Source organism: Xyrauchen texanus, chromosome 9 (genome assembly GCF_025860055.1).
Source record: "Xyrauchen texanus isolate HMW12.3.18 chromosome 9, RBS_HiC_50CHRs, whole genome shotgun sequence".
In the NCBI taxonomy this organism is placed as follows: domain Eukaryota; kingdom Metazoa; phylum Chordata; class Actinopteri; order Cypriniformes; family Catostomidae; genus Xyrauchen; species Xyrauchen texanus.
The window spans coordinates 18,845,332-18,989,510 of NC_068284.1; the positions used below are offsets into that span (position 1 = coordinate 18,845,332).

At 39.6% G+C, this 144,179-nt stretch overlaps 2 protein-coding genes across 3 annotated transcripts in view; one reads left to right on the forward strand and one right to left on the reverse strand.

Annotated features, from left to right (window-relative positions):
• The first annotated feature begins 212 nt into the window (after nt 1-212).
• On the forward strand, nt 213-73,275 carry vav3b (vav 3 guanine nucleotide exchange factor b). Of its 2 annotated transcripts, XM_052134120.1 has the most exons (28): nt 213-578; nt 2,223-2,339; nt 22,374-22,432; nt 22,544-22,609; nt 26,712-26,814; nt 27,120-27,212; nt 27,326-27,394; nt 27,518-27,621; nt 28,113-28,212; nt 28,326-28,421; nt 32,240-32,308; nt 34,234-34,320; nt 34,452-34,537; nt 34,622-34,754; nt 41,611-41,720; nt 44,238-44,339; nt 46,888-46,979; nt 47,306-47,328; nt 47,907-47,940; nt 51,710-51,840; nt 54,747-54,812; nt 55,635-55,669; nt 55,815-55,931; nt 64,181-64,268; nt 65,358-65,472; nt 70,318-70,398; nt 70,747-70,895; nt 72,758-73,275. In XM_052134120.1, the coding sequence occupies exons 1-28, from the start codon at nt 375-377 to the stop codon at nt 72,797-72,799; spliced, it is 2,571 nt and encodes an 856-aa protein (XP_051990080.1). In that variant the 5' UTR covers nt 213-374; the 3' UTR covers nt 72,800-73,275. The 2 variants fall into 2 exon arrangements, with proteins under 2 accessions (XP_051990080.1, XP_051990081.1); XM_052134121.1 differs by lacking the exon at nt 70,318-70,398.
• Nucleotides 73,276-90,635: 17,360 nt separating this feature from the next.
• Nucleotides 90,636-144,179, reverse strand: part of LOC127649154 (netrin-G1-like) — a 74,786-nt gene continuing 21,242 nt past the window's right edge. Inside the window, exons 3-7 of the mRNA XM_052134123.1 lie at nt 115,757-116,400; nt 101,436-101,608; nt 96,249-96,275; nt 95,940-95,984; nt 90,636-91,485 (exon numbers count right to left, since the gene is read on the reverse strand). Of these exons, the coding sequence (XP_051990083.1) occupies nt 91,235-91,485; nt 95,940-95,984; nt 96,249-96,275; nt 101,436-101,608; nt 115,757-116,400 (1,140 nt within the window). The 3' untranslated portion in view covers nt 90,636-91,234. The remainder of the gene's footprint in view (nt 91,486-95,939; nt 95,985-96,248; nt 96,276-101,435; nt 101,609-115,756; nt 116,401-144,179) is intronic.

Consider the following 144,179-nt stretch of genomic DNA (forward strand, 5'->3'; position numbering starts at 1 on the left):
AACTAATTAATATTCATAAGACAAGTCTTCCCCATTGGTCAATTACAAAGCACCGCCGAATGACTTGATTAATATACATTAGATTAACCTTTCTCGTTCTAGCATTCGCAACTGCGTTGACGGGATTTATAGTCCCAGTAGACCGCCGGATAAACCCAAATTAGTGCGCACAAGTCTCAGTTTCGGCAACTAAGAACGCAGGATAGAAAAACTAAAAAATTTAAAGAAGAAGATGAAAAAAGAAAAAAGAAGGATGCCCAAGTAGCCTACAATTAAATATCTGCGCTGTGTTTTGGATGCTCCTACTTCGTACCTTCATTTTTTTGTGTCAGAACAATTTCACAATTTGATGATTTGAATTATACGCGCACACTATGGAGTACTGGAGGCAGTGCAGTTTGTGGCTGATCAGTTGTAAAGTTTTGCCCCGGAATCCTCGGGTCACGGCTGAATCGGCGCAGGTTTTTGATTTAGCACAAACACTTCGGGATGGGGTCCTTCTGTGCCAGCTGCTGAATAATCTGCGACCCGACACCATTAACCTGAAAGAGATCAATCTCAGACCACAGATGTCCCAGGTAAGCGGGTCTACAATAGACATGTTTAAGACTCTAAAAACGTAATGGGCTACAACCTGGAATGTTGCCTATTGCATTTAGGTGAATAAAGACGTATTGACATTTTAGACTCCCATAAGAAAGTATTGATTTGTCCATACGGTAGATTTCTAGTATATAAGCAGAATATTAATATCTTTTTCAGTGCATTTTATTTTAATCCACATTGTAATTATATGAGTAGGCCTATATACATCACAATGTACAAGTTTCTGAAATGCTACTATTCGTTTGGGGTGTTTTTAGTACTAGCCAGTGCCCTAGTACTACTCCAAGTGGCCCCATTGACAGTGCCAGCATAGACTTCTCTTTACAAAGGGCCCAGTGGTAGAAATACACAGCATTCTTTGTATACAGCATCACTCAGTCAATCCACATCTCAGTAAACACTGAGCTAATGAAACATCAATTTTGAAATGTACATCATCTCTTGGTAGGAACCCAAAAAGTTGTCCAGATGAATGCTCTGTCTGATTTGGTGCTAAGTAAGTGTTTAGCGCTGAGAAGTCTCAGGCAGTCTGCCCAGGCCTGAACGGCTTTTCCCATATGCTCCTGTTTCACTCCAGTGACCTGATAAAATCACAATTTTTTTAAAGTCACTTATCCAACCTCCGCCCTTCTAGATTGACCAGACACGGTCAGTCCCCATTAAACAACGGAAAAGAGCGATTTTCAATGCATTCCATTGCTGAATTGCTCAAAATTCCTGACAGATTGTCAGTTGTCTGACTCATAAAGAGGGTATAGGCCTATATTTGGCTAATTGTAAATAAGTGCCTTTATTACTTATCAGATTTTGTGCTCTGTAAACTGAATATAAATTAGTGATGTACATTTAAATGTAAGTCAACCATGTTCTGTATCTTGAGAAACATAATTTATTAATGTAAATTTATGGATTGTATTTTCACAAGGTAACTGTTTAAGAATATATATTTTTTACTGCCTTAGAGTTGGTCTGCTATGTTCATTGATAGGATAAGAAAATGCATAAACAGTAATATTGTCATCTGCACCTAGTAGGCAGGCAAAAGAGATAGTTTGAAATTAGAAATCTTAGTTCCCTGTCTACAGAAGGGTTATTTTGTTGTTGTTTTTTTGTTGTTAGCCTTAATGATTCCACTCATTTGTCTCTCACAAGGCTTTATTTTTCACAGAAGTTTCTCATGTTATGCTCTTTTTGTTTTCTCCTTGCTACAAATATTGTATATTACATATAAAATCTTTACAATGCATAAGTTTACTATGTATGTTACACTGTTCAGAAAGCTCCTGCAATGTCAAATCAATCTCCTTACATATAAATCGCTGTTGTTCATGTTACTTTATCAGATATGATTGTATTGATCTTCTGTCCGCTGATGTGCATTAATTGGAACACACACAGATATATGTGCATACAATTGGTTGTGATGGTCAGCTTTTTCTGCAGGTGACAGACATACAGTAAATAAACATTCAGATATTTTGTCTCACAAGAATAAAAAAAGAAAATTAAATAAAGAAAAATAGCAAGCAAAAAAATAATTTTAGGAAAGCAAATAATCTTATGGGTTGATCTATTATTCAACTATCTTGACAAAATCATGTTTTTTGCTTTTTCAGTTCCTCTGCCTGAAGAATATCCGAACATTCCTGTCCGCTTGCTGTGATGCATTTGGTATGAAGAAGAGTGATTTGTTTGATGCCTTTGATCTCTTCGATGTCCGTGATTTTGGAAAGGTAATGACAAAATAATAAAAGTGGAATAATTGTTTTTAAAATACATTTTATTGAAGTAATTTGTTTGTTTGTTTTGTTTATGTTTTTAATTAAATGATGATTTGCACCATGAGAATTTGCAGTAAAATCATGATGGCATGATAAACAACCAAAAAAACTGTAGTTGCTGAATATGGGTCAGACACCATGTATTGATAGAGGGGGGAGGTTCATACGGTTGACTGGAGTAATAAAGACAGGAAATTGACAATCTAATCTAGAATTTTGAAAGGCCATGCAGTGAACATAATCGGCCACTTCTTATACTCTCAGAAACTTGTAAATGACTGGCTGGTGTTGTTGTGGTTTGCCCACTGAAGGTGATTTGTAATCAATAGCTCATTTATTTTTTAAATCTTCCCATGTACAACCTCGTCCTAAATGTTTGGACTGTCTTTGTCTGTCAGTGTAATACAATAATTCCCTGAGCCACAGCAGTAACTGACTCCTGTAACTTCTTCCTAGCAAATGCAGTTGCTAAATGTCGGACCTCATATAGGGTTAAACATAGATAAATTGAAGTGTCCCCTGTGCTCGGAGGGAGAGCACTATTCTCACAGAGGAGTTGAGCCATTGTTTGAGTCACAGAACATATCTTCAGTCACCCAGAATCATCAGCACAGCACAGCCCTGTAGGGCTAGAATAAAGCCAGGAGGGCACTCTTAAAAGAACTAATGTAAGCGAAAAGCTGAACAAACACCCCCACTGCATAGATTTTTAGGCTTATGGCTGAGGGCATGTGTGGCAAGGGCTATGTGTGTTAATGGATCTGAGCAGGTTCATTCCTATAATATACAGTGGGGTTAAAAAATCTACTTGTTAAAATGCCTATGCATTTTTCTAATGAAAATAACGCATAACTACTTGAGTGTTAAATTGAAAAGTTAACATGAATTTCTTTGAATTTGGTATGTCCATCTTTTTCTTTAATGACAGGATGCACTCGAGTATGGAATGTACTAGTTTGTCCAAAACCTGATGATTCATGTTGTACCAGCATTATTTAAGAATGTTCCAAAAATAAGAACGTGCTTTAATGGGAGCAAGGAAGTCTGAAATTTTGTTACATATTAACATGATCAATGTCACAATTTTAAAAATGCTCAAAATTCAAAAACATTCAGATAATTTCCAGGTTTTAATTACAGTTTGCATCCCAGATTTTCCATGTGATGTTTAACCCCCACTGTATATTTCAATAGCCTATTTTTTTTTTTTTTTTTGTCATCATGTATGGTATACATTGAATTGCAGATTTAATAGTGAATATATATTCACTAGCACTTTATTAGGAAAACTATGGTCCTAATAAATTTCCCGACATGGTCTATTGCTGTTGTAGCTCATCCACCTCAAGGTTCATGTTGTGCATTCTGAGATGCTATTCTGCTCACTACAATTGTACAGAGCGGTTATCTGAGATACCGTAGACTTTCTGTTAGCTCGAACCAGTCTGGCCATTATCTGTTGACCTCTCTCATCAACAAAGTGTTTCTGTCCACAGAACTGGTGCTCTCTGTATGTTTTTTGCTTTTGGCACCATTCTGAGTAAAATCTAGAGACTGTTGTGCGTGAAAATCCCAGGAGATCAGCAGTTACAGAAATACTTAAACTAGCTCATCTGGCATCAACAATCATACCACAGTCAAACTCACTGTGATCAAAATTTTCCCCCTTTCTGATGGTTGATGTGAACATTAACTGAATCTCCTGACCTGTATCTGCCTGATTTTATGCAATGCACTGCTGTCACATGATTGGCTGATTAGATAACTGCATGAATAAGTAGTTGTACAGGTGTTCCTAATAAAGTGCTCAGTGAGTGGATATACACTGACATACATGTAGTTAATGGGTCTTGAAGCAGTGAACATTACTTCACTTGCACAATTTTAGACTGTGCAGTCAGCAAACAGTCTCTGTGTTTGCCCCTTGTATAGGTCTCAGTGCGTTCTCAAGGTTTAAGTTAATCCCTTTCAATAATCTTTGCCTGGCAGAAATCTACTAACATGTACATTTGAGTTAGCTTAGTAAATATTCAGTTTACATCTATTAAATCTGCTCTAAATAAACTTATGAAGTAATAACAACATGACACACAGCTCAGATTTGGCACTGCAAATCAAGCTGAGTGGAAGATTGAAATGGAAAAAATCCAAAAACAGTAATAAAAAAAAAAAAGTGCAGAAAAATCGTCCAATCTATCATCCAGATCTTGTTTGGTATTAACTTTTTATTATTTTTTTAATTAAATTGAATGCAAATGCATCACATTCAGTTTATGCATTGTCATTTGTCGATTGCTTAAACAAAGCAAAGTGTTGAGTGAAAAAATTGTTTCTTAAAATTGATTCTCATGAAACCTTAAGGGTGTTAGTGTAGGTGAACTTCACTCATTGCCTGTGTCCTCATCGTGAATACACATAGCAGTTTGGAGGTTGTATATTCACCTTTTCTTACCTGTCACATTCCTGTGCAGTTTCCTTAAAAAACTTCACAGCACATGCCATATTATCATGTAGTTGTTTCAATCACTACTGCTGGTAAGCAGATATATGGTTTTACTATACACTTTCCAGGCATTCTCTGATTAATAGTTTACTAGGGAAGCATACTAACAGATAACACAACCACATAAAATCAATAGGTGGTGCGAGTTTTTTCTTTAAATTTCCAATTAATTAGTTATTTACTAACCTTTAAGCTAATTTTAATTCTTTACTGTCAAACAAAAGAATTATGGATAAAAATGTTTTTTTTTATCACTGATCTTCTTGTCACCTGAACGGCCGATACTGATCCTGATCCCTGCTCAATTCACCATAACTGCTCAGTCATAACTGGCTAAATGTAAGATTTCTGCACACTGTCAATATTTATTTAATTTTTCATCTTCCCAGTAATTTCACTTTGCTTAGATTTTGCTGACAAAAAAGTTTAAAAGGCTTTTTTAAAAAGCTTTTTTTTTTTTATTTGACTTTTAAAAATCACAAAATATTCTCTATTTTAAGAAAGATAGCCCTATAAAAACTGACTGTGCAATTAAACTTAATGTTACATTTTTGGTTATCGATTCATTGACATTATTTCATATAATTATTATTATTCCTCATTTTATTTTAATTATATTTTTGCATTATATTTAATACATTATATTATCTTAATATTGTCTAAATAATTATTTTATGTATTAATTACTTCTCTGCAATTTCTTTTAATTGGATGATTGTATTAATATGCTAATTCAGTTTTCACTTGTTGTTGCTTGAACTTTAATGAGGGGAACAGGAAAGCGGAGAAAGAGCGCATGTTTCTGGACTCTACGAGTGCTACTATTATTAATGCCATTTAATCGGGAAATATTTAAAGGGTACCTATTATGTCTCTTTTCACAAGATGTAATTTAAATCTGTGATATCCCCAGAATGTGCCTGTGAAGTTTTAGCACAAAATACACTACAGATAATTTATTATACCATGTTGAAAATGCCAATTTTTGGGTGGGAATAAAAATGAGCTGTTTTTGTGTGTGTGTCTTTAAATGCAAATGAGCTGGTGCTCCCCACCCTGTATCCAGAATAGTGTCGAGTTTCAGCAGTTTTGCAACAATGGATGAGCAAAATATACACACTAATACTGTTACAACGTTCGCTATGCACTATAACGAAACAACACACACAAACAAACATGTCCGTCGGCAGTGTCCGTCAACAGTCATGGGCAGGGCCTGTACGAAGTGACATCACTTTGTACAAAATCTGCAAACGGCTTGTTTTGGGGGTTTTAAAAAAAAAGGACTGGGTGGATTTTTATCATTATAGGGTGGTTGTGTACACACACTGCCAACACACATTTATGTTCAAACACCATGTAAAAGTGAATAAGGACCGTTTGATAGCTTGCACTGTTTTCTCTTTGCTTTATCAGGTGTGAAACGCCACATTAACAGTACAGTACACAAACTCTTCATATTCGCAATACCTCTCCCACTGCATTGTTCTTAACTGCTGAATCAAGGTTGTCTGTTGTGTTAAAACACTATACAAGTATTCCCCACACTGTGATACAATGAGTGTTGCTGAAGCTTCCCCCTTCGGGCGTGGTCGTCCAGTCACAGGCAGACGCGGAGATAACAGACATGATTTTCCGGGCAGCCGTGCATTGGAACGTTCCGCTCTCCCCTGAACCCTCATGGCTCGATGATTGGTTTCTGAGCTCGCGGTGCCGCTCACAGCCACGCTCTGCCCCAGTTCCTTTCTTCCCAGATGTGCATGAGGAGCTGACATGGTCGTGGGAGGCACCTTTCACTGCCCGATCTTTCAGCTCCCCTGCTCTCACTACCCTCGATGGTGGGGTGGCCATGGGCTCGGCGATACCCCCAGTGGATAAGGCGCTCGCGGTGCACCTATGCCTTCAGAGAGTTGGCGCGGGTGCCCAAAGCTCCTGTCCAGAGGCTGTAGGTTCACGTCGTCCCTGATGGCCAAGACCTATGCTGCCACTGGACAAGCCACCCCAACCCTGCACGCCATAGCTCTTCTGCAAGTACACCAAGCCAAGGCACTGAAAGAACTGCATGAGGGTAGTTCTGCCCCGGGATTGATGCAGCAGCTGCGCTCTAAGACCGACCGCGCCCTCCGGGGGACAAAGGTCATGGCACCGTCTCTCGGGCAGACGATGTCCACTTTGTTGGTCCAGGAGCGCCACCTATGGCTCAACCTGGTCGAGATGCGAGAGACCGACAAGGCACGATTCCACGATTTGCTCACATCAATTATATCAGAATATCATTCTTACAATACGAATTTAACCATGTATTACTTTGCTGCATTTTCTTAAAAAATAAAAAATACAAAAAATGTTACTTGCCAAATGGCGAGTTGATTACTTAAACGGCGGTATGGTTTCTCCCTTGATATAACACGTCTACAGAAGCAGAACATGAATGAACAGAGGCAGAGCTGTGTGGCTTTATAATATATTTGCAAATGCATAGGACACGTTTTGAGCACCATACCAAAGCAAGAGCAGGGAGTATTCATAGAGCAGCGTAGTTTATTTGAGAGCACGCGTCCAGTTTTGAGCAAGACCTAGGACTTCCATGTGCGAGTGGAGAGATCCGCGTCCATTTATAAAGTAGCCTAATTTACCTTCACGATACTTTTTATTGTGTAATTATGTATCATTTTATTTTACTCTGTGAAATTATCATCAATCTCTGCACTTCCCCAGACATGCTCTGGCGCACCTCTCAGTTTGAAAAACGTGGGTTTATGCAATCGGCCAAATTACCGATCCCCAATTGAGTCGGACGTGAACATCGGCCGATACGATCAGTGGCCGATTAATCAGAGCATTCCTAAAAACAATTGTTAAGTTGAGAACAGACTAATTATATTAAGAACAGATGTTCCGATGTTTTTGATAGGACTGTGTTTTAAATAGTTGTTGGGTTTTAATCAAAGTGCAATGGATGGAGTATTTTGTACATTACAACATTATTTAGCTGACATTTTAAATGAGGGTCCCTCCTTGGGCCCGTATTCCCAAATAAATCTTATGGCTAAAAGTAGCTTCTAACACAGAATTTTTGGCACATCTCTTAACATGTAAGGGAGTGTAACTCCTAATGCTAGGACTATTCTAGTACGTTTTTTATCTAAGAGAAATTAATGGAACAGTTTAACACTAAAAGTAGCTCCTAAACCCATGACAACAAAGTCATCCTGAGGACTCCTAAACCCCTAAAGGCCGAGATATACTTCATACGAAATCGAGGAACAAACGGGTGGGACATAAATTCAGATTATGCGTGCAAGACCAAAAAAAAGTTATCCACAAAAGAAATCAAATCTACTCAAATAGATTGAAGTACCAATTCACTCACATGCAATCTGCATCAAAAGCCATTCACACATCTGCCCAAATTAATATATGCTCTGATGATCTATCATCATTCTTTTGTTTGTATTCTGAATATTAACACTCTTTTATAAGCTCATCTTTGCAGTAGTATCAGTGTCATCATAAATGACAATAACAGAGTGTGTAAGGGGGTTAAGATGGGCAAGGAGGATGCGAGAACCGGCTTGTCAATATAAATGAAATTTAATTAAACTCAAACCAAAAGCACAAACATAAACACACACACATGACGGACATGCCCGTAATTCTCTCTCTCTCGAACCATCGTCACCGGCCGCCTTTATCCCTTGCGCGCCTCATCATTGCGAGCCGATTGGGGACCGTGCGTGCGATATTCCGACCCGGCTCTGCCCCCCTCTGCTCCACACTTTGTTATTTCACATATTATGTCATGTATAGTGTTTAGCGCATTAGCTTCAAGAATTCAGTATCTAAACTAGAAAAATTAAACATTTCCTACAGCATATGCTGTATATTTCCAATTATAATTTTTTATTGATTCGTAGATATATAACTCAGAAAAACACAACAGATATACATTGAATCAACATTTAACCACCACTATTACCCCTCTCCCTCCCCAATTACCAACTCCACCACAACGAAACCCCTGATTGGCATTGCCAGCAGGTGGGTGTGTCTTGAAGTCCAATTCTATACAGTCTAGAGAGGGTCCAATAGAATCTGTGTAAAATCTTGAATTTCATAAGGAGCACCCTTGCATCTCTAGATACTGATGACATTTTTTTTAATCCTAGCCCACACTCCCTCCTCCAATACCAAGTTTAAATCTTTCTCCCATAATCTCTTGAGAGATGTTGAAGCTCCATCCCCTAGAATCTGAATTAGCAGGGAGTAATGCAATGATGCCTCATGACCTTTTCCAAATGCAGTAATCACCACTCCCAGAGTATCTTCAGTTTTAGGGGGGAATGCTACTTCCAAAAATAGTACAGAGCAGGTGCCGCAGCTGTAAACGCCTAAAGAACTGAGATCTGGGAATCCCTAAATGTTGAAACAAATTTTCAAAGGATTTCAACACTCTCAAATAGGTCACCGAGTGTAGTAACCCCCTCACAATCCACTCTGACCAGCAGAAAGGGGACTTATCAATACATAATTTGGTGTTCAGCCATATGCTCAAGGCAACATTTAAATAAATGTCAGAATTAAACACTCTGGACACTTTTGTCCATACTGTGTGCAAATGCGAGATAACGGGGTATAACTTAACTTCTCCGATTATTTTGATAGAAAGGCTTTTCAATGGCAAAATAGGGGCAAGAACTTCCTGTTCAATACAAAACCAGGGAGGGGCTCTCTCAGGCGACCAATGAGCCAAATGTCTGAGACATAAGCATAATAATAAAACTAAATCTTGGGTAGGCCTAACCCACCTTGTCAATCGGCCTATGTAACTTATTAAAATGTAATCTAGGAGGCTTACCATTCAAACTGAAGGACTTCGTTATGCTTTCAAATTGCTTGAAATAAGAGAGGGAGACATCGAAAGAGAGAGATTGTGGCAGGTAGTTAAATTTTGGAATACAATTCATTTTAATAACATTAACCTTCCCAATCATAGATAAATATAATTAAGCCCACTTTGTTCAAAAAACTTTTTATTAAGGGGTCAAAATTAACTCTAACTAAATCAGACAAATTTGCTAGGAATAAAATGCACAAATACTTAATGCCCTGTTTGGGCCACCGAAAGGTGCCATGCTGTAAAGCCGTAACTGGGTAGTATGTTGTCAGAGACAAAGCTTCGGATTTAGGCCAATTTTTCTTTTCATATTTCTGTGGAGGCAAGGCATAGATCTAATGGGGGCGTAGACGAACAAAAAAAATATCATCAGTGTAAAGCAAAAGCTTATGCGCCATACCTCTCGCAACCACCCCTGGAAAATCATCTTCCTTTCTTATCATGGCTGCTAATGGTTCCAGGGCAAGACAGAACAATAATGACAATAATCTAGATAGAGTCTATCTAGAGTAAAATAATCTGAAATTAATCAATTTGTTTGTACCGTCACTACAGGGTCTCTATAAAGTAACTTAATCCATCCAATAAAAGTATTCCCGTATATTTCCAAAATCTTAAAAAGATGATCCCATTCTACCACATCAAACGCCTTTTCATCTTCTAGTGAGATGGCAGCAACGGAGTCTGATCATTCGCCACTGACCACATGATATTATCTAGCCAAAAGCTTCCTTGCTGTGTCCTCCATCTCAAAGTATGACTGTCTTACCCTGAATAACCAAAACTCCTTCTTCCATGACAAAATAGCATTATATCTGTATTTCAATCGGGTCAATTCTCTGAGGCCATCAGACGACATTTGGCGCTTCACCTCTGCCTCGGCACTTTTAATATTCCCTTCCAACTCCACGAGTTCTTGTGCTTTGGATTTTTTGATGAATGAGGCATACTGTATGATCCAGCCCCTAAGAACCGCCTTAAGTGCCTCCCAAGCCAAGCCCACAGAGGATACTGAGGACCAGTTTGTCTCCATATAAACATTGATTTCAGACTTTAACTTTTGATGGAATTCAGGATTTTAGAAAAGGGATGCATTAAAGCTCCAACTATATGATTTCTTTTTCTCTGTATTTGGCAACATCTCTAAACTCACCAGGGCATGATCTGAGAGGGGTTTCCAATTTAGCAATCAACAGCAGATGAGATAAGGGTCTTAGATATATATATAAATCTATTCTAGAATAAATATTATGGACTGCTGAATTTTTTTTATAGTCCTTCCAGATGGGTTCAGAAGTCTCTAAATATCTGTAAGACCAAGATTTTTACACATCCTGTGAAGCGTCATTGTTGCGGTAGGGGGCTTACATACCTATGTTTCAGTATGATCAAGGACTGAGTCCATCAATAGATTAAAATCTCCTCCCAATATTATATCATGAGGGGTGTCAGTGGCTTGCAACATTCTTACAAGATCTATAGCCCTGATCATCAGCGTTAGGTGCGTAAATATTAGCCAAAATCATCCTTTGCCCCTGAATTTCTGCTAAAACATTAATGACTATTCCTAATTTATCTTTAACCTGTTTGAGACATTTGAATTGTAGATGCTTACTTGTGTAATTAGTGTAATGACTCCCTTGCTCTTTATTGAGCCAGCACTAAAGAAAACATGTCCACCCTATATATTCCCACGTTTCAGCTTCCTGTGGGGAAAGATGCGTGAAGAAACACTATATCATATTTCTTACGTTTAAGAAGATAAATAACCTTCCTTCTTTTTATGGGGTGCCACATGGAGAGAGACCATCCACTCATATTAACATTTGACATTTTGACATATTAGAAAAAAGAGATTGTGTGTCAAATATAAAATGATAAAGATTACATTCCAACATTAGTGCTACAATCAAATCCCAAACTTCCTCCCAAACCAAACAAACAGAAAAAAGAAAAACATGTGCATTAACCCCACACACGACAGCCTTCCTTTACTCCTTGCCTCACTTAACACGACACCTTTATAGGATGATCTCAGAAATTTAGCCAGAATTGATCGGCTAGTCTCATTCAGCAGATTGCCAAGCTGGAACCCTGTGAGCTCGCTTGATTTCCAGCTTATGGCCTGTTATGTTAAGCAGACTGGGGAAGAGTCCGTCCAGGAATTTCACCACATCCCAACCTTCTTCGTCCTCCGGAATTTCAAGAATTCAGACGTTATTCCACTAGTTATGGTTTTCCAAATCCTCCAGCTTCTCCCAGATCCACAAATCCACCCTATTCGCTAGCGGATTAGTAGCTAATTTCCTCTCTGATGACTCCAGATAATCAATCCGTTTCTCAACATCCCCCAATCTTGTAACAACCTCAGTGAATTTCATCTCTATGGCAGTAATCGATCGTCATATTACAGCAAGATCCTCCAAGTCAGCAACGACCTTCATCAGCATTGCTGACACGTGCAACAATTCTTGCCGAATTTCCTTCACTTCACTGGCCAAATCAGCTCCCTGCTTGCGGTCTGAAGCATGGCTGCTGCCATCAATCCACATTGCAATCAAGTTAATGTATTAGAAAGTTATAATGACATTGACCTTTTAAAATCGCAAGGGAGTTTTCATTACTTGGTTTGGGATGCAATTATCTCTTCTACGAAACCAAACAATCCAGTTATATCAGAGATAAAGGTTTTGAGCGATATATTAACAGCCTAGCCTACTCTTTGAGGTGAAGAATCATGAAGTTTATGTAGCCAATATGGGATAAATCAATCTATTAAGTTTGTATAAATAGGCTGCATAGAAATATAGGACAATACATTGAAAAATATTAATTTGCTGTGGATGATTACAATTATGTGAACTCTGCTCTCAACTGAGCCAGCTGTAGCCTTTTCTCTCTCTATGTTTTCTCTCCATAGAGTGTTAGATGCAGCTGGGCCATCTAACGCTATAACACGCATCGGGGAAGGTGTTCTTTTCCAATCCTATTCTTTCAGGGGGAAAAGACCCTGCAGAGACCACATCTTGTCCAGCAGGGGAGGTTAATAAGTGGCAAATACGTCACATGGGCTTACCAGACACATATGGAAGTGGCGCGGTGGTAGGTCCTGCCTCGACGGGGTAGGGGTGGCAAGCCACTGGCTGCGAACTTCCTCTGCTGAATTTGGAGCCAGAGGGTGTGACTTGTGGTCTTGACTGGGGGAGAAGAGCACACGTTTTCACCTCTGGGAGGGTAAAGGCGCTGTTTGCAAGTGATACACCTGGCCTCTGAGCAAGTGATACACTTGGCCTGGCCACCAAATTCTACGTGTTCGGACCTGTCAAAACACAGGACGAGACCGGCTCCACCCGGAGATTGTAAAATCTCGCGAAGGTATTGGGTGTTGCCCAGCCCGCCATTCTGCAGATGTCTGCTAGAGAGGTGCCATTGGCCAGTGCCCACAAGGATGTCACACTCCTTGTAGAGTGTGCTCGAAGGATGATCAATGGCAGAAATCTGCGCAGGGCAAGAATATTGAGACGTGAAAGTATGCGTCCTTCATGTCTACCTCTGCAAACCAATCTTGATGCCGGATGCATGTCAGAAAACGTTTCTGCGTCAGCATCTTGAGTCTGTGTAAGGCTGGTTCAGAACTTGCAGGTCCAAGATTGGCCGCAACCCACTGCCTTTCTTGGGTGCGATGAAGTAATGGCTATAGAATCCCTTCTCCATCTCAGCTGGAGGTACAGGCTATATCGCGTCCTTGCGCAGAAGTTTTGCGATCTCTGCACACAGTTTGGAGGCATTTTTGCCCTGCACCTAGGTAAAGCGCACGCCGCTGAAACGGGGGAGCCACCGTAAAGGGTTGTAAAGCATAAGCCATGCGTCCAAGCTCCAGGCGAGGGGCACTAAGTCATGTGTGATGTACCTGGAGGTGAGGCCTCGTGGCGGGGGGAAGTAGACGATGTCACGTCGGGGAGCATTACTTCGTCCCGAGGTGGTTGTGCTGAAGAGAAGCTTGAAGCATTTACCTTGCTCCGTGTGCCTGGTCTGGGGCAGGTTGGCAACTGAGGAGGAGGTTCTGTAGCGACGACCTCTAGACTTGGAAGCACCTGCCGGCCTCAGGCACGAGTGTGGGGCAGTTGGGCATGTGAAGGCACAAGGGCAGAGTTCATGGGGACCCGAATGCAAGTGCTTGTGTCTGATTGCCGTGAGAACGGCGGTTGTGGGCAATGGCTAAGTGACCCAGGGAGTGAGGAAACTGCTTCCTTTGTGACAACGTGGGTACCGCAGCCCGTTGGGGGTGTGGCAAGCAAAGAAAAGGAACAAAATATTCTCCACCCGGCCCTCCACCGGGGGATGGAGTGGTCTGGATTCCAGCTCTGTGGCAGATGTCTCTCTCCCTGTGTTGCCCATCCCCGGAGCGCTTGGTAGCCTTCTGGCTCCGGTAGGTGGTTCGTGAGACGGAGGGCGTCCGCTTCCTGTGGGAAGCTCTACGCTGGGGCTAAGAGCTGGGGCAGAGCTGCCTGGGGTTTCACCGCCAATGTGTTGAATAATCTCTGTCTGTTTCTTCATCACCGAGAACTGCTGGACAAAGTCCTCAACGGTGTTACCGAATAGGCCGATCTGGGTGATGGGGGAGTTGAGAAAGCGAGCCTTGTCGAAGTACCACATCTCAACCAAATTCAGCCACAGTTTGTGTTCCTGGTGTTCTGCTCTGTGACCTTCATGGCGAGGTCGGTTGCCGAGCACAGTTATTGCAGCATATCAGGATCGGGACTAACCAGGTGCAGATATTTTGATGCCTTGGCCTGGTGGACTTGCAGGAGTGCTATGGCATGCAGGGTGGAGGCGGCCTGTCCAGCATCGTTGTAGGCCTTGGTCGCCAGAGACGACGCCAACCTACAGGCCTTGGAAGCGAGTGACGGTCGATCCCGCCAGGTGGCGGCGTTTTGTGGGCACAGGTGCACTGAAACTGCCTCATCCACCTGGGTGAGTTCTGTGTACCCGTGGACTGCCCCGCCGTCAAGGGTAGTGAGAGCGGACGAACGATGAAGTTGGTTTTGAAGTGTCTTCAAAGGACTGACAAGACCTGCTTTTTTAAACTTTTATAACTAAGCTTTTCTGTATGGACTGCTTACTGTGAATTACATTTGTATCTTTGTATTAGTTTTATACACTGAGTTTGAAAGTGAAAGGTGCCCACCATGACTTCGTCAGTTCATCATGCACCGCCGGGAAGAAAGGATCCAGGGGGGCGGGCTTTGACTGGCGCCCCAAACCCACGAAGCAGTCGTCTAGCCGCGAGGGCTGAGGGGAGGACAGAGGGTTCCAGTCCAGCCCAGGCGGCCTGGGTAAGCATAGCGGACAGCTCGGCCTCAGACTGGGACGACACACCTGAAGGCGCTAGCCCAGTCGAGTCCTCAGTGCTGGAGTCCGCCAAGACGCTCTCCGATGCAGTGGCGAAACTCTCATCCAGATCGGGGGCTCTGAAAGAGACATCAGACTGGCCGTAAGGCGAGCCGGTCTCATCTTGGAACTGGACAGGGACAAACAAACATGCTGGGGAACAGGTGGTCCGCAGGGATTTAGCCGGCAAAACCGCACCCACTAAATTCCAAAAATCGGCTCGGCTAGAGTGGCTTTCCCCAGGAAGAAGGAAAGCTGCGACCGCAACGTTGCCATGGTCATGTTCTCTCAGTGAGAACATGAGCTGTCCACAAACGCTGCCTCCGTGTGATCTCTGCCCAGACACAAGTGGTACGCCCATGGCCATCAGAAAAAAAATCTTTAAAAACACATTCAATGTCAATGTGTTTACTCTTATAGAGAAATATATATATATACTCTTAGAGTGCTGTCAGAAGAAGAGAAAAGGCACTGAAATGTGCCTTGTTTCCAACAGCGTATGATCTTTAGAGGTGAGTGGAATAGCAGTGGGTTTTACTCAGCTGCTGAAACACAACCGCTCGGCTCCAAAGAAAAAATCTGTCTGAACAGACGCACGCTTCCCTTCTTTTATACCTGTATGTCCGGGGAGGGACATGCAAATTCTGTTCACCAATTCTCATTGGCCTTTTCTCAAAGATAAGAGGTAACCGAGGCTCTTAAGAGAGACCCCTAGGCCCCGTCCCAATACCTCCCCTTACCCTAGATTTCTGCCCTAACCCTTGTTTTTGCGCGTTCTCGTGTAGGGGTAGGGTGTCCCAATACTCTAAAGAGCAAGGGGAGTGATATTCTCCCTTAAAATCAACCCTCAAAACATAGTGCGGTCCGATGCAGGCTTAAAACGAAGTGGAAGATGAAATTACCCAGGATACCTTACTGAACTCAGCTGAGCCGGCCAAATTTTTCAACTAAGATGGCGGACACCGCTGGAAAGGAGCAACTGAATTGTAAGTATATTTTCGCAAAATAAGCATGTTAAAAATTCGAAATATGTTGGAATATGTTAGTTTGATGAACATCCAATGGACTGTTGAGTTTTGAACACTAATGTTAGAAAATATTTCACGAAGCTATCTGACGATGTTCATATGAAATCTGCCGAGTGCTTCAAAAGAGTCTGCCAATCAAATATGCATCTGATCTGGGTAGTTAATCTAATTTTATTTTCGATTTTGGCTTCTAAGGATTATAAAAAGAAGATATGTGAGGTAAAATTATTAAAAACTAGCCGCGCATCATCTGTCCCTTCACAGCGCGCTGTCATTTCTCTCTAAACCCAAACTTGACGTCAGAATCAGCACTGAGCACAATCGGTGATTGTTGTAAAGTGCAGTGTCTGCTGTTTCTAAATTGCGGGACGTTGTTGGTGGTAAAAACAGCTACTAAAAGCACAATGATCCAGCGCAAGAGACGTTGCCCGGTTCCCATGGAGGCCTGCCGGAAACGGATTGCAACTAGACAAGCAAACTATACTTTGGGTTTTGTGTGCTTCTAAACGATCAAATACACACAAATATATGGCAAAATAACCGGTTTAGAGATTCACTTAAACACAGTTGATGTCTTAAATGGGAGTTAACATTTGGGAGAAAATATGTGTATTATTAGATCTGCATTCGGTCTTAAAGTGGCAGCATCTAATAAACCTGCTAATGATTACACCGTTAATGTGAATAAAACAACTAAAGGCAAAGAGAAAATAAGATGTTTAAGAATGAATAACTTTAGCTTTAATAAGCATTAATCTATCTATAATAAACTATGCTGTGTTATTTTACATTTGATTACTTTATTAGATTTCTAGCATATTATTATGGATACTTATATCCTGATCATAACTGGGATAGTTATGTGCATGTATTCACACTCCTCAGATTGTATTGACCAAAAATCCGTTTAGTTCTCTCCTGTTAATTTGCAATTTACTAAGCGGCAACTGGTCTCTTATTTCAGGGACTGTCGAGCAGACCTTCGGCCTCATCAGGTTCTGGACTGAGAATGAGGAGAAGTTTACAAAAAAAAAATTTGCCTCCAAATTGTTATGGGAGTGAGTGACCAGATTATACAATTCAATAACTGATAACAATATCAATGTCTGATAATGTTCTAGCCCCCAGGCAGCTACAATGCCTTCTCTGTTGATTCATCAGACGTAGATACACGAACACAGCCCACACAACAGGCAACACAACAGCTGGAACCGGCATTTTCTGAATGAAAATAGTAGTAGTAGACACGTCGACGTTGCGCGTGACGTAGTGAGGTTTGCCGTGCTAATTTGCATATAGTGGTGTCCCATTTCATAGGGAAAGATCTTCAACTCCACTTCCCTCGTTGAGGGGACTTTACTTTCGAGGGCACTCAAAACCAAGTGGAAGTTTTAAGGGGGGAGAAATGGGACAGGGCCCTAGTGTCACTACATCGACACAACATCGAGTGAGTAACAGAAGGGGAACTCAAAATGATCAAGTACAAAATTGCTGTGTATAAAAGCCCTTGGGCTTGAATTAATAATGTATTTTTGGTCAAAACAAGGGAACTTATGTAGAAAAATTTGAATTGTTATTTAAAAATGTATATAGTTTTAATTCTTTTGACTATTGGTGTTGTTTTGTCGTAGCTGGTTGATAGTTGTATAAAGTCACCATTAGGTTGATTAGTATTACCTCTGGTGAACTTGGAGCCTGTGAAATTTAAGCCATTCTTCTTTACTCAGTTGTACTTTACAAAAGTGCAGATTTATGTGCACTACGAAGTACTGAGAAGAATCCAATGTGCCATATGGCTAACTGAGATTCTAGTCATAATTTCCCTTATACTATAAAAAGATGTGCTGTAACTCAATTTAAATAATATATATATATATTTTTAAACATTGATACTTTAATCACAGATGAGTTAAGTTTATTTGTAACTAGTTAACAGTGCTTAAAAAAATAAGTTCAATTTACTTGAGCCAAATAAATATTTACTTAAAAAAAAAAACATACAAACCTATTACCGTAATATAATTATTTCTTTAATTATATGTTTCAATATAAGTTGAGCAAGAAGCAACAACCATCCATTGTCTTTTCTCTGGTGTGGGTTCTGTGTTATCCATAGCTATTTTATGCTTCTAGTCTATTTAAAAGCCAGTTTATAAATAAAGTAATATAATAATATACACTTCCTGCTGTCTGTGTATAATAAACTTGCCGAAAAAATAGTGGTACCCTGTCTACCAATCACTTTGGTGAATTAAAAGAGAACGTCACAGTGACGTCATCCATAGCAACAAAATCAGCCCCGACATTGCTCTAACTTTAAGATTTGCATAGTAAAACCTGCTCATAGCACTTTTTTTTAAAAGTCTTTGAGCAAAAACTCTTTGGAGAACTCCTAGTAAGATAAAAATATGTTAATACGGGCCCAGATTTCTAAACTCCCCACACAGGCTGAAAGTCAAGACCTCATTCAGATTAAACTGTGCAGTGTTTTAATGTCCCTTTGATCAGCATATTAATCCACAGAGGCACAGGTAACAAGACAGGAGCAATTAAAATTGTTTTGGCTCCAGTAAATTCTCGAGACTGTTGTGCGTGAAAATCCCAGGAGATCAGCAGTGACAGAAATACTCAAACCAGCTCATCTGCCACAGTCTAAATCACTGAGATACATTTTTTCCCCTTTCTGATGGTTGATGTGAACATTAACTGAAGACGTATCTGCATGATTTTATGCATTGCACTGCTGCCACACGATTGGCTGGTTAGATAATTGCACGAATAAGTAGGTATACAAGTGTTCCTAATAAAGTGCTCAGTGAGTGTAGTTTCACAATTCAAATGTGTCTTTGCAGAGTCTACAGAAATTGCTCACATCTGACTCAATTCTGTGCTGCTTTATGGTGAAATTGAAATTCAGCTGAAGCTTGCCTCTAAAGCTGCAAAAGCTACAGCCTGCATCCAGCTAATATACAGTATTATTAGACTTTTTGGAATGCACTTGTATGTAACTTGATATTATTTGTAATGAAGTATATAATATTTATTAAAAAAACATTCAGTGATTAATTCATTCTCATGTCTCATGTTCTAAAAAAAAAAAGTAATCTCAAATGGTATAGAAACACAGTGTAGTGGAATGTGAAAAAAAATAAAAAATAATTTGCTGTTAACTTGCAATTTGCAAGATGTAAAAATGAAAGTAGGTACAAAAATAACTTTCTGAGGAAGCAGGGTTGGTTTTCAGCAGGCGAGATTTGAAACCCTGAAGTACGTGCTATCATTTAGATCTGTGTATTTGTATGTATGTTTGTGTGTCTGCATGCATGCATGTTAGTGACCAGCCAATGTGTTTATCTGTATATCTATGTTCTGCATAAAAGTAAATGTGAAAAAAGCAAGCCCACATCACACTTGTGAAATAAGACTAGCTTGGTATTGCAAGACCACTTCCTCTCAAGAGAGTGCAATGTCTCACTAATAGCACTGCCTTTGATATGCAGGCACTCAGACTATAAAAGGAATCACTTTTCAGCTACAAACTGTATTTCATTTTTGCGCCATTAGCATTTTGAATGTATTATCTCATAAACTTTACTTCACATTACACTTTTTTTTTCTCTCTGAGGTCCACTTGTAATGTTTCGCCACCGAAAACAGAAAGATTTAGTGTTTATGACCATATACACCCTCTCTCTGACCCTTCAAGTTAAAAAGCAGATTTTTTCTGGTGGGCTATTAAACAGTTTTGCTGAAATAGCGCTGTGCTCCGATGTAAATGCCCTCTTCTCATGTGAAATGTTAGGGGTTGTTAAGGGTTACATGGACCCCCAAGATCTTTGACACAATTCGAACACTGCTCGTCCTTCATTAACTATTCCTACATTACACTGTGACAAACTGTTAATTTAAGAATGAAAAAGATCATGGATCTTTTTCAAAATAAACAACTGCTTATTTCTGAAAGGGCCCTTTTAAACTCTTGAGACCTGAGCATCACTGCTATGTGCATATTCCATTCCCCTTATTGATTTGTAACTAGTAGACCCTAACAAACATGCAAAAAAAATAATATATATATATATATTTATGTCCACATGCAGTGCATTCAGAAAGTATTCAGACCCCTTAATTTTTTTACATTTTGTTTTGTTTTTCACATCAATCTACACTCCATACCCCATAATGGCAGCCATATTACCCTGCAGCTCTTGCCTGGTTGCCCAATAAAGCTAAGCAGGGTTGAGCCTGGCCAGTACCTGTATGGGAGACCTCCTGGGGAAAACCAAGGTTGCTGCTGGAAGTGGTATTAGGGAGGCCAGCAGGGGGGTGCTCATCCTATGGTCTGTTTGGGTCCTAATGCCCCAGTATAGTGATGGGTACTCTATACTGTAAAAAAAAAAAAAAAGCACTGTCTTTTGGATGAGATGTTAAACTGAGGTCCTGACTCAGGTCAAATGAACTACCTGAAGAGATGGAAGCCTCTCCTCTGTGCAGAACACATAAACAAAACACCTAAAGGACTCTCAGACTGTGAGAAACAAGATTTGCTGGTCTGATGCAATGAAGATTTAACTGTTTGGCCTCATTTCCAAACATCATGTCTGGAGGAAACCAGATCAGTGCTCATCACCTGCACAATACCATCCCAACGGTGAAGCATGGTGGTGGTAGCTTCATGCTGTAGGGGTGTTTTTCAGCGGCAGGGACTGGGGGACTAGTCAGAGTTGAAGGAATGCTGAATGCAGCAAAAAACTGAGAAATCCATAAAAAAAACCTTGGAGAGACCTGAAAATGGCTGTCCACTGATGGTCCCCACCCAACCTGACAGAGCTTAAGAGGATCTGCAGAGAAGAATGGCAGAAAATCCCCAAATCCAGGTGTGCAAAGTTTGTCGCATCATACCAAAAAAAACTTGAGGTTGTAACCGCTGCCAAAGATGCTTTAACTAATGACTGATTTAAGGGTCTGAATACTTATGTCAATGTGATATTTCAGTTTTTTACTTTTAATAAATTTGCAAAGTTATCAAAAATCTGTTTTTTACTTTGTGATGATGGGGTATAGAGTGTAGATTGATGTGAAATACATTTTTAAAAGCATTTTAGCATGAGGATGCAACATGACAACATGTGAAAAAGAAATAAATAAAGGGATACTGAACACTTTCTGAATGCAATGTATGTGGACAGTGGGACTAAGTTGTGAAATTTTAAATAATACCAATCTATAGACAATCAGATTTTTTTTTATCAAATTGTTTATTATGTTTCCAGGTGTTTGTTATCCATATTTTTCAGAAGTAATGGCCAGCATCATCCAATCACTGCCAACCATGTTAAAATAAAATTTGGATCTGAATCTTTGTACTGATAACCATTGTCCCATGTACTTATACCAAACATGTTGAGTTGTCCAAACATCATCTGCAGCCTGAAACTGAACTTTTGACTGGATGTTAGAAGTGCCCTTAGCTGTATTGGAAAGCTATAGAATGCTCCCTTGCTCCCTAATTAGGGAATGATTTAACTTCCAGTGTGCTTTCTGTCTGCACTAGTCTCAGAACAGTTTGAAATGCACCTTATTTTCATCCTAACTCCGTATACAGCCTCTGAAAGCAAATATTTCCAGATTTTGGATGCATTCATTGATTCTCAGTGTGATAATGCACAGTGAAAATAGGATATTTTAAAGAAAATTAGCCTATAGTCCATGTCTGTGGTCTTTATGTTTAACAGTGTGCTATTTCATGATAAATTTATAAAAAAAAAAAATTAAACAGCATATCGGATGAAACTAGAGACTCTACTCTTTTGACTCAAATAGGTTTTAATATAAAAATGAAATGAAGTTTCTTACCACATGTAGTTATGTTGCCGTGTCTCCCAAATACAAACTCGGCCGAGATCGCTGGCATGTTGTTTTGTCACATGACTCAGTGCTTCGAAACTTTAATGACAGCATAAATTCTACTGAACTGAGAGCAGTCGGTTTAAGTGAAATTAAACTAAGGAGGTTAACATTTTCAGTGTTTAAAACACAGTGGCAAAATGTAAAAAAAAAGGTCTATACTTTAAGTAGCAAGTCTCTGGCTGAATTGCACATTATTTTCTCTGACTTTTAAACCAGCCAATCTTAAAACAAGATGTCATTTTCCTTTGTCTTTTCAGGTCATTGACACCCTATCCAAACTGTCTCATAACCCTATTGCACAACAGGCTGGGATTAGGTGAGTTTTTAATTAGTATGTTAGAAAGTGAATCAGTGGGATTTCAATTGAAATATTAAAAGTCTTCTTTTCCTCTGAGCTAAATGAAAGGGTTCTGTACCTACTTTACAGGGCATTCCCCACCGAGAAAAGCACTGAAAATGAAGACATATACATCCATTTGGCAGATCTCATTGAGTAAGTATGAAGCTCAGTTAAACTAAATTGGCTCTTGTTATGGCTGGAAGGGATGAGATACTAGTTTTAGACTGAAACTCATTAGCTCTTTAGCACGTACATGCTTTGTTTCTGATAAACTCTAGAAATGTTATTTTTTTCCCCCAGTATTTTTAGGGTCTACTCAGTATTTTTTGTATTTTATGAAATTTATAACCTACACAAGCAGCGTGTGGGAGAAATGTGAACATCTGATTACAGTTTTATTTTTTTACAGTTGCTAACAAGCGTTTACCTATACTTATGATAACCTTTCTGAACTTTTAACACAGCAACACACCTACATCACACAAATAGCCAAATAGTACATTTTCTGCTCAAAACCACATTTTGTTCATTAAAAGCCAACTCTACATTTCAAAATGCCAAAAACAAAATTGTCTACATACACTAACTCTATCAAAACATGGCAAACGTGTTTTGATGACGAGTAATTAACGAAGCAAATACGATCACCGGCCAGAAACAGAGCACATTGCAAGCGCTATATTCACATTTTATGGAAAAAAAGGCAATTGCAGATCAGATCCATCCCCTCCATTCCTGCTTTGAGGCCCTCCCGTCGGGGTGTAGGCTGCGTACCGCTGGCTAAAAAGAACATATATAAAAGATAATTTGTTCCATTGGCGGTAACTGTTTTAAACCAAATTATTAATTGAGATACTGTATATTTATATGGGTAGGTGTGTATATTTGTGTGTATATATGCATATGTATTTTATTCACTGTACATATGCATATATATATACATAACTACTATTCACTAGTTTTATGTATGTTTTTAATGGGGACAAATGTGTGTTCCATGTGTTTTTATTATGTGTTATGTATGTGGATGTACAGTATTGTCGGATAAGGTCAAAGATGAATTTCTGTCCAGGAAATCTGAACAGGCAATAAAGTCAAAACAAAACAAAACAAACCCGACTCAATATCTAATCATTCTGTCAAAACACTAGCACATTTTATATCCAACAGGAACATATAGTCAATCATAGCACACCAGCTGTCAAAATGCTAACAGTTGATGGAATTACAAAAACTGCATTACTTGTCATGTTTCAGTTCTACCTGAATAGACCATCAATATGAAATCCATTGTTTTTTATATTTAAGTTTCCTTTTACTCTAAACCACTCTACATTTTTGGTTGAGTGTCGAATGTGTGCATTCTTGGCAAAATACTAACTAAAAGTGAATGAGTCATCATTACGTTGTATAATGTACAGTAAAAAAAAATTATAAGTGACAGAATTGCTGCAGTAAAAACTTTATTAGCAACATGAAATTGCTGCCAGTGATCAACAAAAAAATCCAACATAACGGCCTTTGATTCTTTGGTAAAACACAAATAGAGTAACACGAAGATGCACAGTCCTGTTCTAATCTATACGATCTTCCGCATTTGGTTACATGTTCTCGTCCACATCACATCTTATTTGATCTCTTGCTATGCACCTTGGATAGAAATGCTTGGCATGCCTTATTCACCCCTGGCAGTCTTCAGCTGAGATGTGTCTGCAGCCGGCATCCATTGCATCCAGGAGGGTCATGTGGCCGATGATCATACACATTCACCCTCCAGGCAGAAACAAATTCCTCAGTGGGGTTGAGGAAAGGCGAGTAGTGGGAGGAAAAGGGAAACCATTCTTGGATGGGCTTCAAATCAGTTTGTGATGTGAGTGGTGGAATGCTACATTGTCCCATGCAATCACAAATGTCCTCATGTATCCTCTCACCTGTTCCGTTTCTGCTTCTGGCACATATTGTTGGTGGAGGTAATCTAAAAACAAACGAAGGCCCTCAGTGTTGTAGGGACTAATCTGGCATTTCTGCTGTACCAAACTAGCACTTGAGATTGCAGCACACATTTTGATATTTGCTCCTCTCTGACCAGGCACATCAATGGTGGCCCTTTTCCCATTGACGTTTCCTCTCCGCTGATGTGTTTTTGCCAGGTTAAACCCTGCCTTGTCTGTATAAATGATTTCATGTGTGGTCTGATTTGCCTCCAACTCCATGACTCGCTGAAAGAAATCAAACGCAGTGTGTGTAAATGTTTTTCACTACAGTACTGTGCAAAAGATTTAGGCACTGGTGAAAAACCTTCAAATAGAGGATTTCTTAAAAATAAATTATGACATAAATAGTTTTCATTAATCAATTAACATCAGACAAAGTCCAATAAACAGAAAAAGAGCTTAATCAATATTTGGTGTGAACACTTTTGCATTCAAAACATCACCAATTCTCCTAGGGACACCTGGACACAGTTTTTCTTGGTTGTTGGCAGAGAGGATATTCCAGGATTCTTGGAGAATTTGCCACAGTTCTTTTATTTATTTAGGCTGTCTGAATTACTTCTGTCTCTTCATGTAATCCCAGACTGACCTGATGTTCAGCGGGGGGCTCTGTGAGGGCCATGCCATCTGTTGCAGTGTTCCCTGTTCTTCTATTCTATTTGCAAAAGGAATTTTTGGGAGTATAACATTTATATTTCGTATTGACACACATAAGTAGCAGATATAAATAGCCATCTTAAGACAAATGTTTTTGTGAAACATTATTGTATGTCATACTGTATGTACTGTAACCTGTGTTTACATTAGGAGAAGCACTATAGAACAAGACATATTGGATAGACACCATACCTGGATGTATTGGTGCCGTAGTTCCTTGTCCCGCTCACTGTTCAACTATTTCATTCGAACTCTGTGTTTGGTCAGAGTACGAGCAATGGTAGCCAGGCTGATGCTTTCCACATTGTGAAATACCAGGTTGTCCTCTACAATTCTGGTCTGGATTTCTCTCAGTTTTATTGCATTGTCAGCAATGACCAATCCTACAATGGCATGCTCTTGGTCTTCACTGAGGAGCTTTCCTCTTCGCCCAGAGGAAGGAAGACTTTGCAACCTTTTGAGGAACAAAAATACAACATATGTATTTGCATTGGGAATGGTGGCCTATAGTTACTGTAGGACATAGCAACAGTAATTATAGAAGAAGCACTTGTGAAATGCATTACTTACTTGCTGGTTTGTTAAAAATTCTGGATAATGGAAGCCATGGTTGACCGTCTGAGATTAGGCTGGACTCTTTCACCAGCCTCTCTCAGTGATAGACCATGGTTTATCACATGGTCTATGATGGTGGCTCTTATTTCATCAGTGACATCAGATCTTTCTCTCCTTTGAACACTACCATGCATTCTTACTTCTCTCCCCCTACCTCTCCTTCTCCATTGTCCTGGTCCAACTACTCCTCTCCCTGGCCCAACCACTCTTCTCCCTCATCCAACTATTCCTCTCCCACATTCCTCAGACATGATTTTTTCTCTCTCTGCTCCTCTGTGTTGTTCTGTATCCACATTAAACAAAACCAATCCAAAGAGTCCCCTTTTCACTTTGTATGGCCATGTAATGGAAAGAAAACTTGGCTTGTCTCCGATTGAGATTGGAATCAGCAATTTCTCAATGTTTCAATGATCCGTTCATTCAAAAATGCTTATAAGCTGTTTCAATATAGCTTTTGAGCTGCTGTTGTTGTAGAAGTAGAGGCTTTATACTATATTTAAGGTTTGGAACAGTAGGTCTTCATTTCTGGCTTGCTGTGTGCAAGAATTTGTAAATAAGACAAGAAAGATCCTCGATTTTGGGGATAAGTTAGCTTCTATGTAATAAAATTTAAGCATTTTAGAAATGTGTAAATTGACTGCGTATTCTGTGAAAACAACATGAATTGTATTAACGTTATGTTACTACAACAGGCGGATGTTGTGCTAATTGTGTTTAGAGTTTTGAAAATGTGACTACAGATTGGACAAAAGGATGTTAGCGATTGTAAAAAAAACTGTGAAAACAGGAAGTTACTGAAGGTAGTTACTCTTCTGTAGAAAGAGAGCCTTACATACCATTGTCTACTGATCCATTCTGTTTAAAAACCAGTAGCCATGAAATATGTGTATTTTAAACATGAAACTTCACAGAAAGTTGAACCATAATTACTTTATGCCCTCATTTACTGTAGATAATTAAGTTATGTCTGTGTATGTGTGTACGGACAGTGAGGAGCTGGTGGAGGATGTCTATGACCCTGTGTATGGAGATATAGAGGGAGGAGAGGTCTATGAGGATCTAATGAGGACAGACGCTACTGCATCTCAGATGGTACCTAAATGACTCAATGCGTGAACTCTCCCAATGCATGAAAGTATTGATTTCCTGCAAAACACTCCCACTCCTACCAGAAATAAGACCTCAGTTTATTTGTAAAGTTTCCCTAAAGTATATTTTTGAATAAATAAACGGCACTGTACATACCTGTACCAAAAGCACCAGAAAAAGCATAACTTGTGTCTTCATCTTGAGTGAGTTGCATTGTGACCTTTTGAAACTTTAATAGGTTGTGTTTTGGAAGTCAAACTCTGTTGCTAGCTGTAGTCGTTTCTCAGTTCTATGTGTTGCGATGATAGAAACAGGCCGAGGTGGACATCAGAAGCTGCTGCCTCTCAGAGATCAAACAGACAGAAGCCAAATACACAGAGACACTGGAGACCATTGAGAAGGTGAGATTCACATCCTCAGCATGAGGAAATGTATCATATCGTACTTTACAAGTGATAGGCAGCTACTCTTTGATTATAACTTTCTTACATTCAGCTTTTTTCTATCTGAACAGTACTTTATGATTCCACTGATGAAATTCATCCCAGCAACAGATATTGACAAAGTTTTCATCAATATACCTGTGAGTAGAGCTGTGTCATATGTGATGGATCAATAGCTACTATTTTAGTCATTCTATGGTCATTATTTATTACCTGCATTTCTACTTACAGTAAATACAAGATTTATACTCTGTGCTTTACAGGACCTGGTTAAAGTTCACAAAAGCCTGATGGTCGAGATTCAAGACTCTGTGCAAAATAAAAACGCAGAAAACCTCCACCAGATCTTCATTGTTTACAAAAACAGGTATGAAATCTGCTTTATGAGTGCTTGACACACACTGAATATGTGCACTTATTTTTTAAACATTTTGGAGCTGATTAGAGGACAATTTATCAGAGTTATTAGAGTTAAACCTTTCTTGGTCTTGCTGATCTTTCAGACCTATTTAGAACCATTTTTAAAGTCCATGGAAGGCCTAATGTGTTAAATGGAGCAAAGAGTACTTACACTCTCTTGATTAGCTGTAAGCGTGATCAAATTAGAAAAAAAAAAAACAGTTTTATTTAATGAACAGTTCAAATATCTTTCAAAATTCAAGTATATTGTGGAAAAATCTATAAAAAATGCGAAGGATGAAAAATGTGTAGAATTTTTGTGGAATCAAATTCTGTGGAAATTTGCAGATGTGCAGGCCTAGTTATGATTTTATATTTCTAGAATGCTGTTACTTCTGAGCATTAAGTAAGCACTGCTGAGATGTGTTTTTGTGCTGACATTTACCCTGTCTGCTCTAGGCTTCTTCTGTATGGAAAATACTGCAGTCATGTAGAAACAGCAATTTCACAGTTAGATTTCATCTGTAAGGAGAAAGAGGGCATTCGACTGAAATTGGAGGTGCAGAACACTGCTTAATCATAATTTTTTTAGTCATGTCCAAGAACAAAATATACATGGTTCTGAAAATGTTACACTGTATTTAGAATGATCCAAAGTAATTTGTTTTGCAGGAATGTTCAAAGAGAGCCAACAATGGGAAATTCACTTTAAGAGACTTGTTAGTGGTTCCCATGCAGCGAGTGCTGAAATACCCGCTACTACTTCAGGTGCAATAACACATATTTACACACCATTATAATTATTATTATACCCTTATTCCAGCACCTTCAACTAATAGTAGAGCAAAGCAGATCAACTTTGTTTTATGGTTGGCCTTCTCTGTTTGTCCTACTAGAATGTACCACATGGGGGAGCTGTATGCCTAGTTTTCTCTCACTCTCTTACCACTATACAGGTGAAACTCGAAAAATTAGAATATCGTGCAAAAGTTCATTAATTTCAGTAATTCAACTTAAAAGGTGAAACTAATATATTATATAGACTCATTACAAGCAAAGTAAGATATTTCAAGCCTTTATTTGATATAATTTTGATGATTATGGCTTACAGCTTATGAAAACCCCAAATTCAGAATCTCAGAAAATTAGAATATTGTGAAAAGGTTCAGTATTGTAGCTCAAAGTGTCACACTCTAATCAGCTAATTAATCCAAACACCTGCAAAGGGTTCCTGAGCCTTTAAATGGTCTCTCAGTCTGGTTCAGTTGAATTCACAATCATGGGGAAGACTGCTGACCTGACAGTTGTGCAGAAAACCATCATTGACACCCTCCACAAGGAGGGAAAGCCTCAAAAGGTAATTGCAAAAGAAGTTGGATGTTCTCAAAGTGCTGTATCAAAGCACATTAATAGAAAGTTAAGTGGAAGGGAAAAGTGTAAGAAAAAGGTGCACAAGCAGCAGGGATGACTGTAGCCTGGAGAGGATTGTCAGGAAAAGGCCATTCAAATGTGTGGGGGAGCTTCACAAGGAGTGGACTGAGGCTGGAGTTACTGCATCAAGAGCCACCACACACAGACGGGTCCTGGACATGGGCTTCAAATGTCAAACGTCTTACCTGGGCTAAAGAAAAAAAGAACTGGTCTGTTGCTCAGTGGTCCAAAGTCCTCTTTTCTGATGAGAGCAAATTTTGCATCTCATTTGGAAACCAAGGTCCCAGAGTCTGGAGGAAGAATGGAGAGGCACACAATCCAAGATGCTTGAAGTCCAGTGTGAAGTTTCCACAGTCTGTGTTGGTTTGGGGAGCCATGTCATCGGCTGGTGTTGGTCCACTGTGCTTTATTAAGTCCAGAGTCAACGCAGCCGTCTACCGGGACATTTTAGAGCACTTCATGCTTCCTTCAGCAGACAAGCTTTATGGAGATGCTGACTTCATTTTCCAGCAGGACTTGGCACCTGCCCACACTGCCAAAAGTACCAAAACCTGGTTCAATGACCATGGTATTACTGTGCTTGATTGGCCAGCAAACTCGCCTGACCTGAACCCCATAGAGAATCTATGGGGCATTGCCAAGAGAAAGATGAGAGACATGAGACCAAACAATGCAGAAGAGCTGAAGGCCGCTATTGAAGCATCTTGGTCTTCCATAACACCTCAGCAGTGCCACAGGCTGATAGCATCCATGCCACGCCGCATTGAGGCAGTAATTAATGCAAAAGGGGCCCAAACCAAGTACTGAGTACATATGCATGATTATACTTTTCAGAGGGCCGACATTTCTGTATTTAAAATCCTTTTTTTTTATTGATTTCATGTAATATTCTAATTTTCTGAGATTCTGAATTTGGGGTTTTCATAAGCTGTAAGCCATAATCATCAAAATTATATCAAATAAAGGCTTGAAATATCTTACTTTGCTTGTAATGAGTCTATATAATATATTAGTTTCACCTTTTAAGTTGAATTACTGAAATTAATGAACTTTTGCACGATATTCTAATTTTTCGAGTTTCACCTGTACTGTAGAGGCATGTTACCACTGAACTTACAGAACATGACATCACTGCTTTAGAAAATACTCATCTTTTATGAGCAGAAAATAAATTTCAGCTCAAGTTCAGCGTGCATTCATATTATCATGACAGGTTACGAGTGGCACTTATCAATAGAATTTATTATAGTGGCATTTATTATATTACATTTTATATTTAGCTTTTAAGTCCATGTCTACAATGGGTTTGCTATGGTTTTACTACTTAAACATACAGTAATTCTACAATACATTGTTTACTACCATTTTTGTTAACACTTTACAATAAGGTTTAATTTGTTAGCATTAGTTAACAACATTAGTTAACATAAATAATAATGAACAATACCTTTACAGCGTTTATTAATGTTGGTAAATGTTCATTTCAACATATAGTAATACATTTTTAAAATCAAAAGTTGTGTTTGTTAACATTAGTTAATGCACTATGAACTAACACTGAACAATTATATTTGTATTAACTAACATTAACTAAGATTAATAAATGTTGTCAAAAAATACATTGTTCATTGTTAGTTCATGATACCTAAAGCATTAACTAATGTTAACGAATTGAACATTACTGTAAAGTGTTAAACATTTTTTGAGCTATATACTTCTATCAATTACATTTTAAATAAAGAACACAAAATATAATTTTCTTATCTTTTACATTTCGCAGCTTGCCAGAAAATAAAACACTCACCAAACAAACAGAGTCTCAAAGACTTGTGTTACAAAATTATAAATAAACTACAGTTTCCATTAACCAATTTAAGTAGTAATCTCTGACCATTTACCATGGCCACTGTGGCTAAGAAAGGTTATGTGTAACGTTTCTGCCATTACTCCATAACAAATACCATATTGTTTCTTAATTAACCAGTCACTTTGATTTAATAGTTGGGAGCGATTGGTTTTACCTGTGGTTCCTCTGGTTGTAATATTATTACCATGGTTAAACTATGGATAATATCTAAGACCAAGGCTAAAATGTTGTAAGTGTAAGGTCCTTCACCACAGGACAGAGATGAGATAGGAAGTGAGTGGACTAGTGTTAAGAGACCTGTGTCACCACACATCTGCCAGCCTCACACGCACACACACACACGCACACACACACACACATTGTTGGTGCTGGTGCTGTTGGTGCAGCTATCATTATGAGGACTCTCCATAGACATAATGATTTTTATACTGTATGAACTATATATTCTATCTCCTAACCCTACCCCTAAACCTAACCCTCACAAAAAACATTATGCATTTTTACATTTTCAATAAAACATCACTTAGTATGTTTTTTTAAGCGATTTAATTATGGGGAGACTAGAAATGTCCTCATAAACCACATTTATAGCATAATACCCTTGTAATAACCAGTTTGTAACCTAAAAAAAAGTCCTCGTAAACCACTTAAACCTGCCAACATACACACACACACACACACATGCTTAATTTTCCAGCAATGGCTTAGGTCAGAATGTAAATGTGGAAAGAGTGCTGAACTTTGTAATCTCCTTGTTTACTCTCTGCGATTGGGCTGTTTGTCTCCCTTCAGCACTGATTGATAGAATTTGGAAAACAAATGCATGCTTCTGATGAGCTGCACAGGTTTCCCACTTGGAACAACACCATTTTTCTCCTGGTGTGTTTGAGTGCTTGTGCATTTCTTTAGTTTGCACTCAAACCCAAAGACCAGATTTGTTTATCATGTTAATTAATTATTTTATAGCATGGATTCCAAAAGGTTCCGTTGTTATCCTGACCAAGGAACAAATCTGCTTCTAATGAAACCTTCCAGCATTCCCTCAAAATTGTCTGTTCCTGAACCTGGCTCACTCTTTGGAAACTTGGCACTCACATAGGGTTCTCTCACTTGGTTTATCAGAAAAAAATGGACAACTTTCCTAAGCCCTTAATGACGTGTTCAATTCAAAACTCTCGATGGGTTTTGTGATGATGTTTTATCCACATTTCATGACATAGAACAAAGTTTCAAGTTGGAACACAGTTCTGGCTCATTACAAGGTGTCTTTTTTTACATTTTCATATAGGAATTGGTCAAATATACAAGTGACACCACAGAAAAGAGCAACCTACGAGTGGCCCTTGATGCCATGAGAGTAAGTATAGATATGTAATATCCTGAAAAGTTTACAGAAAGTACAATTTAACGGTGAGGTGTGTTATTTTTTCGATGTTAAAATACTTTCTCATATCCTAGCTTAATATGCAGAGACAACTATATGTAATTCTGTAATTGAAAATTGTAAACAATGTGGCTCTGTGGTATATTCAAAACATTGCTCTGTTTGTTAGAAAATCCCGACCAGCCTGACAGAGAAGCAATGGCTCAACCAATCACATGAGTTTGTTTAATTTAGAGTCATGACTGAGTGTTTTGAACAGAGGCTGCCTTTTAAATTGGAAATCAGCTGAGATTTATCTCATCCCAATGGGGTCTTTTGAAATGGCTCTTGCAGTATTTAGAGATGTTTGTACTGACTGATGAAATTTTTTTCTGTATGGTTCCCCGTCTGTCGCTCACTTTGTCGTTGTGTTGAAGAAGCGACACTAGGGGTCTCTCTTGAGAGCCTTTTGCATCTCTGAGCTATGAGAAAAGGCCAATGAGAAATTGGCAGACAGAATTTGCATGTCCTGCCCCCGGACATACGGGTATAAAGGGAGGGAAATGCGTCTGTTTCATTCAGAAATTTTCTTCGGAGCCGATCGGTTGTGCATGCAGCGAGCTGTGAGTCACAGTCTGTTTCCTCCCTTCTCTGAGCGATTGCTGTTGGATCTACGGCGCATATCAGTGGCTTTCTCCTTCCCTACACAGTAGTGCAGCTTGCCCCTGGGCACTTCGACAGCACAGTTAAAAGAGTTATTTTCTCTAAAAGAGCAAAATACACAGCGGCGTTGAATGTCCTTTTCAGGACGCATCTTTATAAAGATGCCTTTCCTTCCCTGTGTAGTTCCTGGATGCGGTAGAGTGCTCTCCGCTCCTGATGGCCACAGGCGCTGCCTCGTGTGTCTGGGCAGTGATCACACCGAGGCAGCGTTTGTGGATGGCTCATGTTCTCACTGCAAGAATATGACCATGGCAACGTTGCGGTCGCGGCTTTCCTTTCTCAAAAGGAACGCCACTCCAGCTTCCCCCGCGTTGCTCCTTCTTCCCACGGGATTGAGGACGACCCGGCTGGCGATGGAGGCGAACCACCTGCCTAGGTTACGAATGTAACCTTCGTTCCCTGATGGAGGGAACAAGACGTTGTGTCCTCCCGGCCACGTCGCTGAACCGAGCCACTGTTGCGACTCCTCAGAAAAATCCTGAATGAAACAGATGCATTTCCCTCCATTTATACCCGTATGTCCAGGGTGGGACATGCAAATTCTGTCTGCCAATTTCTCATTGGCCTTTTTTCATAGATCAGAGATGCGAAACGCTCTCAAGAGAGACCCCTAGTGTCGCTTCTTCGACACAATGTCTCGTTCCCTCCGTCAGTGAATGGAGGTTACATACGTAACCTAGACAATATGTTTTTCCATTCAAAACATAATGCATTTCATTCATGTGAAATGTAATTAGCAAGAGGTGGAATTTGTTACATAATTGTAAATTATATACTGTATATAACCTAGATGTCATAGGGATGAATTATAAGGGTTTGAGTCCAATATCCAATTATACAAATGTTTGTTTTCTGAGCAGTGGTTTTGTATGGTGGTTTCAAAGACATATTTTAAAACTGTCTTTGAACAAAAATTCCAATATCATCATATATTTGCTATAGGTGTCGGGTAAACAAGTGAAAGTTTGAACTGTGTTCTCTGGACAAGTTTTTATTTTTTTCATAAATATTGGGTTCAGGGGAAATTTGTCATATTTTTGTTGGGGCAAGTTGGCACAGTAGTTTTAAAATGTTAAATAATAAATTAAATATATTAATTACAACCTTTATTGGCCCCAAAAGTTTTTTTATATTTGCAGTCTGCATTTTTGGTGTTTCATAATTGTTTTACTGTTTATTTTTCTTTCACTTAACAGGACTTAGCCCAGTATGTAAATGAGGTGAAAAGAGATGTTGAAACTCTAATAGAGATTGATCAGTATCAGAGATCAATTGAGAATTTGGTAAGTCCTACATAAGAATTGACATAATCATTAATGTCAAAACACACATAGTGTCTTCACTTGAAAAGTAGGCCTTTTCTCAAATCCAATAGCCTATGACTTTCCTTTTTGTCCATGATCTCCATTCCAAGAATCAGTCTTTGCTTTCTTATGGAAGGCCGAAGGGTGATGGTGAAGTCCGTTTGGCATCAAATGTGGACAAGCGCAGACAGGACAGGTGAGACTCAAGGCAAAAACCTCCACTGCAGTCCACTCTTATTTGCACTGTCATGTCATGTCGTAACAAGTGTCGATGCTGCAGGCATATTTTTTTGTTCGATGTTGCTGTAATTGTCTGCAAGCGGCGTGGGGACAACTATGAGATGAAGGAAGTGATCGACCTCAACCATTACAAGATCACTAATAACCCCACCACTGACAAGGACTGCAGAAAGGTTAGTGAGAAACACAGTAATAACTGAATTGTTTGCAAAATTACCCCCGGATATGTTTTTTCATTTGTATTTTTTTCCTACAAGCCCAGCATCTACTTGTATACATCATAATAAATTGGAAATCACTCCAGCACTCTTACCTTTGCACACATGACTCCAATAACTTTCGCTTATATCTTATTTGAACTGTTAGATTGACTAAGAATTAAGTCTTTGCTGAAATTGTATGTTATTCTTACGTCCTTTTGTAGGATATTCAAGTGATATCCAAGCCATTTTATGTACAGAGTGACAAAATGCATTTTTGGTGCAGATGAGTTGGTAGTTAGGACAATTTTTACATGCAGAACACAGAAAATTTTGAGGTTTTAGTCATTTCTGATTGAATACACAAGATGTCTGAACAATTATCAGTGTTAAACAGATTTATTTTAATTAGCGTTGACTAAGATAGCTATTATGCAAGTTTCATAATAATCCAAAGAGATTACATATTTTCCATCATTAAACAGTAACTATATACAATATAACCTGGGGAGCTATGACCTTCATAAATCTTTAGCAAAATGTAAAGTAAATTACATGCATTTAGTTCAAAAACGGTTAATATCAGGGGTATTGTCACACAAAGAAGTTGTCACAAGGGCTATATCTCAGTAACGATAAGATTTGGAGTCAAAAGTCCAATTGCTTTTGTTTTCTTTAGTAGTTTTGTATGTTGGTTTCAAACGTATTAAATTGAAATATTTTTTCTGTGAATTCTTCCTTCCAAAGTAAATTTTCACTGTTCATATTTTTCTTATAGCTATTGGTTAAACAAGCAAACATAATCAAATCACTGCATTTAAATTGGAAAAGGGTATTTTTCTTGTAAAGTGTCAATAAAAAGTATGTGAACCCTTTGGAATGATCTGCATTTATGTATACATTTTTCAAAACCATTCTGGTTTGAAGTTACTAAAATGAACAAACACAATCTGTTTTAACTAATAACACACAAGTCATTGTACTGTTCTTCTTCATCTTGAATACATCATTCAAACAGTCACTGTGTAGGTTGGAAAAAGTATGTGAACCCCTAGGCTAATTATGTCAACCCAAGCTAATTAGAGTCGGGATTGGCAAACCTTGTATCCAATTAATTAAATGAGATTGGAGTTGTGAGTTAGAGCTACTTTGACTTAAAAAAAGCACTCCAAAGTTTTGAGTTTGCTATCACAAGAAGCATCTGCTGATGTGGACCATGCCTTGCAATAAAGAGATCTTAGAAGACCTACGATCAAGAATGGTTGCTTTGAACAAAGCTGAAAAAGGTTACAAATGTATCACAAAGAGACAAACTGTCTATAAATGGAAACGATTTAGTACTGTGGCTACTCTCTGCAGAAGTGGCCGTCCAGCCAAGATTAGTCAAAGGGCACCCCGCAGAATGCTTAATGAGGTAAAAAAGAATAAAAGAGAGTGACAGCTAAACGCTTGAAGGAATCATTGGAACTGGTTAACATCTCTGTTCATCAGCTATAGCTCAGCAGAAGTTGGGTGATGCAGCAGGAAAATTACCCTAAACATCGAAGTAAATCCACTAAAGAATGTCTTAAAAAAAACCAGACCTCAATCAGAATCAGAGTCACAATCAGAATGAGCTTTACTTCCAAGCATGCTTAAGCATAAGGACAAGGAATTTGTCTTGGTGATAGAAGCTTCCAGTGCACAAACAATTCAGCAACAAGACAGAGATGATGATAATAATATTAATAAAAATAGAATAAAAAAATGGATAGAAAATATAGTATATATAGAAATACACATTAAGGAAAAATATATAGATATATACATATATGTACAATATACAAATCTGTTATATACAGAAGCAAGGGAATGTAATGGCAGAAGAGGGAGGGTATGTTGGACAAATATAAATAGACTAAGCTGTGAATTGCACATAATTATTGTTCAGTGGAGCCGTTTTAACTGTTCATGAGATGGATAGCCTGAAGGAAAAAACTGTTCTTGTTTCTGACGGTTCTGGTGCTCAGTGCTCTGTAGCGCCAACCAGAAGTCAACAGTTCAAAAAGGTAGTGGGCAGGGTGAGTGGGGTCCAGAGTGATTTTTCAAGCCCTTTTCGTCACTCTGGAAGGGTACAGTTTTTGAAGAGAGGGCAGGGAGCAACCAATAATCCTCTCAGCAGTCCAAACAGCGGTCCTTTGTAGTCTTGTGATATCCGATATTTTGTAGCTGCACAACACCAGACAGTTACTGAAGTCCAGGCGATCGACTCAATGACTGCTGAGTAGAACTGTATCAGCAGTGCCTGTGGCAGGTTGAACTTCCTCAGCTGGCAAAGGAATTACAACCTCTGCTGGGCCTTTTTCACAATGGAGTCAATGTGTGTCTCCCACTTCAGGTCCTGTGAGATGGTAGTGCCCAGGAACCTGAATGACTCCACTGCTGCCACAGTGCTGTTTAGAATGGTGAGCGAGGTCAATGTTTGGGTGTTTCTCCTAAAGTCCACAATCATCTCCACTGTTTTGAGCATGTTCAGCTTCAGGTTGTTTTGACTGCACCAGACAGCCAGCTGTTCAACCTCCCTTCTGTATACAGACTCATCATCATCTTGGATGAGGCCGATGACAGAAGTGTCATCTGCAAACTTCAGGAGCTTGACAGAGGGGTTCTAGGCAGTGCAGTAATTTGTATACAGGGAGAAGAGTAGTGGGAAGAGCACACATATCCCTGGGGGGCATATATTGTTCCAGCACATATGTATATGTGCTGGAAGTGAATTTCCCCTGTCTCACTAGCTGCTGCATGTCCATCAGAAAGCTGGTGATCCACTGACAGATAGACGTGGGAACAGAGAGCTGGTGTAATTTAGTCTGGAGAATAGCTGGGATGATGATGTTGAAAGCTGAACTGAATTCCAGAAATAGGATTCTTGCATTTGTCCCTGGTCTGTCCAGATGTTGCAGGATATGATGCAATCCCATGTTGACTGCATCTTCCACAGACCTGTTTGCTCGATAAGCAAATGGAAGGGGATCTAGAAAAGGTCCAGTGATGTCGTTCAGGTGGGCAAACACCAGTCTCTCAAATGACTTCATGACCACAGACGTCAGAGTGATGGGTCTGTAGTCATTAACCCAATAAAGATACTATGGAATGACCTCAAGAGTGCTGTTCACACCAGACATCCCAAGAATGTGTCGGAGCTGAAGCAGTTTTTTAATGAATAATGCGCCAAAATTTTAAAGGTCTAATCCGTTGCTACTGGAAATGCTTGGTTGAGGTTATTGCTGCCAAATGAGAATCAACCAGTTATTAAATAGGGTTCACTTACTTTTTCCAACAACACTGAATGTTTAATTGTATATGTTCAATAAAGACATTAATCATAATTGTTTGTGTGTTGTTAGCTGAAGCACATTGTGTTTGTCTATACCTGTGACGTTGATGAAGAATAGATCACATTTTATGACCAATTAATGCAGAAAACCAGCCCATTCCAAAGGGTTTACATACTTTTCCTTGTCATTGTTAGATAGGTTGGGGCATTTTGTCACATTTTTATCAGGGCAAGTTGTTTTAAATGTTAACATTTTATCAATTACACCATTTGTTGGCTACAATAATTTTCTTTTTCTTTTCTTTTTTTTTCTGGGCAATAACTGTAAAAATGTTCAAAGTCTTTTTTATAGCCAAGGCTGAAAAGTGTGTGGCTATGCAGAAATTGACTTTAAAAAATAAACCATGAGGGCCCATGGAGATGATATTTTTAGAACACAGAATTTTCTTTAAAATGTATAACTATTTGAATTAATTAATGATCTTAATGTAATAATGTTAGCTCATATTTGTAGTAAAAGTTACTGAGAATGTATTATTATTATTATTATTATTATTTATATTGGGGGTCCCTGGGTTGGCTGAGAGTCTGGATGGGGGTCCTTAGGTCTGTAAGGTTTAAAAACACAGACCAATACCTTAACCATAAAAACTCTAGCTATCCCTTAGACTGTTACGGTGAGCATACTCTAAGTGAGATCAAGCTAGGCAGCCCATCACAAACTAAGGCAGACAGATGCTAATACTCTCTATAAGGATTGATAGATGGTGACAGATTAGATCGGCACAGCATGTCAAGTCATATTCTGATGTTGAACCAACTGCTGTAGAAAGGCTTGGTTGCTTTCGAAATTATATAAAGACTCTGTGTTCGGACCATTTAGAGTTTCCAGTGTCATATAAACAAGAAATAAATAAAGAGGTATGTGTGCTTTTTCAATTAATGAAGGCAGACTTCTCAACCTCAAGTTACCTTTGGCTTTATGATGTTCTTTTGGGGCTTGGAAATGGTTTGATAAATGTAAAAATAATGCGTACTGTATGTTTCTTTAAACTTTTGATATTTTTTTCTCTTTTATGCCTGGAAGGTTTCTTCTGAACAGATGGTCTGGTGAAATCTGTCTCAAGGAGACCTTGGCCAGGCAAAGCCCCGCTGGCTTTCTGTTTGAAGTGTCTTTCTGCCCCTCCTCAGGACACATACACAAACTTAATTCATTGATGGATCCTATTCCTTCACTTCTTTGACAAGCCCTGTACACAGCTGCAAACTGTCTTCAAAACACACATGCTCATGCACAGACACATACATTTAAAAGATATTACATTATATAACCATTAACAAATCATTAGTCCAAACTAGGGCTGTTAATTCAGTATGATTAATTATCTAAAAAATAACGTGTTAAAAAAATAATGCAAGTAATCATGTCTCCGGACGGTGATAAGACATATTCCTTCCATCTGAGCAATTTAGGCATAGAGTTTAACTTGACACAGTGACATAAAATCTGTATGTTTATGATGTGACGCAAACGAAACGCCCCAAAATCGGCTGCCGCAGGTGTGCATTGACGCGCCCTCATAATAATCTATCTTGGACTGATTGATGAATTCAAAAGCTAAATGGATTGTGAGAACTGTAGGCCAATGACAGACAGATGATATAAGTTCAATAATATGGAAATAAACTAAATATACTAAATAGTAATATACTAAAGCCACTTTTTGAATTGTCTTTTTGGTAACACTTTACAATAAGGTTCTATTCATTAACATTAGTTAATGCTTTAGGTATCATGAACAAAGAATTAATAATATATTGTTTACAACATTTATTAATCTGTGTTAATATTAGTTAATAAAAGTACAATCGTTGAATGTTAGTTCATTGTTAGTTCATAGTGAATTAACTAATGTTAACAAACACAACTTTTGATTTGAGAAATGTATTAGTACATGTTGAAATTAACATTAACTAAGCTTAATAAAAGCTATAAAAGTATTGTTCATTTTTAGTTCATGTTAACTAATGTTGTTAACTAATGCTAACAAATGGAACCTTATTGTAACGTGTTACCATCTTTTTAATGCTTTACTCGTGTACCACAATGATGTTATGCATTTTAATTATCTTTATTATTATTTTTTTAAATATATATTTTATTTATAATGATTTAAATATAACTATTTATAAGTATTTAATCATTATTTATTGAATTATTGTTATTTGAGGGTCTTTCTAAGCACATATTTATAAATGCAATCAGTTGCGATCAATTTGATAAATTAATCGTCATACCATTAATCGGTAAATAATTAAATTAAAAATTTTAATCAATTGACAGCCCAAGTCCAAACATTGCTGAAGTAAAGAAAGACAGGGGGCCAGAACATTTTACTGAAATGCTCAAAAACACTCATTTTGTTGCACGCTCTGCATTTCTGACATAAGATGGCTTACATAGATGATACTGTATATACAGAATATATGGCTGAAGTTAACAAAACAGCTTCAATAGCTTACAGAACCTATACATATATATGTATACATACATATACATGTAAATAGTCATACAATCATGTAACATACAGTAATGTCAAATAAGGTACAGTAAATGTGCATGTTAACTGTGTTGAATTTAACTGTGTTGCACATATTTAATCTCACAGGTAAACACTGCAGTAGCAAGAGTAGCTACCCCTGCTGTATATTTAAATATGAATACATTAAATATCGATCTGATAAGCATTGTATAATATATATAATACAAGGTTTAAAAAGGTATAAGTATCATTATAAAGTGTTACCAAAAAATGCTTTTTAACTCATTCACCCCAATTTGGCTGGATAGGATGGCATACTGCAACATAGCCCACAGAAATGTGCACAACTGCTCTGTTACACACATATACACATACATATACTCACTGTATGGTAATAGTTGGTGATGAATGTGTCCACTCCCCCAAGGTTGCCTCTGGCTGTCTATTACTGTGTAATATAAAATGAGCCCCTTTTCCCTCATCCACCACCCTCACTGCCATCTCCCATCATAGCTTTAAACCGACTACAACCCCTTAATATTCCAATACAACAACTACATGTTTATTACAAAATGTCTTAATACATGTGCATATTTTAACATATTTGGAAGTTAGACCTTTATATACAAGTTTTTTTATTAGTGTTATTAAAGATGAAGTGTGACAAATAGAAGTAAGCCATTTGCACGTTTATTTCCACAAAAAGCGAGAACACTGTGGCCCTGTGGCGCTATCAAAACATGAAAAAAAAAATTTGAGCATCCCATCCAGCCTGACACAGCAACATTGACTCAACCAATGGCATAAGTTTGTGGTAGGACTACCTGTTTGTTCAAGCAGCACAGGGGCAGTGTTCGGGAAAACCAGTTTGAAAGTCGTTATTTTTGCAATTCCATTTGGTGATGTAGTAGCACAGAAATCCCCTTTAATTGTTTTTCTGTGGTCTGTCTTGCCTTCTGATTTCTGGCAGTGGTGCTATGGATTCTACCTCACTCAGGTGCAAGGGCAGACTGGGTATGAGTTCTTGTTCAAAACCGAAGAGCTGAAGAAGAAATGGCTGGACCAGTTTGAGATGGCCATGTGAGTTTGAAACTTTAAAGAATTAAGTGACTTTTCACCTAACACAGGTGACTCTACGCTTAATGTCTGATGCATAATGCACCCAATAACTGGAAAGCACTTTTTTGATCTGGCAAGCTCTAACCTGATTGGCTGACTGATTGGCTGTAAGGGAACACAGGGTTTTATCAGTCCCCCTGGAAAAAAAATGGGTGTTTTGAAGATAACGGATTGATACTGTGAGTACATTTGAGTAGAAAATGATCACTGGATTTGTCAAAGTTTAGTGCCATAAAAACAATGAAAGATATTCAGCGTTTGAAACACTTAATAGCAAGTAAACTTTTGATCCATAGAGTCTATACAAATGTTTTATATTTATATTTTGCTCTGTTTTATTTACAACCATTCTCAGAGAGCGCCATTATTTAAATGTATTTTTTTTCCAAGCCATTCTATTATTGCATTATCATCTATTTCAGATTGACGGGGCCTTAAACAGAATGTAAAAAAATTATAATAATAATTTCTCGGTGACAAAGTCTTTTTAAGGGGCTGTTCTTGGCCAGATTAAGGTTCCAAATGGCCAGATCTCATATAAATTATGTAACTGTTGTGTAATTTTTGCCAAATTATACTGCTATGTTCCTTAAACATATCACAGCAGTTTCAAGGTGAAATGCCCACTGTGTGGCGCTAAAAGCGAGTTAAATACCTTACCTCCCTTACCTAAATTTTAAAGGGATAGTTCACCCAAAAAAATTAATTCTCTCATTTACTTACCCTCATGCCATCCCAGATATGTTTGACTTTCTTTCTTCTGCTGAACAAAAAATTTAGATTATTAGAAGAATATCTCAGCTCTGTAGGTCCATACAATGCACATGAATGGTGTCCAGAACATTGAAGGTCAACTTGAAGAACAACTTGAGTGGTTAAATCCATGTCTTTAGAAGTGAAATGATAGGTTTGGGTAAGAAACAGATAAATATTGAAGTCCTTTTTTACTAAACATTGTCCTCCCTGCCCAGTAGGTGGCAATATGCACATATAATGTGAATTGTCAAAACAAAAGAAGGTGAAAGTGGACATTTATAGTACAAATTTTAAATACTGATCACCTTATAAGTCATTCGCTATAGTAAAATAATTGTGATATATTAAAAATGCATTGTGTGAGGAACAGGACGAACAGTATGTGTTTATGAACTGATAATCTGCAGTTGTACTTGTGATTTATGTGAAAAGGTACAAAAAATAATTCCAAAAGTCATTCAAAAATGTAGGTATAGTAACATGGTTCTCTGAGACCAGGTTGGGACCAGACCTTATGCTATTTAGTAAAATGTCTGAATGTTTGAGACTGCAATGCAAACTGCAGAATAGTGCACATTACGATGGAAAAGGGCAAACCTGCTTTTTGTATGTTAGAGAGGGATATGCTTACACACAACATCTTTAACCCCTTTTCAATAAGGCAGAAAACATGATTACATGGATTACATTTTTTGTCAAGCAGCTTGAATTGCTACAAGGTGACGTGACATTACAGTAGATGAGATCCTGTGCCTGAGATGCTTTTGGATTTGATGCTAAAATGTATTTGCAAAGGCTGCAGATGAAGAAATGAAACTAATGAGAATTCTGATTTGGAAATGGTGTAGGATAAAGAAAAAACGCTGTCCTCATGCTGAGAGTCAGTAATGATATTTTCTTGTCTGCTTGATTTTTATGACACAATTTAAAAAAATGTCTGTATGTGCATGTGTACATGTGGTTGACTGTGTGATGATCCGAAGGGTGCATTCAAACAACAAATTACACCTGCCACATGCATACAGCTTTCTTGATGCAGGAATCAATCTTCAAGTCGTACAGGTAAAGAGCTTCCCCACTGCTCTGATTCGTGCCTAGAATTGGAAGGTCTGGTCCCGTCCCCTTGGGCCACAGCATTCACCGACGCTCAGCCCCCATTCATTGTGGCCTCTTAAACAGGCAGTTTAACTTGCACAGTTAGCATGTCTGTGCTCATTTTCTAATTAGCCAAGTTTGTACCAAGGGATCAGAGTTTGTCTAGTAAACATTGGCAGTTGGCTACTGGTTAGCCCTGCTGATAGGTGGTGTAACAACATGATTATGTGGCCAAAAAGAATCTTTCTCTATTGATGACCATTTAAAAGTAGTCGTGTATTTTTGCAAGCAAATTATACATTTAAACAGTGCTGTTTTTTTAGGACTCATAAAAGCATTCAATAGACTGTCTTCTAATCTTGTGTATTTTTAGTCGCTAAAGAAGGGCTTAGTACTGTGGCTGTTAATTAAAATGACAAATGGCAATCACAAGGTGATTGGATCAAAAAATGGGTTCATAAATGAGTGACCATTAGCAAATATGGTAGTACACATGTTGCGTACTTCCAGGACTGAATGCACTAGCCGTTCAACTGCCACTGAGATGAGTGTGAATGCTAATGGATAGCTTTCTCCAGGTATTAAAGACATCACTTTATACCATTGTTTTTCCATATATCCTTGCAGATCCAATATTCGGCCAGAGAACGCCACCTTTAACTCTCATCAGTTTATGATGCACACCTTTGAGAGGGCCTCCACCTGCAGCTCCTGTCATATGCTTCTCAGGTGAGCTACCATCACAATTTTCTGAGACATATATTGATTACATGCTGAAATTGCAGCTGTGATTACAGTGCAAAATTGTACTCTTAAGAAAACTACAGTAACCCTAAAGGTATTGCTGGACTTAAGCCATGCTTAGAAATGTTTTCTAAATGCATTACAAAACAGAATGTAAATGATTGCACAGAGAAAGCTATATAATTTATTTACACAACAGTTATTTCTGGTCCACAAATCTGATTGGACAAGCTCACACCATCAGCACTGGGACTGTACTGTTTGTATCACTCCGCTTGTGTTCGTGGCTTTCCAAACTAACATGTAAGAGCAGTGCAGATATGTAGCAGCTAGGCATGTCATATAATATCGATATATTGATTATTGATCAGCACATTATTTTATCGATATGACTTTTGAGGCATTGCTATATATTTAAATTACAAGCCTAATTTGAATGGATTTAATTCAGTTTAATGTAGTCTGGCATAATAGCATTGGGAGACCACAAGAGGACTGGACAAGGCGCAGTCCAAACTAAGTTGTGGATCTAGTCACCATACACAAAAACATCCAGATGCATCTAGTGTGTGACCTTTAATGTAGCCTGCCGCTCACAAAAAAAGGACAGCTGATCGTCCTTGCAGTGGTAGACCACATGTAACAACACCTGCACAGGATCGGTACTTCCAAATATCACACCTGTGGGACAGGTACAGGATGGCAACAACAACTGGCCGAGTTACACCAGGAACGCACAATCCCTCCATCAGTGCTCAGACTGTCCGCAATAGGCTGAAAGAGGCTGGACTAAGGGCTTGTATGCCTGTTGTAAGGCAGGTTCTTACCAGACATCACCGGCACAATGTCATCTATGGGCAAAAACCCACCTTCTCTGGACCAGACAGGACTGGCAAAAAGGGTGTTTCACTGACGAGTCGCAGTTTTGTCTCACCAGGGGTGATGGTCAGACTCACATTTATCATCGAAGGAATGAGCGTTACACCGAGGCCTGCACTCTGGAGCAGGATCGATTTGGAAGTGGAGGGTCTGTCATGGTCTGGGACAGTGTGTCACAGCATCACCTGACTGAGCTTGTTGTCATTGCAGGCAATCACAATGCTGTGCATTACAGGGAAGACATCCTCCTCCCTCATGTGGTATCCTTCCTGCAGGCTCATCCTGACATGACCCTCAAGCATGACAATGCCACCAGCCATACTACTCGTTCTGTGTGTGATTTCCTTCAAGACAGGAATGTCAGTGTTCTGCCATGTTACTAGTTCTAAAGTTTCAAATTGGGCGCATCTTTTGGACCAGCTACAGCTGATCCTGTGGCGTGAGAAAGTAGTTCCACACACAAGAGCGTTTTTTTGGGGGGAGAGTTTTTAGTTTTTCCCTACTTATTTATTTATGTTGTATAAAATACATTTTACACTCGCAGTCATGCTTAATTGTCACTGTAATCACAGCAGTGCTGGTAGATGGACAATACAGCAATACAGTGTCTGGCACCAACATCAGCTATATACAGCTCTGGAAAAAATTCCCCAACTCTTGAGGATTGTTTTTCCAGCAAGACAATGCTTCATGCCACACAGCCAGGTCAATCAAGGTGTGGATAAAGGACCACCGGATCAAGATCCTGTCATGGCCAGCCCAATCTCCAGACCTGAACCCCATTGAAAACCTCTTGAATGTGATCCAGAGGAAGACGGATGGCACCAAGCCATCAAACAAAGCCGAGCATCTTGAATCTTTGCGCCAGGAGTGGCATAATGTCACCCAACAGCAGTGTGAAAGACTGGTGGAGAGCATGCCAAGATGCATGAAAGCAGAAAATTGGGGTTATTCCTCCAAATGTTGATTTCTGAACTCCTCTTAAGTTAAAACATTAGTATTGTGATGTTTAAAAATGAATATGAACTTTGCATTATTCAAGGTCTGAAAACACTGCATCTTTTTTGTTGTGACAATGACAATATTTTTATTTGAAATTTGGGAGAAATGTTGTCAGTACTTTATAGAATAAAACAAAAGTTTTCATTTCACTCAAACACATACCTATAAATAGTAAATCCAGAGAAACTGATAATTTTGCAGTGGTTTCTTAATTTTTTCTAGAGCTCTACAAATTAATTCAATATTAACCACTAAGGCAATCAATGTGCTGTCACCGTGTCCTAACCAGATGTGACGTGATCAGATTCCAGCGACAAGCAATCTGTCTGTCACACTAGACACGACGCGACACAGCGATATTCGTACACTTAAATTATGATAAATGACAATAAAATCAGAACCGTCAGATGGAACAGTCTGTTTATTGAATGCAAATCATATTCTCACTGAAGCTGCGTGTGGACATGCAAACTATTACCATTGTTTATGTTCACGCGGTACTCCTGTTGTTATTCGCCAATCTCCATGTGATAGAGAAGTGTAGAGAAAGCCTGATTAGGATACAGTGTTGTAGTCATGATGTAGTCCTGTCTGCTGCATTTGTGTCTCTATGCTAAACCTTGTGACCTATTATCTCCCTCTTGCTCTTCAGGGGAATTTTTAACCAAGGCTACCTGTGTCCTAAATGTGGGATAGGGGCTCATAAGGGCTGTCTGGGAAGACTAGAAGTCTGTGGAAGGGCAGGTACTGGAGTCTTTGCATTAATCTGTTTGACATTTCATATTTCACATTTGACTTATTACATTCCTGCAACCTGTTCCCATTCCATTTTTTTTAGTGTGACATTCATGGGTTTTCATACACGCCACAGATATTTCAGTGAATGCAGTGATGTAGCTATTCTGCTATAAGTATATCATTACCATAGGCTACTAACTATTAACTCGACTGGGCTTCATTGGCTAGAGGGCTGAAATAGTCTTAATAATGGCCTGCAATTGCAATTTGTACATGCACATGCTATATTTTTTGCTGTTTAATTATCTTTTTCTCTCTTATCATGTATTCAGGTGCTGTCGGTCAAAAGCAACAGGTAAGATAGATAGAGAGCAAATATGTGCATTTAATCTAAATGGTATCCAGGGCTAATTTTATATTGTAAAGTGGTCTGGAAATGGTGTCATGCTTGAAGTTTATGTTTTGTTTTCATCTTAAATATATTTAGTGAACATATTGAAAACAAGATATAATTTAGATTACATTAGACAATAAGATAATGTCTTTAAGACAATGTATCTGTTTTCCCTCATTCCATTTGCAAATTTGTTTTATTCTGAGAATAAATATATTAATATTTAGTGGGGTCAATTCTTAAATGAGAAACAAAACTATTAGCAGATGGGCTCAGCAAAATAGTTTAATTCAAAATATTTTCACTGAAAACAAGTTTAATAATGTTTTGCTTTTCAAGTAAATGTGTATCTTGTTTTAGGGGTATTTAGATATTACTTATAAGAAATAAAAAAAGAAAAGGTATTTTTTTCTGCGGTGAAGCCAATATTACATATGATAATATTATAATATAACAAATGATAATAATAGCTAACTAAGTGTGTTCATATAGAAGATAATCTGTTTATGATATTCTCACTCCTCTCTCTTATTTCATAGAGAAAGACAAAACCTAGGAAACCAGAAGACCCAGGTGAATATCTTCCTATTCTGCATGCTTTTGTATACAGATTGTGATTTGCTCAAGGCTGGTGCAAAGGTGTTATACGCTATATACTGTGTGTGTGTGTGTGTGTGTGTGTGTGTTTATATAAATATATATGGTATTGTCGATTTAATGTGTTAATTTATTGTGATTAATTATATAACAAATAATGTGTTAAACATTTTTACGTAATTAAACATGGCCCCTGACGTGTACGTCAATTGTTTAATAAAATTATGATTTTTATTTTGTCTTTTCAAGGCAAAAAGCCCATAAATTAAATAAAGAAAAAAGAAAAAAACAAGTTCAAACATGATAAAATGTTTTATTAATAAGTAAACAATATAATTGATATGATTTATAAAAATATAATGTTTATTATATTTATTTAAATGTATAAAACAAATCAGTGTTTTTGAACAAATGTTTTAAGTGAAGGAATCCTTCTCATTTACTTCCATTGTTTCGGTCATGAACGACTCAGTGTTTTGAAATGAAATGAAAGTTTATTCAAATTTGCTACCACCTACTGGAGTAAGCGTACAATCTCCAGAAATGGTAATTGAATGAATCATTGCATGAAATCAAAATGAACAATGAATATAAATCTCCACCACTATTTGGAAAGCCACAAACATGGAGAAGCGGAGTGCTACAAATAGAGAAGCTTCCCAGTTCTGTTATACTAAATTTCAGCACTCATGGAAAGTGGCTCATCAAAATAACTGTTATATAATAAATGATGGCCTATACCATGAATCAAATGTGTTAAAATCATTGGTAACACTTGATAATAAGGTTACATTTGTTAATGTTAGTTCATGCATTAGATAGGTAACATAAACTAACAGTATACACTATATTGTTTACAGCATTTATAAATCTTTGTTAATATTAGTTAGTAAAAATAAAATTGTTCATTAGTAGTTCATGTCAAACAAATGGAACAAATAAAAAAAAATAGTCATTTATAATCATACTCAGAACCATGTGGCAAATCATGTATAACAGTGACAAACACTGTTTGAGGTTGGCTCACTTTAATTTACTTCACGCTGTTTGCGCCAAAAAAGCAATGTTTTGAGCTGGATGAGCATTCAGTTCGAAACATCATGTTTTTGGCAAGAACACAATTACAATGTGTTTTGCCATTCATTCTCAGGACCATGACATGTAAACAGTCAATAATTTTTTTAATTTCTTCCAAAAACACTACCACATAATTTTATATTTAGAATGGCAAAACTTCATGCTCAGCACAAACAAGTGCTGATTTTCAAAACTGCTGCTCTTCTGGGAGTAAAAACCTATCCTGTTAAGACACATGCTGTGGAGGCTGGGAAGGTTGTGCTCATTGCAGCCTGGTCTCATGAAAATTAGGTGACCATGGCAAAAATTTGCTAAATGAAATTACTTGCCTTATTACACAGTTGGCTGCAGTTTCCTAGTAAAATTCCCAGCAGGGGGCGCTAAAAGCAAGTGAAATGTTGTCACAATCAGACATGGTTTTTAAGGTGAATATTAGATAGAGGTAAAACCTTCCTCCCTAACCTAAAACTTTTACCTAAACCTAACCAATAGTGATCTAAATTAAATGAGAGGTAGACACAAAACAGACATCCGTACCCTTAACCAACACCTAAACCTAACAGATAGTATCCAAAAACAAAATGAAAGAGAAATGAAAAGCACATTTTCTAAAGCAAACATGTCATCTAGTGTCGGTTCTATAACTTTTTCGTCTCACATGCCAGCTTGCGTGCTTGACTGGTCTTAAACCACAGTCCACTGAGTTCAAAGTTATAATACTTTATCAGGTTTATCATACTTTACTGTGGGAGTCTAAATGTTGGTGAGTCTGTAATACGAGCGTTAAAATGTATAGTTTTTCAAATGATGCTTTAGAGTAAAAGTGTTTCGATATCAAAACATGGCAGTATGTGAGTAATAGTGCGAAATTTTTTTTTTATAAAGTCATAATCAGCCATTGTAGCTGTGATTTGTGTGAAAGTGACTAAAATTCACAGTTGTTGTAGTGGATCTAGTGCTAATCTCACCAGGAAACTGCAGCTAAATGTGGAATGCATCACATAAAAGTCAGTTTGCAAAAATGTAGTTCATTCTATGAGACTAGGTTGGTACATTGTGATGGGCAACTAGCAAAAAAACTGAATACATGCATATTTCTTTTTAATTTTACTTAGGTTAATTTATTGTAACAATACTTCAAAATCAACTTGCAATTTTATAATGGGACTCAATGAGTTACCTATTAAAAAGTTAGGCTCTGTGTTCTCCCACTTGTCACTTTTGTGACCGCTTACATATTTACTTGTCCCATGAGCATAATTTATGAGCCAGAGCAATCTTATTAATAAATCAATAATAGACCTTTTAAGCATTTTATGTACAAATATCATAGTTGTATGTGATTATGACAGGTTTTACTTTATGGAGCTTTGACACAGACATCATATTTCAAAGGGGCACCTTGGAATTAAATGTGACTATTTATACCACTCATGTGAAAAAGTTCACATGAAATCATCACAGTCTGCACTTTGTCACTTTCATTTGTAATTGACAATTCGGTGTAAAATAAATCAACTCTTCTTAGACCTTTCAAATTTCAAACTAAATTTAGTTCACAATTTAAACAGGTGGAATTATATGGGTTTTAATTGATCAAGTTAAGTCACTATTAATTAATTAATTTGAATGGGCCTAATCATAAAATACTTTTTTTTTCTTTCATGTGTGTTACCTCAAGCAGTACTTGTTAAGTATATAATATCTTAGCTTAGTAACAGAGGAATCATCAGTTCAGGCCAGTAAAATCTGGTGGAGGTGGGACAGACCTCCATAAACCTCTCCAACCCAAGTAAAACAACTGCTTTTATGGTCTGCTTTAAGACCTGGGCACCTGATAGTACATAAAACAACAAGTTTATAGACATGATACTAAAAAGCTGTTTTATACTAGATGAATCCCCCAGCCGTAGCCTGTGTCTATACTGTTCCTTATTAACAGCAATTTGCAAACAAAAATAAAATAAATGTAGCTGAAAACACCAGAGCTCCAGCACAGAGCTGTAGGGGAAACCAGTCAGGGGCTGTGTTATTTGATGGGAAATTAATTTTTATAAGCCATTTATGAGGACTACTATGAGCATATTGTGTTATTAATTGTATCGTGAGCATATGGGTAAACAATTTTCTCTGTTGTTTGAGATCAGCAGTTTTATTGCTGCAGTTGTTGGGCGGTTTACTGGTTTGGGAGCCATTTTTCTGTTGTTGACTTTTGCTGTAGGGAGAGTTGTGCAGGCAGGCATATTTTGTCTGTTTGCTCTTTGCATTGATACAGTTTAAGTAAAGAATCCCAACTTAAATCTGCAATGTATTACGTGGTCCTTCATTGCACTGTATTTAAACTCAACATGAAACAAAATTGGCAACCCATTTACCTCCTTAATCTGCAATATTCAATGAGAATAATTGTAGGGTAGGACTTAATTTGATTGGGTTGTGAAATGTTGGTGTTAATTACCAGAATGGAGCAACATAGTTGAAAAATAAGAGGGATATGTGACATCAGCCACAAGGAACGTAGTGTCAATAAAAGAATGTGAAGACAAAAAATATTTTTTTCCAGGAAATAAAGTACTCTGATAAATCATGTACAAAAAGACCAGAATTTTGTATTACAGTAAGAAAGTAAGTTTATGTTGTGTTGTTTGTATGTTTTATGTTATTACAGGTTTGCCAAAAATGCTGGTCATCAGAGACTATTTCGGGGTGCCCGGTCCTCAGGGTGGTCCACCACTAAACGTTCAGATCGGTGATGTCATAGAGGTCATCTGTGCTGATCCACACAGCTTCTGGTGGCAGGTCAGATAAATTACAGCAGTAAATAAACATTTTACATGTTCCTAATAACTGAATTAGTAACCAAGAAACAAGGAACTGATAACCTTTAATTATATAGATGTTATGACAATTCAATCTAATGGTGATGCAATAAGCAGCTTGAACAATACTACCATACCCAGTGGGCTCATACTGTGTTAAACATTATGAGAATTATATAATTAAGTTATTATGATGTAATTTCCTGGTATAAAAGACACCAAATATAGAAGAAAAGCCACTGCAGTATTTCTAATAGTATTACAGGCAACTTCACAAATTAATTTCTTGTTAATTTTTTAGTTCATCCCAAAATTTAAATTCTCTCATCATCTTCTCACCCTCATGCCATCCCAGATGTGTATGACTTTCGTTCTTCAGCAGAAAACAAATTAAGATTGTTTTAAGAATATCTCAGCTCTGTTGGTCTACAAAATGCAAGTGGATGATGCTCAACACTCTAAAGCTCCAAAAAGCACAGACAATTGTAGTAAAAGTAATCCGTATGGTTCCAGATAAATTAATGTCTTCTAAATTGATACGATCGCTTTGGGTGAGAAACAGATCACTATTTAAGTTCTTTTCACTATAATATTTACTTCCGATCACCCCTGATGCGCATCCACGAGAGGACTCGGTTCACCCTGCCTCTCGTGTGATGTAAGTCCACTGGCATGTTCACATGAGAACTGACACAATACAACCAGAAGTGTAGCTCGATTTGTTTGTAACTGAACGCTGTTCACAAGTTCGTTGGCTTTGCTTTCATTTGAAAATTCAAGTGTGCTTACGTCGTGCGTGAGGCAGGGTGAACTGAGTCTCCTAATGGACGTGCTTTGGAATGCGAACAGAAGCAAACAATTATAGTGAAAAGGACTTAAATATTGATCTATTTCTCACCCACACCTATCATATTGCTTCTGAAGACTCCCATGATTCTGAATATTTAACCACTGGAGCCATATGGATTAATTGTATGCTGCTTTTATGTGCTTTTTGGAGCTTCAAAGTTCTGTCCACCATTCAATTTCATTGTACAGAGCTAAAATATTCCTCTAAAAATCTTCATTTGTGTCCTGCTGAAGAAAGAGAGTCATACACATCTGGGATTGCAAGAGGGTGTGTGAATAAGATAATTTTTATTTTTGGGTGAACTATCACTTTAAGAACATGTTGTGTGTTAAGACTGCACAGTACTCTTTGTAATTATATTTTAATATAAATAATAATATACAATTTGGCTTGTAAATATTGTAATATTTTATTATTTACAAAATTGCTTGCATCTAATATGCTTATTACATCTAAACTATTTTAGTACAGTATAGGAATACCTAATGTTAAATGAATTAGTGCCCACAAGACTGGTCTTCAAATAAGTACATTTTGCTCTCCAAGTGCACAGATTTCTACTCTGGAAATCAAGTGACCTGACAGTAATAGGGACTGTAGGGCGTAGTCAAATGTTTTTATTTATTGCTGGCTCGTGCCGGGTCGGTGTGGCTCTTTTTCTCCGTGGTTTATGATGGCACTAAAACCTCATCTTCTTCCTGGTGTCGCTCCAATCTGGCCAACGCGCCTCAAACAGCTCAGCAGGGAATAGCCACTTAGCGAGATTTCCCATGCTTTATGCTAGGCCATTTCTGCCTGATAGCACACAGCGAGGTAAAGAAAAAATCTACAGTGCAAAAATGGATGCCAAGAGATTCACCAAGCCAACAGACTGCGACAGGCAGTGGCTACGGTTCTTCACGCACCAGGCAGGTCATAGATGGGAGTGAGAAAGCTACTGTTGAATGATAATGCACATTGAATGATAATGCACATCACTGGTTTATTTTATCTTGTGAGAAATGACACTTAACTGTTAATAAGGCTACTAAATCTTCAGGGTCGCATTACACCAAAGAATGGAATTACAGAGAGCTGAGCATCCATCTCCCATGTTACTGGAAGACAATTATCTCTGTCCCATTGCACGAACCATGCAATCGATCACTGTAATTTCATTTGATCCTTTAGGCTGCCAACTGTTTACTCTAATGGGATGATAAGTTTAATCTTTATCATACGCTTATCTGTGGCATAACAAATATAAAGGGCTTTCAAAAGCTATGGTGAAACATTATTAAGCCAAATAAATCATGAATGCAGTTCAAGTTTGGGTTCCAATCTAATTTGTGGTCGAGGTGCATTTTTCTGAAATTAATTTCATACTTGTTAAAGATGATCTTAAAGTGAGGACGAAAAGACAGAGAATGTTTGCATGATCACTTTCTTCAGTATATATGTTTGAGAAGAGGACCAAACTCATTACACCTGCAGTCAAACCTTCAGCCAAACTTGTAATCAATCACAGGCAGCTAAATCTGGTTCCAGCGCATTCACAGTGTATTATGACCTCCCAGCTGTTGTTTCATACTGAGTTAGGGGGAATTGTCTGTTTTTATCCAAAATCATCCAGGTAATTGTGGCTGAAGCCATGCAAGAAATAAGGCTATTTTAAAACTGGCATTCGGTCTGCCTGGATTCTGATTGCTCTATAGAATCTATTGCACAAAGACATAACACAAAACTGAGGTCTAATGTAATTCATAAATCCAAATATGCTCAGAGCAGCAATATAAAACAATGGCTTATTTTCAAAGAGTGCCATGATTCACAAGGTTATGTTATGGAAGCTGTATTATTCAGCATCACATGATGCTTTTGTTCTGATGCGTAACGGAGTTTAACCATGGGCAGGGTCTGAACAGTAATTAACTGTGGGTTTAAATGAGATTCACTGCTTGTGGTGAGCTAATTGTCTTAGATTTATTAAAGGAAAGGGAAGGGGAGCATTGCTCCAAGGCAAATATAATGCAATTAACAACAACGTGTATTGGCAGGGCAAAATCCTGACTACGCAAGAGACTGGCTTCTTCCCAAGTGATTCAGTCAAGCCTTGCCCATGTGTAAGTATGTGTATTTGAATGGTTTACATGATAATTTGAATGCTGCTGATTGAGTTATAGCTATAGGCTTATGATATATTATTACTGCTATACAAGTAGGTATCTTATGATTATTAAAAGAATCACAATTTCCTTAAAAATGGCTGTAAAAAATGCAATATACACTCACTGTTGTGCATTCTGAGATGCTCTTCTGCTCACTATAATTGTACAAAGTGGTTATTTGAGTTACCATAGCCTTTCTGTCAGCTCAAACCATTCTCTTTTGACTTCTCTCATCAACAAGGCATTTCCATCAGCAGAACTGCCGCTCACTGGATGTTTTTTGTTTTTGGCACCATTCTGAGTAAACTCTAGAGACTGTTGTACGTGAAATTCCCAGGAGATCAGCAGTTACAGAAATACTCACACCAGCCCATCTGGCATCAACAATCATACCACAGTTGAAATCACTGAGATAATTTTTTTTTTTTTACAGTATATATATACACTGGGGCTACCTGATAACAAGTCAAAGAACCTATCAGCTTGCGCCACATAGAGTCGCATGGCTGAAATTTGGTCATTTGTCTTAATTATTATTTAGATAAAGTAATTTTATGCATTTGGTTTAGAGTGTCAATTGGAAATGTACATTTTAGTAGAATATAATAGAATAGAATAGAATTAGAACAAGGATTCCTTCAACAGATGGCATGGCCCCCACAGAGCCCGGATCTCAACATCATTGAGACAATCTAAATACACAGAAATTTAGCAAGGTCTCCAAGACACTTGGAATAACCTGGGCAAAAACAACAATATGACTTTTCTCATCCTCAGGTTCCCAGAACAGTCGACTATTCATCCCAGCCCTGGTAAGTGGCAACAACAGTCTATGTTTAAACACACCTTTTCCCCACCCATTGTATCTGCGTATTACATAAAAGGAACTGCATGAATAATGTCATAAAAGTTGTGGTTTTGGTTTTAAATACATGTGTGTTGGCTCATTGCGAGCAGGTTTGCTGGGCCCATGGAGAGGCACCACGCTGAGGCCACGCTCATGGAGAGACAGAACAGCACCTACCTGGTGAGATACAGGAGCCATGAGAGCAGAGAGTACGCTATCAGCATCAAGTACGTCTTGCTATTAATTGTCTTCATGTGCGTGTGAGAGAGTGTGTGTTTATTGCGCATAAAATTGGTGTGATGGATGGTCTAAGAGGTCCTTGCATGACAAGAGTGTCCTTTTGCATGCACAGCTTAGCTTACTTTATGCATTTCCCACTGTGCAACTCAATGCATTATGCATTAAACTATTTGCATACAGCTCAATGTGTAGCATGCACATGGTCAGTGAGTTATCTTTGCTGTACACGTTATGTGTGGTATGAGCTTTACTTGCTTACCACTTAACATTTTATTGTTGCGTGTCTTATGCTTGAACCAATCAGCTGGTAAAAACAATAAATCCTCTTTATGTGGCGTGTAAGATCCTCCAGGTATTTTGACCTACAGTCAAAGACTTACAACATAATTCTACATCCTCATTTTATGCAAAGTTTGTCGCCCCTTCCCAGGGAAAACCTTTGGAGATAGCTGACATTGTGGAAGTTCAGCTTAGTGACTGAAAATCTTGAAATAGTTAAAGGAATCATGTAATGCTTTTTTTTTAAAAATAGTTTTATTATCCTCCCTGAGATCCACTGATAATGTTAGTAAAGTTATTTTACACCAAAATAACTTTAGTAATAATTTAGTAATATATGATATTAGATCCCTGCGATGGACTGGCGACCTGTCCAGGGTGTCCCCCGCCTTTCGCCCAATGTTAGCTGGGATAGGCTCCAGCCCCCCGCGACCCTGTACACAGGATAAGCGGTTGACGATGGATGGATGGATGGATGATATTAGATCTGGCCTGAAACACTCAGTTTTGGCCTAAGTGTATGCGTATATGCCCAATGTAACATCGTGCAGCCCCTCAAATACAGCCATGTTTGAAACTCAATCGGAAGAGAATGAATAAGCTCCACAACATTATAAAACTACATTTTAGGGTTTACATATAACACACATCCAACACATTGCATCCAAATATATTAAACTGTTCATCTCAAGCACAACTGTTTACACTGACACCCTGCCTACACCAGACATGAGTGGGCTAAATGTCCAAAGCAATAGAACCTATTATAATCAATGATGCTGTCTACACTTGAAGCGTCCGGTATAGACAGGCTGTCAGCACCATAAACTATCAAACACCTATGACATCAGAAATATTCATAAATGGAACTGTTTACATGTGGTTTTGCAATTGGGTCCAAGTGTTTTTAACTGTCCCATCCTTCAATAAAAGTTACTTTGCAAAGCTTGAATCATAATATGTCTGGATCACAAGCAATCCAGAAAACCAGAAAATCATCAAGATGGTCAAAGATGTCCCTCTAGTGCATGTTTACATACACCAACAATTAAAAATGGCACAGATGGTCTCAAAAATATTTGTGACAGGGGTACAGGACTCCATTCGAGAAGCAGACGTGTAAATGGAAGTTGATACACCCAGCTACACATTTGCTCTTTGTGGTAATCATGGCAAAAAAGTCAAAATCTTTGGCTCCGGACACATTAAAAGACACTTACGTGTTCAAGATGAAAGCTCTGATGGGTTTACAGACCGGTGACTCGATTTGGATGGTGTGGCCAGGGAAATTCAGCGTCAACTGTCCAACATGTCGGTGATGCTGACGAAGGATGTTGCTGATTTGGAGGATCTTGCTATAATATGTTGATCGATTATGGCGATGAAAATAAAATTCTCTGAGCTGGTTACAAGATTGGCAGATGTTGAGAAATGGATGCAGGGAAGCTTTTCTCTAGATAAAGCAGTGAGAGTCTTTTTCTACCATTGCTGGTGGTGAAATTTTTACCTCGGCCATTGATATAAATTATGCTTGATTCTGAGATAACCTTGGAGGAGCTTGAAAAGGTAATTCAGGCCTTACCTACAGGCTAGGCTCCAGGGCCAGATGGTTTGTCGCTGAATTGTTTAGATCTTATGCTACAGGATTGGCTCCAGTATTGTTGGAAGTTTATATGGAATCATTAAAGAATGGAAAGCTTCCGCCAACTATGACACAAGACCGGATTAGTCTTATTCTTAGAAAGGACAATATTCAAGTGTAAAAGTTACCGTCCAATTTCCTTGATTCAGCTAGATGTTAAAATTTGGTAAAACATTTTGGCTAACCGGTTAAGTAAAGTTATGACATCTCTTATACATATAGATCAGGTAGGGTTTATTCAGGGCCATTGCTCTTCTGATAACATTAGGCGTTTCATAAATATCATGTGGTCAGTAGTGAATGATCAGTCTCCGGTCGCTGCCATCTCACTTGATGCTGATAAGGCGTATGGTAAAATGGGATTATCTTTTTAAGATTTTGGAAATGTATGTGTTTGGGAGTACATTTATTGGTTGGATTAAGTTGCTTTATAGACACCCTCTAGCAGCGGTACAAACAAATGGATTCATTTCTGATTATTTTACTCCGAATAGGGGCAGGGTTGCCCTCTTTCCCCATTATTGTTCTGTCTTGCTCTGGAACCATTAGCAGCCACGATAATAAAGGAGGATGATTTTCCAGGGGTGATGGCGGGAGGCGTGGTGCATAAGCTTATGATATTTTATTATTTGTCTCTGACACGATTAGATCTACAGTATGCCTTGCCTCCTCAGAGTTGTTAATTCCTTATCCAAGTTCTCAGGGTACAAAGTCAATTGTTCTAATTCCGAAGCTTTGGCTCTGACAGCGTATTGTCCAGTAACGGCTTTAAGCCGGGTGCCATCCAGTGACCCAAACAGGGCATTAAGTATTTGGGGATTTTATTCACAGCAAATTTGTCTGATTTAGTGAGTGCTAATTTTGACCCTTTAATAAAAAGCATTGAGCAATGTGGGCAGGTTGGCTTCATTACATTTATCGATGATTAGGAAGGTTACTGTTATTAAAATGAATTGTATTCCAAAATGTAACTACCTGCTACAATCTCTCCCTGTAGATTTCCCCCTCTCTTATTACAAGCAATTTGAAAGCATAGTGAAGTCCTTCATTTAGAATGATAAGCCTCCTATATTACATTTTAATAAGTTACATAGGCCGATTTACAAGGTGGGTTAAGCCTACACAAGATTTAGTTTTATTATTTTGCGTTCAGTCTCAGACATTTGGCTCATTGGTCTCTTCCACCCGAGAGAGCCCCTCTCAAGTTTGTTATTGAACCGGAAGTTCTTGCCCCTATTTCGCCATTGCAAATCCTCTCTATAAAACTAATCAGAGAAGTAAAGTCACACCCTGTTATTTCGCATGTACACTCCGTATAGACAAAAGTGTCAAGAATGTTTCAATCTGACATTTATTTAAATGTTGCCTCAGGCATATTGCAGAACCCAAGATTGTGTATCGATAAGTCCCCTTTCTGCTTGTCAGAGTGGATCGAGTGGGGGGTTTCTACACTCTGTGACCTATATGAGAGTGGAGTGTTGAGATCGTTTGAAAATCTGGTTCAACATTTTGGAATCCCTAGATCTCAGTTTTATAGGTATTTACAGCTGCGCCACCTGCTTTGTACTATTTTTGGGAGTAGCATACAACCCCCTAAAGCAGCAGATACTCTGGGAGAGGTTATCAATGCTTTTGGGAAAGGCTATGAGGCATCAGTGTATTACTCCCTGTTAATTCAGAGTCTGGGGGACAGAGCTTTAACTTCTCCCAAGAGAGTATGGGAGAAAGACTTCAACTTGGTCTTGGAGGAGGGGGTGTTGGCAAGGATTCATACAATTTTAAGTCTGCATTTAGAGATGCAAGGGTGCATCTTATGCAATTAAAAATGTTGCATAGATTTTATTGGACCTCCTCTAGATTGTATAGGCTTTGTCTTAAAGACACCCACCTGCTGGAGATGCCAATCGGAGGATGGTGACATGGCCATGACCATGTATTTTGGTGGTGTGTTTAGATCCAGAAATTCTAGTTGAAGATTCAGAATTTTGTGTCTGATGTGGTGGGCACTTGGGTTTCGTCTTGCCCCAGACTTTGTGTTCTGGGCGATGGGGCGGTCATTGATATGGGGGATAGTCATATAGAGAATTGAGTTTTGACCTGTGTGATGATCGCCAGGCAGGTTATTTTGAGGTGTTGGAGGTCAGCTGGTGCACCCCCATATCCGGAGTGGTGCACAGAGATGGGGAGGGTGGTGGCTTATGAGGTGTCATCGGGAAGACGGGGTGGCTTGGATTTATTTATCCAGAAATGGGGCAAGTTTTTGAAGGGCTCTCGGGTGGGGTGTAGAGAGAGAGTTGTGTAATATAGTTAGAATGATTATTATGAGACTGTATGTATGTATGTATGTGTATGTAATATATATATGTATATACAGTATATATATATATATATATATATATATATATATATATATATATATATATATATATACATACATACATACTGTCACGTTCCCCTGTTGTCTGCCCTGTGTTCTGTGTCTCACCAGTCTATTGTTTAGAACTACATTTCCCACAATCCACCTGCCGTCATCACTGCCATTTTGTATCATTGTTCACACCTGTTTATCATTTGTAATCATCCTGTCCTTGTGTATTTATACCCTGGTTTTTTGTTCTGTCTTTGTCAATCGTTGAACGTTGTTAGCCCGGTGTGTTTTCCCTGCCTGTATTCTCAGTGTTGTGTTTATTTCCCCATTGAGGGTTTTCCTTTGTGTTTGTTTTGATTTTGTTAAATAAAGTAAGCCTGCGTTTAGATCCAGTCTCCTCGTCTGCCTTCGCTGCCTTCTGTTCATAACAGAACGATTGACCACAAATGGATCTAGCGGCTTACTGCAAGGAGCCTGTGCCCACGCCTTCCACGGTGAGCGAGCCTGCGCCTACGCATGTCACGGTGAGCGAGCCTGTGCCTACACATGTCACGGTGAGCGAGCCAGCGCCTGTAGCCTCGACCGACCCAGAGCCTTCCTGGGCTCCGCCGCAGCCCCGCCGTCCGCGGCTCATCCTTCTATGGCGTCAGCCTCTCGAGGCCTCCGAGCCTTCTAGGACTCCTCTTCCAGAGTTTCCCGGGGCTCCTTCACTTGAGCCTCCCGAGCCTCCCAGAGCTCCGCCTCTCGAGCTTCCCAGAGCTCCACCTCCCGAGCCTCCTACGGCTCTGTCCCCAGAGACTCCAGAGCCTTCTTGGGCTCCGCCGTGGCCCCGCCATCCGCAGCTCATCCTCCTACGGCGTCTGCTTCTCAAGTTCCTCGAGTCTTCCAGAGCTCCTCCTCCCGAGCTTTCCAGAGCTCCGCCTCCCGAGCTTTCCAGAGCTCTGCCTCCCGAGCTTTCCAGAGCTCCGCCTCCCGAGCTTTCCAGAGCTCCGCCTCCCGAGCTTTCCAGAGCTCCGCCTTCCGAGCTTCCTAGAGCTCCGCCTTCCGAGCCTCCCGAGCTTTCCAGAGCTCCGCCTTCCGAGCTTTCCAGAGCTCCGCCTTCCGAGCTTTCCAGAGCTCCGCCTTCCGAGTTTCCTAGAGCTCCGCCTTCCGAGCCTCCCGAGCTTTCCAGAGCTCCGCCTTCTGAGCTTTCCAGAGCTCCGCCTTTCAAGCTTTCCAGGGCTTCACCTCTCGAGCCTCCCAGGGCTCCGCCTCTCGAGCCTCCCAGGGCTCCGCCTCTCGAGCCTCCCAAGGCTCCGCCTCTCGAGCCTCCCAGGGCTCCGCCTCTCGAGCCTCCCAGGGCTCTGCCTCTCAAGCCTTCCAGGGCTCCGCCTCTCGAGCTTCCCGAGCCTCCCAGGGCTTTGCCTTTCAAGCTTCTCGAGCCTTCCAGGGCTCTGCCTCTCAAGCCTTTCAGGGCTCCGCCTCTCAAGTCTCTCGAGCCTTCCAGGGCTCCGCCTCTCGAGCTTCCCGAGCCTCCCAGGGCTCTGCCTCTCAAGCTTCTCGAGCCTTTCAGAACTCCGCCTCTCGAGCCTTCCAGGGCTCCGCCTCTCGAGCCTCCTACGGCTCCGCCCCCAAGGCCTCCTGAGCCTCCCACGGCTCCACCTCCTGAGCCTCCAGAATGTCCCACGGCTCCGCCTCCCGAGTCTCCCACGGCTCCGCCTCCCGAGTCTCCTACGGCTCCGCCTTCCGAGCCTCCCACGCCTCCTACGGCTCCGCCTCCCGAGCCTCCTACGGCTCCGCCTCCCGAGCCTCCTACGGCTCCGCCCCCAAAGCCTCCTGAGCCTCCTACGGATCCGCCTCCTGAGCCTTCCTCTGCTCCGCCTCCTGAGCCTTCCTCTGCTCCGCCTCCTGAGCCTTCCTCTGCTCCGCCTCCTGAGCCTTCCTCAGCTCCGTCCTCAGAGCCTTCCAGGCCTCCTGACCCGGCCCCTGTCCTGTGGCCTCCTCCCAGGCCTCCTGACCCGGCCCCTGTCCTGTGGCCTCCTCCCAGGCCTCCTGACCCGGCCCCTGTCCTGTGGCCTCCTCCCAGGCCTCCTGACCCGGCCCCTGTCCTGTGGCCTCCTCCCAGGCCTCCTGACCCGGTCCCCGTCCTGTGGCCTCCTCCCAGGCCTCCTGACCCGGTCCCCGTCCTGTGGCCTCCTCCCAGGCCTCCTGACCCTGTTCCCGTCCTGTGGCCTCCTCCCAGGCCTCCTGACCCTGATCCAGTCCTGTGGCCTCCTCCCAGGCCTCCTGACCCTGATCCAGTCCTGTGGCCTCCTCCCAGGCCTCCTGACCCAGTCCCTGTCCAGTGGCCTCCTCCCAGGTTCCCCAAACCTATCCTAGTCCTGTGGCCAGCTCCCAGACCTCCTGAACCCGTCCTTGCCCTGTGGCCAGCTCCCAGACCACCTGAACCCGTCCTTGCCCTGTGGCCAGCTCCCAGGCCTCCTGAACCGGGCCCTGCCCTGTGGCCAGCTCCCAGGCCTCCTGAACCGGGCCCTGCCCTGTGGCCAGCTCCCAGGCCTCCTGAACCGGGCCCTGCCCTGTGGCCAGCTCCCAGGCCTCCTGAACCTATCTTTGCCCGGTGGCCAGCTCCCAGACCACCTGAACCTGTCTTTGCCCTTCGTGCCCCCTTGGAGTTCCTGCCTACCCTTCGTGCCCCCTTGGACTTCCCGCCTGCCCTCTGTGCCCCCTTGGACTTCCCGCCTGCCCTCTGTGCTCCCTTGGACTTCCTACCTGCCCATTGTGCCCCCTTGGACTCCCTGTCTGCCCCTCGTTGCCCTCCGGACTGCCTATCTGCCCTTCGTTGCCCCCTTGGTCTGTCTGCCCACCACAAGCTCCCCCCTCTCTCCTTGGATGTTTTTTTTTTTTTGCCTTTTTTCTAGGAGCGTCTGGAAGCCGCTCTTTGAGGGGGGGCTATGTCACGTTCCCCTGTTGTCTGCCCTGTGTTCTGTGTCTCACCAGTCTATTGTTTAGAACTACATTTCCCACAATCCACCTTCCGTCATCACTGCCATTTTGTGTCATTGTTCACACCTGTTTATCATTTGTAATCATCCTGTCCTTATGTATTTATACCCTGGTTTTTTGTTCTGTCTTTGTCAATCGTTGAACGTTGTTAGCCCGGTGTGTTTTCCTTGCCCATATTCTCAGTGTTGTGTTTATTTCCCCATTGAGGGTTTTCCTTTGTGTTTGTTTTGATTTTGTTAAATAAAGTAAGCCTGCGTTTAGATCCAGTCACCTCGTCTGCCTTCGCTGCCTTCTGTTCATAACACATACATACGTACACACACACACACACACACATATATATATATATGTGTGTGTGTGTGTGTGTGTGTGTGTGTGTGTCTGTTTTTTTCTCCTATATATTTACTTATGTTACAGGGTTGTTTTTTTGGGGGGGACGGATTTGGGGTTTGGGAAGAGGAAGAGAGGATTGTGGGGTTTAAATGTGATTGTATATATAGATGTTTTGCATTTCTTTGTTATTGTATGATTTAATAAATGTATTACAAAAAAACAATAAGCGTAACTGCAGCTGAATGAAACAATGGCTTTTTTCAGAGTTTTAACTTGACTACACATCTTTAAAAGCTTTTTAAAATTGTATTCCTCATGACATGACTCCTTTAAAGGGATCGTTCACCCCCAATTCTATCATTGTTTACTCAGTCTCATGTTGTTCCAAACCCATATGACTTTCTTTCTGCCATGGAACACAAAAGGAGATGTTTAGCATAATGTTAGCCTCAGTTACTATTCACTTTCATTGCATCTTTCTTCCATACTATGAAAGGGAATGGTGACTGAGGCAAGCATTATGCTAAAAGAAAGTCATATGGGTTTGGAACAAAATGAGAGTGAGTATATGATGAACAAATTTTCATTTTGGGGTGAACTATACCTTAAACATCATTCTCGTTAATTTGCAGGTACAACAACGATGTGAAACACATTAAGATTCTCACCAAGGAGTGCTGCTTCTACATTGCTGAGAGCAGGACATTCAAGTCTGTATTAGTAAGTGGGTTTGAGTTTCACTGCAGCAATCTTCATTTGCTCTATTTATCATAAATGTATGAATGCATCTGTTGGGTGCCATAATTCAGTGTCACTAAATTTGCTGCAGAGAACTAGGCATTTTTTGGTCTGAAAACCAGAACCTTTGCTGATTTGCATATTTCTGTATTTCATTAGAATTATTAATAATGTGTTGGTTAGAAAGGCATGACAAGGCAGTTATAGCTATTAATCTATCAGTCATTGTGGTGGTGGGGGCGTGGTTTAGCACCTGTTTGTGAATGGAGAGTGAGATCAGGAGATGAGAACGGTAAGGATCATCACATGGCAATGATTGTCTCTAACAGCTGTTTGAGACAATAATTGCCAGGTGATGATCCTTAGCTTTCTCATCTTCTGATCACGCTCTCCGTTCAAAAACCGGTGCTTAACCACGCCCCCACCACCACCATCATCAATAGTACTACAACCGTTTTATGTTTTGTTCCAAATGTTTTCAAACTGCTGAACTTTCTCTTATAAAAAAGTACTGTGGCAGCACCATGGTACACAGATAGTATCAGATGGTAATAACATGGGATTTTTACCATGGTACATAAACATTGTCATGAAAAACCTGGAAATATCAGGGAATTTTTAAATTGTGATTTCCAGTCTTGGAAATTTCATGGAAATTATTTTCTATGTTTTTTTTAAATTTAGTTTTACTAAGTTCTAATGTATTGGCTAGAAATTGCTCTTTTTGTGTGTAATCTATAAAATGAGTTTTAAAAATCCTTTTATCACCAACAACTGAAAAAGAGTCATGGAAATGTATTGGTCAAAATGTGTGGTAATTTTGTATGATTGCCTCACTTGTATGTCATGGTATTTACATTGTACTCCATGGTACTTTAAAAGAGTACATGGTATTACCATGGTACATGACCAAAAAAAAAAAGAAAAAGCATGGTGTTACCATGACATCATGTCCAAAAGTTTTGGTAATACCACGGTACACTTTTGTATGTGTTACTAGATTTGCAAACACATTCCATAATTTTAAGTATAAGTATTCAGCAATTATAAACTTGCTGTGTTTTTGTCCAGGGTCTAGTGGAGTACTACAAGCAGCACACTCTAAAAGAGGGTTTTCGCAGTCTGGACACTACTCTGCAGGTGCCCTATAAGGAGCTCAGTGGTAGAGTCATGTACAGAGCTGCTGGTGAGTACTGTACACCAAGTTCAGACACACTTTGACTGTAGCATATCATTATTCACTTTGCCATATTAGACACAGCCTGTTTTAATGGAAGGAGACATAGCTGGCTTTCAGCATGTACTGTATTTTTAGCTGCGTTGTGGAGACAGTGTGTGCCTCCCGACACCTCTCTGACTCTGCTGATTAAATATAAATATTGAATAAAAGACACGCTTGTTGGGTTAAAGCATAGAATGTGTTTGAATATGATTACATTTCAGCATATAAATGAAAATAATCTAATATGGAACACAATTATTTTGATAAAATATTTGTTGTTGGATTGGTCAAATTTAGCTTTACAATGTACCATATTTATTTGAAATCTTACATATAACGTAAGTAATTCTATTTGGTATGACAGCCGGATCATGCAGATTTACACTACACAACATTAGGAAGAATAGACTTTCCTATCTGAGCATACTGTTTTTGGACTTTCACTTTCACTGTTCTTCACTGGTGGAACCACTTTCTGAACTCCACTTGAGCAACTGATTCTCAAACTACTTTCAAGAAACGGCTTAAGACGCATCTCTTTCTTGATCACTTGACCCAATCCAAATATTGAAGTCTTCCTTCATAAAAATAAAAACATAGTTTCACAACTATCTCTCACCTTCATACAACAAAAAATTTTATTGTGTGAATGGGCCTAATGTTATGTTCTGACATTAAAACACTTTTACTATAGTGCAGTGTAAGGTTATACATTTTAACATTTGCATTACATAACTAAACGCATTTACAAGCTTGTTCGGATGCGATAAAATCGTGCGGTAGCACAAATTGTAGCTGATTGAGCATTGCACTAGCGACGCAATGGACAGGGTTATGAGTCTAGAAGTCAACATGTTAGCTGAAAGTGACAGAAGCACCACAAAATAACAGTGTTGCTCATCTCATAATTTCTTTTAATGACACTATCGGTTAAGTTTAGGTTTAAGGTTTAGGGTAGGGAGGTAGTTAGGTTTTGTCGATTTGAAACTGAAAAAGAGCATTGACCTGAAAAAGCTCATCTGGGATTTGTTTCCAAAAAGCATCGCTAGCCAACTGTGGTCGCAAGTTCCATCGTTACCAACATAGACCAACGATTTGGTGTTTCCCGAAACCATAGTTCCAACGAACATTTGCAAACAGCATCGCAAATTTGTGTGGTTGGACAACAGCTCTTAACCTGTGTTAGCCATACCATGTTAATTTGCTGTGTGGACATAATTTCACTTTGCTAAGGCTTCTATATCTTTTATTCAATATATTTATTTAATTCTGTCAACACTTTCACCACGTTTACATGGATTTAAGAAAAAAAAATTCCGGGGTTTTGCAGAAAACAGCATGCTGAAACATCACGTAAACACTAGTGCAGCCATTGAGGAGATTAAATGTTGTTAAGAGAAAGTGATTTATCACACACGGTTTCTGTTGGTGAACATGGAATTTATGTGTTTATGTTAACACACAAGTGGTGTTAATATGTTTTTGAGGAGTGCCCATGTTCTCAAGTGCGTCAGGGGAACATAGAAGTCTAATGTAAAGGAAAACCCCACTATTGCAGCGCAATGTATCTATCACATTACACAGTGCATGCTGCTTTTGTGTCTTCAACAACTTTCTCATATTAAATGGCTTTCTGGTGTACGTGTAAATGAGCTATAATAATTTTATATTTGCGAAAGTTATTACTTCACCCCCTGAGTGATGTCATTAACGACAGCTCAACCAATGTGGTTCGAATGATGGATGTGCGACATTCAGTCGTACTATGGCATTCGTAACTAGCTAGTTAATTTCTACAACAATGCATCGCTCTATGGTTGTTACGCATTTAGTTATGTCATTGTACTGGAAACGCACCCCCTTTATTTGAACATTGAACTTGCTTTAAGCACCACAAAATGGACATTTCACCTAGAAACAGCAGTGATCCGTGCCATGAACTGTGTAATAACGTATAATTTTGCAAAAATGTTGCCACAATCACATCATTTTCATTGGTCTAAATTACATTTATACGTTTAAGGCTTTTTGTTATTATAACCTTCAATTTGAACACTACTTGGAGGAGAACACTGGGCAAGACGTGAAATAGAATTTTCTTTCAATCAAATACAGAAAATAACATGTACTTTTTTATCATATCAATAAATCAATAATAATAATAATAATAATAATAATAATGCACTGATTAAACCATATAAATAGTCATTAGTTGCAGCCCTACTTTCATGACGAATAAACGTACGTCCCTGCTCCAGCTCTCATTGCCCAAGATGGCTCCTCAAAGAGACAGACAGATGCAGCAAACTGAGCCCTACTCACACAGCACCTGGCAGCAGGAAAATGGCAGTCTCCATTTGTCTCTGCTGCCACTGCTGCAGGCGATGGAAGAGAGGACTCGGCTAAACAAGACACTAGGGCTGTGCTCAAGTAGCACCAGCAATATTTCTGACATGACATGAAAGTTTGCTTTGAGTTACAGGAAAAAGCCATGATGGATGCTAAGCTCCCCCTCACCTGTGGGGACTCACAATAGTGTTCCTGAGCACTTGTCTCACAGTTGAGAGGAAAGGCATTCCCCGCACCGAGAAATGAAAGGGCAATGAGGGGAAATGTGGAAAGTCAGCTTTATTGAACAGAAAGTAATGTCAGATAGAAAAAAGGCAGTTCTCTCTGCAGTTCTAATGCCAAAGAGAAAGGGATAGTAGGGATTGATGGAGGATGTGAATTGGGGATTTCAGTCTTCTGTTAGTCCTTCCTTTCTTCTATCGCTCGGTATCTTCGGCTTGTTAAAGATGTTTATGCTCAACTGTCACTCATGGTGATGCATCCTTTCACAAATGCAGCAGAAAATCCAGGCCCTTGATGCAAACTGGGACATCACTCTCACTGATGTGCCCAATGTGTGGGAGTTGACACGTCTGCAGGCATTCAGTGTCTGGTAAACATGCTAAACACAAAGGGAAATATCAGGGCTGTGTTTGATAAGCTAATGTGGAGGGGAAAGTGATTTACAAAACAGCTATCACTTTAGTTTAAATTCCAAATTTTTGATACGAATATAGGTACAGAAAGAAAAAGTGGGGTAACAATAAATATGGCATTTATTTTAAAGTAATATACCACAAGGCAAATAACTTTTCAAGCAAAACATTTCACAAAAAGTAATTTGTTAGGTTTTACATTTTAAAACATATTTGGACACTTTCTAGTTTTTAAACAAAGTGGATAATTTCCAAAGTTAATGCTATGAACTTGACATGTGGTTACTCTGGTAAGACACTTGTGTGAACTTGAGGGTCATTGACTTCATACATCCACTAAACATTAACTTTTGAGCAGTTAAATTAGCACAAAATAAAAATGAGACAAAGTCTAGCTACATTTGTTTGCAGGTGTCCATTAATTTTATATTATTGTATCTAATGCAATAAAATTAATACATATTGAAATGTAAAATAGATCCCAAAAGTGTCTAGATATTTTTTTGAGCTCACTGTTGAACATTTGATTAGCTACACAATTTCTGGTTGTAATTTCATTTATAATCAATTCAATGTATTTTTTGAGTGACAGTGGCACAGGAAAAGGTAGTTGGCTCATTGTGCAGCACTTTGCTCCCCCCCCCAGAGGAGATGCAAAGCAGGCAGGCAAACATATTGTGGATTTGACACTTGCTAGTTTAAATATCATAAAGCCCTGGATGCTCAGATGGGTGTTCAGATGGTAACAGGACTCGTTCTCTATATAAGTTGTATCACAGCTGTGTCAGTGACAGGGCCAGACATACCACATACTTGTGTGTTCTTGCCAAAAGGTGCCAGAGACAAAAGGTGCATTCAAAGTCTTGAAATTAAAATGAATGGTTCACCCAATAATACAAATTCATTTTGTCAGTTACTCGTACATGTCGTTCCAAACCCTTGACTTTCTGAACTCAAAAAGTGCATTTTTAAGAATATCCTGATTGCTTGTTTCCATTTTGTAAAATTGAACCTCAAATGTTGCTCTGGTCATTCAGATATGCCGGAGCAAAAGCCTGTCATCAAAATGATTGGCTAGTATTTTACCTCCCAGAACAGCCTGACACTCTTTTGGTCCCAGACACAAGGCATCTGCTGCTGAATGCCAGCAAACATAAAGAGTGTTTTGCTGGCATGCTCTAAACCACAAGTAGGAATTAATTACATTTAATAAAAGAGCCACTGTGCCTTCAACTTCTATTATCTATAATCTCTATTTTGCACAAATTTGCCCAGAAGTGACGATTTTGTTCTCTTTTAACAGATGGGATAAAAACACAGCTTTATTTGAAAATTGTTTTGTGATATGGAAACATGACTACTAAAAATATTTTTTGTGAAAATGTTCTGTTCCTCATACAAAGCTATCATATGGTTTCAGAAGACTTGTGATATATTGCACAAGTCATATGGACTCCTTTAATGGTTCTTTTTTTATTTTACTTATCCCATTTAACTAAAAAGCAGCCAAATATTTTTCAATAATTCACCTATTGTATTCCACAGAAAAAGATAAATTCATAGGGGCTTGGAACTACATGAATGTGTATACATGATGATTAAATATAAATTTTTGTTCAAATGTATGTCATTTTTTAGTTATCTTTACCCTTTGCTCTGAGAAAATTTTAAGACTAGTATATTTCAGGGATTTTGATTTATTTTTGCTCTTCTTGTTCTTGTTTCTTTGTTTGGTTGAAAATGTCTCTTGTTGAAAATGTCTCAGTTAAGCTCTCTGGGTTTTGTGTTCTTTATTTCTTCACTCCGCCACGGCTTGGATCTTAAGCTCCAGTGCTGTGTGGACTTTCCGTTTTGAGTCCCACCAGCTACAGTTTTGTTCCTCCCTCCCCCTCACCCTTCTGGTCAGGTACAGCTATCAGCCACCTTCAGCCATTCCAGACTGTTCTCCATGTGTTTTATTCAACTGTTTCTATTGTGCTTGTATATTTTCTGTGTGAAAGAGGAATTGTGGTGAGAATGGATGTGCATTGAATTTTTGTGAGCATGTTTCAGTGAATTGAACTGTCTGATGTAAAACCATTTGTGCCCTGTTTTTGTTCCAAACCTCCAATCACACATCCTACATTTTTTGCACATTTATCCATTTTGTCCTACTTAGCATGTCTTGTAAAGCATCTTTTACTCAGACACACAGTGTCTTTTTCTAACATATTTTTCTAACTGTCTGTTTTTCTTACTTTGCATGTTCCATCAGTCTTAACCCCGAGAGTAGTTGGCATTGCAATGGTGCGGTACGATTTCAGCTCTAGAGACACACGGGAACTATCTCTGCAGGTGGGTGACCTGGTGAAGATCTACATCAAGTGTACTAATGGATGGTGGAAGGGCGAGGTCAACGGGCGGGTGAGGAAAACACACTTCTACACCTTCATTCAAAGTATCCAGTATCTGGTTATTCTAATGCTACTGTCACACTATATATTTTGCTGCTGATGTGGGTTTAATTTACCATAAAGGTTTGATTATTTGTCTTTGGAAATTGGGTGCACCTCAAGGAACTGCACTTGAGACCATTTATTAGAAATATAGTGTTTGAATATTGTGGTTGATGTAAACACAATCTGAAGTGAACTCTAAGGTTACATTCACACAACAACAGAATACAGTCTCAATCCTGTTTGGAGTGATAAGTAGTTATGTTCATATATAGTTAATATATGAAAAACAGTGCATGCTTAAAACAAATGTGAAATTTTCAGGGGGGAACATCTGAAACAAATGAACTGGACAAAAATTGAAACAGAGTTTTTGACCACATATCTCAGAGGATGATGGCAACATAGTAACCTGTAGTGCACAACGGCCTAGTTGAAAAGATCATATGGTCACCAGTTGTTTTGGATGCCGGTCTCCAGCATAGGATGCTGATGTGTTGATGTCTCCACCAGGCTTCTTAACGGGCTTAACCAGCAAGACCCGCTTCACATGAAAAAAAAAAAATGCAGATTGGACAGCGTTTTCGCTAGTGAACAGCATGGCAAAACAGAACTAGCATTAACCAGTCTGAACAGTATCGCGATTCCTGCAGGTTAAAGCGGGAAGTTCAGAATAAAAAAGAAATCCTTAAAGACACAATACAGAGTCTTGAAATTGACATATCTTACAGTTGACAATCCCAAACACTGATTATGTGAACATAGCCCTATTGATTACATAGATTTTAAGGTGATAAACAGTATCAAATCAAATCACTTTATTGTCACACGACCATATACACAAGTTTCCGGTGGTATCCATGCTTTAGACACAAACAAACAACATAAATATACAGGTAAGATTGTAATTGATTTGTGTGGTTCCTCAGGGTCTAATATTAATACTCATTGTAGTATTACAGTATATAAAGATTTGGAATATAAGAGTTTAGCCTATCAACATTTGGGTACCCATAACAGACCATCTTGACAGAGTCATCACTGACTCTCCAAGAGTCTTTCTTCATTCCTTATTAGATTCCCTTTTTCTTCATTCATTTCATCTGGTTGAGTTAGTGAAGAGAGATGACTGACTAGAGGTGATGTAAGAACAGGACAGAATGGCTCTTAATGATTCTTCAGCACATATAATTATCAAATACGTCTCTTTCTCCATAAGAGCCCTCAAGTCAGTCACACAAGATGATTGTAAAACAGTTAAAGGATGGGCAAGGAGGAGGTGAGAACCGGCTAGTCAACATAAATCATATTTAATAAAACTCAAAGCACAAACATAAACACACATGACGGACATGTCCATAATTCTCTCTCTCTCGAACAATCGTCACCGGCCGCCTTTATCCCTCGCGCGCCTCATCAGGCTGATTGGGGACCGGGCGCGCGATATTCCGACCGGCCCCGCCCCCCTCCGCTCCACAATGATGAAGAGAAATGCTCTGCGGCTTTTAGGCCAGAAATGTACTTTAGACAATTGAACAAATCCAGGTGCATAATCAACATATTGCAAGTGCGAGGTTCCATTGAACATGTCCTCTTGGGTTGGCCTGATGGTAACAAACCTGTAGGGATCCAATGTCTGTACTTTTCAGGTAGCTAGCGACAAACATGTGTTGTTTTTTTAAGATCTAATTTGCTCAGCAAGATTCTCATCAAATTGTCTCTCCACCATGTTTTTATTTCATGTGTTGGGCCTCAGTCCTTAGTTATGTTTATGTATGGATGCCCATGGAATGCAAACACATTGGTAACAACCACTTTTTATAATTACAGGTGGGTTGGTTCCCATCCACTTATGTGGAAGAAGAGGAGTGACCAGTGCAGGGAGCATGTTGCACTGTCCTAATCTCACTGTGCTGTGTCAGTGATAGGCCACCTGTTGGCTTTGGACAAGAAACATAATAGTGAACAATACACCTTTTTTGAGGTAAAGAACCACAAACACAGCAATTATCAACCTCTTTTAATGGGAGCCAGTGGACCGCAGTTGAAACATGTCATGCGATGTATCTGGGCCTGTCGGCTTTGACTGTTGAATTAGTTATGAATCTCCCTTGCTGCTCCACATTCAGTCCAGTCCCAGACATCTTTCTCTCTCTCACTCTCTTGTCTCCTCTTCTTTCTCTCACTCTCGTTCCCACCCTGTCACCTCCTGAAATCTTCACACAGGGCCTGGGGCCCCCCTCTCTCTGCCTGTTTAAAATTTAAACTCCATTTCTGTGGTATGCTGGACCTCCCATAAACTCAGGAGTGGCACGCAGAGAAAAAAGCCCTGAGCTGGACAACCCCCCCACCCCATGCGACCTTTACGCAGTGCTTTCTGCTCACCTTGTGCTATAATTGATGATTTCATCCGCCAGTCTGACTCTGCAAAGTTTGGCTGGGATGAGATCTAGCGCACCGCTGTCACGAAGCCGTCCTCGCTGCCTCCTCCTCTCAGCCCTGATAACACTTAGCATCGGTGCTCTCACAGGGCCTCAGAGCACAGCACAGTGACAGGAGGCCTGCCGTTCATTGTGATATATATCTTAGCTGGCCTAACATGCTATGTTGTGATCAGTCACTGTGCTGTCTGTTTCTGAACCTCAGGTGCTTCCAAATGACAAGCAGAGCATTGTTGCCACTGATTTTGGATACAAACTCCATTCTTTCTGTTGTCATGCAACTGAATGATTAAGGAAGTTAATGTTCCAGTTTTTCCAGTTGGCAAAAGCTGCTGTTTACTAAAAAACAAACAAACAAAAAATGCCGTATGAGAGTAATAAACTATTTATGCTAAGAGTAAACAAAAACACTGTGGATCAAGACCAAATACACTTATATTTAAAAGACGTTCTGGAAATGTCTTAAAAGGAAATGTTCACCCAAAAATTAAAAATCTCATAATTTACTCACCCTCATGCCATGTCATATGTGTACGTCTTTCTTTCTTCTGCATAACACAAGCAAAGTAGAAGTGTATCTCAGCTCTGTCTTTTTCACTGTACATCTTGACATTGCAGTCTCTAGGCGTGATCATGATTTCAAGCTTGATTACACTTCCTAGTGCTTGACGCGTGTGCAGAGCGCTAGATTGCGATGTAGTGTAATCAAGCTTGAAATCATGATCGCCAAGGAGACTGCTGTCTGATGGATTATGTTTATTCTGACTTCATATGCTTTTTGGAGCTTCAAAGTCCTGGTCACCATTCACTTGCATTGTATGGACCTACAGAATTGAAATATTCTTCTTTTCTTTCTTTCTTTTGTGTTCTGCAGAAGAAAGCAATACATATCTTAGATGGCATGAAGGTGAGTAAATGAGAGAATTTTACTTTAAGGGTGAACTAACCCTTTAATATCTTATGTTTCTCAGGTAAATGTATCTTGTTTTAAGAATGCTTTGATATTTTTTACAAGGCAGATATGGAAATTTTAACCAATCCGGTTTCTTGAAAAATCATATTAATAGTACGAGATGGCGAAATCTTTAGAAATCATTAGATTTGGCTCGTACAAAAACGCACAACTTTTCCTCCTATTGAGAAAAATAACTGAACGTTATTATGATTTTTCCAAAGTTTAACCCCTAAGCCAACCCTAAACCTAACCATGATTTTAATAGGACAATTACTTTTGTGTACCATGGGAGAAAGAAAATAGTGAGACAAGGGAATCATATTGGTTATTGACATACATCAATCTTTTGTTCTGTACGAGTAAATATGGAATGAAATTTATTTCAGACGTTCTTTTCCTAAAATAATGTGCTGATTTGGAGGCTAGCTATACTGTAAAATGTGATGCCTGTATTGCAATGATTTGAAATGCTTTTTCTTGATTATTTTTTCTCTGTGGGATTAAGTGGTACCTTTTCATAAGAGCCAAGTCATATGATATCTTACGATTCGACATCTCGTACAAATTATTACGAGCTGTTGTGAGACAATGTTGATTTTTGCAGTGTAAATTGTTTGTAAAGTCAGTTGCTTTCTAAATTGGCACACATATTTCATAACTTGCTTCAAATGCTAAAAATGCAGGTCATATGGTTATCTGAGTAAAAACCACAGATATTTTGTTCCCCTGCCATTATTGTTGTTGAAAATATCCTGCCTGTTATACAGCTGTTTCGTATTGCACCTTCTATAAATCCATGTTTTCTGGTTGTCATCAGAATAAATGCAAATTATCCATTGTGTTTCCACTGTAAAGTGAAGTTGGAATTGTTGTATATTTCTGTAAATGGTGCTTGTATAGAAAACATGGCATGATCGTAATCAATATTATCCGAAGCGCACATTATTGCTAGATATCAATAATTCAAGACTAATATTACTCTTTGTTTAATAATGCTGCTTTCAGTACTGGACTTCCATTACATTAGTCCTGTCACAAATTTCCAGTAAAATTCTTAATACATCTTACAAAAATAGGCGCTGAGTAGGAACAGAGGCACGTTTAACCTGAGGCATGTTCTGAAGGAGCCATGAGGGCCGTAGCAGAATGCAGTGATTGATGGCCAGCCTCGTTTGGCAGAGGACGGGAGCAGCTCAATCTCTCTCCACTTCTGAAAGGTGTGAACTGACAGCAGGAGGCTTCAGAGAGAAAAGAAGAGATGGAGACAGGAACGAGAGAGAGAGAGAGAGAGAGAGCGTATCCCTCAATCCTATGACCTGAAAGTGTCACCTCTTGGTGTTGAATAAGAGAGAGGAAGGGGTGAGGAGTTATGTGTTATAGGGGACATACCTCAACACACTGTCTTACCAATTCAGCAACTGTAGATGAGGAGAGCGGGAGAGAAACTCAATAAAGCCCTCTACTGTATTCCGGATAGGACTCAGATTGAGCACCTCAAGGACTTAATCAGCATTATTGAGTAATTAAACACTTGCAGATCAAAGCTGTTAAAGGGAACAAATCCTGAGTGAGCCAAAGTGAATTTCCTCGATCCAACCTTGGAGTATATTTGGACGGCTGTCCTCATAAAGTCACTTCCCCTTTGGGATTCACACTGTGTAATACAACTGTCATTTAAAGAGTGGTTCACTAAAAAAATGAAAATTCTGTAATTATTTACTCAACCTCATGTTTTTCCAAAACCCACACGACGTTGGTGGAACACAAGTGGGTTCTGAGAGCTTCATTCACCATGTTATTTTTATGACTGAGGCTGTAACATTTTGCCTGTAACATCTCCTTTTGTGTTCCACAGAAGAAAGAATGTCATATGGGTTTGGAACAATATCAGTGTGAGTAAATTATGTCAGATTTTGTTTGTATTTATTTATTTTTTGTGGTAACTATACCTTTAAGGCCAGAAACACTTTAAGCAAGTATGCAAATACACACGCATGGCAGCATGGCCAATTCATGGCAAACGACAACAGTCCTGTTGTACATAAAGTACTTAACATACACTCTTACGTTTCTCTGTAACAAATCCCAACACTCAGTGGGGAGATAGAGTTACCTTCAGATGCCTGTTCCATTCAACTTAATGAGTTATTCAGGTTAGCTAATGTAACTATAAACATGTTCTGTAGTTAGTTCTAGGGATGTCCCGGTACCTGATACCGTGCTCATGTACTGGTACTTGTACTCTTAAAAATACTCCGTTACCAAAAACCAATACCATCAGACGTATAAATGTCATTAAGTAAACATTCAGCGCACAAATTAAAATCACGTTATGTCCTAGTGAGATTATTTTAACACAAAAGCTGCGATTTAATTATATAAATATATAGTTTGCATGAGCGGCATGCATCAAATGTGAGCACTTGTGAATGTGTGGAGATAGTAGCTGCGTTTACATAGGCTTTTTGTTTTAATGGGAATCAATACATCATAAATACCAAAAAATATTAAATTCAAAATGTTCAAATATACCATCTACTCATTTTCTAGCAACAATAAAAACATCCAACTTTGAAATATACAGCCTTTGAATTGAGCCAAGAGGTCCGTTCCATTTACCTGTTTCATGTGATATCATTATGTGACCTCACTGCCATATACAGAAGTATAGGACCAATTCCACCTTCTGTGGGATGTGGCAAAAATCTGCAACACTTTTATTTCTATTTATAAAGCTTACTAAAGTGATACTGCTGTTATATACCAGAGCCAAAATCAAGTCAACCAGTGATGAAAGAGGAGAGCAGCGATTAAACACATAATTTATAATACCATGACCATGTAAGATGTGTGATGATTGTAACATATCGTATAAAAAGCACTTTAACATCACTGTACGGTATATATTTAATTGTAGGCTAAACAGTATACAAACATTGGTCATTAAACAAAGCATAAGATTTTGAAGTACAGAATTTATTCATGCCACCAGATTACAATGTAAAAGTAGTCATATTTACACAGCAAGGTGATATGGGAAATGCTGGATATTTTTAAATTAACTACATTAACAGTGCGCAAATTCACTTTGTTGCATGATGCACAAACAGAGTAAATACTTATTTAATTCAATTCCAGCCTTTGTGGTTTAATAATCACTTTTCTAAATAGCAACTGGCTTTTCCGATTATTTGTGGGAAGCTTGTCATAAGGTCAGACGCCATAATGTCTTTGGTCATAACAACACAGAAGCACTTCAAAATAAATGCTCCACCAAAATAAAACCTATATTTAAATAAAAAAACTATGACAGAAATGTAATATTCACTGTTATACTATTACTATTACAACTAATAATAATAATAAATCAATAGTAATTGTATTATATTTAAGCAATATCTCACATCTGTGATGCTCTGTAGTGCAGCACTTTATTTGATGAAATATAACTTCAATGTATTTTAGATTGCTCTGAGGTTCTGTATAAAATAACTTATTTTGATAAAAAGAATCCAATATCATGTTGAAAATGAATTATTATACTTTTATTTGATTAAAGTTTTAATTTATTTATTTATCTTAACACCATTTGGATGATACAATTTAAATAAACTGTTGATATGCAGTAAAAAAAAGAAAGAAAAAGAAACAGGTATCGGATTCGGTATTGGCGAGTACCAAAAAAATATTGTTACTCATACTTGGTCTCAATAATGTTTTATTGGGATATCCCTAGTTAGTACACTTCAGCTAACTTACTCAGCAAGATTCTCATCAAACTGTTGCTCCAGCTCTGCCATGACAGTAGTTGACCTAAAATAGAAAACTGAGTGTAGAAGTTTACACTAATGCCCGCTATAGCTACCCCTTGTGGCAATGCTACGAATGCAACAACTACATTTTACGTAGCACAATGGCGTGCAAAACCGGGCTTACATAGCTAAAAGCATTTGCATTAATTTGCTTACGTAGTGCATGTTATGGACTTATTTGTGTGAACGAAACTATTTGAACGGTAATTATAAGCTAAAAAATATTAAGAAATTATGGCAAGATTTTTCCTATATCCTTTGATGTGTTTTAATAGTGGACTAGGTTATCACATCTAATCATCAGTTTATTAATTATGTAAACACAAAGTCTCAGCCCTTTCCACACTCTGTAGAAATGAACTTCTATCTTGACAGAATGTCCCACCATCAAGAAAGTGTCATTTTACACCATCTGGTTTTATTGATTCTGCTTTGACACTCTTTTTTTAAACCCTGATATTTCCTTCAGGCCATCTTCCTCTCGCTCTCCAAACACAGCAAGTTAGACACACTTGTGTTTAAGTTGTTTGTATGCTTTTTTTTGGATGATTCAGCCCTTGTTGCACTTGCTGAAAAGTCTCCTGTGCACTCTCATACAACTACATATTTTTAAAAGAGGATAAATGCTTTTATTCCAGACACTGGGATCTGGGGCACAATATATTATTTATAGTCTCTGTTGGTGTGATACATTAATAATTTGTTCCAGAGGGTTGGTGGGGGTGGGAATGGGAGGTGATTCGTAATTTATGGCCAGAGATGCTTCTTGTGCCATTGAGCTGCTATTTAAAATACAAATCAGTCCTATGATATGCCATGCGAGCAGATCAGGGGGTGGTTGCTGTGCACCGTTTACAGACAGTCAGGGCTTGAAATCTAAAAGATTCAGAACATGCAAAACTGTTTTCATAAACGAGCGAGAAGACTTCTGATTGGTTAAACTGTTTGATGGGCCTCAAGTGGGAATCATATGGCTTAAATTGCATAGTCATTTTTAAATGCATTGTAGAACTTGACACATTTTGTAACCTTGGTTTCGCTTGAATACTTAAATCAAAGTGTGATCCAATATTTCATATTTAAATCAGAAGTGTGTCATGTTTACAATGTTAAAATGTTTCTCCTATCTTAGCTTAATATGCAGAGACAGAATTTTCAAATAGTAAGCCATTTGTATGTTGATTTTCCATTGCTCTGTTTGTATTAAGGGTATATTTGGGGTGGGCTATCTGTTTGTTCAGCCAGAACTTAATGCTAGTGGCACACACACACACACACACACACACACACACACACACACACACACACACACACACACACACACACACACACACACACCACAGCTTTAAGTCATTCAGAACAGCAGTATTCACATAACAAATGTTAAATAAATATATAATGCATGTTTTCGTGACACATCTAAATGCTTATGTTAACTGCTGAATATTTGATGATTGTGTGATGAATCAAAATTTTAATGATTGTGTAAGCCCTCTGTATTATGCATTAATTGTGCCGTGTCCATCAAACTGTCGTTGTGGTGCCCATTTGATGAATCATCACTTAATACAACCCCAGATGTCTCGACTCACCATAACTATCCTTCTGAAATGGTGGCTGGAGTTACGGCATGCAGTGCTCAGCAGTATGGAATGAAACACAGTGATTTATGTAGTCACCAATAGTCTCTCATTACTTCCATTTTGCCTACTTTGTGGAGTGTAAAGCAAACTCTTACTTGATCTCTTGGCATGACTGGTTTTCCTTTGAAAAGGCTCTTTTGACTTGTACTAGGGTACATTCTCTGATTTCATTGTGCTAAATAATGTGTGTTGTAACACATTTATTAGAAAAATACAATACATCCAGGCACATGCAATGATTCAAGGGAATGAAAAAAATTGTGATTCTTTGATAAGTTTGTGTACTCTAATAAATAAGCAATTTAGAGGAATGCACGACACATACAGTACTGAACCCTACCATTTTTATTACACTTACTCTTCAGTATGGCTTATTATGCTTCTCCTTTTCTTTCTTGTAATTTGCTAATAACACAAGTGAGATAAAGGTTATATGCAAATGCACCCATTATATCTGATAAGGTGGATGTTGATAAGGAATGTAGTCTCATCCTCTGATAAAGACTGAATTCTTTCATTGTTTTGGTTTCTTACGAAACTGCTATTTTAGTTCAGCAGTGTTATATTCAATAGTGCTTAGTTGTGGTTGAAATTGGATTGCACATCAACTAACAATGTCATTGCATTATATACTAAACTCTTGCTTTACATCTGTGGTCTATAGTCACATGTCAGTTGCAGCTTTAGATGATTTGACAAGAAAACCAGAATTAAAAATCCAGAGGGTTATACCTGGATTAAATAGAGATTTTGGAGTTAAGGGAACCCTATGATCCAATGGTGATATTGGTGGTTAACCCCTTACAGGACTGTTGCTAAGATTCTAACTTTTGGGTGGGCAAGTGGTTGTCTCTTCATCACACCAGGAGGGAGGTGTCATGACCTTAGACCTGGTCATGGCCTCTTACCCAAACACTAAGCCTAACCATGATTTTAATAGGAAAAAAACTTTTGTGTACCATGGAAGAAGACATTGGGGTCTAGAACAAGACAATGGAAACGTGCAACTGGTTATTAGAATACATGAGTCTTTTGTACACGTAAATAGTAACTAAATTTGAGTAACCAAATTTGTTCACAGACAATTCATATCATATATAGTAAAGTGTTGGATAGGAGGCTAGTATAAATTTGAGGCGTGTATTGTATCCATTTGAAAATCTTTTGATGCCTTGGTCTCTATGGGAATAAAAGTCATACATTTTAATTTGAGCCAAGTCATACAAAATCATATGACTTATTACTACGTACTAATTATTACGAGTTGTAATGACACTACCTTGGTACAGTCCTCTGAACCTCTGCGCCCTTCATTTATGCACTGGGTTGAGCTATAAAAACACAGCAGCTGTCCTCACAACAATATTTGCATGCTTCCAGCAATCTGATTATGTTTCCCAGATTACAGATGAGAGGGTGCCAACAACTGAAATGTGCAGTTCAAGAGAGGTGAACAAATATCTCAGATGCTCTCTAATGGCTCTGACCCTGGGTAGAGTGGTTTTAAAACCCTTAACTGTCTCCTAAATGGAAAATGTATAACAGCGTTCCATCTCACTTACCTAGCATACAACTACAACATTTCACAAGAATCTTTTTTGATTTACGCTTTATTGATTTACCAGAATGGAAAATAACGTTATTAAATGAACCTAACAAGTTTAAATATAGAAACAGTACAAATGTGTGCATTGTTAGAGCTGCTATTTTAAGAATCACAACCAGTATGTGGCCATTTTCTGAATACATTTTTAGCGTAAGAGAGGATGTTATCATTGCTCACCAGAGCAATGTCTGTTATTTTGCCATACAGAACACCTCATAGTTTGCTTATGTGCCATTAACTGACAGCCCCTTTGGGATTACATTTTTTGTATGATGTTGACCGTGGCAGAATCCAAAGGATGCACTGACTATATATGGTAATAATATGGGCATATAAGGCAATTCATACTTTGTAAAAAATGTTTTTACAGTACTTTACAGTATAGTTACATGTCTTGTTAATCTACTTTTCAACTGTAATACATAGTAACTTACAGTTAGCATTTTTATATTATTTTACCAATAAACTTTCTAACATTTTTGACAGTGTTTTGTATTGTATTGTAATGTATGATGCTCACCGTGGCAAAAACCCAAGAATGAATAAATATAGTCCACCCTCTGACTAGTCCATCAATTGTAAGGTAATTCATATTTTCTACTTCCAAAAATCGTAATATTTTGACAGTATTTTTCAAAAAGATTACTGTTTTACATCTAATATTTGTTTTCACCGTATATGGTATTGGTCTCTTCAATAGTCCTTGAAGAGAATTGAAATGCATTTACATTTACCATTTACATTTATGCATTTGGCAGACGCTTTTATCCAAAGAGACTTACAGTGCAATTATAGTGCAAAGCGACTTACAGTGCAAGTGCCTTGCTCAAGGACACAATGGTGGTGGCCGTGGGGTTAGAACCAGCAACCATCTGATTAACAGCCCAGTGCTTTAGCCACTACACCACCACCACTCCAATAATCCAGCATGGCCTCCATGTCTTTGGTATGTCACATCCTATGTGGGTAATGTTAGATCCCAATAGGAGACTGAGCACTGATCTCTTCATAAACCAACACAATCAATCATTGAGCTAAAGTCAGCAATATTCATAATGCAGGTGAAGGTGGAAAGGATTTTTGATATAAATGTGTAATACGTGAAATGTTTTTTTATTTTTTACTGAAGAGAACATACCAGACATGTGGGATTCAAAATCTAATTTCTAAATTCAAATTTTAAATATAGTTAAATTTAAGGATTTTGAAAAATGTAAGAAAAGATGAGAACTATTTAAGAATCTGCACTATTTCTAAGTCATTAATCAAATTTACATTAAGCAAATTTTATCAAAGGCCTTTTTTGATTCTTTTTTTTACTAAGGGTCAGATTACCTTACTTACTTCTTACCTTAAAAAAATATGCTCTTTGGAACATTCTCAAATCATGCTAGATAACATGGATTATCAGTTCATGCCAGCTCAAGTACATGCTGTTATTAAAGCAAAAGAGGAACATACTAAATACTAAGTAATTCTGGAATTTGTGTTAATTTTTCTATTTAACTTTTCACTCAAACAGGTTTTCATCAATAGTTTTGAGAAATTTCAGTCAGGTTTGAAAGAAAACCACAGTACAGAAACTGCCCTTCTTAGGGTGACAAATTACTTATTGATGGCGGAGGTTGCTGGAGAGTGCACCATTTTTGTGTTGCTTGATTTTACTGCAGCGTTTGATTCAGTTGATCATTCAGTTTAAATCAAAACATTGAAGAGATACCTGGTGGGAATATCTGGGGTGGCTTTAGACTGGTTTGTTTCCTTTAGACTGTGTCTGTTGAATATGAGAAGTCCTCCTCTTCAAAAGTTAATTGTGGGGTTCCGCAAGGTTACCTTTTAGGGCCAATATTGTTTTCACTATATATGTTACAGCCTAGTTCTGTGATTCGCAAATACAGCATACATTTTCATTGCTATGCAGATGACCTGCAATTGTATTTGTCATTGAATCCCAATGATCTGACTAATTTAAATGTTCTTCAAGATTGTATAGGAGATATAAGAATTGATTATTGTAATGCACTGTTTTAGTTTTAAATCAATGCACTTTAGCACAGCTAAAATCAGTGCAAAATGCTGCAGTTAGACTTTTGTCACAAACTAGGTAATTTAATCATATTACTCCAGTTTTAGCTTCTTTGCATTGGCTACCAATTAATTTAAGGGTTGATTATAAGATTTTATTAAGTACATGTGAGGCATTACATGGGTTAGTGCCAGAATATTTAGCAGAACTTTTAAGACCTTATAAAACCTCTTTGATCTCTTGGATCTTCTTGTCATGAACTGTTGGCTGTTCCAAGATCCAGATGCAAAACTAAAGGTGACAGAGCATTCTAGTGAAGGCCCCATGATTATGGAACAGCCTGCCCTGAGATATTAGATCTGTTGAATCTGTGTCTGTTTTGAAATCTTGTTTGAATATGAATTTGTTACTTTATGAATGTGCTGTGTTTTACTATGTGTGTTGCTTTTTTACTATGTGATGTGAATATGTTTTGTTTTACTGTGTGTGTTTTTGATTTTATGTTTTGTGAAGCATTTTGTTCTTAATCGCTAAAAAGTGCTATATACACTCACCTTAAGGATTATTAGGAACACCTGTTCAATTTCTCATTAATGCAATTATCTAATCAACCAATCACATGACAGTTGCTTCAATGCATTTAGGGGTGTGGTCCTGGTCAAGACAATCTCCTGAACTCCAAACTGAATGTCAGAATGGGAAAGAAAGGTGATTTAAGCAATTTTGAGCGTGGCATGGTTGTTGGTGCCAGACGGGCCGGTCCGAGTATTTCACAATCTGCTCAGTTACTGGGATTTTCACGCACAACCATTTCTAGGGTTTACAAAGAATGGTGTGAAAAGGGAAAAACATCCAGTATGCGGCAGTCCTGTGGGCGAAAATGCCTTGTTGATGCTAGAGGTCAGAGGAGAATGGGCCGACTGATTCAAGCTGATAGAAGAGCAACTTTGCCTGAAATAACCACTCGTTACAACCGAGGTATGCAGCAAAGCATTTGTGAAGCCACAACACGCACAACCTTGAGGCGGATGGGCTACAAAAGCAGATGACCCCACCGGGTACCACTCATCTCCACTACAAATAGGAAAAAAGAGGCTACAATTTGCAAGAGCTCACCAAAATTGGACAGTTGAAGACTGGAAAAATGTTGCCTGGTCTGATGAGTCTTGATTTCTGTTGAGACATTCAGATGGTAGAGTCAGAATTTGGCGTAAACAGAATGAGAACATGGATCCATCATGCCTTGTTACCACTGTGCAGGCTGGTGATGGTGGTGTAATGTGTGGGGGATGTTTTCTTGGCACACTTTAGGCCCCTTAGTGCCAATTGGGCATCGTTTAAATGCCACGGCCTACCTGAGCATTGTTTCTGACCATGTCCATCCCTTTATGGCCACCATGTACCCATCCTCTGATGGCTACTTCCAGCAGGATAACGCACCATGTCACAAACCTCGAATCATTTCAAATTGGTTTCTTGAACATGACAATGAGTTCACTGTACTAAAATGGCCCCCACAGTCACCAGATCTCAACCCAATAGAGCATCTTTGGGATGTGGTGGAACGGGAGCTTCGTGCCCTGGATGTGCATCCCACAAATCTCCATCAACTGCAAGATGCTATCCTATCAATATGGGCCAACATTTCTAAAGAATGCTTTCAGCACCTTGTTGAATCAATGCCACGTAGAATTAAGACAGTTCTGAAGGCGAAAGGGGGTCAAACACAGTATTAGTATGGTGTTCCTAATAATCCTTTAGGTGAGTGTAAATAAAATGACATATGTAAATTATTTATATTTTATGCTAATAATATAAATGTAATTATTAAATAAGAAAATTGTAAAATAGACACATTATCATTAGTCTTCTCAGACTTATGGAGGGTGAACTGCATCTCTTCTACTCTGTAAGCAGGGTTTTTACTCCAAAAAGTTGAAATGGGCAGTCACATTCACAAGGTGTCATATCTTGCCATGAATAACGCATTACAGTCTTGTTCCTTAGAGATGGATGTGGCCATTATTCTGAGGGAAGCATCATTCTTGGTAAACAGGCCACATCCTGTGGAAGAAAGCTTAATGTTTTACGGCAGTGTTATGGAATCTACTCTGCTGAGCCTCCTGTACTTTGAAAAAACATTGTGCTTCAATAATCATCCATCAACTATATAACCATGAGCTTTGCACATATTCTTGATACACTATAACCTTTAAAAGTTTAAAAATGGCCCAGGAAGTTGGAGGAAAAGCAGGGAGACTTATAAAGTTGTTTTACAGCCTAACTAAAATGCACCTTGTGTTCCCTCTCATCTCAGGTGTGGGACATCTTGGCCTAGTAACATTGTCAGGGACAGTCTCAAGTGGGCAGCTCCTTACACTACTCTCCCGCTTTGAAAAATGGGACCTTGAGAACAAGCCATTAGTTCTGAAAGCCATTGATTATCCCACAATGATGTTACTGGGACCATACAGAAAGAGTTCTCATAGTTTCAAAGGCAGTGGCTTGGAGGGGGAAAATCCACTCCCTTCCAAACATAAATCTATGCGTATGTTCTGATTCCTTTCCTGAAGTATTGAAATAGTACTGTAAATAATGACTAGTCTTAAGTTTGAGTGTATTCACTCGAATCAATGTCATTTCGGGTGACAAAGAATAGCCTCAGGATTCATTCACAGCTTGGGGGAAAGTCAAAGAATTCTGTTTCACCTTTTTAGTATGCAACATTTTCAAAATGAACAAACAGGGGTACATTGTTTAAAAATAGCTGATAAAATGTATAACAATAGTCTCTGTTGATAAAGAAGGAAATCTAAACAGCATTCACTTTTTATTGTAAAATATGAGGAACAGCATGTACCCTCATTGACCCCTATTGTCCATCAGAAGGGGGCTGTTTGTATTAAGTCTCATTACGCACTCATTATTATTCTAACAGCATTTGCATTCAAGCCTAATGAGATGCAGTAAACCTTGTTTTTGAGTGCAATGTTTATACTCATTTATCTGGCCAATCTTAAGCTTCCATCTTGGAAGTGCAAAGTGTTTCTAATTACTTGACCATGTATATGAAACTGAGCAAAATAAGTCAGATGGAAAAAAAGAAGACAAGCCTGCACACAATCACCAATTTTACATAAGAACAAATGGGCCTGGCAGTTATTTTTCACAATAAAATGACATCTTCACTTATACTTGTCTTTTGGGAGGGAAGTTATTAAGATCAAGGGCAATGGAGGATTTAATTTGATTGAAATGAAGAGGCCTAATCTCACTAATGTAATCTATCCAGCCTTAGAGACGCTTTCCCTGTATGTCTCCGACTCCGAATGACTTCATTTCCATTCGAGTGCCCATCGTGGACTTCAAAATGATTGCTGTATCACGACTACATGTTATGCCTCACAGTGAGTGACATTCTCCAATCCATATTTCGTCAACACACCTCTCTTACTCATTCGTTTTGTCATTTACATTTAATTTCAATCTCTGCTGGAAAACTTTTATTGCCATGCCCTTAAATCCAGCCCTATTTTCTATAGCTGGAACAAGTTTAAATGAGAATACCGAATTTGGTCCAAACATTTCTCAGGAAGTTTTATGAATATATCTCCAGTAGAAAGCTGTAATTTGAGCTATGCCAGATAATATTCCTTGACTGTAGAGTACTGGCTATTGAATTAAAGTGTCAAAAGCAATTCATAATTGGGTACATTTATGCATTTACCAGACCCTTTTATTCAAACCAATTTTTGGTGGATTTCATTTATAGATTTCTTTGTATGCTTTCCCTGGGAATGGACCATTTTCACAGCCTGTGATTAAACAATTTTGCTTTAAAGGAATAGTTCACCTAAAATTTTCTCATGATTTACTCACCTTCATGCCATCCCAAATGCGAATGACTACTTTCTTCTGCTGAACATAAACAAAATCAACTCAAAAGGTCCATATAATGCAAGTGAATGGTGATCAGGCCTTTGAAGCTCCAAAAAGGAGATTAAGTCACTATAAAATATGGGTGTGACGATACAACTCGTGAGTAAGGGCAGCCAGTGGACTTTCTGGTGACCTCCTAGGGTAAGATGGAGTTGGTGCCATATGCAGACCGCGTAGTCTGCTTATATGGAGCGGTGGTACTGCACAAGTCTCTTCAGACCTGGTGGATTTTAGTTGTCTTTGCATAGTGCTTGTGTTAGCCTTGGTGTACGGCACTATTTTCTTACAGTACTTACATATTGTTTGTGTCTTGTCACCTTCTCTGCCGTTTAATGTTTCCACCGGGTTTCCAAAATTCTGCCACACAAACGATTTAAATGTGGCGGGGGCATCTTCTATCCTAATTTCATCCTCAAATTCCATCATGCTGATATCGCGAGACAGCTTTTCACCAAGATGAGAAATATCGTCATGTAATATCGTGAGATCTCATGGCACAAGATCTCGTCACACCCCTACTATAAAAGTAATCCATCAGGCTCCAGTGGTTTAATCAATATCTTCTGAAGTGATCCCGTTATTTTGGGGCATGAACAGACCAAAATAAAACTCCTTTTTCACTTTACACCTTGCCATTGCAGTCTTTCGGCACGATCATGATTTCAAGCTCAATTAAACTTCCTAGTGCCTGACACATCCGTACAGTGCTAGATGGCGCTATAGGAAGTGTAATCGAGCTTGAAATCTTGATCATCATGGAGACTGCTTTCAAGATGTACAGTGAAAAAGGAGTTGTATTTAGGTCTTTTTGCACCCGCAACCAACTGGATCACTTCAGAAGACATTGATTAAAACAACTTGTGTTGCATGGATGACTTTTATGCTGACTTTATCTGCTTTTTGGAGCTTAAAAGGCCTGGTCACAATTTAATTGCAATGTAAGGACCAACAGTGCTGAGATGTTCTTCTAAAAATCGTAGTTTGTGTTCAGCAGAAAAAAAAAAGTCATACACGTCTGAGATGATGAAATGATGAGAGAATTTTCATTTTCTGGGTGAATTTAGCAGAGTAAATCATTTTTTTCTTTTTCTTTTGGTGTTGGAGCAAATTAGAGCCAAAAATAATATTAGCAATGATCCCCCATGTTTACCCCACTATAGTTTTCTTCTGTGTTCCCAACCCACAAATGTTGAAAAAGTTTTTTGTTGAAGTCTGAATTAAAAATGTTATATACTTTGGCAGTTGAATGTTGCAATGAATATAACTGTGTCTAGTAAGGAAATGTTTAGTATTACACATTTTCTTCAGAAATTCATATTTTCATAATTTTCACAATTGCCAAGAGAAAAGAAAACAGGTTGTTACTGTATGAGGCTTTGGTGTGTGCCTGTTGCTTTTAGGTAATGAACTGGCAATAAACCAACAGTCATTTTTCATCTTTAATTCACAAACATAGTTGGCTTCAAGCAACAAGGATTTCTCACCAATGACCGAAACTTCTTGTACAGTTCATTCAGAGAGAATGTAATCGTAAATTTTAAGCAAATAGTTAGCAACTGAACAGTAATATGCAACTCCAATGGGGCATTAATAAAACATATAAAGACTTGCCTAAAATTCTATAGGTTTTATCAGTGCAAAAAGTCATGTTGGCCAGGGTCTTTCCTCTTGTTCTGTTTTTCTTATTTTCTTTGTCATGACAATATCCCAGTAATTTTAACACAGATGTCGCTCTTACATTATATTTGATCTTTTATCAGGCAACAAAGCATCACCAGATATAGAAAATTCTTCATTATTAACAAGATCTGACTGATCAGCTGTTGAAAACTAGACCAATATTTGTGTGTGCACAGGCCCAGCTCTATAAGGGGGAAACCAACACCCTCTCTTACAGGGGGTAAATTACAGTGGCAGTATTTGTGTTAAATATTAATACCATGGTAATACCAAATGGTATTTTGATAATACTTATTTTTATATATACATTAGTGCTGATTGATTCATGTACCATGGCATTTAGATGGTACTTCAAAAGAATAACATGGTATAAGCATAGTACCATGTCCAAAAACTCAAGGTAATACCATGGTACTTAGAGATCTATAGTCAAGCTTTCACACATCTTAGAGCTGGAGCAGTGTGTGTGTGTGTGTGTGTGTGTGTGTGTGTGTGTGTGTGTGTGTGTGTGTGTGTGACATACAGTATCTCACAAAAGTGAGTACACCCCTCACATTTTTGTAAATAATTGATTATATCTTTTCATGTGACAACACTGAAGAAATGACACTTTGCTACAAAGTAAAGTAGTGAGTGTACAGCTTGTATAACAGTGTAAATCATGCACTCATGCAGCCCCAGACCATAACACTCAAACCACCATGCTCGGCTGTTGGTAAGACACACTTGTCTTTGCACTCCTCACCTGGTTTCTGCCACACGCTTCACACCATCTGAACCAAATAAGTTTATCTTGGTCTCATCAGACCACAGGACATGGTTCCAGTAATCCATGTCCTTAGTCTGCTTGTCTTCAGCAAACTGTTTGCAGGCTTTCTTGTGCATCATCTTTAGAAGAGGCTTCTTCTGGGACCACAGCCATGCAGACCAATTTGATGCAGTGTGCGGCATATGGTCTGAGCACTGACAGGCTGACCCCCCACCCCTTCAACCTCTGCAGCAATGCTGGCAGCACTCATATGTCCATTTCCCAAAGACAACCTCTGGATATGACGCTGAGCACGTGCACTCAACTTCTTTGGTCGACCATGGCTAGGCCTGTTCTGAGTGGAACCTGTCCTATTAAACCACTGTATGGTATTGGCCACCGTGCTGCAGCTCAGTGTCAGGGTCTTGGCAATCTTCTTATTGCCTAGGCCATCTTTATGCAGAGCAACATTTCTTCTTTTCAGATCCTCATGAGGTTCTTTGCCATGAGGTGCCATGTTGAACTTCCAGTGACCAGTATGAGGGAGTGTGAGAGCGATGACACCAAATTGAACACACCTGCTCCCCATTCACACCTGAGACCTTGTAACACTAACGAGTCACATGACACCAGGGAGAGAAAATGGCCAATTGGGCCCAGTTTGGACATTTTCACTTAGGGGTGTACTCACTTTTGTTGCCAGTGGTTTAGACATTAATGGCTGTGTGTTGAGTTATTTTGAGGGGACAGCAAATTTACACTGTTATACAAGCTGTACACTCACTAATTTACATTGTAGCAAAGTGTCATTTCTTCAGTGGTGTCACATGAAAAGATATAATCAAATATTTGTGGGGGGTGTACTCACTTTTGTGCGATACTGTACATCAATCCCACCAATACTGCATTGGTCAAAACAGACGATGGGACTTTTACATGATTTCACAGAATTACAGTAAGAAGAGAAACGTTGGGGAAAAATTTGAGTGTGAGAACTCTGAAAGTCAGTTTGGTAGGGTTTGGTTCCATTTACAGTACATTGCAGTCTAGAAGAACATATTTAATCTTGACATTGATGATTTGCCTCCAAAAAATGTATTGCAGAGTTTTTCAAAGATTTTGGAGATGATGTTTTATCTGATGAATGGTTTCAGAGCTGTGCACTAGTGTATTTATTCAATTTCTTTCCTAACATTTGTAACAAAGACGAAGATTGAGTGTCAGAGTTGTTTTTGTAAATTTCTCCATGCGGTTTCTCTTCTGTTTATCCATCATCTCTGGCAAACTTTAACTGACATATAGTATTGAGTAGAAAACTTTGATGTTTCCTAAAAAAAGTAGATTATTTTTCTCTTTTGTTGCCAGGGAGCATTTCTTTTCGGCCATCTTGTGTCCTCTAACAGGAAGCCAGGTTGAGCGCTCCTGTGGCAAATGTCTTTGGGGCATGAATGACTCCCTCAGAGTGATGTGAGGCCCCGGGTGGCAAGAAGGGAGGAGATGAGTGATAGAAGAGCCAGTGGGAGAGTCTGAGCCATGGGTGGGGGACATAGAGCTCTCTGGCTGGACTGCAGCTCCTCACAGGTGTCACCCTGGCACTGGGTCTTCTCGCAGAGTATGCCGCTGAATCCCGATGGACACTGGCAGCGCTGGTGGTGGTGACACACACCTCCATTCTGACAGCGCAAAAGAATGTTGTCACACACTCTAGCTGTGGAGAGCAGAGAAAAAGTGTGAGCATGCATCGCTTGGCTTGTCTTGTCAGGATACACTTTCAATGAATAAAAGTGCATCCATCAAATTGATCGTCAGGTCACTGTGTGTGATTGTTTATGATGGCCGCTGGAGAGACACTCAGTGGTATCTTTTAAGGACACTATGGGGGATGTTGTCCTAGTAGTGATATGATTAATCAGAGAGTGAGCAGTGGTATTTAGGGCAGGAAAGATATATCCATTTTTTCAGTATGTGATGAAAATTGAAAACACAGCTGCAGACTTTTGGCTAATATCTGTCATCCCTGCTGAAAAGACAAGCATAAGCCAGCAATAAGGAACAGATGACTCAAAAATGAAATTTCTATAATTATTTACTCAACCTCATGTCATCCAAACCCATTTGACTTTATTTTTTCTGCAAAAAGGGAGATATTTTAACGAGTTACAATTGCTTATTTCCATACAATGGTTGTTGATAGTGACTCACTTTAAAGCTTAAAAAAGCACCCAAGTGTGTATTAAAGTAGTCCAACCGGCTTGTGCAAAAGCCTTCAGAAGGCATCACTTTTTATGATGGACAGAGTGAAATTTAAGTCATTATTCAATCTCAGATCAAATCAAATAATTTATAATCTCATGTATACAGAGACCACATCAAATATGGCAACATGTGAATAACATCAAACATTGGTTCTTACAAATCTCGTGACCAAATGTCATGACACAAGAACCAATGAGGTTTGGTCTCTGTATAAATGAGATAATCAATGATTTGGGAGTGAATAATGACTTAAATGACTTTCTATTTGTTCATCATATAAAGTGATCGTATGACTTCAGAAGGCTTGGAATATACTAATGCCAGAGTCACATGAACTACCTTTATGACTTTTTGATGTTTTTTTAAGCTTTAAAGTGAGACATTATCCACTGCTATAGAATAGAAATCAGACGTCTTGCTAGTTAAGAAGGCTGGCACACCAGCATCCCATGCTGGGGACCAGCATCCAAAACACAACTTGTTCTGGTGACCAGCAACATTATGCTTGTCTTTTCAGCAGGGATGGAGCTACTGGACCAATAGAAGTACAGAGTGAATTCTGCACTGCTGGTAACTTCCAGCAGAAAACTCTATGAGATTTGTCCTTTTAGTATGCAAACAAGAACGTGAAGGTCATTCTACCATGCAGCAAAACACAATCAACACCTACTGTTTGGGAACCTTTCAAGAATGCTTTGAAATTTTTTGATTTCCTTGCCTAGTCTGAAGTCTATTCTTTTTTTTTATCATTTGTAAATGAAAAACAAACATGCCACATAATTACATTTATGTTAAAAATCTAGAAAAACAGGGCAGTACTGTGCAATGAAAGGTAGGCTATGATGCCAGTCCAGCCCAATTCACTCTAATCTCAATTCCCTTGACCTGTAAACATGCTCTTCGGTGGAAAAAAAGATGAGTGCTATTGCATTGTACTTCCTTCCATCATTGAGGAAAATATTTACTTTGGGAGGAGACACAGGAATATTTGCTCATAAATTGAGTGTAATTGCATGCTGCTTTCTTCATTGAAATTGATTATATCCAGGTCCTCCTAGGACAAGGGACAGAATAAAGCTGAACTAAATCAGCCGTAGATATCCAAATTCTTTATTTATATCTAGTGATTTGGCAAACAACTATTTTTGGCTTGTTATGGGATGAGAATATCTGTACTATTATTCACAATTAAAAGGTTTCCTCAAAAATGAAAATTCTGTCATCATTGACTCTCATGTCATTCCAAACCTGCTTGACTTTCTTCCATGGAACATAAAATGGACATCTTAAGCAGAAAGTTAGGGACAGACAGTCTCACTCTCCATTTACTTTTATTTTATGGCAAAAAGATGCAAGTGAACGTGAATTGGGACTGAGACTAACTTTTTACTTAACATCTCCTTGTGTGCTCCATGGTAAAATGAAAGTCATATGGGTTTGGAACAACATCAGTTTCAGTAAATGATGACAGAATTTTCAAATTTGGGAGAGAATGATCACTTTAAGCATTAATTAAGTGATTTCATACAACATATCTATAAACAAGAAGTTAATATTACATAACTTGTATGAAAGACACAATATGGCCAGTTATTTTGCCTGTCAGCACTTTTGGAATGCTGCTTGCCCAATCAAATAATAGGAACTAACCATTCCATAATATTAAACAAGTAGACATAGAGCACATCTAACAGAAGAGCCTTTTAAATAGCATTTTAAACATTGAGGAGACAGTTTTAACCCTGAGATATTTTATTATCTCTCAGTCCTCGAAAAGCCCATCTGGCATGGTTTAACGGTTGCTCAGAAAAGCTCAGATGTCCGTTTTGAGCGACAGGTCTGGAAAGATTTTGCTGGGATTTAAACTTGAAATCTGCAGGCTCTGTTTCTTCAAATATTTACACGCACACCAACAGAACATTGAACACATCGATGCCAGTCCCAGTCTTCATCTTCATCATGGTTGATGTGCAAGGTCATCCGTCACATATAGTGTACAGAGGCATGGACTGCATTTGCATTTGCACTTGTGTTTTGCTTTAACTTCTGACCTAAAAAAAAATCCTGAAGTGTGAATCCTGGCCGAGGTCTGCCTCTCCCTGGGAGACATGTGCTATATCGCACTTTCGTCATGTACAGCGACTTTTTCACACACTAACAGAACAGAATAGGCAGCTCCTGACTTGAGCAATAGTGAAGCATGCATCCAACAGATCTATCCGTTCACTGACAGGTCAGAGAAGAGGAAGCTGCTGAAATCACAGTATGTCAATCAATGCTGTCTCTTATATGTCCTGCCTTATGATGAGATCATTTTTACTGAGGATTCCATACGGCAGGAAATATGTTGGGAATGTGGACTGGAGGTACAACATTCCTTACAGACATCTCCATAGCGACTTTTGCCTGTATCATGAAAACCTCCTACCATCATACCATTCTAACCTTAGTTCAGAGGATTCCGTCATGGAGCTTTATTTTCGTGACTGTGTAAAGTGCAGCGCAACCTGCTACGACCGTATGCAAAGTCTTATCCAATTTTCATGGGAGCGCTAATTCTAAGCACAATTTTCATACCAGCACAAAGCGCAAATGGCCGTAGGTGGGAGTGTTTGCGCTACATTGCACCTAAACTGTGGGTGTATTAGATGTAAATGAAGTGGCACAAAGTGCAATTAGCTTTTTCCTAAGGATTTGGTCATTGCGCTAAGACGTTTCAATACCACCTCTTAGCAGGTGGTAATAAAGTTCATGTCAAAATTCTGAAAGTACAGAACATCAAATAATGTTTTCTGCTGAAGCTGTTTGTTGAATCAAACCCCCGAAATCGATATACATATGACCGAATTAGACAATACTGCCTCCAGAGGCTAAATCGGTAAGCAGAGCATATAATATGACAAGTGTGACATCCATTTATATCCAGGAGAGGTTGCCAGAAGCCAGTTATAAAATAATTGTTTTCGGCTGAACACGGTGTAAAACAGTGAAGAGAAATGCTTATTTTATTTAATCTACCCTCCATCCAAAACCAATGTTAGGGATAAAAATATAACCTCCTTATCATACTTGTGATTGTTTATACAAACATGATTACTTCCTCATTTTAATGTGGATTGAATTGTGGTCTCCCATGCAACTGATGCAACGCACTACCTGTCAGGCCAAGAGGGAACATAATTAGTGTTGAGCCATTACAAATATGTCCGATGGGAACAAGTGAGTCGGTATTCTGTTGCCGATCCTAGGGTACCAGAATTTTCGGAAAAAGCATGCCGACTTCCTGTGTGATCATGTTGGACATACTTGTGACAAATTTTACTGAAAAGTTATAAAAAAGACCCTGCAATTCAGGAAGTCCTCATTAAACACAGCTGTCGACTGGCTTCTCACTAACAGAAGGCTTGGATCCAAAGGCTGTAGGTGTGGTATAACAAGACTGAACCTCACAATCTTCTGTTTTGTTTTGCTTCTGGTCATGACAGAAAAGAGACCACCCTCTGTCAGTCATCATCAGCAGGGTGCTATTCAGTAAACACTGTAAATAAAAACCCTTCAATATTAGAATCCCTTTAAATGTGACAGCAGCCATATCTAAGCTGTTCTGCTGTCATGCTTTGTTTTCTGATTATACGCATCTCATTGTCATCATCAACTTAAATGTCCTCAGCAGAGACCGACTCACATAAACTTATTTCTTGGACAGTGAGTTCAAGACTGGAGCTAGACTGAAATCATAGAGAAGATCAAAGTGGAAACAAACAAAGAAGCTTCATTTGTATGAGTATATATACTCGAGTTGGAAAAAAAATCTGTGCTTGGTTGCTTTAAGAGCAAATAATGAATAATTAAAACTTAATAATAAATATTAATAAATGAATGTAAAAATATTTCTTGAGGTCTTACCTTGATTTCGGTTTGCTGCTCCAAGTGAAGAAGCATTTGGCCGAACTTCATTAAAGTAAAATATATAGAGACAAATGATTGTTGCATTTGTTTTTCAATCACTACTTTAAATAGTAATCGTTGTAATAAATAATAAATAATTGAACAGATTTCTGGATACTTCTATCCATTTTAAGCAAAATGATGAATTATATGAGCTGTTCCATACTAACTAATTAATTTAAGTCATCTTCAGACCTTGAATTAGGAGGTCTGAATATTTGTACAAATTTCCATTTTATGCCCTGAATGAATAAGTGAATAACTCACCAGAAGTGCCAAGATTGCTTGGGATACCTGGAGAAAAAGAAAGCACTCAGATAAGCGTTAGCATTTTTATTGCATTTATACATATATCTGGGTTTCAGCCTCTAAAATAAATGTTTAGTTTTCAGTTGAATATGTGATAAACTGGCCTCACAGCTCGAGGCTTTTGGTAAGGACATTAGACAAATGTCAAAAATGTAATCAAACCATTGCATATGATTTTGGCCAGTCTTTCTTACTGTCTGATTATAATAAGCAGTGCAGTGCCACAGCATCATCAAAATCAGTGACAAAATTGAAGAGCTTCAGTTACAGTATACTTTCCTGTTTTTTTTGTCAAAAGGACACTTGCATTGGAAAGTCTTTTTCATTTACATTTGGCCAACCAGAGTGATTTATGTTACTGTACGATCATTAACCAGCAGTGCTGTTAGGGTGCACACATTTTAATCAATGATTTGACTTTTCTATGCATCAAAAAAATTTCAGTCCATCTAAGATTATGACAGGCCTGACATTTCAACTGTTGGACCCACATACTGCTATCCAGTCAGTCTGAAAGACACTTTTACAAGAATAAAATGCCTTCTGTTGTGGCACAGAAATACCTCAGCATGCAATGGCTGCAAAAAACTATGGACCACTGCAGTGGTTGATATTTTGTGTATTCCCTTGTGTTATAGTTTCCAGTGTAAAATGCTTGACCTAGCAACTGTGACTAACTGAGTAGATATTTCATTGCCACATTATTTTTTGCCCCCAAAGAGTTCAGACAGGACGTGGTTGAATTCTTGCATTCAGAGCAGTGTTATTATTGTTATTGAAAACCAAAATGAAAAAAAAATATATATATATTTTTATTAAATAAAACTAAAATAATTGGACAAAACTGAAATAAACTCAAATGCAATTGAATCACTCAGTTACGAAAAAAACCCACAAATTTATTTTAGTTTTTGTAGTATATAATACAATACAATTTTTTTAGAACCAACTATCATTAAACATGAAAATGCCACTAAATTGCAACAAAACAGGGACATTTAACAGCATAAATAATATTTTAATTAACAATTCTAGAGCACTCAAAAAAGGTTTTTTGCAGGTTGTTCAGTTTACTTAATTAAAATGAACTAAAGCAACACAATTCTAGAGCATTTTGTCACATTTCAATCCAATTAAATTTATATTAAATTAAATATAAAATAAAAATAATTAATGTTTAATAATTAAAATAATTAAATAAAAAATGTAAGTTTACTTAATCTATTTGAGTTTGGACTACATGAAGACTTTTTGTAGCATTGATGAAACTGGATGGGGTGAAAACGAATTGTAGGTTGAAATGAATTGTAGTTTATGCATTTTTGAGCAAGATGAGAATAGGAGGAGATTTATTAATATTTAATATTCTGTTATATTGGTAAATTAGACCAATTATTTACTGTTAGTTCATAGTAAAATACATTGTGAGCGAGAGTCCAAAATGCACCCAGAGTTTAAGACGATAATATATTTTTTCTTTTTTTCTAAAAACCCTGGTTGAGAGCAGTCGTTCAATACTCGTAGCACATCATAGCCCTCATTATTCAGTCAGTTATTGACTGATGGCTAATTGGGAATTCTGCTCACCTGAGCTATGAATGACAAGTGTGGAAAACAGGCAGAAGTGGACAGCTGGTGGATGAGCTTAATGTGCCTTGATTAAACCAACACATATCTTATTCATAACTAAAGTACCAAACACACATACTTCTTCACTCCTCAAGCACCTGTTATTCTCACATGGGGCCCAACATTCAAACAAGAGCAGAGAACTGAAAATCCTCTTCTGCAAATAAGATCTTAAGGTTTGGCCTGGTTAAAGTCTGTCACCCATGCACAAGTATATAGGCACTTTTAATATTATTTTTTTTTAAGTCATATTTTTATATTGTGACATTTGTTTTCAATTCTACAAAACAACACTAGGCCAAAAGTATGTGGACATCCCCTTTTAATTGACATGTTTGACTATTCCATTAATTCCAGTGAAGACAAATCTTAATGCTACAGCATTCAGTGGCAGTCTAGAATTGTGTGCTTCGAACTGTGTGGTAACAGAGAATGGGCTTGGAGAACTATTTTCTGTTCCATCATTACAATACCTCTGTGCACAAGAAATAATGTATTAAGTCTGGTGTAGAAATACTTGACTGTCCTGCACAAAACCCAGACCTGAACCCCACTGAACAAATGTGGGATGAATTGAATGCCGATTGTGAGCCAGGCCCCGTCACTCAACATCAGTGAGGTCCACTGATGCTCTTGTGTCTGATTTGGAGCAAATCCATGTAGCTACAGGAGCAAGGAGTGTGATTAATCACTATGGTTTTTAAATTAATTGTTTATTCAGCATATATGAATTTTGGTGTTCAGGTGTCCACAAACCTTTGGCCAATTAGCATAGTCCACAGAGCAGTGGAACCAACAAAATTGGCCAGAACAGAAAACTTTATTTATTCTGTTTAAGGGGTCCCATCTTGTAAGCCTGCTTCATGTTGTCTTGCTCCATTTGGAAGATTTGTGTAAATTCTGGGAAATTAAGTGTTCCATGTTCCAAAAATGACTAAATATAATGAAATATATAACCATTAAACACAATACCGTTCTATATGTGACCTTTCAAACATTGATTATTAAAGGGATAGTTCACCCAAAATGTTTAATTCTATCATCATTAACTCACCCTCATGCCATCCCAGATGTGTATGACTTTCTTTCTTCTGCTGAACACAAACAAAGATTTTAGAAGAATATTTCAGCTTTGTAGATCCATACAATGCAAGCGAATGGTGATCTGGCCTTCAGTGCTCCAAAAATTACATAAAGTCAGCATAAACATAATCCAGTGGTTTAATCAATGCATTCATAAGCAATCCAGTTGGTTTTGGGTGAGAACAGACCAAAATGTAACTCCTTTTTCACTGTCCATCTTGACAGCAGTCTCCTTGGCGATCATGTTTTCAAGCTCAATTACACATCCTATAGCGCCATATAGCACTCTGCTCATGCATCAAGTGCTAGGAAGTGTAATCGCGCTTGAAATCATGATCGCACCTAGAGACTGCAATGTCAAGCTGTAAAGTGAAAATGGAGTTATATAATGGTTTTCTCTCACCCAAAACCAACTGGATCACTGCAGAATACATTGATTAAACCACTGGAGTCATAAGTATTACTATTATGCTTTTTATTCATTTGCATTATATGGACCTACAGCGCTGAAATATTCTTCAAAAATCTACTACAAACTACACACATTTCTTTGAATTTCACTACTGGTACTCATTAATTCTACTTTCATACATTACAATATGATAAACTGTTTTTTTTTTTGTTTTTAACTCAATTCAAATCAAATTCAGAAATAAAAGGTATCCCAATTCAATTCTGAATGGTGCACGATTAGCAAATAATGATTAGAATATTTTAGTTAACCAATAGCAATTTTTTTGCAATGTATCAAAATACCACTGGCTGTCCCTTCCATCATTGTTTTTTCAGTATGGAGAGAGATTGCTCCTCTCCTCTGTCTGGCAGTAGGGAGCTGGTGTAAAGGCACAGCAGGATCCTTTTGCTTTCACATAAAATGTTACTCCCTGTCTCTCTCAGCCCATCCTACCTGGCAGAGAGATTTCATTTTCCGATGAATTATTTGACACAGGGTCATATGTAGCCATATATCTGCATGAGAAAGGACCTGCCTACCAGAAGACTCTAACAAAGAGATAAATTGCCCTCATGATTAAAGCAGATGACTTGATGACAGATGAAAGCTATTACAGCTTAATTAAATTCTGCACTTTCAGCAAATTTGTCTTTATGTGAGAGCCATATGTTTAATAACCTCCCGTGTAATACGAGCTGCGTAGGAGAAGTGGTGTGTCATTGTAATCATGCTCATTTGTGGGGAAGGGTGACAATGCAAGGGTGGGAAGGTATTGGTTTCAAAAACCTGCAGGGGCAATAATGATATTTTGTTTTCATATGCAATCATATGCAACATGTGCTAATGTTGATTTTGATATAGCTGGTCCTTGGTTCCCTTTGTTAGGCACAGATGTGTCCTGGTATTGGGTTTTTAATAACTGGCTGTCAGTCTAAGCTTTGCCCCTGCAAAGTTATGAGGGCTTTCATAACTGGGTAAAGGCTAGAGCTATATTAAAGCCTTTCTAAAGCATGTATACACATACACAGATATTCTACACACCACCCACACAACAGCACTTCAGGTGCCACAAATCTAATATTGCCGTAAAATATCAAGCATGAATTGTTGTATAATGTCAAGAATATAAAGGAGAATATTCATAAACTGAAATATCAAAGTGGACAATGCCTTTCCACTTCACGATACACCAAGCCATCAAATGTAGTGAATGCATAAGTAAATGGCCTGTGCTTAATAGTGGTGACTTAGTTTTGAGTGGACCTGCACTGAGGGGGCCAGAGGGTTCTCCTCCCACCATCTGGACAGTGCTGAGCCTCTCTCTGTCCCTGAGCTACAGTTACTGACTTCATTAGATTTATTAGGGCAATGAACCTCCTGCCTAGGGCTGAGAACTTGACAGATGTGCCACTACTCAACGCCAAGATGAGGATAAAGGAAACGATGACTTCTATCTCTCAGAGTTTGGGAGAAGCACCAAAGAAATATTTTTTTATACTTATATTTTGGATCAGTGAAGTGAAACTTAAATCTATATATTTGATGTACATCTGTGTAATGTGGTGCCTACAGGTAGAACTGGGCGATACAGGCAAGAAATGTAATAATTTAATAATCAACCATGGAAAAACCCACATCAGTGGACCACTATTATGAATATTGGGGGGGGGGGTTTAGACATGTCACCCTCAATGTGTATGGTGGTTACGGCCCTGAATGCAAAAAAAATAAAAATAATCGTCTGCCAAATGCATACATTTAAATGCTTAATTTGATCTCGCTATCAAAATTAATGCAAATATAACATGAATATTCCATATAATGCCCAGCCCTACATACAGGCTTATTGTTTTTCTTTTTGTTGTTGCTTGTAAAGTAAATGTCATTTGGAACATACAACTGAAAAGGTCATGTTTTGGTGCTTGATGGAGCACTATACTTTACCATGAGTTTTGTAGAGAGGGAGATGGGGTACTCACAGATATTGGCAGTACCCTTGGGGATGGGCAGGTAGGAGCCCATGCTCCAGGCTCGGCCCTGGTAGTGTCTCTTGCAGCGGGCGCAATCTGGCCCTGTGGTGTTATGTTCACACTCGCAACCCAGTTTCCCTTTGTCGAACACGCAGCTGTTGGCATGGAGATTGCACTTGCACCTACCAGGACAAAAAACAAAACAAATGGTAAATGTCAGCCAAGGCTAATGTTTCCATTTTGATGCAGTGAACAAAGAAATAGCCATAATGTTTGACGTCTTAGCCGACTCATAATATTAATTTCATTGCGATAGGTTTTGAGCCTCTTTGTGGCATATCCATTACAAACTCCAACCTTTAACATAGACTTCCCATGACGCTGCGGAAGAGAGATTCATTATGCCGTTAAAAACAGAGCTCATTTGAGCATGCCCCTGTGGAGATACTGAATAGAAGCGTGGGTCACATCTGTGACACAAAAGCAGAATGAAAGCCTCTCAGTGGTTGGGCTTTAACATTGAAAAAAGGAAAGAATAAAAGAAGTAGAAAGTCTATCGACACTAACAGCACCTCTTCAAAGTTCCTCTGATGTCTGCTGGGAGAGAAGCTTTGACAAAGAATCGCTGTTGTTTCAGGGAGTTTGGAGAGCGTTAAATGTAAGAAAGGGGGGTGGGGGGTTAATATGATGCCCTTATTTAAGGCTTGACAAAAAAGGAAGCCACAACAAAAAGTTGGGAGGCTTTTAAAATGTGCAGGTATCAAAATATTTTCATTGCACATTAATTCTACAAACAGTTTTCAAACATTTTAGTAACTGCCAAAGTTAGATTACAAGTTATTTAGAACGTATTTTCATCCGCCGTCAAATACACTCTCGACCAGGAGTCACATTTACCTGAGGAGGTAACCATAGCAACAGTTGACTGCTCGAGTGGTTTCCGTTAGGATCAGTTTAGGATGGTACACTAAAAAAATATGTCATTATATATCATTTTGATTTACATCAAATCACAAAAACACTTATCTCAGTCTTTTGCCTATTATGTCTTTGCGTGTCAGTTGACATATTGCACACTATACTTGGGTTGGGTTGTGCAAGACGACCTATTCAGCCATATTAATCATTTTGTATATTGTTGCTTCTATGCAGTTCATTAAAAAAATTTTGATTTAAGGACACATTTGTTTAATTTTGTATGATAAACAAAACCAGTTGATAAACTGCCACTTGATATGAGTGGTCTCACTTTCCATATCTACTCAAAATATAATTTGCAGTCATTGATTTTGCCAGGAGACAAAAGGTTACAACTGTGTTGTGTACTTCTGACCTCTGCCTCCCAGTGTGATGGGCAGTGGTTAATGAGATCATTGAACATTCTGAATATGCTACACCTCTCTGGGGAGTTTGTGTTCAGTATGATATCAAGTCAGTTTTTCCGCTGTACATTCAAGGGATGCATTTTTCTCTTTGGAAAACCACAGAGGTAAGGATATGTGGCTACCTCCAACTGTGGACTTGAGACAGACACATTACAAATATACATCCACTCCAATTGACTTTCTACTTTTCATGCCATTGCACATAAATGATTAATAACTGCTGGAAAATGGCACAAAAAATGCTCTCATTTCAGCTTTAATGATGGCTGAATGTAGTCATGCCTCTGTAATGCCTTAGCTCATGTAGATTTCAATACCTTCTGTCCTAGATTACCTCAAACAGCAAATGAACCAATTTAACATTAAATGGAGCTTAGTGCTTGTTCAAATGTTACAGCCTTTGATGGACCTTTCAAAAAGTACTGCATGTAATATTCAATCTGACCCCTCTGCATGTACTAACCAGGGATATACATATCAATGTTCAATTCAGAAGTTCGCAAGTTCATGTAATCCTGCCATGAGAATAGTGTAAACATGTTTGGCTCGCTGTCCCTGGAGGAGGGCTCGAGGCTTGACCCGATGATAGAACAAGCAGTTGCTGCTTACGTTGGCAGCCTCACGCTAGGTTCTGCTTGGGGGATAGGAAACTGAGAGCTACAGGATAGGTAGAGAATGAGTAAAGTGGAAATATGCGGAAACACTTCTAGTAAGACAGTTCGAACTTTTAGGTTTATTTTCTTCACGATTAAGTGTTACAAGACACCTGCGAACACGCTTGTACAAACGCTTGTTGAGGGAGACATTATTAAACATAGCATCTGCAGACACCTTAAACTTAATTGTTTGCTAGATTAAATATCTGGAACATGTGTGACACAATATCAGGATACATGCTTGTGCATACGTAAAATGTCAATTGTGATTTGTCACATAAGATACCACATTCTGATATTTATTTAACTTAAGCGTATGGTTTGGAGCTTTGTAGATTGTTCTTCAATGTAATGCGAGTAATTCAATTAACTCTGTATTACTGGCATGGGGTAACTTTTCTAATTTTGAATAGGATGTATGAAATCATTTGGCGTTTGTGCCTGAGAACTGGATTAAATAGATACTATATGGATGCCGTTTGCAGTAGTGTGGTGAATAAATACAACTTATTTATATTGATAACCTTTAATAAATTCTAAAGAAAAACAAAAATATTGTTAGGATTAAGCAAAATGCTAATCTGAATCATCCGGCACCGATTTCAACCCGTTACTTTGAGTGGAGCACAAGATTATGACAGATTGTTGAAACACTTTAAAGTCATGCAGCAATTAGGTTCTATGGTCAAGCTATGTGTTCCACTTTAAAGGGAGAATAATCATGATAGTCATGTTGGAAGGTAACTTCAAATGTAATTTCTGAAAATAATACATATAATACATGTATATAATGCAATAATAATAATTTTTGCATTATTGTAAATGAATAGTCGCTTTCTGATTTTCAGCATCATGGAGGTAAATATACCTGTATTCAGTTCTTGGGCTGCCTCTCTGGAGTATCATAAAGGGTAGTCAGTTAAATCTCTTCCATAACTCTAATCTGTGGATGTATCTAACGGCACTTCATCTAGATAATAAAATTCCCTAAAGTGCTGTGCTTTGAGATCTGACCCTCAGGTTAATTAAAAACCAGCCGAAACTGGATCATCAAGCCAAAGTCACAAAGTTCAGTGTATCCGTGGTACAGCGGCGAGGGACGTGATGCTTTTGCCGTTGGCATTGTCATATTGAAATTGGAGGGAACCTTGAATATAATTTTGCTGGTGCCGCTGGGAGAACGGCTGGCACGGCAACCATTTGTGGTGGCAGAGAGATGAAAATCCATTTAATAATTCTTTATTGGCCTTTTTTCTCCTTGCTCCCTGATGGTGGTTTTGGCCATTATCTAAGAGTGGCACCACTCAGTGACTCATTTAACTCCACTCTCCACCCTTCTGTTATGAATCAAGGATGTAAGTGTTTTGCATTGTGGTTTTGCTCTCTAAAGATATGGCTCAGGGCATTATGCTGATCATCATTGTCTATGAGGTTCATAACTTATAGTCATGATTATTTTTTTGGTCACAATGGGAGTTCGGGTGAATCTGAGCAACGTCTTTGAATAAAAAAAAACGGATGTTTAAACATAAGACGTGCATGGCTTAGAATATGAAATGATATGATGCAGTGCTGTCTTAACGTTAGCCCAATAACCAGTTCCTTTACACACAGGCATCTGCACTCCCAGGTCCCATTACAGAGAAATATAAACAACGTTTGAAATTGATTGCCTGTCTTCACAAGAAGTAGAAAGCAGACTTTGTCAGTACCTCTTGCTATGTTTCATCCTGACCTTGGTTTCTCCTGGAATGTTGACAGTGTTCTTCCTTCAGCATGAAAACCTCTTCCATCCCCTATTCTCTCTATGCTCACTCATGCTCCTACCTCAATGCAAAGTATTTGTTTAACTAAGAGGCCACCCACTAGCAAAAAATAGTATATTCTTTTTTCATATGCTTCTTTATTTTAAGATAAAGTCTTTTGGGTGTACAAAAGATTTTTATTTTGTTCTTTTATTTTTTAGTAAATCACTGTTTAAGGTGAAGAGAAGTGTGTAATTTCTGTGCCATGAAATGGAATGACCAAAATAATGACCACTCCCACCATCTGACATTTTCAAATAGATAGTCCCGCACCTAACTCACACCATTGGTCGAGCTAATGTTGCTGTGACTGGCTGGTCAGGATGATAAAACAAACAGAGACATGATTTGAAAGCGCCACTGAGCCACAGTGTTTACACTTTTTGGGAAAATCAACCTTTGAATGTCTTATATCTGTCTCTGCCTATGAAGTTGGGATAGGACAAAGTATGTTTTTTTTAATACACTCTTCAGCTTTAATAGTTTTGGGTTGGCCAAATATATTATGGAAAAGATTGCCTTGGCTAGCTCTGCTGTCTTTATGCCAAAGTATTTGTACCCAGCATCTTTGAAGTAGCTAATGTATTTTGCAGTTTGCATTTTATTGTGCTCCATGTATGCTTAACAATATAGTCATAAAAATATTCCACTATGGAAAGTGAAAAGTAAAAAACAAACACTATACTGTGTCTATTCTTCCACTATTATTTTGTTACTGTGCTTAAATACTATAAGCCTTATTACTTAGTGGCCTCTGCAAGTTGTCATTTATTACAGCCTCATCTCAGTCCTGCTGTTTACTATAAATTGTCAGCCTTATTTTATTTTGTTTGCAAATGCCTAAGGCTCCATTGTCTGTAATGTGAAGACTTATCAGTTTAAGCTAATTGGTAAAAGATTAGACATTTTCCCATTAGATGCTATAAGTTACTACAACAGTGCAAAATATGATATTACACTTTCAGTGTATTTTACATCCAAAATTGTGAGTTGTTTAATGACATTATCACCCATATCTTAAAATGTTGTCACTGCATAAATGTACAGTGAACTTCAATTAGCAAGCAGAACAGAAATAGTATTAGATGTTATTATTTTATACAAGTTAGTTTTACTCATTGAATGTGATTGGATAAGCAACATTCCATTGTTGTGATATTCAATTTGTGTTTGTATCATTTTGCATGTCTGTGCATTGCATTGTTGCACGCTGACACACAATGGTTGATCAAAAACAATAAAAAAAGACAAAATATGAGGCCATATTGTGTCTAAAATTTACATTTTTAGATTTGAATGTAGTGTTTATAGAATAACTGTTGAATAAAAGCTATATCACACTCTCAGATGTACTGTTGTAAGTATCAGAATGGATGTGGTTATCCACAGGTACTGCCAAATCATAGCCATGTTAATATTTAGCACAATTGATGTTGTAAGCATGTGATATTGCTTACAAATATTAGGGGCTCTATTTTCTGCTATGCTATGCGCTACATCTTATCCAATTTTTGTGGGAGTGCTAATTCTTAGCCCAATTTTTGTGCCAGCACAAAGCGCAAGTGCCCGTGGGTACGAGTGTTTGCACTTTCTGTGGGTGTACGTCACTGCAAAAGGGGCCGGTGGAAGAAGTTGGAGAGGGTAACATGTTTGGATTTGGTATGATTTTTTTTTATCACTTTGTTATTTGACCATATTTAGTTTTGTTTGAAGTGTAATTTGAATTTTGAAATATATTTGGTAAGTTAGAAGTGAAGTTCTTGCTGATACAATCATTGTTAATACTAGCCATGATTTGTGTGTCAGCAGATGAAAAAGATTTATAATACTTACATTCTCTATAATTTAACGGAGCCTACATCCATATACTGAACCACATTTTCCATGCTTATAAAAGTCACATTCAACAAGGATGCAGTTAATGGACAAAGAAATGTAAGTCCATATTTCTATTCTTTTAATTAATTTCATACAGTCCATTTATATTACCACATTCTTATGAATGTGCTGTCTTTGTTTATATCCCTTGTGCTTGAGGGAATTAACTATTATATAATAGGACACAGACACTGCAATAACCAGAGAAGAACCTCAGAATTAAACTTCACTTGACCCAGCCCACTTGAGCCTAGACTAAGCGCATGCTTGCACGAAAATACCAAAACTTCGTGGCCATGCCCATTGACTTTGCACTTAGGATATTTGACATAGCGCTGGGCTTAGCGTTAGTGCTCTTAAAATAGATAGGGCCCAAGATTTCTTGAAGAACTCTTGAGTGTAAGTAAACTTTACTAGTATGAAGGAAAAGTCACAATTTTGCTCTTACTGTTTGACCCCTGAAAAAGCTTCCTCACCTTCAGGCCTTGAGGATTAGAAGACTAAGATGTCTTTGTAGTGAGAAGAAGACCTAGATCTGTGAATGTAAACTATAGTGGAAGCACAGAGACATTTGACAGCAATGTCAAAACAAGGGGAAGCGAAAACCCCTGACCTGTCCATCTTCCTGAACTTCACAGGTGCAGCTGAAGGTTCACTCGCTTTTGTATGTCAACCAGCCTAGTTACTGGAAAACCTGCTCAGTTCTCGACAACTGCCCAAACAGTTGTTGTTGAGAGACAACAGTGATATGACCCGTATCACTGAGTAAAGAGATAAAAAGAGCACAGGTGAGTAAGGATGGAGAAAAGAAACTGTAAACATACAGATGGAAAGAAGAAATTACAAAACAAAACTGGTCTTGTTCTTATATGAGCATGCATATTGAGGTTAGTTTAGGAGATCTAACAGCAGCCTTGCCTATGCTATTCCTTTATTTCGATTTGCATGATACTATAAATGGCAATGCGAAAGAATCACAATTGCCTTTTGACATGCCCTGTGCCTTGGGTGTATTGAAACTTCAATAATGACCTTCCCAAGTCAAAGACACATTATTCACTATTGTGATGCTGTTGAAATGAGGGTTCCTGTTAGGACTGACTGACTTTGCGTGGTGGCCAATTTCCTCCCTCATCTGGGTGGAATTTAATACATCTCAGGCAAATTGTTTGTGTCTCACCTCAAAATGTAGTCACCCTAGAGGGGCTCTACAGATTTCAGGGGAAATATTAGGAATTCATCACAGCGTAATTCGCCTACTTCGATTATTCCACTGTGACCAAATCCGATTTAAATTTGTGGCACTCTGGTTGGCTTTGCTGGAAGCTATGCCTGCAATTTGTTTCAACGACAGGGCCTATTATGGAGCAGTTACACTGATCTGCATGAATATTATGCTAATATGGAACTCTGCCCCATCCCCGCTTTGATCAAACACAACCTATTTCTCATCTTCAAAGCTGCTTTGATAAACAGTAAAGTGGGGACACAGCATATGTGAAAAAATTTGAAGAAGTGGGGTGAGTATTGATAAATATACTGTAGTGTCGGGACAGATTTTGTCAAATAGGAATTAAATTGGCTGTGTAAATATAATAAATACAAATAAATCAGCATGTTTGTGTCTTTACGTCTATTTGATCAGTTTCGTCAATTCTTCTTAAATCTTATGTGTCTGTATTTATGTTCACTTATTTTCTGTTATTAAAGAAAACAGATGCATAATATTGGCTCCAAAGCAGCTGTGATAAATGAATAATGCAGTGTTATTTTTGAGAGCAGAATGTGTTGATATTCAAGTTTACTGCAGTACCTCAAGGGAGAGTTTATGTTGATGTTTTTTTTTTTTTTATCCCAGTTGCTCGTTTATTATTGATGACTGCAGCAAAGCTTCTAATCAGGCCTAAATTAAACATCTTAGATTTGAATGAAGAAAGATTGACAGGAAACATGGTAAGCGGTGACAAACATCTGTGCACAAAGGCTCAGCCTATGACTTGCTAGTCATCGAACCTCGTGTGAGCTGGACAGTAGAGGTCGACCAATATATTGTTTTTGCCGATTAATTGGCTAAATATTTCTGGAATATTTTCTGGAATTTCTGGAAATATCAGTTATCCTCTGTTATTCCTCTAGAGGAAAATAATACTTCACTGATGCCTTGTGGTGTTTGTTTTGACATGTTTGAATACACTCTGCATGGAGTGGAACGCTTCAGATGCGAATTTAAATTAATTTGAAATCCACTATCGGTCGACCTCTACTGGACAGTATCCAGTTTACAGTCATTATTCTCCATTCATTTGTGCTTTTGTGCACAAAGCCATGATTGATTGACACCTTTAACAGAACTGCAAACTGCCTGTGCTGAATACAATTATACATGGTTTGAAAGAGCTAATGCTGTGTTTTTGTATTTTAATGAAATTGTAAAATTGTGTGCCTTTTATAACTATGTCTCACTGCTGTGGTTATGCAAAATTATTTTTACTATTAGGCAGATCTTTCTGAAAGATGCTCTGAAATCATATGCAAAGTTGACACTCTTTGACATGTGGAGCATTTATTTTAGTAATACAACGTGAGAGTCAGATGGGACTAAAATAAGCCAAAGTGATGCAGCTTTTTTCCTGAGAACTTTCCAATTGGAGCTTTTCATCCGAATAATCTTTCCTCAGATCATGAATATTTAAATTGAGTGAATAAATTGCAGCAGGCTAAAAATACATTTGATTAAATGTGAGAAGGTCTTTAAATTTAAGGAGATTTTGAGGGCAATTCTTAAATAATAAGTCCTTGTATTGTCCTTTCTGTTTTGTGTATGTATGTTAAAGGTCCACAGGCCTGATATACAGTACAGTATATGGACATCTTGGACTTTATACTGATCATACAATGGCAAAAGTTACTAGTTATTGATGTCATTCTAGAAATACCTTATCCAATGTATTTGTTAGCCATTATAAATACATTATTTGATAAAAGTAAAAAATAAGGGGGTTAATGAGTTAAACAAGTAGTGTTTGGATAGTCAGTACAGTAGCTGTGTTAACCACCATCAAACCACGACATCACATGGGGCCACGTACATGGTGGTGGTGGGGGGTTGGAGAGCAAAACACTCAAGGGGTGACGCACTGTTCAGTGTTCACACATGAAAACACTGTTTCCAGCAGTTACAAAGAGGTTCACATGCATTGTGAAGGCAAAATGTTACAGGTTCACCCATTTGCACAATTCCAAACATTTGAAGCCACTTCGTTTTTATAGCCTACACATCTAAAAACGCAACTCAGTATCACAGAAATGGAGGAGGTGACAGCAGTTCACCAGATTTGTAACGAGGAACATTTTAAACTGTGAAATACATACTTGCTGTGTCCAAATATCCATACTTCCCTACTATAAAGTATGCCAAAAAGTCAATATGTCTGAGTACTCAGTATTCAAGCAGTAGTAAAGGCAGTTTTACACAAGATGAGGTGGACGACAGGCTTTGCTTGGATCTTGCCACTTCTTGTTTGTACAGGTGTTTTCCATTCATATGCGAAGCGGTGCGAAACGTGCCGGTAGAAGCGCAATAATGCCACTCACTACTTCTGCTCAGATACTGGGTCTATGAGGCGATTGCTGTACATTTTGAAATAGTTTTCAAGTAAGTGATTGCACTTATATAAAATTTCACTTATTTTTCATGAAATGTTTTAGAACTTAAATATTGTAATGAGCTATTTTTAATATTAATTTAATACATTAATTTCAGGCCATTTTACATCCTAAACAAAAGTTTATGTTAGCTAAAGCACAGCCACTTTTCCTTACTTACATTTGACTACCTAAAGAAGTTATTTTTAGTTGAGTGGAAATATATTTTTGTACTTTTTGTTTAATAATGCAAGATGTAAGACAGATATCCCAAATTATGCTCTTTTAGAAAGGCTTTGTATGAGCAAATTGTAATGCATCATGCATCAATTTTGATAGTCTTATTTTGTGAAAGAAATCAGAATTTTTGAAGTATGATGACTCAATCACAGCTTTTAATGAACCCACAATTTCTTGTGAGGGTAATTTGGACTAGACTGTGTGGAAGCAGTTCATTAAGAGACAGTAGGTGAAGATCCTTCCAAGCATCAAGCCCTCCACCCTTCACGCCTCCTTCGTCTCTCTGCCTCGCAACACTTCAAAGCCAAACAACAGCAGCCCTTCATTAAAGACATAAAGCAACTACTTATCTGCTTTTTTGCTCTATTATGTGTTTGTAAAAAGGAAGAAACTGTTAGACCCTTTGAAATCAATTTTTTTTCCTGAATTCCACGTTTTCCATCTTATTTTCTCTTTTTTCAGGGTTTTAAAGTTTAATAAAATTGTATCATTAAAAATAATCAAATGAATAAATTCTAATTTTAATCAAATGAGAACAGATCAATTACTTTTCAACATATCATTGCATTATTTTTATCAAATTAAATGCTTATATACTGATCATCAAAGCACAATCAAAACCCCAAAATATTATTTTTGTTTTTCTTTAATACAGTGCTACACAGCATCATAGTATTACTGAAAGCAGTGAACCTTTGCTTGTGAGATATGCTTAAATAAAATGTCATTGTTATTGATATATTATTATTATCACTATTACCTCTACTACTACTTATACTATTACTACTACATTGAATATTACATTTTATTAAACAGAAGTAATATCCATCTTATGGAGTTTTGTGTTCCTTGCCACAGTCGCCTACAGCTTGCTCACTGGGGTTATTAATACAATTATCATTTAATTATTTTTAAACATTATTAAAAATCGTATTTTATCTAAATTACACAATGATGATTAATCGACTTTATAGACATTACAGTTTTATCGTCTGTTAATGCTGATATTCTGTAAAGCTGCTTTGAAATGATGTGTGTTGTGAAAGGCGCTATACAAATAAAATTGTCTTGACTTGACTTAATATATTTCTATATATAGCTTTTATTTTTGGCGGATGAAATTTGACGACTTCATTTCTTTCCTCCGGAAGGCTAGTGCTTATTTAACTGCAAAAGGCTGTGATTTAATGATAAAACTATATAGTCTGCATGTGCTATACATCATCCTAGGACATATCACAATTTTATTTTGGATTAACTGTGCATTGCATATTCAATTTATCCAAAATATAATCCCGTGACAATCCGTTTTTTACGAGTGGACTCACGATTCTGTCCGTGTTTTCCATGGAAATCATACTTTTGAGAGTTAATGTATTTTTACTGTAAGTACAAAAACATATTTCATTTACATTTATGCATTTGGCAGTTGCTTTTATCCAAAGCGACTTACAGTGCACTTATTACAGGGACAATCCCCCCGCAGAAACCTGGAGTTAAGTGCCTTGCTCAAGGATACAATGGTGATGGCTGTGGGGATCGAACCAGCGACCTTCTGATTAACAGTTACGCTCTTTCTGGTCCAAATTTTCTATCATTCAAAATCATAAAAAAAATCTTGTTAAAGGGGACATGACATGAGGAATCTAAATTTTTGGATCTTTTGACATATAAGAGGTCATTGTACTCTAAAAATATACTGTAAGAAAAAGAGCATTTATTTAAACCAAGCTGGTAAAATGGCACATTTGAAATATGTAGAACTTGTGACATCACAAGGACCAAATACATCTGCATATGACTGCCTCTTCAGCAAGACATAAACACCTATTTTCTGTCATTGCACCCTTGGCTCCGCCCACTGTTGCTCAGTCTGACAAACAGGTGAAGGAGCGAGATATGGATCTGTCATGGGAGATTCATTGTCCAAATTGGACACCTTCATGAGCCTGTCTGGATTTAAATGTTTTTCTAAATAAAAGTGCACGGCTTTGACCGTTATTATAAATCTTTCGCCGCTTTTAAAATACACGATTTCAAGTTATAACTTTAAAACAGAGACCCCATTTTGTTTCATCTTGCTGTTGTGCTGTTTGGAATGTGTCCTAGACCATTTTTGCACCCATCTGTGCTATTTTTAAATATTGGTCTTTTGTAAACCTGCATGTTTTTGATCCTATTGTTGCATTTCCTGGGGATATGCGCCACATTTTAAGAGTGGTAGAAGCGCAACTTTTAAAAACGTATCTCATTGTGCTTCATTCCACTGACTGGGAGAACCACATGCAGTCTGTGTGATCACAAACACAGAAGATGTGAGATGCGAAGACCAGCATCTTTGCTTTAGCCTGTTGAATCACCAAACATCACCATGAATTGTGTGTGTTTTTGGTCACAATATGATTCAAACTTGTCAAAGGAGCTGTTATTGAAGGATGGGGCAGCTAAAAAAAACTTGGAACCGATCACTTAAACGGTGAGTAAACAGTTTAATTCATGAATGTGTCATATGACTTTTTGAAAGTTTATGGTGCTGATAACCTTGAGTGAAAAGTTTCATATATACAGATGAAATCTGTTGGATGTGTATTATATGTTAATCCTGAAATTTGGTTTCGTAAATGTTGTGGTCTTGTGAAGTTTGTTCATTTTCTTTGAATTGTATTTTAAATATAATTATTTTGAAAGGGCTGCACGATGTTAGGCAGTCATAACAGTGGGCGTTTACATTGAATTCTTAAAGGGCCAATCATCTAAAAACTGAGTGGTTCAGACAGATGGCCAGAGACAGGGTGGAAAGTTATTATATATGACTAAATTATGACTATTTTGGTGCAAATATGTGGACCTCAGGGAAGATAATACAATTATATATGTATAAAAAAAAGAGTATCATGACCCCTTTAATGAAGGGATGTCTTTCAACTCAATTTGTTTTATATAAAAGGTAGAGTTAAAAGTTAAATTTGGCATGTTAAATCTAGCACTCCAAATTGTACTCTAGGGGCTGTTCAATTCAATGTGATAATTGCGTTAGAACTGCTTTATGAACAATTTACACAGAAATTTGTTCTGCCTGTGCCTCATGAATGAGGCTCTTAGATTTTTGTGGTATTTTTTGTAGACTCAACAATATAACTGTCTGTTTCAAATAATGCCAAATGTCAAACATGATCTTTTCTTGTTTTGTAGTTTATGCCTCAGTGATGGTCCTTGTGCATGATTTCCTGAGCACAACTTCAGATTTGCTCATTCAACCCAAAAACCAAACAATTCTCTGACATATGATGAAGGAACAATGTGAGTATTGTCTTCTGTGGTGTGCATATGCAAGATCGAACAATAGAATCCCACATCATGTGCCACCATCTAGATAAAATACCTTCAGTATTCATTACAAATGCAAAGACATATTAATGTCACCCAACAGGCACACTTGCATGGTTATTTGCAGTGGTTATTATTTAATCAGCTGTAAATGGTCTTAATTAGTGATTAGTCTCTTTCCAATTAGCTCACTCTCTAATTGCCCTAATCTACTACTGCAGTCCTGTGAATCCTAATTTAGAACTGTGCATTTAGATTCACAGGGGAGCTATCAAATGCATCATTATGAACCAAGTTATTCTCACATAAACCAACTGCTTATGAGCCATTCCGGTCCAATTTGGAGAACAGCTGCTGTGTTTTTTTGCGATTGTGACATCATTTGACTTGTGAAGTCATACCACACTTTTTTTCCCTTTTTTACAAGCAGAATGATACCTTTGAGGTCCATTTTATTCTTTATTGCCCATTGCAATGTCCCTCTATCCAGATTGGTTTCTAATTTAAAAGTAGTTAATGAGTGGTCACTCATTCTGCATAATCTGCCATTTAACACCATGTGGAAGCCTGCAGAAAGACCGATAGGGTCTTTCAGGGGCAAATTCACCAAACATTTGTGCCACATTTGTGTGTAATTCAACACCAAAACTTTTTTAACCATATTCACTTTTCCAGTTTAAACAGGCGCGAAATGCACTGAAAAAGTGCTGTGAGTGCATGAGTCATCAGTTAATTAAGTCATTGCCATTCTTTTTAGCAAAACCACACCTCCTTTCTGTAGTAATTAGGCTTATATTAGTTTTATTGTGCCTTATTCAATATTTATGCCTTAATCACAATGTGAGCATTATTACTTTCCATGGAAAGCAGCTGGTATATGGAGTTATATTAAAAAGAAATGTCTGGTTACATTTTCTATTGATCATGCCAGTAGTTAATGATCAAATGATAGAGAAGAATGTTATAATCGGACATTTACTGTATCCAGACACACAATGCAGTCAAGTGCACTTTGGGTTTCAGGTGCCAGAATTGTTGTAGTGGAGTGATGCAGTACAGTCCCGGTAAAGAGTGGCAAATTACAGTAGTCTGCTGCTTTCTCCACAACCTAGCACTCAGAACTAGACAACAAGATAGGGAATTGCGGTATGCAAATTTCATAAAAAAAAGAAAAAGAAAATGTTTAACCTGTTTTAGTGAATTGGGTAATAAAACACAAATAGTGAATGCAAATACTGTAATTGGCACTATCAGCAGGTTTAATTCATTCTTAGTGAATTCCCCCTTTGTGTTGTCTGTATATTACAAGTTTTAGATGGTTGTCATTTATTTCATGAAATTGGCATGTTACATTAATTAAGATTAAGTCCCATAAAGGTATTAACTTACAGTACCTGCCCTGCACTTTGATGTCTGAGATGGCGTAGAAGTATCTAGAGAGGTTGTTCTCATCCACCATAGTGGCTCCAGTGGCCGGCCGTAGAAGTCTGATGCGAAGGTCGGTGAGGGTGAAGAAATCCCTCAAGTTCTTGGTGGTATCCAGTTGTCCATACAGAGAAGCCATGTTGTGCAGCCTTGGGCCTGCAAGCAGGGCAAAGCGGTCTTTGATCTCAAAGCGTACAGTCTTGTCGTACTTCCACACATAGCCTGTTGAATAGACCTCAGTGCAGATGATATCTAACATGCTACTTTGGGTAAGTTGATGCACTGCCTTTGGCTCCATCGTAAAGGCATCCAAGCAGTCAGCAGCATAAAACTGGTATGGCTGCCACGTACGACCATAATCCAGTGACTTCTCCAGCACCATTTGCTCAGGTCGGCCAGACTCGAAGGTAAGGACAATGTCATCAGTGAGTTCAATTGTTTTGTTCCAGGAGAGTGTGATGTTGACTTGAAGGGGCTTTGGGTATTTCTTCCAGGAGGTCGACTGCCAGAATGTTGTAGGGTTTCGTCCTTCAGAGTCAAACATGAGCTCAGGTGGGTGGGCCAGCTCCTCAGTCTCAGCATCACATTCATTATTACACATATATGGGTTTTCCTAAAATTAACAGAAAGGAAGAGTAATGTCTGTTAATTTTGCAATAGGCTAATACACTGCAAACCAGTAAAAATATCTAAACATTCTTAAAACATGATACATATACTTGAGAAGCAATTAGTCTAATGCACTACACATTGTGTGGAGTTTGCTTACTTATAAGCACAGGAAAATGTATCATGAACAATTTTGTCCAAATTTACAACAGGTAGGTATGCACATAGCTTTCTAATGGTAATAAATCCTGATTATTCTAAATGAAGGAGCATGATCCCGAAGTAACTGAAGTAATTTGCACAAGACACGTTTTTTTTATAGTATGCATAGTTTTATTAATTTTGTGTTTATTCCATGTTTATAAGGACACCGGGAGTATGTGATTTTTACATACAGTATGTGTGGTTTCAGTTGGTCCTTAATATTTCATTTACATTTTTACAGATCATTTTCTTTCGTCTTACTGCACTGAAGCCGCCTTTTCACTGCATACGGCAAATGACAGACTGACAAACGGCAGTGTTGCATGGTGGCTGTGTGGATTTCCGACCATCTGCAGAGGCGAAATTTCAGATCTAATTTGAGCTTCAGATACGTTTAAATATTTATGTGACTAGACTGTATGTGAATGTCTGACTGAATGGGATTTATTTATTCAAAAGTAAATATATATATATACAGTGCCTTGCAAAAGTATTCAGACCCCTGACAAATTCTCTCAAATTAATAATGGTGCAATGAAATTTTATTCTGTTTGAAATTTTATTTTAAAACACTGGAACTCAAAATCAATTATTGTTAGGTGACATTGATTTTATGTGGGGAAATACAAAGCTTGCATAAGTATTCAACCCCTATGCTGTGGAAGCTGCCAGTTTACACCGATGAAAGAAATTGCCCTAATGAGGACACAATTATTTTTATGAGTCAGAGAAGTGACACTAGGGGTCTATCTTGAGAGCCTCAGTTGCCTCTGAGCTTTGAGAAAAGGCCAATGAGAATTGCCGAACAGAATTTTTATGTCCCTCCCCTGGAAATATGGGTATAAAAGGAAGGAATCGTGCCTCTGTTTAGTTTGATTTTTTTCTTCAGAGCTGAGCGGTTGTGTGTCCAGTGAGCTGGTGTTTCACGACTGTTCCACTCACCTCTACAGAGCTTTTGCTGTTGGACCTTACGCCGTGTTACCAGCGGTGTTCTCTTCTATGCCCCTGGGTGCTTCGAAAAGAGCAAAAATCCTCTAAAAGAGCATTCATTTCTCTAAAAGAGTAACACATTTGGTGTTGAAAGTCTTTTTAGAGACTCATCTTTTGAGGATGCCCTTCCGCCTGTGTGTAGTTCCTGGATGCGGCAGATATCGCTCTGCCTCTGACTTTCATAGGCGCTACAAGATAAGACAAGAACCATCCACCAGCGCTGCCTCTGTGTGATCGCGACCCAGAGACACGATGCAGCGCTGGTGGATGGTTCTTGTTTTCACTGCGAGAACTTGACCATGGCAACGTTGTGGATGTGGCTTTCCTTTCTGAAAGGAAATACCACCCCAGCCACCCCCTGCGTCGTGCCTTCCTCCCACGGAATGGAGGTCGACCCGGCTGGCGATAGAGGCGATTTAGGGAGTTCAGCAGGCATGGCTTAAAACCCCACAAACCACCCACTCCCAAGCATGCTCGTTTGCTTCCGTCCTGTCCGAGGTGAGACTGGGTCGCCCCACAGCCAGTCTGGGTCGCCCCACAGCCAGTCTGATGTCTCCTTCGGACCCCCTGGGCTGGATGATGATGTCGGCGCTGCATCGGAGAGACTCGCGGCGTCTGACAAGGAAGACTCGACTGGGCTGTCACCTTTGGGTTGGCCTGCCCAGTTTGAGGCTGACGCGCACGGAGGTCCCCCAGGTGGACAAAGAGGTTGCAATGCACCCGTGCCCACAGAACGCGGCCACCTTGAGGCATCGCTCGACACGTCCCTCTAAGGCCTGCAGAACAACATCATCCCTGACGGCGAAAGCCTACGGTGCCACTGGACAGGCCGCCTCTGCCCTGCATACCATGGCCCTCCTGCAAGTTTACCAGGTAAAAGCTCTAAAAGATCTGCACTTGGGTAGTCCTGATCCTGACGTGCAGCAGTAACTGCGCTCAGCAACTGACCTCGCACTCCGGGCCATGAAGGTCACAGCACGGGCACTCGGACAGGCGATGACCACCCTCGTGGTCCAGGAACAACATCTGTGGCTGAACATGGTTGAGATGCATGCTCTCAACGTGCCCATCTCCCAGTTCGGCCTATTCGGTGACACCATTGAGGACTTCACCCAGCATTTCTTGGCAGTAAAGAAGCAGATGGAGGCGATCCAGCACATCATGCTTCGGCACCGTTCCAACTTGAGACAATACTCGTCTGCTCGCCGAGGGCATCCCCCTGCGGCTCAAAGGCAACTTGCAGCTTCAACTCAAACCGGACCCAGCTCTCAGCCACCACATAGAGCGCCCAGCAGGAGGCGAACACCCCCCCGCCTCCCGAACCTCATTGAGGACCTGCAAGGCTCCCAAACGTTCCTGAGACAGACAACCCGAGGAACGAGATGCTCGTGTTGAGCTGGTAGACAGACCACTCCATCCCCCGGTGGAGGGGCAGTTGGAGAATCCTTGGTTTCCTTCTTTTTCTTTGCCACATTTTCAATAAAAGAGCAATTTCCTCATTCCTTGGGTCACATAGCCGGTGCAAACACATGCCGTTCTCACAGCGGCCCGGCACCAAACAGATACAGTCAAAGAATAAGCGGCATCCTGGACGCAGACCTCTCGCCACCACGCCAGCAACTGTATCACGCGCAGACCCCTGGCCGGCCGGTTCTGACAAGTCCAGAGGACATCTCCACAGGACCTCTTCCTCCGTCACCAACCCGCCCCCTGCCGGGTATGCAGAGCAAGGTAAGTGCTTTGAGACTACCTTCAGCACAGGCACCCCAGGACGTGATTTGCCTCCTGTTTGCCCCTCGCACGGTACTTGGGGGCTTGGCTTTCACTTTCCAAACCATCGCACTGGCTGGCCAGGACCTTCTGACTCAGCAATGCGATTTTGTTCGCCAGGCACCCGCCCCCACTTCAGCTCCATCCGTTTAACTTCGGTGCATGGCGAGAAAGCCAACACCCTGCGGACGGAAATCGCAACCCTGTTACACAAGGACATGATAGAGCCTGTCCCTCCAACTGAGATGAAGAAGGGCTTCTACAGCCCTTACTTCATCGTACCTAAGAAAGGTGGTTGGTTGCGTCCAATCTTGGACCTGCGAGTTCTCAACCAGGAGTTACACAGACACCCGTTCAAGATGCTCACGCAGAGACATATCCTAACATGACCCATCTAAGGGCCAGACGTGGAGATTCCAGAGGTTTGGGCGTGGATACCAGAGGATGCACCATCCCTGAGAAAGGAGGTCCTTCCAAGTTTCAATGTTCTTCAAAGTTTCATTTACATTTTTTTTATCTTGATGTCTCAAAGGGCTATTTGTTCTGACATCACAGTTCATGAGTACCTTCTCCAATGCAACGAACATTGGGTGATTGTGTCAATGTTTTTGCAACAAAAAAAATATCTGGTTCATTACACGTCTGTCAAGTTTACAGTTGTTCATGTTTTGTGTTCATGTCATTTATTTGGAAAGATTAGTTCCTGTTCATGTCATGTGGTTTGCTGGTCATGTGATGTCCGGTTTTCCCTCCATGCTTATGTGTCTTGTTTTCATTGGTTTATTGTCTTGTTAAGTCATTATCAGTCTTGCCATGTCATTAATTTATGTTGTAGTATCTAGTTATCTTGTTTTAGTTCAGTCTCATCATTGGTTGTTTATGTCAAGTGTTTATGCATGTCCTTGTATTTAAACCCTCATGTTTACCATGGTCCTTTGTCATGTATTGTTTATGTAACATTGTTTGGATGTCATGTCATGTCTACGGTTTTTGGATTTCACGTTTATGAATAAACTGCTCTTGGGTTCTTCACATCACCATCGACTTTGTCTGCCTGTCATTGCCAGCATTCGTTACAACGTAATATAAATTAACAAAACCAACTTCCCTACCCTAAATCTTAAACCTAAACGATAGTGTCATTAAAATCAAATGTGAGATGTAAAACACTACCACGTCATTTTGTGGCGCTTCTATGACACTTTGGGCTTATGTGTGGACTAGCAGGCTCTTCAGAATTGCTTCATTCAGTCGAAATTCCATGCAATTTGATCTCACTTAAATAGCTTGTAAATGTACAGTTGAAATCAGAAGTTTACATACACTTAGGTTGAAGTCATTAAAAATTGTATAACCACTCCACATATTTAATATTAGCAAACTATCGTTTAGTAGAAGAATATCATAGAGAGAAGAATAATGTCTCAGCTTCGTAAGCATCATAAGAGTTCTGTTGTTGGCTGTAAAATTGAACAAGAGTCTTCATGTACTCCCGGCATCAGAGCCACTGAAGACGCAGTGGACAAGTTTTGTTTTTAAGGGAAATGGAGCGGCTTCTTTTTATATAATTTTTTTTGGAAGTTTCTGTGAAACTTGCTATATTAACATTAGCTAGCAATACTATGTACATTTTTAACTAAATATCAATAAAAAAAAAATCAAATTTTGTCGTTTGTAAAAATACGCCTGAAGTAATGTGAGGTAGAGAGCAGACTTTTTTTTTTGATGCTGTTCACGAGCTGTAAAGAAAGGGGGCTGGCACCAGCAGCTCATTTGCATTTAAAGAGATACACATGAAAACTTTGTGTTTTTGATTATACCCAAAAAGAGACATTTTCAACATGATATAATAAATTATCCATGGGGTATTTTGTGCTGAAACTTCACAGACACATTCTGGGGACATGTGAGACTTATATTACATCTTGTAAAAAGGGGCATAATAGGTCTCCTTTAAGCAGCTTGGAAAATTCCAGAAAATGATGTCAAGCCTTTAGACAATTAGCCTATTAGCTTCTGATAGGAGGTTTAGTGGAGGGGGGAAGTAACATGTGGCCAATACGTCACATGAGTTGTCAAGCCACACGTGGAAGTGGTGTGGTGGTAGGTCCTACCTAGTAAGGAAGGAGCTCTACAAACACTACGACCGGGGCAGAGAGACTGCCCAAGGGAGACGTGGGTCCGCCAACAGGGGGACCATACCGCGGAAAATACATCACAGGGAGTTGCCTGAAGAGGGAATTAGGCCTGTGGAGCTCTACTCCAGCACATGAAGCTTGTAGTGGGTCTGGTCGCAAATTCCTCCCCTGAATTCACAGGCCAGAGGACTAGGGAGGAGTCATTCAGGGATCCTAGTTAGTGGGATCTCCTGGGATAAGAGCTCACGTGTTCGCTCAGTGGAGGGGAAAGGTGCTGAGTGCAAGTGGTACACCTGGTCAGTTGTTCTGTGTTACAGAGTTCTACTGGGTCGGACCTGATAAAACACAGGATGAGACCAACTCAACCCTGAAATTATACAATCTCGCAAAGGTTGAGATGGCTGAGGAAGTTTGGAATGAACCACCACATCCTCAAACGGTTCTACGTCAGTACTGTAGAGAGCATCCTGACTGGCTGCATCACCGCCTGGTACAGCAATAGCACCGTCCACAAAGGGTGGTGCAAACTGCCAGACACTTCATCGGAGTTGAGCTTCCCTCCCTCCAGGACATATATAACAGGTGGTGTGTGAAAAAAGCTCAGAGGATCATCAGAGACTCCAGCCACCAAGTCATGGGCTGCTCTCACTTCTACCATCAGGCAGGCCGTATCGCAGCATCAGAACCCGCACCAGCCGACTACATGACAGCTTCTTCCCCCAAACAATTAGACTTTTGAACAGTTGATCTCTCATGATCAATAATCAGCACTGCACTTTATTAATCTTATATCTCACACTGGACTGTCATAATTATATTCTCCACAATACATCTACTGTATATATATTTTTTATATACTCTTATTTTTATTTTTTTATTGTATGTGTATTCTATATTGTGTGTATTGTTTACTGTACATTGTATGTTATTATTGTGTTGTGTAAGTATGTGTACATTTGATATGTAAATTGTGTTGTGTAAATATGTTGTTTATTGTAATTGGTATATGTCTCGTCACTGTCATGACTGCTATGTTGCTCGGAACTGCACACAAGACTTTCACCTACTGTTGCACTTGTGTACATGGTAGTGTGACAGTAAAGTGATTTGATTTGAGGTATTGGGTGTTGCCCAGCCCACTGCTCTGCAGATGTCTGCTAGGTTGGCCAGTGCCCACGAGGATGCCACACTTCTCGTCGAGTGTTCTCAAATCCACAAGGGGGCAGGGGGCAGGACGGCCTGGGTCTGGTAGGCCAGGGAGATGGTGTCAATGACCCAGTGGGATAACCTCTGTTTGGAGACAGCATTCCCTTTCTGCTGTCCACCAAAGCAGACAAAGAGCTGCTCAGAACATCTAAAGCTCTGCGTGCGGTCCAAATAGATATGCAAAGCACGTACCGGACACAGCAACGAAAAGGCTGGGTCTGCCTCCTCCCAGGGCAATGCTTGCAGGTTCATGACCTGGTCCCTGAAGGGGGTCGTAGGAACCTTGGGCACATAGCCCGGTCGTGGTTTTAGGATGACATGAGTATTTGCCAGTCCAAACTCCAGGCAAGTGTTGCTGACAGAGAACACATGCAGGTCCCCAACCCTCTTGATGGAAGCTAGCGCTATCAGGAGGGTTGTCTTCAAGGAGAGGGGGTTCTCTGAAGGCCCGAGAGGACCACTGAGAGATCCCAGGAGTGGAACAGGCTTGGCCGGGGAGGATTCAGTCTCCAGGCACCTCTAAGGGGCCAGCTGTGTGCCAGCGTGTCTTTCCCCAGAGGGGCCTCTGTTATGGAGTACCAGAGCGGGCACTGGGAATTGTCTTGGGAGGCAAAGAGGTCTACCTCTGCCATGCCGAACAGGTCCCAGATCAGCTGGAGGTGGATCCTCCACTCTCCACTGAGTGAGACCTGTCGCGACAGTGTGTCCACTGCCGTGTTGAGGTTGCCCGGGATATGGGTGGCGTGGCCCGACCTGAGTCGCTGCTGACTCCAAAGGAGGAGATGGCAGGTGAGTTGTGACACATGATGAGAGCGCACGCCACCGTAGCGATTTATGTACGCTACCATCGTAGTGCTGACTGAACAGAATGTCTTGATGCTTGCCCCGAATCAGTGGGAGAAACCTCCGCAGGGCAAGGAATACAGCCAGCAACTTTAGGCAGTTGATGTGCCAACGCAGCGGGGGCCCTCTCCAGGAGCCAGCGGCTGCGTGCCCTTTGCACATGATGCCCCAACCCAGTTGAGAGGCATCTGTGGTGACCAAGACACGTCTGGACATCTGCTGGGTGCGTCAAAAGAAAATAAGGCAAATAAGGATTTACCTCCCGGCCTTCCACCGAGGGACAGTGTGGACTTGGTACTAGCGAACATCTGACTGCCTGGGTCTTCCATCTCAGGAGTGCTTAGGAGCCTTCCGGGTCCTAGAGGGGGTCCTGGAGACGGGGGTCGTATGCCGCCTGCGAGGTGCTCAACGCTGGGGCTGAGAGCTGGGCCGGGTTGAGGTGGAGCTGCCTGTTGTCTGGCTGATGAAGCTGCAGGGGGATGCCCTCGGCAGGCAGACGGGGCGCGGGATGCACTGGGGCGGCGGCGCTTCATGATGTGAGAGATTGCCTCTGTCTGCCTCTTTTCCACCGAAAACTGCTGTCCGAAGTCGTCGACGAAGAGATGAAGCTGGGTGACAGGTGTGTTGAGGAAGCAGACTTTGTCAATGTTGCGGATCTCGACCAGGTTTAGCCACCGGTGATGTTCCTGGACCACGAGGGTGGCCTTTGCCTGCCCTAGTGCCCACGCTGTGACCTTCATGGCTCTGAGAATGAGGTCAGTGGCAGAGCGTATTTCCTGCAGCACGTTGGGGTCAGGGCTACCCAAGAGCAGATCTTCAAGTACCTTGGCTTGGTGGACTTGCTGGAGGGCCATGGCATGCAGGCCGGATGTCGCCCTGACCAGTGGTGCTGTAGGCTTTTGAGGTCAGTGACGAAGTCATCCTACAGGCCTTGGAGGGGAGTACCAGATGATCCCGCCAGGTGGCGGCGTTCTCGGGGCACAGGTGTGGGGACGTACCCCACGAAATCGAGCCCGCTGCCATCCCCAAATCGCCTTCATGACCGACGTGGGGGGCGGCAGAAAGCCGCTGGTAACTCTTTGTAGATCCAACAGCAATGCTCTGGTTAGAGGTGAGTGGAACAGTAGTGAGACTCAGCTTGCTGCTGCACAACCGCTCGGCTCTGAAGAAAAAATCTGACTGATAGAAGCATGTCCGCTTTGCTTTATACCCGTATGTTTGGGAGTGGGACATGCAAATTCCACCTGCCAATTTCTCATTGCCTTTTTCTCAAATCCAGAGGTATGCGAGGCTCTCAAGAAAGACCCCTTGTGTCACTACATTCGACATAACGTCGAGTGAGTGACAGAAGGGGAACACTCCTGTCTAGCTTCAGTCTCCATTAACACAAGAAGATGGGCATTTTCCTCATTCCTGAAGTGACTGTTTAGTGCGGAGTTCTGAATGGCCATTGTGTGCATTCCTTGCAGTTTGTCTCAAGAGAGTGGCCATATGAAGCTCAGTGGATACCCACTCGCTCACTAACACCCAAACTGCAAATGTAATTGATATACCTGCTTGTTGGCCAGTTGGAATGGGAGTGGAATTCTGATGAGTGGAGCTGGAGGTACACACGGAGCTCCATGTATTTTTCATGGCTCTGTGTCTGCTCTGCACCGCTGAGCCACTGTGTTTCAAAACAACTCTTGCATTAACATTCAGCACACCTCTGAGCCATAGCACAAATGACAATCAGCCTTTGAGCTGAACTTTGAGAAAATGGCCATTCATTTCCTTCTTGTATGCATGTTTGAGTGCTTGCAATTGGCATAAATCTTGTTTTGTTTTAGATAGCAACAAAGCCTGAATACAATTACAAAAGATACATAACATCGAAATACTCTGGGAAGAAAATATTCCGCTTTGTGAAATAATCTGACCCCCATCACTGCTGTTGGTGGAAGAACTGACAGATTGCAATGCATCCTCATATCAAATTTATTTTCTACTATGTTGTTAGATCAAAATGACCAACCTGAACTCATTAAATTTACGTGACAATGGCAAACTTTTTGCAAACCAAAATGATGTACTTCATTATACGTTTGACTGCAGTTTCCCAGTGAAATGTCCAGTGGGGGCACCGAAAGTGAGTGAAATTATGTTGTAATAAATATTTTCAAGGTGAATATTAGATGGAGGTTTTAATGAGTATAATGTACCTCCCTAAGCTAAAACTTTAATCTAAACCTAACCAGTAGTGTCCTACAGGATAAATGAGAGGTGATAAAAACAGACATCCTTACCATTACTAATGCGCAAACCTAACCATAGTGTTTTAAAAGCAAATTCAACATGACAAGCACACTTACCGAAACAACCATGTCATTTTGTGTCACATCTATGGCACTTTTGCTTCACTTTCACTTCCGCGGAAGCTAATCATGTTGGAATGCATGAGTAAATGTTGGTGGGTCTTTAATACAAGTGTAAAATGTATCCTTTTTTTAAAAAAAATGCGTTATAGTAAAAGTGTTTTGATAACAAAACTTACTGTAGCAGTGTGTGAGTAATAGAGCAAAAAGGACAACAGTTAATAAAGTCATAATCAGCCATTGTAGTCATGATTTGTGTGAAAGTGAATAAAACGCAGTTGTTGTAGCGCCACTAGTTTTCATTTCAACAGGAATCTGCAGCAAAATGTAGAAAGTGACATGTAAAACTCAATTTGCTAAAAATGTGTTATAGTAATGTTCATTCTATGAGACTATGTTGAAAATTACACACTTCAGCTTTAATATTGAGTAACTTACATATTAGATACAATATGGCCAGTTATTTTGTCTCCTTGTGTTCCACTGATGAAAACAATTCCAAAAGAAAGCAAAGTGGGACCAACCACTATGTGTTGCCAAGAAATGCACAGACCGACAGACTGTCTGGTAAGTGATAAACAGACAAGCAGAGTGCTACAAACAATGTGCCCCAGTGATGTTATTCAAAATATCAGAATTCTTGTAACACCACTTGTCCAATTAGTTTAGAAGTCCTGGACTGTTGTATGTTGTAAATTATAGAAAACTGCCACCTGCACATGTGACACACAGTACCATTGATTTCTCCCTCTATCAGATCACTGCACTTACCCCGATATAGACAACACTTAGTAGCTTAATTGTGACAAAGAGGGTCAGACTTTCCTCTGGATACTCCTGCCTTACGATCAGTACTCTTTCTCCCTCTTACACTTTGGTATAGAGTGGCCAGTGTTGAAGGTGGCCATTGAAAAATCAATGTAGATTGTATCCTAAACCATGTATGGGAGGAAAGACACTGGTGCTAATAAGAATAGCTGACATATCCATCAGCTGCACTGGACCACAGCAGTAATTTCCTAAGCCGTTCTCTATTAATCCTTGTTGATTAGAGCATAGCTATAGAGCATTACAGACACTTCAACATAAAGGTCATGTCAGACCGGTCGCTAATGAGGTCTTGCCTCGTAAAGCCAGAGGGGCAATCCAATATTGTGTCGGGGAGAGCGTTGGAGCATTGGTTTGACCTAGGTATGTTAGGGTGTTCGTTATACAAATCTATGCTAATTGGGTATTTGTGAGCTCCAATGAAAGTGCTCAGTGTTATTACAACAGCTGACACTGAGAGCAGTAAAAACGTTAAAAATTCCAACATAAAATGAATTATGGTACAGAATTGTGTAGTTCATATATGGACCATATCATATTACATACTCGTTTTTAATAATCTGTCTAAACAAGCCTTTATGTGTTTTTTTTTTCTGTAAGAACACTTAAACAGCATCTATATGGAGGACCGAACTGACCTACATTTAAAAAAATTATAAAATAAAAATCTGCAAAGAAATGGGTATGACAATCAAAAAGCATATATAGAAATAAATAATTGAAAATTTTAAATCTGGCATAAATGTATTTATATTTATACTTTTTTATTTCCAAATAAATATGAAAATAAATAAATACAATAATGTATACATAAGGAAATAATAGTATAAATACATATAAAGTTTTTACATTTCTTTACGAAGTTTTTTATTATTATTCATTTAAATGTGCTTACTTATGTAAATTTTGTAAATAAACTGTTAAAAATGTCACACCATATGAGACACAATGTACACAACGAACTTGGAGATAAGTAAAAGTCCAGTTTTATGAAAAAGCTACAAGACATTTAGATTTATATAAATTTTAAAAAAGTTAATTGACAGAAATATTTGAGTACTCACTGAAATGTGATATCACTACTAAAAATGCAATATTTTATTAACAATATAAACATAAATAAAATAAATAGCTTTTTTATTTATTTATCTAGGCACATTGAATGTGGATGAGGAACATAAATTAATTGCCCAGTGACAGCAGGGTCTAATGAATAGCTTCAAGCTGCCCAAACAAATGTTTGGGGCTTTGTTGTTTGCCCAAATATATCCATAATAGATCACGTCACCTAAAGGAAAAGAAAAGGCCTGAACTGGAGTTCTTTTGATGAAATATAGGAGGAGTACAGTAACAGGAGGTTGTGTGATTCACGGTTTAGACTCTTGATCAAGGGAGTGCCTGAGGAGATCTTGCTTGAACGTCATGTCTGATTAATCCTCTTTATTAATCTCTCTATTCTCCTGCCTAGACAAAAAGGCTATGCTCCTTGTTGCGTGCCACTATTTCACTTATATTTCAGTTTATTTAAACATGAGTGAATGAGTTTTGTTAAGATATTGAGCCATGTAATGCAATAAGGACAATCATTTATTAATGGTTGCACCATTATAAATAATCCGCAGCCATAATGGTGTGCAGCTCTTTCCAATAGTTTCCTATCTGTCACTCACTCAATGTTGTGTCGATGAAGTGACACTAGGGGTCACTCTTGAGAGCTTTTATCTTTGATAACACCATGACTCAGGCTAGGGCCCCCTCTATGAGGTGCCTGTATGCCTTGAAGTGGCGACTGTTCGCTGAGTGGTGTTCTTCCCGACACGGAGACCCCCAGAGATGCACAATAGGCTCAGTGCTTTCCTTTCTGCAGGAGAGGTTTTAGGGACGGCCGTCCCCCTCCACCTTGAAGGTGTATGTAGCTGCCATAGCTGCACACCACAACACAGTGGACGGCAAGTCTTTAGGAAAGCACGACCTGATCATCAATTTCCTGAGAGGCGCTAGGAGGTTGAATCTCTCCAGACCATGCTTCGTTCCCTCATGGGACCTCTCCGTAGTCCTGCAAGGCCAGCGAGGGGCTCCCTTCGAACCCTTAGAGTCAGTAGAGCTTAAGGCACTCTCCTTGAAGACTGCCCTCCTGACGGCGCTTACCTCCATCAAGAGGGTTGGGGACCTGCAAGCGTTCTCTGTCAGTGAAACATGCCTGGAATTCGGTCCGGGCTACTCTCACGTGATCCTGAGACCCCGTGCCCAAGGTTCCCACAACCCCGTTCAGGGACCAAGTGGTGAACCTGCAAGCACTGCCCCAGGAGGAGGCAGACCCAGCCTTAGCGTTGCTGTGTCCGGTGCGTGCTTTACGCATCTATTTGCATCACACGCAGAGCTTTAAGATCTTTGAGCAGCTCTTTGTCTGCTTTGGTGGTCAGTGGTAAGGAAGCGCTATCTCCAAACAGAGGATCGCCCACTGGATCATCGATGCCATAGCTGTTGTCTACCAGGTTCAGCTCGTGCCGCCCCCTTCAGGGCTACGAGCCCATTCCATCAGGAGTGTGGCAGCCTCATGGGCTCTGACCAGTGGGCCTCTCTAGCTGACATTTGCAGAGCAGTGGGCTGGGCTACACCCAACACCTTTTCAAAAGTCTACAATCTCCGGGTTGAGCCGGTCTCGTCCTGTGTCTTAACAGGAACAAATGGGTAATTACGGGTCGACCGGCCGGGTATATCGCTTGCGCCTAGCACCTTTCACCTCCCTTGAGCTGAAGATGTGCGTTGTTGATTCCCAGTAGTGTTCACAAATGTGTTCCCTGGTTGATTTCCTCCTAGCCCTGCAGCAGATGAGTTTGCGGAAAAACTCACTGCCAGCCCAGTACTTGTGCTAACTATGCCCTGTACTGGGACAGGCGCTCCGCATGCTCTGGTTCCCCATAGGCAACCCCTTGTGACATATATTCTGCTGAAAAATGTTTCCCTGTTAGCAAACCGTCTTCCTTGGGCAGAGGCCCCTGGAGGATCCACGTAACCCAGTTCAGCTAGTTGTGAACTGGGTTACTGTGTCCCTCCTGCCACAAGACCTTATTCTCTCCTCCAAGTCGTGCCCCTTTTCTCTCTTTTTCTGGGGAGAAAAATAAAAAAATAGAGAAAAGAGGCACGACTAGGACAAGCCTGTCCCTATACTTTGGGTAGTCCACTCGTCCCCAAAGGGGCTGTTCAACACACTAGCATAAATGGAAGTTATGGGCCGGCCCGGTGCTATGCGGCACACAGCAGTCTGCCCGTCTCGCACTGCCAATCCACGTAACCCAGTTCAGCTAGTTGTGGCGTTTTTGTAGGGGACCCCTGTTGTCACAACATCGAGTGAGTGACAGATAGGGAACATCCTGGTTACTTCCTTAACCTCTGTTCCCTGATGGAGGGAACGAGACATTGTGTCCCTCCTGCCACAACACTGAACTACCCGCTGAAATGGTCGGGACCTTATTCTTGGCTCCTCAGCACAAAATCTAATGAGCGGTATGCACGTCCCCTCCTTTATACCCGTAGGTCCTGTGGAGGGGCATGCAAATATCACTCGCCAATTCCCATTGGCCTTTTATCAAAGATCAGAGGTGTCTTGGGCTCTCAAGAGTGACTCGTAGTGTCACTACATTGACAAAACTTCTCGTTCCCTCCATCAGGAAATGGAGGTTACGGAAGTAAACAGGACGGTTCCCCTATTTATTTTCAATAAGCACCTACAAAAGAGAAGCAATTCTAGTAAGATTTATTCAGATTGGTGAATACATGGGACATAAGAACCACCTCACAGAAACTTTGTATTTTTGCTGTTTATTTACTTGTATACAATGCAAGGATTCATGATGAGACACTTGATGCATTTTATGCTTCATTGCCACTGCCATGAATCTAACATTGCATCCAGTAATACAAAGTGTCTAACCATAAATTTCTTTGAGTGAATGTAAATGTATCCACATTTAAGTGTACTTAAAGTGGCAATTCACCCAAAATTGAAAAGTCTTCCTTTGAATACAAATATAAGGCAGCCTCAGTCCCCATACACTTTAATAGAATGGGAAAGTGCAGCATCAACATTCCTCAAAAATTCTCCTTGTGTTTCACAAAAGAGAGTTGGATGGCACAATTGTAATTTTTGGGTGAACCAACCAAATATTTTTGTTAACTTAAGAAATAGAAAAAACAATTGATAAAATCAAGAGCCAGTGGAGATTTTCTGATTTAAATAACTCATGTAAGGCTCTGGCACACACACACACACACACACACACACACACACACACACACACACACACACACACACACACACACACACACACACACACACACACACACACACACACACCAGAAGTTAAATTGAAATGTATGCATAAACCTATGCCAAACTGTCTGTGGTTATAACTCGAGTGTGTGACTATGCTTTTTTCTCAGGTCAGCACACACTTTGAAGCAATGATCTTTGTGGAAGGGCTGAGGGCGGGGCAGGGTCGTGATTTTGCACACCCGTCCCCTAATAAGGCTGATTAAGCCTGAGCCCTGCCACAATCTTCTTTACCCTGCTCTCTGGAAAAGGCATTTCCTACTTGGAAGGATTCAATGTCTGTTTGATACTCTGATGCAGTGACCTGTTTCAATTACTAAAGGGGTCTTCACAAGCAAATATATATATATATGAGTTGAGTCTGCAATCTTTCCCAGAGGAACAAAATGGCTAAAGTTTTATTGATGTATGGTGATGGGCTGGCCAAGAAACAAAAGGATATATCACATCCTGCCCAACACAGACCTAAAGCATGGTTCAGATGGCCCAAACAAAGGCAGACTTTTTCAAAGTATGGGAATCTTATGTCTGTGGCGATGTTGAGCCATGCTGGCTGGAGGGGTCTGATAATGGAGAGAGGGCTGAGAGGAGGGACAGTGAGGAATTGTAGGTGCTGGCGATTTGACAGAAACTCAATAGCACTTTAATGGTCCATAGTCTTCGAGGTGCTTTACTGCAGTGCAGGACTTACCCCTACTGACCATGAGAGAAATGAGGCAAGACGGCGGTGCACTCTGAAGCCATCAAGACCTGCACACGCTGTAGAATAAGATCTGTGGCGTGTGGTTGACAGATTGCCAATAGGATATGTGGAAATCACTTAATTTGCCATAAAATGAAAATGTTATGATAAGAACTTTGGCCAAGTAAATCCCTGCAGGGCCTCAGCATATTATAGATATGTAGCATTTGGTCAGGAAGAAAACAGATCAGGTGCAGAAAAAAGATAGATTTGATCAGTCACCCTGACAGTACGTGTTGCTTAAAAGAAGCATCTATATCTACTCTAACAGTAACCCAACAGCTATCACCATGCAATATGATCACATGGGAAATCTACATGTTTCTTCCGAATGTTAATGTACCCTGCAAACGACCCCTTTCTGCCAAAATTACTGAAAAGGGCCACCCCCCATCAGATATTTATTAATCAAATCAAATACATTTACCTTTTCCTGTGGGGCTACTGACCTCCGAGGCATGGGTTCTGGATCCAAGGCAACTAAGAAATAATTTTATTTGCATAAACAATGATATGCATGATGCAGAGGTTGCTTTTTTGCTCTAAAATGACACTTTTACTCCTCTGATGCTTAGGTTTAGGGTTTGGGTTAGTGAATAGAACTAATATGCATTATGCATTAATATGCCTTCCTGTTGACAAATTTACAGTAAGTACGGACTGATGTCAGCAGTGGAACATTTGACCTACTGTCGCTGAATTCAAAATGCAATGAGTCTGGACCATGCCACTTTTGCATGGTTTCCCACTGAAGCAAAGCAGGGTTGAGCCTGGTTACTACCTGGATGGGAGACCTAGGCCAAACTAAGGTTGCTGCTGGCGAGGTGTTAGTGAGGCCAGGTGGTGCTCACTCTGTGCTCAGTAGTGTAGTCCAGTGTAGTGAATTGGATGCTATACCTTAAAAAAGGCACTGTCCTTTGGGTTAGGGGTGTAACCCCATTGTCCAGGCCAAATGTACCCATTTGACTCTAATAAATTATAAATTAAACCACTTTCCACTGAAAGCTGGTGAATGGAGGGTGTTCAAGTGCAATATGCCTTCCACTGAATCATCCAGGTGGATGCTGCTCACTGGTTTTGATTGATGTGATTCCCCGACTCTCTCTTTCTAAATCAGTGATTTTCAACCAGGGGACTCGGATCCACTAGGGGGACTCAGCAAATTTCCAAGGGGGCCACAAGATTAATTAAAATGATTTAAGATAAGTTACATTATAATATGTACATGTAAATTGGCATTTCTCAACAACTCCCTTCAACAACTGTTTTTTATTGAAGAACATGCAGTTCTTAAAAGTTCTGTAATCCCAAAATTAATCACAAATAATTATTTAAATGTATTGACAATCTATGAATCTATGGGGACTTTATAAAGGTAAGGAATCATCACACTAAGATGTTTTGGAGAAAGGTCTCTTTTTTAAAGATTTGACATATGACATGTGAGCAGTGGAGCCACTGGTTTTACATATAAGCAAAGGCAAACACGTTCTCCTCTGTGTGATGCAGTGTGCCCTTTAGAATAAATTCTTTGAGAAATCAGACCCTCTGAAAACAGAAGAAGGAGCCAGAGCTTTGAAGTGAACTGAAAATCAAGTGCAACATGTTGTAAAGCTTCAGCCTAATTGGGATTCACAGAACATACAGAGCCCAGGAGAACTCCACATTAATTAACAACTGGCCTCATTATCAATCCCTTGGGGCTTTGTTCGGCTGGGGTAAACTTATCACCACTTCATTATGCAGAGGGGGTGAAAGGGTGCACAAGCACCAAGCTGTCAGAATTCCATCCACAACTCTTCTCACCTCTGCAATGTGATATAGCCCTCTGTCTCCCATGTTTAATAGCAAATGGATTTGCTTTGTAGACTTATTTCCTGCCTATTTCCTTCTTGTACGGACATTATGTGCAACTGTAATGGTAAGCTGCACTTTAATATATGTTTTCACCAAGGATATCTTATACACATGCACTGCAAAAAAATAAATAATAATAATATATATATAATATGCATTGTTTTCCAGTAAAAAGTTTTAATCTTCAAATAAATTTGAAAAGATCTGGTAGAAGATGGTATCTAAGAAGATGTATGCTTAAAATAAGGGTGGAACATTTTTTTAAGTAGATTTTTCTTAACCCATTGAAAAATAATTATTTTAAGCATAAACCACACTACATTTTGGAGGAATTTTCTATAAACAAGACATAATATCTGATGTTATTTTGCTTCTCAAGTACATTTATCTTGTTTTAAAATGCCTATATTTTTACTGGAAATAATGTATTTTTAGAGTGTGGAGAGAGCTTTCCGTTAGCAATACCATTCGTCTCAATGGAAGTTGCTCAGCTGGAGCAAGCAGCCCCAGAAATATACAACTTGGATGTTGCCAGCTTCATTGCTTCTTTGCTTTATTCACTCTCATTTAACCCAGATGTGTATGACTTTCTATCTTTTGCAGAACACAAACAAAGATATTTAGAAAAATTTCTCCACTCCGTGGGTCCACACAATGCCAGTGAATGGTGACCAGCCCTTTCAGCTCCAAAAATCACATAAAGGCAGCATAAAAGTAATCCATATGACTAGTAAGGTGTAATAAAGGCTCTGTAAGTCGCTTTGGATAAAAGCGTCTGCCAAATGCATAAATGTAAATGTAAAAATGACTAGTGATTTAATATATGTCTTCTGAAGTGATGCAATTAGTTAGCTTGAGAAACAGATCTATAATTCAATCCTTTTTTTTTATTTTTTACAATAAATCTTGGCTTTCACATTCAGAATGTGAAAGTGAAATTAGAGTTCACTTTTAAATATTGCTCTGTTTGTCACCCACACCTATTATATTGCTTCTGAAGACATGTATTTAACTACTGTAGTCATATGGATTACTTTTACACTGCCTTTATATGCTTTTTGGAGCTTCAAACTTCTGGTCACTATTCACTTGCATTTAGTAGACCTACAGAGCTGAGATATTCATTTCAATATCTTCATTTGTGTTCTGCAGAAAAAATAAAGTTATACACATTTGGGATGGCATGAGGGTAAGTAAAGGATGAGAGAATTTGAATTTTTTGGTGAACATTAGTGTGGAGATGGGGGCATGGCAGAGCGACATCTGTGGAGAGTGAGGCCAAGAGAGGAAGAGTGGTAAGGACTGACACCTGTGGGAAATGATCACTAACAGCTGTTTTGTGTTACAGTGAGAGCTGATGAGGGATATAAGGGTAGTCCAGACTGCCGGAGGGGAGAGTGAGAAACGAACCTGTGAGCTACTGCTGAAAAGAAAACCACATGTGAATTTCATTCGTAAAAAAGAAGTGTGAATAAAACTTACGTTAGACTGTTTAGCCGGCTCCCGCATCCTCCTCCTTACACACACAAGAGTTTGTGCTCCAGTTGTGCCGAAACCCGGGATTTTGGGAGGAAGATACGCCGTCATGGAGTCCGTGCCCTACACCAAGCTCAACATCAGTCTCTGCTTGATATGTGTCAGGAACAGGAGCAGCACCTCCAGGCCCTCCTTCAAGCTCAATCAGATGATCGACGGTTTAGTGTCTTCCAACAAGTCCTGTTCGGTTTCAGTTGTATTACTTAAGCATGTACATACGCAGTAGATCAGGACAGTGAGTGCAATGCCATAAGACACATGTATCAGTAAACGCCAAGATAAAACTGCCTTTCCTGTCTAAGTTGTTTTTCTTTCAACAAGAAAAGGCACAATTGGCAATGAGTGATAAATGGACAACAACTACACATGTAAGTATCGCACAAAATACACAAAACAGCCATCTAATACAGCAGCGTGCGTGCTGCTGGATTGTGCTGATCAAAATATGGCAACTCTTCCACATTTTCCAGTGTTCGATTTTCACTCTGAACCCAGCTCAGTTGGCTCAAGATGGAAGAAATTTGAAAGTGGTTTCGATAATTTCCTTACAGCATTCAAAGTTTATGATGCCAAGCAGAAAAGTGCACTTTTATTACATCATGCAGGGCCTGATGTGTTCAACATTTTTGATACATTTCTGGAAACAGGAAATGACTATGCTACAGCAGTAAGGAAACTGGATGTATTTTCTGCCCAAAAGCCAATCCTGAATATGAAACGTATATTTTCAGACAAGTAAGACAACATGATGATGAAACGCTGGACCACACTATATTGAGACAAATGGCAACAAAATGTGAGTTTGCAAACCAAACAACGAAATCAAGTCACAGATAATCCAAAACTGCAGCTCCACACATCTCTGCAAAATTACACTAAGAGACAGGATGATGATGCTCCAACAGTTACTGGATGCAGGAAGGGTTCAAGAAACAGCTGACAGACAAGCTTCTTCTTCTTCGAGTCCGTTGCAATCACAGATGTCGTTCTGCCAATATCTGGCGCAGATCACAGCTGATGTAGTCGGTTCAGCCAGGTCCTGGGCGCTGCACTGAGGGGCGTTTTCACACTCCAGTAGATGGGGCATTGTCTGTACTGCTCTGCAGCTACATGTGTCGTCTGTCTGGTGGTTCCATGTTTTCATAAGTGCTTTGCACCTGCCCTGTTCCACTCGTAATCTGTTGAGGGTCTTCCAGGTTGGCCATGGGAGGTCGTGCCCGCTGGCGAGACATTCAGTCGGGGTGATTCCTCTCTCCATCCAGTCCAGGACTCGTGTGTTTAGCTGGTTCCATTCATCTTTCCAAATGTTGGTCCTTGCTATTTCTTTGGTTGTCTGGAGAGGTGGGACTGTCAGTAGGAAACTGGCTCTCGATTTCAGACAGGGTGGGGGTGCTATGTGTCCGTGCAGGGGGTGTCTGGTGTCAAACTCCTGTGCTCTCTACTCGTCTTGAGCGACGATGGATCGTCTGATGTGGGGGGGGGGGGCAATGCCAGCTAGGGCGTAGAGGCACGGGACTGGCGTTGTCTTTATACACCCCGTGATAATGCGGCAGGTGTCGTTGAGGGCTGTGTCAATCAGTTTGGTATGGTGGGAGCGGCTCCAGCTTGAGCACGCGTATTCGGCTGTGGAGAAGCACAGGGCTAGGGCAGTTGCCTGGATAGTTGGTGGATCGGCGCCCCATTTTGAGTTTACCAGTTTGCGCAGGATGTTATTACGAGTGTTGATCTTGGCTTTGGTGTTCTGAAGGTGAGTTTTAAAAGAGAGTGTCCTGTCGAGTGTGACTCCCAGGTACACAGGGTGAGGGTGGTTGGAGAGTTTGTATCCATCCCATGAGATGCTCAGTTCTTTTTTCGCATCTCGATTTTTAAGATGGAAGCTGCATAGTTGGGTTTTTGATGGGTTGGGTTTCAGGTGGTTGTTATTGTAGTAGGTTGTCATCTCTTGTAGGGCACTTTCCAAGATAGGCTCAATCTTCTGGAAGTTCTCCTGTTGGGTAGTGATGCAGAGATTGTCCGCATAGATAAAACGGCAGCATTGTGAGTGAAGTGGTTGGTCATTGGTGTATATGTTGAATGACCAACCACTTCACTGGTTGACAAGCAGCAGGTATAAAAGCAACACGTACTAAACCATTCAAAGAATTTTCAGCAAATGCAATACACAAGAAAGCCCTGATTAAAAGCAAACACAGTCATTCCAAGACAAAAACAACCTTTGACAGCACAAAATGCAACAATTGTGGGGGACATTTTCCACAAGAAGGAGGGCAAAGAAATTGTCCAGTAACAGGGAAAACCTGCAAAGCATGTGACAAGCTCATTCATTTCCCAAAAATGTTGCAGGTAACAATGTTATATAGCAAACACTTCATATCAGGCAAAACACAAATATCAACATACAAAACAAAAAGTGAACACAGTACACGCAGAAGATGTAGCACACAAGTCACAACGTGATATGCTGACAAGCTCAGACAAAGACTTTTTATATGTAATACATACAGTCCGACATTCACTGCAACCACAGTCCCAAGTGAAAATTGCAGGAGTACCAGTGGAATTTATCATTGTTTCCGAATTTACAAAGTGTAACCACTGTGGATGATGCTGCCTACAACATACTAGAATGCAACATTTTGTTAAAGCCACCTGTGCAAAAATATTAACATACGGATTGTCCACACCACTTCCACTGAAAGGAAAATTCCAACCTTTCTATGTGATTGATAGTAACTCCGGTTCTCTGCTGAGCTACAACACTGCAAGGGAACTCGGATTTCTTCAAATAATCTATGCAATGTCCGGTCAAACTCCTCAAGTCCCCAATGTGCAACCACACAGAAGAATTCCATTCCACATCAGAAAAAAGTTGAGGTCAAAAAGCTTGAACAACAAGGCATCAACGTGAATGTCAGCGGTCCGACACCCTGGGTTTCGCCTATAGTCGTTGCATCAAAACCCAAGAATCCTGACATTGCACCATTCAGAGAGAACATCATTTCACCCCAACTGTGGATGATTTGATACATGACATTTGAAATGGTGCTGTGCTAACAAAACCGGATCTGAATGCAGGATACACCAACTTGAACATCATCCAGATTCAAGGTACAGCACAACATTCACAACTCATGCAGGCCTTTGGAGGTACACTTTTCTGAATTTTGGTATTAGTTCAGCTAATGAGGTATTTCAAAACACAATTCAACAAGTTCTTCATGGCATTCTGAATGTTAAAAACATGAGTGATGACATCATAGAATATGGTAAATCACGTGCTGAACACAATACCAGCCTGCAAGCTGTGTTCAAATGACAAACCTCACCCTCAGTGGAGACAAATGTGAGTACAGCAAGACAGAATTAGAATTCTTCAGCTATGTGTTTTCAAACAAAGGCATCTCTGCGGATCCAAGGAAAATAATTACCATAAAAAATCTTGCAGCCCCTCAAAATATTTCTGAAGTGCGCAGCCTGCTAAGAATGATGACATACACTTCTCGCTTCATGAAAGACTATACAACAACTTTGCAGCCGCTGCGTGAACTAACTCAAAAAGATCACACCTGGTGTTGGGGCTCGAGCAACAGTCGGCACAGACAAGCTGAAATCACAACTGATTCAGAATGCCACAATAGCATATTTTGACCCAAAAAAGAAATCCACGCTACTGATTGATGTCAGCCCAGTTGGCCGTGGCAACATACTAAGTCAGCCCAGCCTAGATAACTCCTGTGACAGTATCATAGCGTATGCTAGCAGCGCACTCACAGCTGTGGATCAACGCTTCTTCACAAATGGAAAGAGAAGCTCTAGCAATCATCTGGGCATGTGAACATTTCCATCTATATCTTTACAGCTAACACTTCACGGTCGTTACAGATCACAAACCACTGGAGCTCATTTTCAACAACCCTAGAGCATCACCACCTGCCAGAATTGAACGCTGGAGGCTGAGACTCCAGCAGTACACTTTTACAGTGCAGTACAAGGCCGGAAAAGACAACCCTGCTGATTACATGTCAAGACATCCCTTCAAAGAACACAACACTGATGAGTCTTCTCAGAATGGTGAAAATTATGACAACTTCATCATTGACAACACAGTCCCAAAAGCAATGATGTTGGAAGAGGTACAAGAGGAAACTATGAAAGATTCCATTCTCCAGATAGTGCTAAAAGAAGGAGGAAGTGGAGCATTTCATGAGAACACTCAAGAAAACAATCATGACTACAAATGCTGAAGATCAACCATGGAAGTAGTGCCTGTATAGCTTCTTGAGAAATGATAGAGTGACACCCCATGGAACCACACAACGGACACCAGCAGAACTACTTCTCAGAAGAAAACTCAACACCTCTCTACCTTCAAATGCACAACAAGCCAAACACTGAACTTCGTAACACTGAATGCGCTGCAAAGCAACGTATGAAGCAACATGCAGATCGTCACAACAGAGCACAAGAACCCAAAATCAAAACAGGAGATGTTGTACTTTGTCGGCAACCACACATAGGAAAATTGACAACTCCATATGAGGTGAAACCTTATGAAGCGGTCATTATCCAAGGATCCATGGTGATGGCGAGTCATTCAGGACGATGCGTCACAAGGAACCCTTGTTCTTCAATAGACTCTCTCCTCATCTCACTTTTGAGCATGATGAGTTATCTGACAAAGACAATGACACCCATGGAAAAGTTCCAGACTCAGACAACCCTTTTCAGGACAACACAGTCCAGAACCCACAACACATTAAAACGGATGGCCAAAGATACTCTGAATGTTTACACACACCTCACTATTCCCTAAGACCAAGTCACAAGGCACCAAGGTACGTGACTGATGACATGTAAAACATTTGCACAATGTGGTTAATGTTTATGTTTCACAAATGGACCTGTTCTTGTGTTCAATATTTCAATTTTTCTGACAAGCAAGGTATTGAAACAATGGACTAATGTGGATTCTGAACTGTCCCACACATAAGTTCATACTGTTTGTAATTTATGCACTAGTTTGGATCACATGTGGACTACCGTCTACATTTTGAGTTATAACTATGTTTTTCTGTCTGAAATAGGGGAGAGATGTAGTGTCTTCTAACTAGTCCAGTTCCATGTTTTCTGTTTGTTCCATGTTTTCAGTTGTATTACTTAAGCATATACACACTCAGTAGAGCAGAACAGTGAATGCAATGCTGTAAGAAACACGTATCAATAACAGCACATTTAAACTGCCTTTCCTGTATAAGTTGTCTTCCTTTCAACAAGAAAAGACACCACAGACAGGTGCTACGGAGCTTGATACCCCTTGACGTGACCCCATCTGCATCGGGATGGCCGGAGACCCAGTGGTCAGTCCGGCTGCTGCTGTCAGGACAAGCTCAACTGGAACTGCTCAACAACAACTGCTCAACAACAACTTCCAGCCACCAACCTCCTGAGGTATCAGGACTTGAAACGAGCCATCTTGCAATGGGTCAGCCGGAGTCGTGAACAACATCGCCAATATTTCTGCTCACTGACATTTGGCAAGCTCGGCCACCTGTTCGCATTTACCCAACAGCTCTGTGAAGCCTGTCACCAGTGGCTGCTGGCAGAGGAGCATGACGCCGACATGGCAATAGATCTTGTGGTGCTGGAATAATTAGTTGCTCGGTTGCCGAGAAGAACTGCGAAATGGATCCAGTGCCGCTGTCCGGCGTCACTGGACCAGGCAGTCCAACTGGTGGAGGAGAATCTGGCGGCATATCCGGGGCTGGCGAGATCTCTTCTTCTGTCTCTCTCTCTCTATCCTCCCTCCCTCTCCCCTTCCCCATCCTGTTCCTATTCCCGGAAACTGGGAATTATGACCCCAAAACCAGTTCCCCATTCCCAGGGACCTTTCAACCTGCCAGATCCCCAATCTCTCTCCACTCTCCCCCATAGGCTGGTGAATCTGCTGCCACAGGTGTGGTCACGAAGTCTGGGCCAGTCTGCTGGATCTGTGGGGAACTGATGCCCTGTGATTGAGGTGGAGACATTACTCTGGATCTCCGACATGCCACAGGCTGCCCCTGATCGAGCTGGAGTTTACCGGATACCTGTGGGTATTAAGGGGGGTACATACCAAGCCTGGGTGGATTCAGGTTGTAACTAAACCTCCATTCACCAAGGCTTGGTTCAATCCAAGGCTTTGGGTACAAGCCAGTGGGTGAAGTTAAGGTGTGTGCATGGGGATATTAAAAATTACACTTTAGTGTCATCTTTCATTTTTTTGGGGGGACAAATACAAAAGTGTCGAGGCTGCGGTTAGTCTCCACCTCTCACATACACACATTTTGGTTATGAATTGGCTGGCATTTACAACATTATTGAGGGGAATATGTATGAATTGGTCCTGTAACAAAGTGTCTTGATGTGTGGTTTGTGATTCGTTGGCTGGGGAGGCAGTGCTGGGGCCATTTACAGCAGCTCCGCACCAGGAGGACACAAGGGAGGGGGAAGTCTCAACTTCCCCAACCCTTAGAGGATTCCTTGTAGGGGATTTCCCTCTGGAGCAGACATAAGACGAGACCCTTTGGCACACCTTCGACCAAGTGAAAGTGATTGATGGTCAATGTCTCCAACCAGATGTTGCACTCTCATACACGTATTTTCAGATTCTCAAGGATCGGTTGCAGGGATGGATGACCTCGTCGGGCCATTAGAACAGACAGCAAGCGGACATCGCTTTGTACTGGTTCTGGTGAACAATGGAAAGCAATATCTGGCCATACCGGCAACATGTCAGTACAAAGTGTTGTGAAGGCACTCACAAAACTTCCTTACTGATCCTCACTGATCAGGGCACTACGTCCATGTCTTGCACACTACGCAAACTGAATGAATGATTGGGGATTAAATCGAATTGCATCAGTGTTTACCACCCCAAAACGGATGGCTTGGTCGAACTAATTAATCAAACCCTAAAGAGCATGATTCAGAAGTTCATGCACGATGACACTTGGAATTGGTACAAGTAGTTCGAGCCCCTATTATTTGCAAATCAAGAGGTTCCGTTAGCCTCCACGGTGTTTTCCCCTTTTGAATTATTGTTCAGTCGCCGACCGCTCGGTGTGCCCGATATCCTACTGGAAAATTGGGAGGAGGGACCTTCAAACATCCATCCATCCATCCATCTTCAACCGCTTATCCGAAGTCGGGTCGCGAGGGCAGCTGCTCCAGCAGGGGGCCCCAAACTTCCCTATCCCGAGCCACATTAACCAACTCTGACTGGGGGACCCCGAGGCGTTCCCAGGCCAGTGTGGAGATGTAATCTCTCCACCTAGTCCTGGGTCTTCCCCGAGGACTCCTCCCAGCTGGCCGTGCCTGAAACACCTCCCTAGGGAGGCGGCCAGGGGGCATCCTTACCAGATGCCCAAACCACCTCAACTGACTCCTTTCAACGCAAAGGAGCAGCAGCTCTACTCCGAGCTCCTCACGGATGACTGAGCTCCTCACCCTATCTCTAAGGGAGAAGCCCGCCACCCTTCTGAGGAAGCCCATTTCGGCCGCTTGTACTCGTGACCTAGTTCTTTCGGTCACGACCCAACCTTCATGACCATAGGTGAGGGTAGAAACAAAAATTGACCGGTAGATCGAGAGCTTTGCCTTTCGGCTCAGCTCTCTTTTCGTGACAACGGTGCGATAGAGCGAGTGCAATACCGCCCCCGCTGCCCCGATTCTCTGGCCAACCTCCCGCTCCATTGTCCCCTCACTCGTGAACAAGACCCCGAGATACTTGAACTCCTTCACTTGGGGCAAAACCTCATTCCCTACCTGGAGTACGCACTCCATCGGTTTCCTGCTGAGAACCTTCAACAGTTAGACCTTCAAACAGTCTAACATACATTTTATTCACATTTCTTATATAAATTAAATTCACATGCAGTTTTCTTTTCAGCAGTAGCACATACACAGGTTCTTCTCACTTTCTCCCTTCCGACATTATGGACTGCCCTTATATTTTTCTCCAGCTCTCACTGCAACACAAAACAGCAGTTAAAGATAATTTCCCACAGGTGTCAATCCTTCCTCTTGTGGCCTTGCTCTCCACAGACATCACTTGGCCACACCCCCATCTCCATATTTACCTTTAAATGGGCTAACTGACAAATAATGGAAAAAACTATTCTCATTATAAAAAGATGACAAATCTATACTAACTCTATAGGTATATTTTTTAGTAATTTTAAAGAGTAGGTTGTCTTTCCATGTCATAACAGAGATGTTGGCATCACTGAATTAATTTCACAAAGTTGTACAAACTTTCTGTCTTTTTCTCATGAAAGGCTATCAATAACATGCTGCTAAATAATGATAAATTAACAAGGCAAAACTGATTATATAGTAGGTCTCTGGGCGCTGTGGCAACACATTGACTTTTTATCATTTTAAAATTCAAGTTTTCCCCATTTTAATTACTGTTCAGTCGCCGACCACACAGTGTGCCCGACATCCTACTGGAAAATTGGGAGGAGGGAACTTTAAACAGTCTAATGTAAATTTTATTCACATTTCTTTTATAACTTAAATTCACAGTATGGACTGCCCTTATATTCCTCTCCAGCTCTCACTGCAACACAAAACAGCAGTTAAAGATAATTTCCCACAGGTGTCAATCTTTCCTCTCGTGGCCTCACTCTCCACAGACGTCATTTGGCCACACCCCCATCTCCACATTTACCTTTAAATGGGCTAACTGTCAAATAATGGAAAAAAAACTATTCTCATTATAAAAAGCTGACAACTCTATACTAACTTTATACAAACTTTCTGTCTGTTTCTTATGAAAGGCTGGCTATAACATGCTGCTAAATAATGATAAATTAACAAGGCAAAACTGATTATATAGTAGGTCTCTAGGTGCTCTGGCACCACATTGACTTGTCCTTTTACAGATTGTTTTCCTGGCTCAGCTGAACCGGCAGAGTGCCTAACAGACATGTGAAGATAGTT

Coding starts and splice junctions, on each gene's coding strand:
- vav3b (XM_052134120.1), top strand. CDS start 375: ATGGAGTACTGGAGGCAGTGCAGTTTGTGGCTGATCAGTTGTAAAGTT. Junction 2,340..22,373: donor ATGTCCGTGATTTTGGAAAG/GTAATGACAAAA, acceptor TTGTCTTTTCAG/GTCATTGACACCCTATCCAA. Junction 22,610..26,711: donor CATTTGGCAGATCTCATTGA/GTAAGTATGAAG, acceptor GTGTACGGACAG/TGAGGAGCTGGTGGAGGATG.